Source organism: Abramis brama (genome assembly GCF_963993115.1).
Source record: "Abramis brama genome assembly, chromosome: 10".
Taxonomy (NCBI): domain Eukaryota; kingdom Metazoa; phylum Chordata; class Actinopteri; order Cypriniformes; family Leuciscidae; genus Abramis; species Abramis brama.
The window spans coordinates 44,129,158-44,273,336 of NC_139972.1; the positions used below are offsets into that span (position 1 = coordinate 44,129,158).

The 144,179-nt window shown below is 41.9% G+C and overlaps 3 protein-coding genes across 10 annotated transcripts; 1 reads left to right on the forward strand and 2 right to left on the reverse strand.

The window, feature by feature from the left end:
- Positions 1 to 5,664: 5,664 nt before the first annotated feature.
- LOC311090322 (neoverrucotoxin subunit beta-like) lies at positions 5,665 to 105,985 on the reverse strand. Of its 6 annotated transcripts, none has more exons than XM_084125582.1 (7): positions 105,848 to 105,985; positions 53,961 to 54,073; positions 53,774 to 53,849; positions 28,824 to 28,916; positions 22,368 to 24,098; positions 6,577 to 6,615; positions 5,665 to 6,361 (listed from the first exon to the last, which is right to left on the reverse strand). In XM_084125582.1, the coding sequence occupies exons 2-7, from the start codon at positions 54,048 to 54,050 to the stop codon at positions 5,823 to 5,825; spliced, it is 2,568 nt and encodes an 855-aa protein (XP_083981708.1). In that variant the 5' UTR covers positions 54,051 to 54,073; positions 105,848 to 105,985; the 3' UTR covers positions 5,665 to 5,822. The 6 variants fall into 6 exon arrangements, with proteins under 6 accessions (XP_083981708.1, XP_083981707.1, XP_083981705.1 ...); XM_084125581.1 differs by having other exon boundaries at positions 6,577 to 6,609; positions 53,756 to 53,849; XM_084125579.1 differs by having other exon boundaries at positions 53,756 to 53,849.
- LOC311090323 (E3 SUMO-protein ligase ZBED1-like) lies at positions 6,529 to 17,102 on the forward strand. Of its 3 annotated transcripts, XR_014607883.1 has the most exons (5): positions 6,529 to 6,546; positions 10,390 to 10,510; positions 10,612 to 10,751; positions 10,830 to 11,900; positions 12,001 to 12,719. XR_014607883.1 is itself a non-coding variant. In XM_084125585.1 (3 exons), the coding sequence occupies exons 1-3, from the start codon at positions 10,366 to 10,368 to the stop codon at positions 11,400 to 11,402; spliced, it is 858 nt and encodes a 285-aa protein (XP_083981711.1). In that variant the 5' UTR covers positions 8,714 to 10,365; the 3' UTR covers positions 11,403 to 17,102. The 3 variants fall into 3 exon arrangements, 1 of the variants encoding a protein (XP_083981711.1); XR_014607884.1 differs by lacking the exon at positions 6,529 to 6,546 and having other exon boundaries at positions 8,714 to 10,510; XM_084125585.1 differs by lacking the exon at positions 6,529 to 6,546 and having other exon boundaries at positions 8,714 to 10,510; positions 10,830 to 17,102.
- On the reverse strand, positions 39,930 to 41,842 carry LOC311091438 (putative nuclease HARBI1). The gene has a single exon (XM_084127377.1). The coding sequence runs from the start codon at positions 41,544 to 41,546 to the stop codon at positions 40,521 to 40,523; it is 1,026 nt and encodes a 341-aa protein (XP_083983503.1). The 5' UTR covers positions 41,547 to 41,842; the 3' UTR covers positions 39,930 to 40,520.
- Positions 105,986 to 144,179: the final 38,194 nt, after the last annotated feature.

The following is a 144,179-nucleotide window of genomic DNA, read 5'->3' on the forward strand; positions in this document are numbered from 1 at the left end:
ACACACACCGTCACACACACTGATGTCTACATGAGGAAGATACACACCGTCACACACACTGATGTCTATATGAGGAAGACACACACCGTCACACACACTGATGTCTATATGAGGAAGACACACACCGTCACACACACTGATGTCTATATGAGGAAGATACACACACCGTCACACACACTGATGTCTACATGAGGAAGATACACACACCGTCACACACACTGATGTCTATATGAGGAAGACACACACCGTCACACACACTGATGTCTATATGAGGAAGATACACACACCGTCACACACACTGATGTCTATATGAGGAAGATACACACCGTCACACACACTGATGTCTATATGAGGAAGACACACACCGTCACACACACTGATGTCTATATGAGGAAGATACACACACCGTCACACACACTGATGACTATATGAGGAAGACACACACCGTCACACACACTGATGTCTATATGAGGAAGATACACACACCGTCACACACACTGATGTCTATATGAGGAAGATACACACACCGTCACACACACTGATGTCTATATGAGGAAGATACACACCGTCACACACACTGATGTCTATATGAGGAAGACACACACCGTCACACACACTGATGTCTATATGAGGAAGACACACACCGTCACACACACTGATGTCTATATGAGGAAGATACACACACCGTCACACACACTGATGTCTACATGAGGAAGATACACACACCGTCACACACACTGATGTCTATATGAGGAAGACACACACCGTCACACACACTGATGTCTATATGAGGAAGATACACACACCGTCACACACACTGATGTCTATATGAGGAAGACACACACCATCACACACACTGATGACTATATGAGGAAGACACACACCGTCACACACACTGATGACTATATGAGGAAGACACACACCGTCACACACACTGATGTCTATATGAGGAAGACACACACCGTCACACACACTGATGTCTATATGAGGAAGATACACACACCGTCACACACACTGATGTCTACATGAGGAAGACACACACCGTCACACACACTGATGTCTATATGAGGAAGATACACACACCGTCACACACACTGATGTCTATATGAGGAAGACACACACCGTCACACACACTGATGACTATATGAGGAAGACACACACCGTCACACACACTGATGACTATATGAGGAAGACACACACCGTCACACACACTGATGTCTATATGAGGAAGACACACACCGTCACACACACTGATGTCTATATGAGGAAGATACACACACCGTCACACACACTGATGTCTACATGAGGAAGATACACACACCGTCACACACACTGATGTCTATATGAGGAAGACACACACCGTCACACACACTGATGTCTATATGAGGAAGATACACACACCGTCACACACACTGATGTCTATATGAGGAAGACACACACCATCACACACACTGATGACTATATGAGGAAGACACACACCGTCACACACACTGATGACTATATGAGGAAGACACACACCGTCACACACACTGATGACTATATGAGGAAGACACACACCGTCACACACACTGATGACTATATGAGGAAGACACACACCGTCACACACACTGATGTCTATATGAGGAAGACACACACCGTCACACACACTGATGTCTATATGAGGAAGATACACACACCGTCACACACACTGATGTCTATATGAGGAAGACACACACCATCACACACACTGATGACTATATGAGGAAGACACACACCGTCACACACACTGATGACTATATGAGGAAGACACACACCGTCACACACACTGATGACTATATGAGGAAGATACACACACCGTCACACACACTGATGTCTATATGAGGAAGATACACACACCGTCACACACACTGATGTCTATATGAGGAAGACACACACCATCACACACACTGATGTCTATATGAGGAAGACACACACCATCACACACACTGATGTCTACATGAGGAAGATACACACACCGTCACACACACTGATGTCTATATGAGGAAGACACACACCGTCACACACACTGATGTCTATATGAGGAAGATACACACACCGTCACACACACTGATGTCTATATGAGGAAGACACACACCATCACACACACTGATGACTATATGAGGAAGACACACACCGTCACACACACTGATGACTATATGAGGAAGACACACACCGTCACACACACTGATGTCTATATGAGGAAGATACACACCATCACACACACTGATGACTATATGAGGAAGACACACACCGTCACACACACTGATGACTATATGAGGAAGACACACACCGTCACACACACTGATGTCTATATGAGGAAGATACACACACCGTCACACACACTGATGTCTATATGAGGAAGACACACACCGTCACACACACTGATGTCTATATGAGGAAGATACACACACCGTCACACACACTGATGTCTACATGAGGAAGATACACACCGTCACACACACTGATGTCTATATGAGGAAGACACACACCGTCACACACACTGATGTCTATATGAGGAAGACACACACCGTCACACACACTGATGACTATATGAGGAAGACACACACCGTCACACACACTGATGTCTATATGAGGAAGATACACACACCGTCACACACACTGATGTCTATATGAGGAAGATACACACACCGTCACACACACTGATGTCTATATGAGGAAGATACACACACCGTCACACACACTGATGTCTATATGAGGAAGACACACACCGTCACACACACTGATGTCTATATGAGGAAGATACACACACCGTCACACACACTGATGTCTACATGAGGAAGATACACACCGTCACACACACTGATGTCTATATGAGGAAGACACACACCGTCACACACACTGATGTCTATATGAGGAAGATACACACACCGTCACACACACTGATGTCTATATGAGGAAGATACACACACCGTCACACACACTGATGTCTATATGAGGAAGACACACACCGTCACACACACTGATGTCTATATGAGGAAGACACACACCGTCACACACACTGATGTCTATATGAGGAAGATACACACACCGTCACACACACTGATGTCTATATGAGGAAGACACACACCGTCACACACACTGATGTCTATATGAGGAAGACACACACCGTCACACACACTGATGTCTATATGAGGAAGATACACACACCGTCACACACACTGATGACTATATGAGGAAGATACACACACCGTCACACACACTGATGACTATATGAGGAAGACACACACCGTCACACACACTGATGACTATATGAGGAAGACACACACCGTCACACACACTGATGACTATATGAGGAAGACACACACCGTCACACACACTGATGTCTATATGAGGAAGACACACACACCGTCACACACACACTGATGTCTATATGAGGAAGATACACACACCGTCACACACACTGATGTCTATATGAGGAAGATACACACACCGTCACACACACTGATGTCTATATGAGGAAGACACACACCGTCACACACACTGATGTCTATATGAGGAAGACACACACCGTCACACACACTGATGTCTATATGAGGAAGATACACACACCGTCACACACACTGATGTCTACATGAGGAAGATACACACCGTCACACACACTGATGTCTATATGAGGAAGATACACACACCGTCACACACACTGATGTCTATATGAGGAAGACACACACCGTCACACACACTGATGTCTATATGAGGAAGACACACACCGTCACACACACTGATGTCTATATGAGGAAGACACACACCGTCACACACACTGATGTCTATATGAGGAAGACACACACCGTCACACACACTGATGACTATATGAGGAAGACACACACCGTCACACACACTGATGTCTATATGAGGAAGATACACACACCGTCACACACACTGATGTCTATATGAGGAAGATACACACACCGTCACACACACTGATGTCTATATGAGGAAGATACACACACCGTCACACACACTGATGTCTATATGAGGAAGACACACACCGTCACACACACTGATGTCTATATGAGGAAGATACACACACCGTCACACACACTGATGTCTACATGAGGAAGATACACACCGTCACACACACTGATGTCTATATGAGGAAGACACACACCGTCACACACACTGATGTCTATATGAGGAAGATACACACACCGTCACACACACTGATGTCTATATGAGGAAGATACACACACCGTCACACACACTGATGTCTATATGAGGAAGACACACACCGTCACACACACTGATGTCTATATGAGGAAGACACACACCGTCACACACACTGATGTCTATATGAGGAAGATACACACACCGTCACACACACTGATGTCTACATGAGGAAGACACACACCGTCACACACACTGATGTCTATATGAGGAAGATACACACACCGTCACACACACTGATGTCTATATGAGGAAGACACACACCATCACACACACTGATGACTATATGAGGAAGACACACACCGTCACACACACTGATGACTATATGAGGAAGACACACACCGTCACACACACTGATGACTATATGAGGAAGACACACACCGTCACACACACTGATGTCTATATGAGGAAGACACACACCGTCACACACACTGATGTCTATATGAGGAAGACACACACCATCACACACACTGATGACTATATGAGGAAGACACACACCGTCACACACACTGATGTCTATATGAGGAAGACACACACCATCACACACACTGATGACTATATGAGGAAGACACACACCATCACACACACTGATGACTATATGAGGAAGACACACACCGTCACACACACTGATGTCTATATGAGGAAGACACACACCGTCACACACACACTGATGTCTATATGAGGAAGACACACACCATCACACACACTGATGTCTATATGAGGAAGATACACACCGTCACACACACTGATGTCTATATGAGGAAGACACACACCGTCACACACACTGATGTCTATATGAGGAAGATACACACACCGTCACACACACTGATGTCTATATGAGGAAGACACACACCATCACACACACTGATGACTATATGAGGAAGACACACACCATCACACACACTGATGACTATATGAGGAAGACACACACCGTCACACACACTGATGTCTATATGAGGAAGATACACACACCGTCACACACACTGATGTCTATATGAGGAAGACACACACCATCACACACACTGATGACTATATGAGGAAGACACACACCATCACACACACTGATGACTATATGAGGAAGACACACACCGTCACACACACTGATGTCTATATGAGGAAGATACACACACCATCACACACACTGATGTCTATATGAGGAAGACACACACCGTCACACACACTGATGTCTATATGAGGAAGACACACACCGTCACACACACTGATGACTATATGAGGAAGATACACACACCGTCACACACACTGATGTCTATATGAGGAAGACACACACCGTCACACACACTGATGACTATATGAGGAAGACACACACCGTCACACACACTGATGACTATATGAGGAAGATACACACACCGTCACACACACTGATGACTATATGAGGAAGACACACACCGTCACACACACTGATGTCTATATGAGGAAGACACACACCGTCACACACACTGATGACTATATGAGTATTTATTACACAGTTATTCTGACATGATATTTCAGTGACAGAAGTTCAGCTGTTATTAATGTAATGAAGAGACAATAAGAGACTCTAGAGCATCATCTCACTGTCACTGATTTATCTTGCAGCTCAAAGCATTATGGGTAGAATCTCTCTACAGGCTAGTCTCATTCATCAACAGTTTCAATGATGCACCAATAACCCCAAACCCCGGATAGAGCGGCTGAGTGAATGTGGTCTCCTCTGTGTGGATGAGGCTCATAGTGTCTCCGTCGACGCTGTAGAAGGACAGAGTTCCTGCACTGGGATCCACATACACTCCTACTCTACGACTGCTGTACACTACATAGTGACGAGTCTCTATGCCATTGTGTTTGAAGTAGTACATGGTGTCAAAGCAGAACAAACTCCAGGACTGAGCATTAGCTCCAAACTTACACTCAGTATGCCATCCCTTCCTGCTGATGCTCTTATATGACACTGATATAAACACACCATACCCACTCCACTCAATCTCCCAGTAGGAGCGTCCACTCACACTCTCTCTACACAACACCTGCCACACATCAAATCTGTCTGGATGATCAGGATAGGGCTGAAGCTCTGTGTCAATGTTACTAATCTCTCTGTTCTCCTCAGACAGACGGAGGACTTTACTCGCTGTGTTCAGATCCAGAGTGAGCTGAAGGTAATCTGATGGAGATAAAACACATCACAATCAGGAGTTATGAATCTGATCTTCTAATGAATCTGAACTCTTCATGTTCAATATATCATCAGTGTCTCAGTGCAGTTTAATCATCATTTACATGATCAACTCTAAAACTCTTCTGTCATGTGTTCTTTCAGCTTCTACCGGAAGAACATGAACACACTCAGTGAGTTTCTCTGCTTGTTTTCTGACTTACACTGAAGGAACTCGCTCCTGGTCTTGGGAACATCTGTGGCTGTGGAAATCAACAGACATGAAGAGTGTGATTATCATGTCCAGAGAAAGTGATCCTATTTAAATGTGTGATTTTAACAGTAAATATCAAAAGTTTCCTTCATGTTCACAAATGCATTGCTGTCATCAATAGTGTCTACTTAAAGTCACAGAGTATGGGGATTTAATGTCAGATATACTGGTTTAGTTATTGGCTTAAAGCACGTTCAACTCGTTCAAGTATTTGCAATAAGACAAGCTGACAACAGAGAATACGGTGAGTTGTGTTGTCTGTAATATTGCTGTCATGATGTGGGGAACTAATTCATACAGTATATTAAGCTTTAATCTGCTAAAATACTGAATCTGTTCTCATCTTTCTCATTTTATCATTGAACAGCCTGGTTGTTAATACATAGGTATTAATAGGTAATTTTCAGAGACACAAAAATGTAAGTTTTTTGTACGTGGATAGATGCTAAAATGTATAATGTGGACGTATCTGCAACATTTAGACGTAGCATTATTACGCTTTTACAGCTACAGAACGTCACATATTTACAAATCTTTCATAGCATAAAGATATCTGTAAAATTTTCCTTTTTCCTAAACATACCCTTTTTATACAGAATTTAAACAGAATAAAACGTAATGAAAGGAGATGTGGCGGAATCTGGAAAATTACAATTTTAGAAACAATATAGCATTAAAAAGATGTTTTGAGCCGCTAGGTTAGGCTGCTACGCCTAACACATAACCATTTCTTCAAACTATGTAACGTTATGAAGAAAAACACAACAGACAGACAAGTGTAATCACAATCATTTATTTATTGTGAAAATGTCAAAAGCGCCACCAAAAGTCGTTTATATGACGATGTGTCAGTCGCAGTATGGATTCTAAAGATTAGGATTACAGCAAGCAAATAAAATTGATGTCTTTAGTGAATTTCTGTTGTGTTTTGGTGTTATACGAGCGTATGGGACGCTCAGAGGGTTCGGTAAGCACTAGTAGAAATGGTGGTGGGAGTTTCCGATTAGAGAAACTGGAGCAAGTGAGCAGAAGGGTTTCAGTAGGATTATTTCCTTTACAATGAACTTCTGCATGCTTTGCATTAATAATGATTATTATTAAAGAATATAAATAATGATATTTGTATTTGTTAAATATATTATTTATATTAATCATAATCATTTTGTTTTCAAGGAGGACTGAGGTCTTTCTACATTGGGCTTAAAGGAGAAGTTCACTTTCAAAAAAATGTTTTGCTGATAATTTACTCACCCCTCGTCATCCAAGATATCCATGTCTTTCTTTCTTCAGTCGAAAAGAAATTAAGGTTTTTGAGGAAAACATTCCGGGATTTTTTTCTTCATATAATGGACTTCAATGGCAACCAACGCTTTGAATGTTCAAATGTCCATCTCAATGCAGCTTCAAAGTCTCGACACGATCCCAGTCCAGAAATAAGGGTCTTATCTAGCGAAACGATCGGTCATTTTCTAATATATATATATATATATACACTTTTTAACCACAAATGCTCGTCGTGTACCTTCTCTGAGATGCGCCACGCATTGCGTCATCACGTTGGAAAGGTCACGTCATCTATCTAAGTTATTTGTCTGTGTACTCCGGTTCATGAAGGCAGGGAAGGGTGAAAAACTCCATCTCATTTTCTCCTCCAACTTCAAAATCATCTGACATCTTTGTTTTAATTTATTATTATTATTTATTTTTTGTGACCTTTCCAACGTGATGACATAATATGTGGCGCATCTCAGAGATGGTACAAGATGGGCATTTGTGGTTAAAAAGTATATATACATATATATATATTTTAATTTTAGATGATGACTGATGGTTTCGCTAGATAAGACCCTTATTTCTCGACTGGGATCGTGTCGAGACTTTGAAGCTGCATTGAGATGGACATTTGAACCTTCAAACCGTTGGTTGCCATTGAAGTCCATTATATGGGGAAAAATCCTGGAATGTTTTCCTCAAAAACCTTAATTTATTTTTGACTGAAGAAAGAAAGACATGGATATCTTGGATGACATCGGGGTGAGTAAATTATTAGCAAAAGTGAACTAATCCTTTAAGAGTGAACAGGTTGTAACAATCAGCCTAATCGGTAGAGTTACATGAGCTAAAAATGGGGTCAGATTAAACTGTGTGAGTTTAAGTGTTTTCAAAGATGAGACGACAACAGAAATAAAGTGAATAAATGAAGTGTATTTACAATTTCCACAAGGAACTTAAAACAACACAATACAACATGGAAGCCTTAGGCTGTTAAAAGCATAGTCCATTGGTTCCATACCCTAAAACAGTCCTTAAGAGTCCTTGCGTGCTGTAAGTCCCAATGTGTAAGTGTCCACCGGTGTATATACAATCCAACTGTAGTGCTAATCCAATGAAAGTGATGTGGTTTGCTGGAATGGTAAGTCCTTAAAAGCAACTCCTCAATCCAGCTTTGGTCCTCATGACAGAGACCCCATTTGTTGTTCTTCTTCTTCTTTTAGAGTTTAACTGGCGGTTGGCAGACCAACTTAAGGTGCATTTACCGCCATCTACCGGACAGGAGTGTGGTCGTCGAGAATAGTCAGAGGGAATTATTCACCTATGCGCATACCTATTATATTAATATGTACATATTAAATACGGTTGAACAGCCCCGTATTTTTGAGAAACCTCATAACTTGATTTTTAACACCTTTAGATACATCTCCTAATACATTAACTAAAGTAAGCGCTTTCCCTTTTTTAAATAGGACTGATGTTAAACAACTACGCTCTTCCATGTAATTATTACACTCTATTAGGACATGTTCAGCTGTTTCTGGCTGTCCGCAATAATCACAAACTCCTGTCTGATGTTTCCCTATACGGAATAAAGATCTATTGAGACCCGAATGGCCAATCCTTAAACGTGTCAGCACTGCCTTTTCTCTCCGACTTCCATCCCTAGATCTACCCCCTCCCACATTTCTTTGCACACAGTAAAGATGTCTGCCAGTGTCATTACTATCCCACTGCTCTTGCCACGTCCTAATCACTTTTTCCTGAATAATAGAGAGTAGTGATGTGACATATGAACCGAGGCGTCGGAGCGTGTGTCGAGAAAAAATGGGCGTGCCAGATGAAGCCGCGATTCGAGGCTTGTATTGTTTAAGTGAAAATCACGTGACTGATGACAAACGAGGCCTCGGTTTGTGTGGATACGTCATCGGTTCGGTCTGAGTGTCGCTTCCGGATAAAAGGGGTTCGAAACTCGCGCCTCTTTGTGGGTGTTGTCAGGAGTTGTAGAATCAGTTGTAGTAGAATCAGAGAGTCAGAGAGTTAGAGTCAGAGAGTTAGAGAGTTGTGTCATCGTCGTTATTGTGTCATATATGTGTTAGGGTTATATATTATTACATTATATCAGGTTAGATTAGTTATAGTATATTGTTATTGTTAATTATAGTATAGTATATATTAGTATAGTATAGTATATAGTATAGTATATATTAATTACATAAGATTATTTGGATTGCTTTGGATTTTTGGACCTGGACTGGACTGCTTTTTGATTTGGATTGCCCTTTTGGATTTGTTTGCTTTTTTGACCTTTTTCCTTGCAATGGAGCCAGCAAGAAAGAGGAAAACCTCCCCAGTCTGGGAGTTTTTTGAAATGGTTGGTCAGAATAAGGTATATGTATTATTATTATAAAACAACATTCTGTCTTGATATTAAAATTATCCTCACTATATAACTGTATTATATTTCATGTCTATTAATTTATGTTTCAAGGTGAAATGCTTGCTGTGCCTGAAGGAGCTGACATACAGCAATAACACCTCCTCCATGCTCAGGCATTATCGAGCACTGCATGAGCATGCACAAACTACTACCAATCCACAAAGTAGTCAAAGTAATTAATAATACTATATATATATATATATATATTTTAAAACCAACATTTAAAAAATATTTCAGCCTCCTACAATACACATGCATTGTATTTTATTATAGATTCCAAAAAAGAAATGGTGAATGAGGCCCTGGTGAACATGGTCATCAAGGACTCCCAACCCTTTTCCATTGTGGATGATGATGGGTTTAGGGAGCTCCTGCATGTGTTGGATCCAACTTATGTTATCCCAACGCGAAAGGTATGTGATTAATAAAGTGGTTCATAATTTTTTAACAAGTTACAAGTATTTATTTTCTGCAATTATTTTTATTCACAGGCTTTGAAGGTCATGGTTGAGCATAAATATAAGGAGGCTAAGGAGAAGGCCAGAGAGCAGCTGCAGAAAGTTGCGGCTATAAGCCTTACCTCGGACATGTGGACATCCCTAAACATGGATGCCTACCTAGCAGTTACTTGCCATTTTATAGATGACAATGACAAGCTCTGCACTATTTTACTTGGTGTAGAGCATTTCCCTAACAGCCATACTGCTGAGAACTTGGCTGCTGGACATACCAAGCTCATGGAGGAGTGGGGCATAAAGGATAAAGTGAAGTGCCTGGTAACTGATGCTGCAGCCAACATGATAGCATGTGTAAGGTCATTGAATGTTAGGCATGCAATATGCATTGCACATGCTCTAAACCTTATTGTGAGGAAATCTTTTGATGACATCAGCACCTTCAACGACATTCGATCTAAATGCAGGAAACTTGTGACCTACTTCCGAACCAGCACTACAGCAAAGGAGAGACTGGCCCAAGTACAGGAGCAGATGGGGAGACCAGTTCTGAAAATGACACTCGCTGGAACAGCACTTTTAACATGCTGGAACGTCTCTATCAGCTGAGAGAGCCAGTGGGGGCAGCCCTGGCCTCTCTAAAGACTGACATCACCCCTCCTACAGCCCTGGAGTATGAGGCAGTCCAGGAGGCTTTAGATGTTCTTGGCCCTTTCCGGCAGGCTACAGTAGAGCTTTCGGCAGAGAAAAGGGTGTCTGCCTCCAAAGTGATACCAGTGATGAAGATGCTTAATCACGCTGTAACGAGCAAGCTAGAAGGCCTCAATTCTAATCTAACAAAGCAGCTGGGTGACAGCCTTGTACGGAGGGTCAGGGAACATGCAGTAAATTTGGAATCAATAAGTGTGATGACCATGCCCACGTTATTGGATCCCAGATTCAAAAAGCTGGGATTCTTAAGTCAAGGGAAACTCCAAGAAGCCATATCAAGACTAAAATCTGAATGCGCTACTGTTATCAGAAGTTCTGGTCTCCATTCTGCTTCCACCGACACACCCCCAGCTCAGCTACCAGCCTCTTCAGAAGCAGGTCAATCTTCAAACAACAGTAAGTAGTATATGTCTTTGTTGTGTGAATGTTCACATTAGTGTTTAGTACTGTGAACCATTGTTAATGGGGTTTTTTTTCTTTGTACCTTTATTATTAGGTGACCTTTGGCATCTACTGGATAGCACGGTTCATCACAGCAGAAGGAGTTCAAGTGCAACAGCAGATGCTACTGTAGAAGTGGACCGATATTTAACAGAAGTGAATCTCACAAGATCTGAGGATCCACTACTATATTGGGCTCAACACAAGCTGATGTATCCTCATTTATATCAGCTGGCACTGGTGTTTTTATGTTCCCCTGCATCCTCTGTTCCATGTGAAAGGATCTTTTCCAAGGCTGGAGAGGTTTTGTCCAAGAAGGGGAATCGTCTAAACCCCAACACACTTGAAAAGATTATGTTCCTCAATAAAAATCATTTGTAATTCTTCCTTCACCCACCTCAAACTGCAGTGTTGCAGTTTGCTCCTCTATATCCCCAGTCCCATAAGCACAACACTGCACTAAAACTAGTAACAGTTCAACGCACAAAACCCCCCAGAAACAATTATTCATCTTTCCCACCCCACACTTTTCTGTTGGTTTGCTTTATTACACTCCCTCCACCATAAGCACTGCACTCAACACAATCTCACTTTTGTTGTTCATACTGTCACTATCCAAACAATTTATGAATAATTAATGAACTGTGTGTGACAGTAGTCTCTGCACAAGTAAATTCAGACAGAGAAAAAAACATATTTTATTTTATACTCAGGCAAAAATGTCTGCTCAGGTCTTTTTATTATTGCAAATGAAAGGTTACAGACATTAACAGTGAGAAGAAAGTAAAAAAAATACATAAAACGGGATGGGGGGGGGGGGCTGGGGGTTACTGGTTCAGAATGAATTAATTTGTCTGCTATTTCTTTGCACAGTAGCTAGGTGTCACTAGTGAGCAATGTTGAATGAAGCTTCGAGTAATGAACCTTTAGCTGAAGCAATGGCCTGCGAGGTCTCAGTGGTTCAGAAAGCCTCATTTTGCCATCACTAATAGAGAGACCCCATTTGTTTGCCATGCTGCTTCCTTTATGCTGGCTATTTCCTGTTTCCTGTCATGTGATTGCTCACATGACAGGCAGACCATAATCATTTAAAGACATACACACATAAAACAGATAAGAGGTTGAATTACATTAACTAAAATTGGGGTCAGATTAAACTGTGAGAGTTTGTGAAGTGTTTTAAAAGATGAGACAACAACAGATATAAACGGCATAAAAGTGTATTAAACAATATTCACAAGGAACTTAAAACAACACAATAAATACAAGAAAACTAAGTCTGTTGAAAGCGTGGAGTCCGTGGCACCATACCATAAAACAGTCCAAAGAATCCTGGTGTATTGCTTGTCCCAAAGTGAATGTGAGTAATGTCCACAGGTGTATATACAAAGTCCACAGAAGTGATAATCCAAAGTGCTGGAAAGGCAAGTCCACTGAAGCAACTCCACAGTCCAGTTTGCTGGTGATCACCTGGTTGTCTAGTGAGCAACGACCTCCATTGTTTGGCATGCTGCCTCTTTTATGCTGGCTATTTCCTGTTGTCTCATCTTTTAAAACACTTCACAAACTCTCAGTTTAATCTGACCCCAATTTTAGTTAATGTAATTCAACCGAGAAGGCTGAACGTTACAAGGTTTTGTGTTTCAAGTTGATTATTTTTTGTTTTTGTGTGTGTGTTTTGATTATGATTGTTGTTGTTTGTGTTTTGATTATGATTGTTGTTGTTTATTTATTTATTTATTTTATTTTTATGCCAGCTATATCATCTGGTGCTCTTTAGTCTGTTTTAGTTAAATTTTCTGTTTTAATTTTATTTTTATTTTTATTTTTTTAAATCACAGCTTCATCATTGGAATGGTACGAAACTTGGTGACTTTTATGGCATTTGGAATGTGAACACACAAAAACATTGAGGGCATGGTTCGAGCAGGCTAAGTGGTCATACAAAATGTAGTCACACTTGTGCTCTTTGATCAAAAATGACCGACCATAGGAAATTAATGTGAAATCAACAAAAACACATTTGTACAATTTGTACAGTCTACAAAACAGACACACCCACTCACACACACACACACACACACAAACACACCCACTCACACACCCACTCACACACACACTCTCTCACACACACACACACACACACACACACACACACACACACACACACAACACACAAACACACCCACACACCCACTCACACACACACTGGCTGGTGTGGCTGTAATAGAACAAATATGTAAAATGAAATCAATAATTCAACCACAATGCAGTAAAAAAGTGGACAGCAAGGAAGGAATTACATTCTAAAACATCAATCGTGCAAAACAGATACACACACACACACACACACACACACACACACACACACACACACACACACATGCACACACAAATACACAATTATACACACAAATGAACTGGTAGGGCTACTACCATCCAGAAAAAAATGAGTCAGAAGACTGAAATAAGAGGTTGAAATGAGGTCAGATCCAGATGGATTAAGCTGTGATAAAGCATTCCTGTTTATTTTTGTTACCTTTTTATTAAAGTTTAATGTTATGTGTAACAAAATGTCTCTGTATTCAGGTTTGGCTGTAGTTCTAATAATGCAAAAACGTGTACACTTCAAATCAACATAAAAAAAGTATTATTTGAGAATTTCTTTAAAAAAAAAAAAACATTCAAATCCACATCTTACAGTTTTTCTCAATTGCTTAAAGGGTCATTCCACCCATAGGAACATTGTTTTTTATTGAAAGTGGGTCATATATGTAGTCGAAATGTAAAATACATTTTGAATTTGGTGCCTTCGTGACCGAGGAAAGACAAAAAATAACTTCAGGACGCATTTGTATGAAAGACAACAACTCCCACAATGCACCACATTGCACAGCTCCGCAAGCCACGCCCACTAATCCTGAAAGCGCATATCTGCCTAAAAGAGAATCACTCTTCTGTCTACAAGGCTTGACATTCATTTCACACAAAATGTCTAGTTAGTTGGCGAACTCATTAGTGCATTACTCCTCGTTTGTATTTCTTTCGAAAAGGTGAATTATTGCATGGTACCTGGATGCAGTGTTGCCAACTTAGCGCCTTTGTCGCTATTTTTAGCGACTTTTCAGACCCCCTTAGTGACATTTTTTCAAAAAAGCAACTAGCGACAAATCTAGCTACTTTTTGGACAAACCTCAGTAACCTCTAAATGTTGCCAGCACAGTCCTGCGAGCGCGAGTTTTGCTTTCTCCTTGCCGTCACACACCTCTGTCTGCGTCTACCCTGTTCAGTGAATGGCTGAGAGAGGAGCAGCAGCACGGCAGCTTACAGACGTGAATGAGCAGTGTTGTTTCACGGACTTATCACTTTGTTTTATATTTAAAGAATTTAGTTTAACCATTTTATTTTCCTTTCTTTTCTCGTGCTTATCACTTGCATACTCACTTTAACAGTGCTTTAGTTCACCCAGTTCCCGAACTCTCTCAATTCAGATAATTTTACACATATAAAAAATAGTCATTCAATAGCTACTCATCTGACAAAACAATATAGTAAATTAGAACAGCTTTATTGGATATTCGGCTATATTATATTATTATGTTATACTAAAATACAGTATGTGATTGTGAGCATGATTTTAATGAGAAAAAACATTAGGCAGGCACAACGCAAGTACGCCGTGATGACGTCATGAATATGCTAATGTGACATCATCTAGCGACATTTAGCGACTTTTAGGGGAGGCGTTAGCTACTTTCCTTTGAAAATAGTTGGCAACACTGCCTGGATGTTCAGTCAGAACATATGCGGTGCGATAGTTCACAACACAAACGTCCGTGTCCTCGTCTGATTCAGAGATTTCGTCCAGGAGAAATTGTCATCGTTGAAATTCTTTGCCGCAGACGGACTCTATCTCTGTGTTCGTAGTTGCATAGTGAGATCACCGGCGCCACCAGTCCGCCCTAACTCGAGCCAGTCCGGGCTCCTCGTCCGCGGCAGGCAGGTCTTCTGCCTCGGCTGCTCTTCGCTATAATGCGGCTTGTAAAGGTAGCCACAAACACCTGATTCAAGCATCAGACTTCCGAAATCCTCTTCTTCTATATCATATTGAGCACTCTCCTCCGCTATTGTCATAACTTTACATCTGTCTCCACAGCGCCTGTTAGCTTAGCTTCAAACAAGATGGAGGATATTGCTTTCAGTTTCAGAGAGTAAAGTCCCACCCACTGATCTGTGATAGGTCTGTAGCGTGAGCGGTTCCCGCCCCCTGGGAAAGATGAGGAACGATGTCTGTAGTCTCAACAGAAATCCCCCCCTCTTACACTTCCTCCTACAATGACGCAAAATGACGATTTTTGCGTCATTGTAGGAGGAAGTGTAAGAGGTAAATAACGGATTTAGGGGAAAATGAGAAAGTGTTACACGACCATTAAATAGTATGACTGGGTTTCTAACAATGCAAAGCTTAATGCAAATGGGTGGAGTGTCCCTTTAAACACATTTCTTGAAACTATGCCTCGTATTCTCAAAACTGTAAACACAAATCCATAACGTCTCACCCAATTCCCCAAACATCCTATTTTCAAGTCAAAATGAAGCTCTACACTCAAAACCATTCACTCTTGCTGAAAAACCAAACTTTGTCCTCAGACACACACACAAGCCCTCAAAATCACACACATTGCAACATATTCTTACACACTGGTGCAATAAATTCAAAACAACATTTCCAAAACTAGTAAGTTATGTTGCTTGTGGTTCCCCCATCACAAACCTTTTCACATGATGAACACAAAAGACAACCAATGGATACACTGGCACATTTTTATTTACACACACAAAAAAACACTTTTTTTTTTTTACTCTCTCTTCTAATTTTTATTTATTTTTAATGTACTTAAAAATACAGTACAGTACAGTAAGATGTGTGTGACCATCGTATGACAGTAAAAGAGCACACACAAACCTTATTCTAATATGGAATTGTATTGGAATGGTAAAGAGTGTTGGTCGTGACAAGAGGGCCTCCACTCAAGGAGACAACATGATGAACATCTAAGAATGTTCCACATATGGTTGAAATACCATCATTTGCCTAGAAAGAAAACATCCTGGGAGTCAAGACTATAAAGGAGAAAGGATGCCCTCCCTTCACTCTCACTCTCTGTGCCACTCTGTGTGACTGTACGACTGCTGGCCTTTTCTGGCAAGAAAATACACCTCATCAAAGACTATTGGAAATGTTTGTCTCTTCTTCAGTAATAGAATTTTGTTTGTCACCACACCTCCCTGAAGGTTCTCGAGGCGACGGTGAAGCGACTCAGATTTGGCCTTACTCGTAGCCCAGCCTCCCTCATAGTCACACCATTGACTAAGACATGGGCAACTAGAGTGGCTTGAATTTCATCTGAGACTGATTATCTTCTTGCCCTTCCTCCTCCTGATTCGGGCCCTTTTATCTATCTGTTGAAGGATCTGATTGATGTGTGTTCAATTTTGACTCTTAGTGTTTCCACCTGGGTAATTGTGTGCTAACTGAGCTGAAGCTGTGCTGACCTGAGTGAACAATATTGAATGCTAGTGCTTTATACATGACCACATGGTCTAAGCAATGAGAAATGAAGGGATTTGTGTGTAGAGAGTTGCAGTGACAGTTCAACAAATTTGACTCATGTGTCAAAACAGGGAATAGTGTTTATAGTTTAGTGAAATGGGTGTGCTTTTTGATAAATGGCATTATGGTTTTGAAATTTTAGTTCAAAAGCCTGGTTATAGTGTTAAAGCAATTGAGAAAAACTGTAAAAGTAAGTAATTTTGTCCAAAAACTACTAGAGAATTCACAAGCCTCTCCATAGAGACCTATACAGGCATCTTGTGGTAACACCATGAAATTACAACAGATGGCGTAAATCTGCCTTCTAAAATTGATTTATATAATCATATATAAATTTATGATTAATTTTTATATTATACTCTATATTAATCTTAAATACTCCATTAAGTGAAAAAATAAAATTGAAAAAATGTGTTTTTAAATTATTTTCAATGGCAAAAATGGACCATAATTTTTGCATAAACATGAATAATAACCATTAAATCCTCTCAAAATACAATTTTACATTTTACAAATTTTACAAAATAGAACAATTTCAGGTGTCTGGTCACTTTTGACCGTGAAGAGAATAAGTGTGACTCCCAAACGAGGAGCACCAGAGGGTTTTAAATGTCCTATTGGTTTTCATACAGAGAAATGTACGTGTCACTTGCTCAAGGCTTTGTATTGTTTATTGTGAATGTCATATGATTAAGTATAGTAGCCTACATTAGACATCAAATACATAATATACTCTGCGTCTTTAAGGACTATTTGTAACAACATGAACAAAGGAATAATACGTTCATATATACAGTCAAGTGGGAAACACTTTACAACATGTTGTAACAATCCACCCTCAAAAATTATTTTTAAACAGCAGTGTTACTATAAACGCACAAGGAGATTCTTTGAAATGAATACAATAATGACGAATATCACCAAAGCTTCAATAATGTCACCTACATCAATGCTTTCTCTAACATATAAATTAGCACGAGCAGATGTATGATAGTGAATAAGTCACACAGCATAAAAGATAACAATAATACTCAGACGGCGCTGAACACCATAAACATAAAACACACAAAACAGCTCAATTGAATGACGCGCTGAGGCCATCCTTAAAAATATTTTGGTTTGCAGTAACAGCAAAAAAAAGAAAAAAAGGGTCGGTAGGTAGGTATATATTTTTATATATATAAAAAAATAATATAAAAAAGTATTTTTTTTTTAATAAAAAATAGGGGGGGGGGGGGGGGGACGAACATTTTTCACCAATGTCTAGGGGCTGTTTACACCAGGCCACTTCATGCGTTTTCTCAGATCGGATTGCAATCTGATTTATCAACACGATTCCATTTACACCTGGTTACATAGGCTAAATGTGTGTGTTTTTTGCGGATATAAATCCGATCTTCAATTCCCGCTATATGCAGATTTAGGAGTGCACGTCACCGAAAGCAACAGTTATGAGACGCATTATTTTATTGATCATCAGCTAAAATTTCTGAATCAAAGCCCGCAATAAGAGAAAGCGGAAACAGCCCTGGTAAGATCATTTCGTTTCTTTACATTTAATGAAGATGATTGTGTGTTATGCGTCAGCGACTTACTTTCACTTTGATTTGCGATAGCACGTTGATGCTCAGCTTCATCTGCGGCGATGTGTGTTGCAGTAGCGTCGTCATATCTGACAATAACATGACATATAGCCTATAACACGCTCTCACATGTTTATTTTTTAATAAACCATATTCAACAACATATAAAAATGAAATAATCTTTAGAGTAAAGCCGCAGCCATCATTACCAAGCGCAAACCATTGACAGTGAATGAAACGAAGCGAACTTAGGCCGTATGTGATGCGTAAACCAATGGTGTAAACATAATCATAGATGACGCGCCACGGGTTTTTATTTAAAAGAAAGAACGTAGCTTATGTTTGTATGTAGGTCTAGGCAATTTATATTCACAATACTTAACTATTATTTTATTGCATTTGTATTAGTTGTTTGAAGAGTTTAAAAAAAAATCGGTCGGTCTTAACGCAAGTTTACAACCGGCAAGTCGGTCGGACTAAAAGGGAAAAAAAAATAATAATTGGGTCGGTGCTAAATTGACAGGGTCGGTCGGGTTACGGCAAACAAGAATATTTTTAAGGATGGCCTGAGCGCAGTATATTATAATGAAACAATTATCCCGTACACTCACCACCTTCAAACACCCTGTACAGGAAAAATAAGTAAAAAAAAATGTCCGGGTTGCCTCATGAGCTCGCTACAGTCTTTCCAACCGGGAAACGTTTAATCCATTAGTCCATGGGAATGATCCTCGATCGGAACGAGACAAAAAAGTAATGCACACACACACCAAAAAAGGAAAAAATTAGTCCGTGAGAATAATCCGTTTGCCAGAGATGTGTACACGAGTGAAAAATCCAGGTGGTTGAATAATTTTCTGTCCTCCCTCCACCATTAAAGCAGTCTCTTAAAGTAACGTTTGAAAATGCTATCAAACCATAAGGAACAAGCTTTAAATCTTATAGCTGCAACAAAAATTGCTGGCGCCATGAAATCAAACACACCTCTCTCCCTTCCTGATTCACCCTCCATTCATAAGCTTAGGCACGCCTTCATAGTAAGTGCGGGCGGCCGAGCCTTAAAGAGACATCCCCTCTTACCAACATACACAGTGGAAGCTAAGCATATCACACAGGAATACACAGGAGTATCATTCATCATACATAAACATTATGTGAACCAATATATTACCTCCTGAGCAATCATAAGCATTTCTGTTTTCAAAGGAACACTTAAATTAATGTGACAGTGTCACAATGTTACACATTTAATTATAGCCACACATGCTAGGAAATATGGTTGTCAATGCAAACATTGACTGTGAATGAAGCGAAATATATATATTGTAGCAACAATGACATCTGCTTTTCGCATTAAGTGATCATATGATGGCAAGACACATCGTCTTGTGTCCGTACTGGTTAATAATTGCCCCACGAGGACCAATTTGCCAGCGCCAGTTTGGCTGGCCTCGTGACATTCCACACACACACACGCACACAAAAGCCCTTTGAGTGCAACTTCATATAGAAATATGGCTCTTGAATGTATACCTTCCGATATGTATGTGTGATTAGCTTTACTTTATAATAAAAGTGTGGTTTGCTAGAGTATAGGTTTGAATCCTAAATGTTCATTGAAAGGAATTCCTCAGTCGTGTCTTGTTTTAACCCTACCTCAGACCATAAAACTTTACGAGCCAGGAAAGCAGACATTCCAACGCACACACACACAAACACACTCGTGGACTTTGAAACATACACTTCCACACATGCGATCCAATAGCCATGTTTTTGATATGTATTTTTATGTGTGTATAATTTCCATGGCAGATTGAGATTTTCTATGTTCTATCATAGAAATCAATGGACTCTTAAGATGCTCAGAATCCTACATTAGAAATGCATATCTGTATTTCCCATATTCTGTACACCATGTCTGGTATCATTCTAATCGTAGTGATCTCACTGAATTGCATATATGTATGAGATTACAATGAAATGTATTCTTATGGGTATTATCTTTTCTGAAAGAGAAAATACGAATTCCATCTCTCACATGACAAAGTCAAAGTAGGCGTTTCTTCTTCACACAAAGAAAATGTTCCCGCTGTCAGATAAGGAGATCTGATTGGCTGTTGTCAGCAACAGGAGGGTGTAAACAAGTGTCTTTAAAAAGCAAGAGACCCTGTTTCCGCTTCTCTCTCCTCCGGTCCCTCGCCTCTCTGATCCCTGCTCTGATTCCTGCTCTCATCTCCTGCTGCCGCCCCAGCGCAGCGTTTCTCCAGGAACATCTGAAGAAGGCCCTGGCCTTCTCTATTCGAACGAACGCATGTTCGAGTCATAGATTTCCCTCTGCAACTAAGATTTCCGGCCTCTCCCATCCCGGGAGACGAACTTTCTCGGTAACATTACAGTCAGTAAGCCTTTTAAACTTCCGCGGCACTGGAAGACGCAGCGGAAACAGGACACCGCCCTCGCTTTCCTGCCTCTCAGCATCACCCGAACAGAAGACAAACTCGCAAGTATATTTATCTGATAAAAGCTGTTCCAGGTGTCTCGTGAACCTAGGTTTCTGTATGTAATAATTACTAGCTTTTCTCTTCTCTTCTCTTCTCTTCTTTCTTTCTTTCTTTCTTTCTTTCTTTCATTTCATTTTATTCTGGTCACGTATTTTCTTGTTTGGTTAAATGTGTGTTTGTTTTATTGCTTGTATTTTTACGTACGTTTGTATTTGTAGCTCATATAATCTTTAGTTTTACATGTATTAAAATCCATATATCCTTTTAACTGTCTCTGTATTTGAAAGCCCACTTTTATAAAGTCAATGAGACAAAAGATCTTGCTACAAGCTCGATATATATATAGACTACATTGAGTAGTTTTAATTAATAAACTCAGAAAGTTTGATGTTCGTGGCCAGAAGATAAAACTTTCTTGGAGTTTGTAAAGAGATACCCCTTCTTAACTGTGATAATCTCACCTTTATTCGCTGGACGAATAACGATCAGACCAGTTACAGAACAAGGTAATCTCTATAATTGATAAAATAAATGTACATGCGACTTATGAATTACGACCATGAGTCATAATTATTAATATTTCCAAAATTCCCTATATTCTTGAGCTAATTCAAATTAACCAAGAGTCGTTATTTGTTACAATATATATATATATATATATATATATATATATTTAAAAGATAAATATTAATGCAAAAAAAAAAAAAGTGCATATGACACTTACCTAAAGACGGTATGGGGCCGATAGTGTCACTGGCTTCACTCACTCCCACTTTACCCACTATCCTGTAGCGGATCGAGTACTGCTTTCCAGACTCCAATCCAGTCAGATTAAAGACTTCATCAACTGTGTTTATGATAATCCACTGTTCCTCAGCACCAGAATCTACTTTCACCGGCTGGTACTCCACTCTGAACTGCACAGTTTCTCCAGTTGGGGACTTCTGCAGTTTCAGAGTCACACTGTCCGGCAGGACCTGCTTCACTTCTGGTGGAGGAGGCTTCGACACGGGCTGGAACTGTGTGTCTGTCAGCTTCCCTGATTCATACAGATAGATAGAGGAGCCAGGACTGGAGGGATCGGAGATGGCAGAAATAATGAATCGATATCTCTTTTCATCTTTATTAGCCTCTGAAAAACTTCTGAAAAGAGATAAGTTCTTTCTCATCTTTGAGGTGACATCAGGATCGTTGAACCACTTTCTGACAGATGCTAACATGCTAGAACGCGGTTTCATTCCCACATCTAGCCCTTTAAACTCATCAGATTCCAGAAACTTCTTCATGGCTGAAAGATACGAGTCTTCATACTTCAGAGATGTGAAGGTCAAGCACACCACAACATCAATACTAGGATCAAGGAGGATGGTGTTGAGACTGTTTGAGTCTTCAGTATTGATTCCCTTCAGTATTTCAGTGTGAGAACTTAAGAGGTTAAGTTCAGCCTTTGCATGATCTAACCACTGGTTAAGCATGCTAGCATTAAAGGGGGAGCTGTAGTGGATCTTTAGGATGTCTTCCAATGAATTTTGCTCCATCTCTCCTCCTCGTATAGCAGGCAAGACCTTGGCCACTTCTTTCAGGAGCACTGTTTTGTAAGTGCTAAGAGAGCCCTGAAATAAACGGAGCCTCTCTTTGATGTCTTTGAAAACATTTACCAGAGTTTTTCTGGAGAGGTCGTTGCATGTCCTCTCTACTTCTTCCAGCCCCTCTATTATATCTTCAGTGTTGGCAACCAGAAGTGTGCTAATTTCTCTCTTGACCTGAGCTGCTTTTGTATCCAGTAGAGAAAGAGGATAGAGCCAGACTTTTATTGGAACTGCATTCTTTGTATTCTCCTTCAGTATAGTGGGGAGCTTCTTGTACACCTCTAGGGCCTCCATGTAAGTGGTGGGGTTCTGCTCAAGACGGACGTCACCATAAAATGTGCAGGCAATATTTTCAGACACTTTCTTTTGAGCATCTGTCATATTTACAGCTCCGTGTCCCTCAATGGAAAATTGAGGAATATTCTTGACCATGACATTCAGTTCTCCCTCAATCTCCTGCTTTTCTTCATCTTTTGAAAATGTCCGATCAAACACCATGACGGCCTGAGCTCCGTATAGTACACCTGTGACCACATGAGTTGCAGTTTTCTGGTCAAAGACCTGAGGGTAGGTGATGTGTCTCACTCCCAGATGGCTCATAATGAGCTGTTCGAATCTAGAGGTTTCACTGTAATACATTGTAACTCTGGACTGTTGGTTTGAGGATTTGGTGTCACGCAGGAACTTGGCAGATCCTCCCACCTCCACCAGCCCTCCTAAGAAGCTGGCCTTCAGGGAAGCACTCACATCCAGGAGAATGGACTTACTGGAGAGAGAGTCGGCGCTACTGAACTTCAAATCTGTCCTGGACTGTGGACGACTGTCCAAATCTTCTCTCAATGATTTCTCATCCCACAGAGTGACACCTGAAATGAGAAATTACTTTTAATAATAATAATAACCTTTATTTTCTATAGCGCCTTTAAATGTACATCTCAAAGCGCTGTACACAAACAATTAAAACAACAAAAAAACAGCACACAAAAAGACATAATACACTGTAAATTAAACATAAAAGACAATAAATCAATTAAAAGCTAACCTAAAAAAAAGCTGAGATTTAAAAATACCAAAATATTTAGCTTGCCTAATCTCAATCGGTAGAGAATTCCAAAGTTTTGGAGCTAATGAAGGAAAAGCCCTATCTCCCATTAATCTTAAACGAGTTGAGGGAAGAGTTAAAAGATCAGTTTCCGAAGAATGAAGATCACGTTTTGGAGTATATGGAGTTAAAATCTTGGTCAAGTATTGAGAAGTCCACCCTAAAACTAATGGGAAGCCAGTGCAAAGACTCCAAAACGGGAGTAATATGGTCTCGTATATTAGTTCTAGTAAGGATTCTAACAGCCGGATTTTGCAAAACCTGCATTCTGGTTTAGGTAGCTTTTGACACACCATACCATGACACACCTTTTGACACACATTTTAGAGTGATGTATGTGGAAGTGATGTACTGTTGAAGGAACATGCAGGTTTTATAGTGTTGTTACACAAGAATTGGTAATTAGTAGGGATGCATCGATACCACTTTTTCCAGAACGAGTCCGATACCGATACTCCCATTTGTGGTACTCGCCGATACCGATACCGATACCGATACCGATACCGAAACCGAAAACCGATACCTGTATTTTCACTGCATTTCTAATTTTGAAATGTATTAGAAGAATATAAATAATATTAGTTGTCTTAATTTGTTCATCAAATATATACGTATTTCCTTCAGTTATTTTCATGCTTAATTAAGCCGGCTAAAATGCATTGTATGAGCTTCTATTATTTTCAATGTTCATTCTATTGCTCTATCATATTGCTCTATCATATACTTATCTTTCACTTTAGCACATCACATATTTAGAGCTGCTCCAGAAGGGCAAACGTCCTGTAATAATGTAGGGAACCGAACTGGGAGTCAGAACTCCAATTGAATCTCTCTGAGAACTTCTGGGAGGGAGCCATGGGGGTTGTTAACTCGTCATCCAGCTGCGCTAGACTGTCACTAATACAATTTAAAGTCTTCCACAGGCTACACTATAGTAAGGACAAACTATCAAAGCTCTATCCAGACAAATTTGATGAGAATTGTAGTAGATGCTCGCAGGCTCCATGCAATCTTACCCACATGTTTGGGCATGCCCCAAGTTGTCTGAATTCTGGCGACTATTCTTTAAAACAATTTCAGATATATTAGGCATAACTTTAACTCCAACCCACATATCGCTATTGTAATGATTCCTGTCTTGTGTTTCCCTCGTCTTGTGTGGTCTTTAGTTATTTCCTGTTCTGTGTCAGGTTTTGTAGTCCTTTGTAGTTTTTCTAGTTTATTAGTATCCCCAGGTGTTTTCTCTTAGTCACGCCCCCCTTGTTATCTTGTTTAGCTGGTTAGTCACTGTATTTATACCCTGTGTCTTGGTTCAGTGTTTGTGGGTTCTTGTTATTTGTGATGTTGTTTTAGTCTGGTTGTTCTGTTCCCTAGTTTTGTTCCTTTATCTGAGTCTGTCTTGTTCCTAGTTTAATTAATAAATCTGTTGCTTTTGGATCCTGCTTCCTCCATTGATTCAACCCTGCATCGTCACAGAAGAACCCACCAAACAACGAGGATCCAGCAACAATGATCTCCAGGAATCCTGTAGGACGGATTATGTGTCTCCGTCAGGGAGACCGGATCATTGAGGAATACGTACAGGAGTTTATCAATCTGGCAAATGTTACCCCTATTGACCCTATGTGCCTCATGATCTTTTTTAGAGGGGGACTATCAGAGCCACTTGGGTCAACCATGCCACTGCACTCTCCCCACGGCACTTTAGAACTTTATATTAACTTGGCCCTGCAGCTGAGTGATTCGGGATATGCTGTGGGGATCACGGAAGAGAAACATGGTACTCCCACATTAGCTCTCATTCCAGAGACTGTTCACGTCGCTTCTGCTGATCCAGAGACTGTTCACGTCGCTTCTGCTGATCCAGAGACTGTTCACGTCGCTTCTGCTGATCCAGAGACTGTTCACGTCGCTTCTGCTGATCCAGAGACTGTTCACGTCGCTTCTGCTGATCCAGAGACCTAACACGTCACTTTTGCTGATCCAGAGACTGTTCACGTCACTTCCGATGATCCAGAGCTTCACGCCAGTCCAGCCAAGCCTGCACTTCACGCCAGCCCAGAGTCTCCTTCGCCGCTGGTCCCGCCCAGCTCTGAGTCCTCTTCACCGCTGGTCCCGCCCAGCTCAGAGTCTCCTTCACCGCTGGTCCCGCCCAGTTCAGAGTCTCCTTCACCGCTGGTTCCGTCCAGTTCAGAGCTCTCTTCGCCGCTGGTCCTGCCCAGCTCAGAGCCCTCTTCGCCGCTGGTCCTGCCCAGCTCAGAGCCCTCTTCGCCGCTGGTCCTGCCCAGCTCAGAGCCCTCTTCGCCGCTGGTCCTGCCCAGCTCAAAGCCCTCTTCATCGCTGGTCCAGGACTCTTTACCGGGGAGCCTCCCTAAGAAAATTTTGGGGGGGGGCAATACACCTCCGGACCAGCCCGATCCGCCAGGACCGCCAGAGGGGTGGTCTCCTGTTCCGCCCTGGCCGCCTGAAGGGTCGTCTTCGCCGTGGCCGCCTGAAGGGTCGTCTCCGCCCTGGCCGCCTGAAGGGTCGTCTCCGCCGTGGCCGCCTGAAGGGTCGTCTCCGCCGTGGCCGCCAGAAGGGTCGTCTCCGCCGTGGCCGCCAGAAGGGTCGTCTCCGCCGTGGCCGCCAGAAGGGTCGTCTCCGCCGTGGCCGCCAGAAGGGTCGTCTCCGCCGTGGCCGCCAGAAGGGTCGTCTCCGCCGTGGCCGCCAGAAGGGTCGTCTCCGCCGTGGCCGCCAGAAGGGTCGTCTCCGCCGTGGCCGCCAGAAGGGTCGTCTCCGCCGTGGCCGCCCGAAGGGTCGTCTCCGCCGTGGCCGCCCGAAGGGTCGTCTCCGCCCTGGCCGCCCGAAGGGTCGTCTCCGCCCGGGTTGCCTGCACAGCCTGCTCCGCCCTGGTTGCCTGCACAGCCTGCTCCGCCCTGGTCGCCTGCACAGCCTGCTCCACCCTGGTCTCTCGTCCTGTCGCAGTCTCCAGGCCCTCTTCCGTTCCATGGGCCTGGCCCTCCATCCCGCCCCCAGTTCCGCCTCCGATCCACCACCCTCCTGGACTATTGTTTTTTGAGGAGTGTCTGGAATCCACTCCTTAAGTGGGGGGCTATGTAATGATTCCTGTCTTGTGTTTCCCTCGTCTTGTGTGGTCTTTAGTTATTTCCTGTTCTGTGTCAGGTTTTGTAGTCCTTTGTAGTTTTTCTAGTTTATTAGTATCCCCAGGTGTTTTCTCTTAGTCACGCCCCCCTTGTTATCTTGTTTAGCTGGTTAGTCACTGTATTTATACCCTGTGTCTTGGTTCAGTGTTTGTGGGTTCTTGTTATTTGTGATGTTGTTTTAGTCTGGTTGTTCTGTTCCCTAGTTTTGTTCCTTTATCTGAGTCTGTCTTGTTCCTAGTTTAATTAATAAATCTGTTGCTTTTGGATCCTGCTTCCTCCATTGATTCAACCCTGCATCGTCACAGCTATTTTCGGCAAGCCCCCAGACGGCCTCCGTACCACAACCATTCAAAATAACGTAATTGCCTTCGCCTCTCTTATTGAGAGAATTTTGTTATTGTGGAAGTCTCCTCGACCACCATTAATCAAAGTCTGGCTACACGACATTTTAGGTCTTCTGAAACTGGAGAAGATCAAATTCTCACTTAGGGGGTCATCTGGCAGGTTCTATACTCAGTGGAGACCACTACTTAACTATCTAGATAAGCTGCCAGCTCGGGAAGTCTCTTTGTAGAGTTCCACTGTATTGTTATATCTGTACTATTCCCTCTGATCTGGACAGCCTTATTTTTTTTATCCTCATTATACCCTCTGTTGTCAGTGTTGCTTTGTCTGGACACTTTGGAAGAAATTTAATATGTTCTATATGTTTGCATTTTCTTATATTCATAGAATCTTAGAAACATGATAGTAATTAGAATAAGGTAACAAAATGCATGAGGATTGATAATTGTGCCACATTATTAGAGTAAAGAACTGTTATTAACCCTTATGAATGCATGTCTGACCTTGTATACGTGACCTGACAAAAAGTTGACGTGTGACTAAGTATGACTAAGACAGTGGGTCTCTATTTAAGGGTATAATATGATAGACAAATCTAAACAATGTGTTAGTTATGGCTGAGAGATATCTTCATTTATCCTCGAGAAAATAGTTTGGGGGAGCCAGGACTATAAAGAAGGAAGGATGGCCTCCTCTCATTGTCACACTCTGCAGGCGCTCTGTGTGACTGAATGACTGCTGAGCTTTTCTTGCAAGAAAATAAACCTCAAAGACTATTGGAAATGTCTGTCTCTTATTCAGTGATAGAATTTTGTTTGCCACCACAACACAAACAGTGTTTACACGCTGCCTGGTATCGGCCGTTGGTATCGGAGTATTTTTACGAGCACGAGCACATGAGTTCAGTATCGGTATCAAAGCATTCCTGGTAATTAGTGACGCAAGATTTGATGAAGAGGGGAAAATAAACTTTTATGTATTTATTTTAGGTTGGTAAGCACCTGGAATGAAGGTATCCTTGCGGCAGTCATACAGCATACCAGGATACAGGGATCTTCCTAGAGCTGCCACTTCAATGGTCTGTGATGCCAATGCTGCAGTAAATAAATAAAATGTAATATTTATACTTAGAATATTTTATAATACATATTAACAAAATTACATCTAATTATAATGAATACCATTTATCCTTTTCCCCACCAGCATTTTTGAAAAAAGTTGCAAAGGAGTTTGTACATATGCAGGGCTGTAGCTAGAGGATTCGGGGCCCCCTGAAAAAAATATTGATGTGCGCCCCCACCACCCACCACCCACATATAACAGAGGATGGTGTTGTTGTAATTATATAAAAATTACAACTAATAAAAACTAGCAAAAAGCAAGAAATTGTTAAATAATAAAACCAATAAAGTAATTTAAAAAAGTAACAGCAAAATAATGTTTTTTTTTTCCATCAGTCTTTTATAATTCATAAATCAAAAAGTAAACATTTAGAAATTGACAAGAATGCAGTCAAGTTTTACAAATAAAATCATTTATTGTCTTATTTTTTAATAAAGCTGATATGGAACTGGTAATATTATTAAATAAATCTAATACATGTATTAATCCAAGTGCAGTGTGTTGTATTCGTGTTTTCTTGATGTAATAAATACATCATCAGCTGGCAGGTCAGGTGCATGATGAAATGTGTCGTAACTCGTGTAAATTATTTAACTCTATGTACAATAGTGTAAAAAGAGAAATTTTGACCACGTAATCATTTGCAATCACAGGACCCGACAGGTTTTTGTCAACGGTAGTTTTTTCCCAGCGAAATAACAATACAACCTGTCTTTAAAAACGTCTTGATCGACTGGGATACAACAACTCTCCTGGCCTCCCTCTCCTTCTGTTCATGGCATTTCTGGTTCCCTGATTTATGTTTTCTTTTCCCCGACATTTGTCAATCAGTCTCCTGCTCTTCCACAAGTCCATCGTCATTAACTTCAGGCACTGCCGCCTCAACTCTGATTGGTTCTGTTCACGAGCTGGGGCGGGACTTACAATTTTATTGGGTCCATCTGATGTTTGTCACTGACTGAATAATTAATAAATATTTTAGATAGGACTAAACCATTTTTAGGGAGGTAAGAGAAGCAGATATTTAACCAAATTGCATGTTTTTGTGTTTTTTAAATCTCAGGCATGCAACTAATATAAATATTATAATTCATACAACAGGGGCCTATATAGCATAACTGCTGGATTTTGTGGGGGCCCCTATAATTGTCACCACCTTTCACCCCACTAGCGACGGCCCTGTACATATGATATTATTTGTATCTGCTACTTTTTCGCCTGTGTTTTGATCAGAAGATTCAGTACTCTTTCAGAAGATATGTAATAGCGCCCCCTACCACATAACAGTGAAAACACAGAAAGCCGGATATTTCCGTCAATGCGTTTTCTAACAAATGCTTGAAATTTCTGTTAATGGCGGGGAAGCGTTTTTTCTCACAAATGATTGAAATTTTTGTCAATGGTGGGGAAAGAGTTAACACTGAAGATCCATTTTAAAATAAAGATGCAAGCAGCAATATGGGGCCAAGCAAGCACTGAGGCCATAGCAAACACATGGCATGGTAAGAAAACAATAAGAATAAGAAAACAAATCCCTTGCAGTATTTCTCTGATGTTGACAGATTTGTTAGCTGGTGCGACACTAATTCCTTGGTTTTAAATGAAAGGAAGACAGTTGAAATGATTTTTGATCCTAGATCTGTGGGAGACCATAGCCCTGTAAAAACAGTAGTTCCTGCTCTGCCCTCTGGGAGAGCAGATTTGTTTTTGCCCAATTTACTTTCTGGCTGAAGATTTGGAAACTTTGGGTCTTGTCCCTGAAAGGTAACATCTCATAGATTTGATCTCTCAACTGAGGATGTTGAGACAGTTTTGAGTTCCAGAGCTCCCACCACAAGACAATCGCGTGATCTAAAATGGCCGAGTTCCTATTTGGGATCTTTCTGTGGCCCTGGAAAGATTTTTATCAGATGCTCCCATTTGAGCCCTTAGAGTCAGCCTCGGAGAGGCTTCTCACTTTTAAGGTGGCTTTAAAAAAGTAGGAGATCTGCAGGCCCTGTCAGGAGCTTCCTCCTGCTTAGACTTTGCCCCAGGTATGGTCAGAGATCAGGGCCGTGCACAGATATTTTGAGGGGCAGTGGCTTAAACCAAAAAAGGGGGCACTATAAGGAGTTTGAATGAGGCAGTATCATCTTAATACAGAAAATTAAAAACAACTCTTTTATATGGGCAATAAGATTACAATTAGGATTTAGTGCAAAATCAAGTTATGTTGTTATAATTACTCTTCCAATTAAATAATTCAATGTCAATGCCAGTTTAACTGTCTGATGCTCAGTGGGCTCTCACTCTCTGAGCTGCCTCATCCTATGGAAGTAGTATAGACATTTAATTTAATATTATACACTTAAAGTATAAATTGAAATGATATACAGGTTACAACAGTTATAAAGTCACACGGGGGTAAAATGCGCATTTGACTTAATTCTCTTTTATACCACTCAATGGCACAAATTCTGCTCAGCACTTTTTTTCATAAACGCTTTTGATGATGGACTTGGAAATTTGGCTGATCATTTACTTGATCAAAGTTGATTCTGTGCTAATTTAATCTACTATTTTATATATATTTTTTAATGTTTTAGACTTATGTAGCAATTTAAATACAAAGATCTCAAGAATCTTGTTTCTGTATTTTTAAAATGAAAATTATGACAGATAGCCTATATTTATTGAACAAACATTTATTATTTAATTTATCAAAATAACTCCAAAATTGTTATAAACTTTACTAAAGTGATTGGTTTGAACAAGTATCAACTTAGACATTATTAAAAGCATATTAATTTAGCTTAAGTATTTTTATCAATACTGTGTGTCTTACCATGCTGGTTTTACCCCGTGTGTACCTCCTTGCCACCTCATACATTAATAAGATTTTTAAACAAACCACCTTTCTGATTTATTTTCACACAAAATCTGTTGCTCCATAAATTTTCAAACATATATTGTTCTGCAATCATACACTGGGAGTAGTGAAAATTAGAATTCTTGTTCAATCAAATTATTTAACCTGATCTAATCTAATATAAATAACACTAATAAATAAATCACGAATAAATAACATTTTCTGTTGTTTGCAGATTTTGTAGACAAAAAAACAATGCCTTCACAAAATTAGAAGAACGGAGTGAGAAAGAGCAAAGACAAAGCCTATTCAACATGGCAAAAATTGAATCAAAGTTCTAGAAAGCCAGAGGGTAAATCATTATGTATAGAATATTTAGCAGACAGTTTTTCACACTTTAACTCCTGTAAATATATTTCCCATTATAATCAGTTGCCTTAGTTGATATAGTATCTATCTATAACATACATCATATTTATAATATTTTAATGAGACCATATTAACATTATACATAATAAAAAGGTAATATACTAGGGTGACCATACGTCCTGTTTTACCCGGACATATCTGGCCAGGATTTCGAGATCGCCCAAAATGCTCGGGATTCGTCTTTTGCTTTCTACAGTCACCATTCATTATGTTTACATTATTACGTTATTTGACACTGACACGTACGTGCCAGCTTTGCAGGTCATGCATTCTGATTCACACGGATCCCGATCGAGACGAAAACACAGGAATTTTCTTAGCAATGCTTACACGCACATCAACCGATCACTTGTTTAGCGTTCATGTAAACACTACATTCAGATTAACCAATCGGAATTAATTCAGTACTACTGAATCAAAAGGTGTACATGTAAACAAAATGAATGGCGACGAGAAAGCAAAAGCCGAATCGCGGATATTTTGGGCGATCTCGAAATCCCGGCCGGACATGACCTGGAATATGGTCACCCTATAATATACTATATATTATCTAAATGTGTTCTAATCTAAATGAATAGTACCTTAGTATAGTAGGTTACAAGGTGGCTAACGGCACAAAACACATTTGCTTTTCTTCCAAGAACATGGATGTTGCACGAGTTGTAACTTGTTAGCACTATTTGAAGACCAGGAGCAAAACATTTTGCGACAGAAATACAAAAACATATTACCAAAATACTAATTTTGTGGATCGACTACTGTCTGTAATGTGGAATGTAATTTGTAATCTACCTGTGAATGGGACGAAATTCTATTCTGAATCTGTCGTCGAAGAGCGGGCACATGCTTGTCTATGAGTGACGCTGCGGAGCGAGCAGGAAAACACGGAACGGATTAGCGGAATCAGTGGATCTTTAGCGGAGCGATAACAGAACGTTTTTATGGGAATCTTCTGGAGGGTTAGGGAGGGGGGCGAGAGGGGCACCTCAGCTGATGAGGGCAGAAGGGCAGTGGCTCTAGCCACCGGGCCACCCCCCTGTGCACGGCCCTGTCAGAGATATTTTGCAAACCTTCTCAAAACCTCAAAGTAATGTAAGTAACTATTCGATTATATTTGTGTTAACAGTGAACCTGAACAGCGTTACCTGTATCCGTGACATATGTGCATGCCCGGACATGTCCTGTAGTGATCGTTCTGTGTTATTCAGACCAGTAATATTATATAACTTGTGATTATTCATTCTTTATAAAGATGCAGATCAGTGTTATGGGTTATGAATGATGTCCTGATGATGTGATGTTGATCTGTTAAGCTGTTATAATATCAAACGAGGGATTAGCATCATGTTTGTTTGAATGCTGCTCATATGTGCCACAAGGCTATCCATATATGGGCAATGTATTTTATTAATGACAAATAATCGCTTATGGTGTGTATTTTTCTGTTTTCTGTTTATACATTTCTTTTCAAAAGAGACGGCCAGGTTACCTCTTTTCTTTTTCGGGCTGTACACCCAAACAGACTCGCCAGCCTGGAAGTCCCTTCATTTATTCGATAGAAGGATTGGACTGTAATAGGTGATGATTTATTATTTCTAGCTTTCCTCAATGGGGTGTCGATCAGAACACACTGGATTCGATCAGTTCCATGCAAAGGAGGTTTATTGTTGACAGTTTTGGTTATGCACAAAACAGCAGTACACAGGTTGCTTAAAGTAGTTAGATGTGTGTGTTTGTGGTCTACAAAGGGAAAGAAATAAAGATATATATTAACAAATGTCTCTAGTATTATTATACAAACATTACTTCCAAATCTACATTTCTCAAATAAAGAATTATCAGGTTCGATTCTATATTAAATAAAAAAATCAATATACAAGCAACGAAAATATGCAACACCGCCACCCGGTGGTCAGAAATGGCATAACATTCAAAACCGAAACTAAATCTGAGGTAATTTAAATGAACGGCACATCATCATAAAGATTGCGTCCTTAAACTCGAAATAACAAGAGTTTCAAATACTAATGTAACGATCACACATACATATGTACAAATCAAACACTGGGTGCAATATAAATATTATAAATTGCAAGAAATATCGAACATGAACGGCACATTCACAAGCCCTCAACCTCACGCGATTAACGGATTCATCTCTCTTAAACATGCATCACTTTATGAAAGTATGACATCAAGGCTTTACAGCTCCTTCACAAGTATTGATCATCACCAAACTAGGTAAACAGTCAACTTACATATATTTATTGACGCACTTTGCACACACAGTCTTGCTTGCACAGTCCCGCTCGTCTGCTGATGATGACTGACAGTAAGTAGCGCATGCGCACACGACTCGGCCTTTCCAACACTTCCCTTGCTCCTAACATCATAGTTCCTCTTCTGTCTCAGGCCAGCCTTTTTAAATTGATCCCTAGCAAACACATGGGCTGTTTCCATCCGATCCTGCAATTTCTTGCATACTCTGGTACAGGGCATGTCTGGGGGCTTTCCAAACAACAACTCTGGGGGGGGGGTCAAAAGCTCACGCCCCAACACAAGCAAAGCAGGGGTACAAAGTGTGGAGTCCTGTACTACAGATCTGTAGGCCATGAGAATGAAAGGGAGGTGAGTGTCCCAATCCTGCTGACGGTCAGCTGTAAGGATGGCTAGCTGCTGGCCCAAGGTCCTATTAAATCTTTCAACAAGGCCATCACTTTCGAGGTGCAGGGGGTTGTGCTAGTTTTCTCCATGCCAAGCCGTTCACACAGGGCCACAAACACCTTGGATTAAAAAATTCTCCCCCGATCACTATAAAGTACCTCTGCCACACCGAACCTGCTGAACATCCCCTGCACCAGTGCATCAGACACCGCTTCCGCTTCTTGGTTCGGTATCGCATAGGCCTCAGGCCACTTTCTAAAATAGTCCATAGCAGTGAGGACGAACTGGTAAAGTCAAGTCACCTTCATTTACATAGCGCTTTTAAACAGAAAATCTGGTGCACACACATTGACGAACACAAACGCGATGGGAGGGTGTTCTGTGGTAGTGGGGGAGGGGCATGAGAGTTGTAAACATTCAAAAGACCCCTCAATCTGCCAGACTTGCCGACTGCAGCTTTAAGTATCTGTATTATTACTTTTTATTAATATTCATTATCATTTGAAATCATTGTATTTTGTGAATCATAGTGTTCTTGAATACATGTGTGTGAGAGAGACATTGGGACAAGCTAGACTGCATGAATGGGGGAAGAGAGTGTGTGATGAAAGAGTTAGAGACATGAAATGTGTCTGCAGTGTTTCCACCAAACCATAGGGATGAGATATGCATTCCATGTTAATAGAATCTATGTTCCTCTGGTAATGTGTATGTTCCTCTGGTAAAATAGTTTTTTTTGGTCATTAGCATATAAAACCAAACCTCTTTGTCCAGAGGAATAGAGAAGCTGGAATGAAGACCTTTGTTTGGTCCATTGTAACTCTCTCCTATGTCTTGCAAATATGATCAAATAAGTCAAGTCAAGTCACATTTATTAATATAGCGCTTTTTACAATACAGATTGTTTCAAAGCAGCTTTACAGAGACAACAGGAAAATAATTGCAAATAGTGAAGTTAAAGTTAAGTTACAGTCCAGCTTAACCCTCTGGGGTCTGAGCTGTTTTCTGGGCCCTGGAGGTGTTCTGACATGCTCTGACATTTCTGGTTATTTCTGTTACTTGTGACATTTTCATGGCTAAAGTCTAATTACACTGTATTCAGCACAAACTCTGCTACGATAATATATCAGCAGCATGTATGTAAAAGTTTGTAGTTTTGAGATAATGACATTTATGCGTGGTTTGTGAAAATATAAAAAAAAATTCTCACTGAAATAAGGCCATGAAACCCATACTGATTATTTCTTCACAAGACTTTTGAAAATTGTATGACGTAGCCTAGAATATTTGCTCTAAAACTATGTGAAAATCACCCTGACTGCTCATTCAGATAAGACAATATATTGATTTAAATTTTTTACGACGTGTTTTGTGTGAAAAAGCTTTATGCGGAAGGTCATTAATATATATTGTTTTCACACCTGAGAAAGACAAAGACCCTCCCCTAACGGCCCTATTAGGAGCTATCAGGCCCTGTCATTCTGAGCAACCTTGCACAATACTGTAAATGAGGAGGTTTAAAAAAGAATGGCTTTTAAATTGTTTGGATTTATTTACAACACAACATAGTCCAAAGATACACACAACAAATGCCAAAAAAGCACTTATTGAAAACAATGATCCAAAGACAGAGGCCTTTGTGCCATTCCTAAAAACACTGTACATACCTTTAATTTCCAAGGTGTTTGATTTTCACTTTACCATGTTCATGTTCACTGAAGTCCTCAGTGGCATCTGGGCCCTGAAAAAAAAAAGGTGAACATACTGATATCAACAGAAAGGCCTGCACGATTTTGGGAATACATTTTAGATTTTTCTGGTTAAAATTGCTTTTTAAAATTCACAGAATACACACACACACACACACACACAAATGTTTCCAACAATATATAATATAATGAACACCTGTTTGTTGTGCCTTGTAGGCATAAGCTATGCGCAGTGCTGGATAAAATAACAATAACCTGTAGCAGTATAAATCTTCCAAAAGATTTCAGTAACAACTAAGATAGAGAAAAATATATTGATTATCATGTTACTTCAAATGTTTCCATTCGTTATGATGATATGAAATGAGATAATAGTAAAAACATGAAGCCGTTTGCTTTTCAAACGCTATCGCGCTGCAAAATATGATACATTCAAACGCGATTGCGCTGAAAAATATGATACATTCAAACGCGATCGCGCTGCAAAATATGATACATTCAAACGCGATCGCGCTCAAATATAAAACATTATGGTTACCATATACATATCTACGTTTGAGCAGATATCCACAAACACAGTAACAGTAAACACGGGTCTAAATATTATAATATTCACCATATATCTAGCAACAGTTCAACTGCAATGTGAAATTTATGCAACAATAGCAAACTAATATGTAAGAATTTCTTACCTTACATCTTTCTTGTCTTCAAATCGCGTTCTTCTTCTTCTGATGTAAATCCAATGTAAGCTCAGACGCGTCTAAAAACAGAGACTTGTAAAGTGTTTTGGTGTTTTGTTTTTGAGGTAGGCCTAATGAGCGCGATCGCGTTCCATGTGGAGATTTGGATCTTGTGCGCAAGTGGGCGTGGTAAATTAAAAAAATAATGAGCAAGCGTTTGAGAAGCTGGACATCTTGTTGGTTTTATACAAATTACTTAAACAGAGAATATTTGTTTTCAGTTTGAATCCGATCATTTAAAAGTACACACTTAAATGTTTATAAAGGTATATGGCTCATAAACGTGTGACAAGTATTCGCTGAGTTTTGTTTTAGTTTATAGACGTGCTCAAGAAAAAAAAGTTCACCGCGACGGAGAGGCAGAACGCACACCCTGTTTATTTTCTTTATTTTACAAAAGCACAATGTTTTGATTTGATTGTAAGTGGACACATACAAAAGTAGAAATATCACAGATTCTTTTTTTATATTTCTTTTTTCTGTATGACCATAAATGACGGAGTAATTTAAGTTTATAGTGCTACAATATGGAGAAAATCCAGCAAAACGCGCCCGCGCGTTTGTCGACCTCAGAGGGTTAATTGGAAAATGGAATCAATCAAATACCTTGGAGTAGAAATAACACAAGACTTTTTGGATATCAACAATAAAAATTATAAGCAAGTTCAAGACAATATACTAAAGGATATAGAGAGATGGGCCACTTCACCCTTAGTTTTTAGTTCCAGGATTGAAATAGTAAAAATTAATATTTTACCCAGATATTTATATTTATTCCAAGCACTCCCAGTAGAGGTCACTCAAATGCAATTTACAACTTGGGATAGAATAATATCCAGATTTATTTGGGAAAGTAAGAGGCCCCGGGTGAAGTATGGAACTCTTCAGTTACCCAAAGAGGAAGGAGGGATGGCATTACCAAAGTTAAGAGACTATTATTATGCGGCACAATTGAAATATGTATATGGTTGGTGTAATCCAAATAATGAAGGTAAATGGAAAGCGATTGAAATGGGGACAATGAAACAGCCAATTCAAAACTTCCTTGGAGATAAAGACACATATAAACAAAACAAAAGCTGCCTAGATGTAATAACTAATCATACATTTAGTGTCTGGTATAGAATACTTAAGAGGTATAAACTCCAAAAACACGCAGCAAAATTAAAATGGATAGCATATGATAATAAATTTATGCCGGCTAAATTAGATTACAGTTATAAATACTGGATAACTAAGGGAGTCACAGCCTGGTGTGTTTTGGAGAACAATGGGAAGTTGGAGAGTTTCCAAAGTCTGACACGGAAATACCTATTTGGCAAACAGGATTTTTTTCGTTATCTTCAAATAAGAGACTATTATAGGAGAGAGATTCAGGTGGATCCCTCCATAGAAGAGAGCGGCGTTGTTCAAATAATGGCAAAAGCTTACAAAGACAGTAGTATTAAGATCATTTCTGCATTATATAAAGCCTTAATAAACAACGATAAACACACAACTCAAAAAGTGAAATTAAAATGGGAAAAATAATTTAACATAGAAATTGATGATATGGATTGGCTAGACATGTGGAAATCACATCATACAACAACCGGCTCGCGGACATGGAGGGAATTTGCCTGGAAAAACCTGATAAGATTTTTTATCACACCCAAATTAAAAAGTAAACAATTACAGAGGCAACAGATATGTTGGAGAGAATGTGGGGAGACAGACGTTGACCATTCACATATTTTTTTGGAAATGTCTGAAACTTCTAGGCCCGGTTTCACAGACATGGCTTAGCATAAGCCAGGAGTAGGCCTTAATGTGTACTAGTTAAACTGGGGCATTTAAGTACCTTTCATGGACGTGGCTTAAAATAAGCTTAGTTAGTCTGAGACTACAGAGTCCTGGAGTAAATTAAGTAAGCTTAAATGAAAACACCTGGGATAGGCCTGATTAAATTGAGTATAAGCACATGCCGTTGGGCTGATGGTGCTCATAAAAACCTGGAATGGACCAGAAAACATTATTATCGGTGTATATTTTGACACAAAGCAATGGCAGATGCAAAAAGAATTCGTTCCAAAAACTTCAGTGAGTATGAAAAAACACTACTGAAACAAATTTTGACCAACCATCCAGTTATTGAAAGTAAAATCCACACTACTGCTAGTGAGCAAAAGAAAAGGAGTGCTTGGAATGCAATTTGCAATGAATTTAATGCAAATGAAAATGCAACCACAAGAACAATACAACAACTTCAGGTGAGATTTCTTCATTATTATCATTGCTCATTTCTCATATTCATATTTTTGGGACAATTTATAATGAATGATTTTTGCCTGTATAGACTCTGTGGAAGAACCTTAAACTGGCTTTAAAATGACAGAATGCAGAGATCAGAAGACAGCGATTTACTACTGGTGGTGGACCACCAAATAAAGACAAAACTGATGAATTGAGTGACTTGCTGTCTGGAATAATACAGCACCAGCAACCTCTGGATGGTATACCAGATGATGATCACTTGAACAGTTCAGATGAAGATCTGAGCACAAATGGTATGTTAGAAAGAAATTGATTTCTTCCTTTGGTACATATATTCCACTCTGTCAATTTTTATTCTTCTTTCATTGTAAGGATCATGTGAATTTATTTGTGCCTCTGTTTTTCCCCACAGAAGAAAGGAATCTGAACGGGTTGGAAAAGCCAGAGCACAGTGATTGTGTGCCTTCCACATCTGCTCCTGCATCCCTGAGAAAAGATGCTGCCACCACCTTTCAGCAGAGAACAAGCAAGATGACCATCCATGAAAAGTTAGCCAGAGAATTTCATGAGGAAAAAATGAAATATCTGAAGGAAGAACATGAAATGAAAATGAGAATTCTACAGGTTGAATTGGATATGAAGTTGGAAGAAAGAGGTATGATCCAAAAACGATACAGTAAGGAGGCAATTGTGATTACCAGCCATGGTGAACAATATGATGTATAAACAATAAAAACAAAAATAAACCTTTTGTCATTTAGATATTCATGACTGAGTGTATTTAAACAAACACAAACTACATTTTCAACCAGTATTGGTTTAGTAATTTTTTTTTATTTTGCTGCACACTATTTTAATTTTGTACAGAACAAAAATTATCAAGGCAAAATAAGGCATAATGAATACATTCCATATTGAAATACATCTCATCTAGCTGAAGTGCTGCAATGTGAAAGCAACTCTGTGTGCAAGTCCTCGTTGGTCACTGGCTTCCTCAGTCATGGGCACATCTGCTTCATCGTCATCTTCCATTGGAGGATCAGGACAGCAGCGCTGCTTCAGGTAGTTGTGCAGCACCGCTGTAGCAATGATGACCTTGCAGCATCTCCTTGGCCTGAAGCGAAGTGTATTACGTAAACACTGGAATCGATTTTTCCATATTCCAAACATGCGTTCAACCATGCCTCTTGTTCGGATATGAGCTCTGTTGTATCTTTGCTGCTCAGTTGTTGTGGGATTTATGTATGGAGTGAATAAAAAGTTACTCTGACCATATCCACTGTCACCAAGTAGAAGTCCACTATACTGTCCACTCTGAAACTGAGCACATAATGAAGAGTTGACAAAAATCCTTGAATCGTGAGTTGAACCTTTCCAGCGCGCAACAATGTTTGAAAACTCTAAATTAGGTGTGCATACACCCTGAACGTTGATAGAAAACCAGTTCTTACGGTTCCTGTACTCCTCAGCATCAGGGGTTGATGGACACTTGACAGGAACATGACATCCATCTATACAGCCAATGACACCTGGGAAGTGCCCATATTCATAGAATTGCACTTTATATTTGGCTTGGTCAGCAGCATCAGGAAACTTTATGTAAAGACTCCTCAGTTCACAAATGGCTCTGCTGACTTTGTGAACTATTCTACACACAGTTGCTTCACTGGCACCACACAAATCACCAGTTTCACGGTGAAAGGTCCCGGACGCAAAAAACCTCAGTGTGAGCAGAACTTGGAGAGAAATGGGTAAAGGCCTTCCTCTCAGAGACAGACAGGAAAGTCTAGGCTCAAGCAAAGATATTATCTCCACTGCATTTTCCTTGGACATACGAAAGCGGTCTTGAAAAGATGTGTCATCAAAGTAATGTAATGGATCACTCCTATCCACAAGTACTCTGGCTGGCCTCTGTTGTGCATGTTGGTTTTCATTTAGATATTCCAAATATTCCATGCTCCCTCACAAACAGTACTAAGCAGGAGTTAAACCTGCCTCTTTGAAGGATTAATTTAAGATTCAATTTAGTCATAGACTAGCTATAATCCTTCCTCTTGCAATCGGCTTTGTTTAATCCAGAACAGGCTAAATCTTTGACTATTTTAATATATATCTGTGCAAGTCGCTTTGAGTTAAGACAGCTCAAGTGGGCAGTTTAGTCTGGGACTAGGCTTAAGCCATGTCTGTGAAACCGGGCCCTAGAGTTTTGGGAAAATACTTGTACTGTCATGTGCCAAGTCTTGGGATATACAATTCCTTTGAAACCTGAGGTTTTATATTTGTGTAATTTTGGTGATAGTATTATTCATAAATGTGATGAATATTTGGTGAAAATAATGTTGATAGCAGCAAAAAAATCTATCACAAGAAAATGGGGGAAAGCTACGGTGCCATCAAAGGAGCAATGGATAACTACTATTGAGGACATATTCCTAATGGAGAAAATGACATACAGACTGAGACTACAGGAACCACAATTGGAAAAGAAATGGAAAAAATGGTCACTGCACAAGCAAAGTAATTAACAATGATGTAAAACCCAGTCATGTTAATATTGTTATTGTTCTGTTTCAAAAAGTTCAATAAAATATAAGTTAAAAAAAAGAAAGAAAGAAAGATAGATAAGTTAGTTAGAAAGATAGATAGATTAGTAAGAAAGAAAGAAAGATAGATAAGTTAGTTAGATAGATAGATTAGTAAGAAAGAAAGATAGATAAGTTAGTTAGTTAGTTAGTTAGTTAGTTAGAAAGATAGATAGATTAGTCAGAAAGAAAGATAGATAAGTTAGTTAGAAAGATAGATAGATTAGTAAGAAAGAAAGAAAGATAAGTTAGTTAGAAAGATAGATTAATTAAAAAGAAAGAAAGAAAGAAAGAAAGAAAGATAGATAAGTTAGTTAGTTAGTTAGAAAGATAGATAGATTAGTCAGAAAGAAAGAAAGATAAGTTAGTTAGAAAGATAGATAGATTAGTAAGAAAGAAAGAAAGATAGATAAGTTAGTTAGAAAGATAGATAGATTAGTAAGAAAGAAAGATAGATAAGTTAGTTAGAAAGATAGATTAATTAAAAAGAAAGAAAGAAAGATAGATAAGTTAGAAAGATAGATTAGTTAAAAAGAAAGAAAGAAAGAAAGAAAGAAAGATAGATAAGTTAGTTAGAAAGATAGATTAGTAAGAAAGAAAGATAGATAAGTTAGTTAGTTAGTTAGATAGATAGATTAGTAAGAAAGAAAGATAAGTTAGTTAGAAAGATAGATAGATTAGTTAGAAAGAAAGAAAGATAGATAAGTTAGTTAGAAAGATAGATAGATAGATAGATAGATAGATAGATTAGTTAAAAAGAAAGAAAGAAAGATAGATAAGTTAGTTAGTTAGTTAGTTAGAAAGATAGATAGATTAGTCAGAAAGAAAGATAGATAAGTTAGTTAGAAAGATAGATAGATTAGTAAAAAAGAAAGAAAGAAAGATATATAAGTTAGTTAGAAAGATAGATAGATTAGTAAGAAAGAAAGATAGATAATTTAGTTAGAAAGATAGATTAGTCAGAAAGAAAGAGATAGATAGATAGATAGATAGATAGATAGATAGATAGATAGATAGATAGATAGATAGATAGATAGATGGAAAGGTTTTGAAGATAGATAGATAGATAGATAGATAGATAGATAGATAGATAGATAGATAGATAGATAGATAGATAGATAGATAGATAGATAGATAGATAGATAGACAGACAGACAGATAGATAGATAGATAGATAGATAGATAGATAGATAGATAGATAGATAGATAGATAGATAGATATTAGTTAGAAAGAACATAGATAGCTTAAAGCTTAAAGATAGATAGATGGAAATGTTTTGAAGATAGATAGATAGATAGATAGATAGATAGATAGATAGATAGATAGATAGATAGATAGATATTAGTTAGAAAGGACATAGATAGCTTAAAGCTTAATTGAATATCAATGGCTTCTAGCAGTTTACATTAAACATAGTTCAAACAGACATGGACTTTTGGTCAATGAAAGTCTATGGGATTTTTATGATTTTTAATATTAATTTTTAAGAAAACCGTAACTCAAACCAGTCTGAAAAGATATAGCACACTAAGTCAGAACAGTATGAAGGTCTGATCCGAGTTTGGAGTTTGTAGCTTGAACGGTCTAGGAGGAGTTAGTGTCCAAAAATTTGCTGTCAGAAAAATAAGAAGAAGAAGAAGAAGAAGAAGAAGAAGAAGAAGAAGAAGTAGTTTAAATAGGATTTCAGTAAGTTGGCTCTCTCAAGCCAACTTAATGATCACTATTAACTGGATGAAGCCTAGCCCCCCTACAATTGCCCAGTGGATACAAAAATCAAGCATGTCCGTACAATGGAAAATATGACTACTATTTTACAGTTAAAATTACCTGTGTTTGTAAGAAGATGGTCTCCTGTCATTCTAGGCCTTGATTTAGAATAATAGCTTAAACATACTGTGATATTCAATGATGTATTTACCCTGCTTCTATGTAGTCAATATGTCTCTTGAACATAGCTCAACCACAAGGTGACACGCTTTTTTTTTTTTTTTCAACCTCTCATGGAGAGAGTGTTCCTGTATTGCATAAATAGCCAGCAATGTTTAATATGGGCAATAAAGTTACAAAAAAAAAAGTGCTGGAAGTTTCATTTCGAGGAGCAACGGATTCAGCTGAGGAATAGGTCAGTTCTATATTTGCTTTGTTCTAATCGCAATAGTGTCTGTACACGCAAAAATACTGTTTAAAGGTGCTGTATGTAACTTTTCTACTAAAATGAATCCTTTTTTTATTGCATGTGTGTGAAGGGGTTGTAATCTCACATTAAAATGATCCACTTTGCAGGTTTTGCTATTACCTTGGAAAGCAAGTATTCTTATATTTATGTGAAGGTGCCGGGTCGGATTTACCGCGAAATCCAGTGACGTGACCTGCACGCACGCTCCCGAGCCTCTCGCCTCGTCCAGTCTACTTACTTTGCACTCAACAGCAACGACACTGCAACTTATGACATGGACTTATGACTTATGCAACTTATGACATGGACTTATGACTTATGCAACTTATGGCATGTCTGATACACTAAGAAACGACCTGCTCCCAGCACAACACAGACTCCAACACAAACTCCACATATTGATAAAAAACAAAAAACAAAATTTTTCTGCTGAAGCTCGTAAGGCCAGATGTGAATCGGACGAACTTCGGGTGAAAACACAGATCAACATCGGCAGGGCATTTGAATCATGGAGAGACCTTATCTACAAACCTAGAATGTACATTTCCTGAAGAAAATGTGAAGTGGTGCTTGCAGTGGCACAATTCGGCACGGTTGATAGGGTTCCATATACTTTAGTTTTTACAAAGAAAGATTACACTGGAAATATTGTTACAATTTTAATTGTTGTTGTAATTGTATAACCTTTTTAATAAAATAGCACAAAAAAAAAAAAAAAATTATATATAAATATATATACAAGGATAGATGTAAACGGTGCTTGCACGGTGCTCACTGGTGTTCCTCAGGGATCAGTTCTAGGCCCTCTACTCTTTAACATTTATCTATCTCCACTTGGGCATCTGTTGCGATCGCTTGGTCTTAATTATCACTTTTATGCTGACGATACCCAAATCTACATCCATTCTAAATCTGGTGAAGACATTGATGCTTGTTATCTTTCTGGCTGTATTTCTGAGATTAAAGCATGGATGAATAATAATTTTCTTTGCCTGAACAGCAGGAAAACTGAGATTATGCTTATAGGTTCCCGTCATCAAATCCGCAAAGCGGCTCCATTGTCCCTGTTTGTTGATGGCTCTGTTTTAGAGACTCATAGTAAGATGAGGAATCTTGGTGTAATTTTTGACACCACCCTCACTTTTGATTTTTGTAACGATCACCAGCTGAAGTGCCCTCGAGAGCCACCAGAGGGCACTCCACAATAGACTATGATCACTTCCTCACAAACTACATTTCCCATAACTCACTGCCCGGACTCATCAGCACTCATCATCTCATTCACCTGTGTCTTATCACCTTGTTTCACTCACACCATAAATACCTGGTTTTCACATTCACTCAGTGCGAAGTCTTGTAGTACTGTTACTGCATTTCTGTTATTTACAGAACCTCTCACAATACAACTTTGACATCGTAGGATGTCCTGTTACTTTATCCTCTACAGTAAAAGACCTGGGTGTTATACTCGATTGTAACCTGTCTTTTGAAAATCATATTTCGTATGTTACAAAAACAGCCTTTTTCCACCTTAGAAACATTGCTAAGCTACGTAATATGCTATCAGTTTCTGATGCAGAAAAGTTAGTTCATGCATTCATGACCTCGAGACTAGATTACTGTAATGCTTTATTAGCCGGTTGTCCTGCATCCTCAATAAACAAGCTACAGTTAGTCCAAAATGCCGCCGCTAGAGTTCTTACTAGATCAAGAAAATATGATCATATAACACCGATTTTATCATCACTACATTGGCTACCTATAAAGTTCCGTATTAATTATAAGGTATTGCTACTGACTTATAAAGCCCTAAACGGCTTAGCTCCAGTCTATTTAACGGATCTTCTATCACCCTATAATCCATCACGCTCTTTAAGATCAATAAATTCAAGGCTTTTGGTCATACCTAGGATATCCAGATCCACCAAAGGAGGGAGAGCATTTTCACATTTGGCTCCAAAACTCTGGAATAGCCTTCCTGATACTGTTCGTTGCTCGGACTCACTCTCCCAGTTTAAAACTAGATTAAAGACGCATCTTTTCAGCCAGGCATTCATATAATATTGTTAATCTCACAGTTTCAAACTACAATCCGGCCTCTTGTTCATAAATGCCAGAGGAGAACTGGCCCCCGACTGAGCCTGGGTTCTCCCAAGGTTTTTTTTTTCTCCATTAGGTCACCTGATGGAGTTTTAGGACACCATTAGGCCGCTTGATGGAGTTTTAGGACACCATTAGGTCACTTGATGGAGTTTTTTCGGTTCCTTGCCACTGTTGCCTTTGGCTTGCTCAGTTGGGGATATTTTGGGGATATTTAATTTTATTCTATCAATCAATAAATTCCACTAGAAACAAACTTTGTTGTATTATTTTATTTTAATACTGTGAAGCTGCTTTGATACAATCTGTATTGTGAAAAGCGCTATACAAATATACTTGATTTGATTTGACTTGATTTGATTTACCCGTGTTTGATTCTTGTATCACTGACCTTGGACTGTTTCACCGTTTCCTGATTGTTTCTCTGCCTGGCCTGACTTGGATTGTTTATTGGACTCTGATAATTGCTGCCTGCACTGACCTCTGCCTGTTATTCGGATGTTCTCTGTGTTTCCTCCATTGATCTGTTCACTGTTGTTGACCCTGCCTGTACGACTACTCTGTAATAAAGCTGCATTTGGATCTTCACCTTCGAGTCTCGGAGCAGTTCATAACAACTACGCCCAATGCTAAACTTATCTGTCGCTGAAAAACTGATAAATTATTTTGTGGTCTCGCGGCTGGATTATTGTAATGCAGTTTTAACTGGGGTTTCTAAAACCACTATTAATAAACTGCAATATGTACAAAATTCTGCTGCCCGGATCTTGACGGGAGCTAGGAAATTTGACCATATTACTCCAGTTCTGAAGTCCTTACACTGGCTCCCGGTCAGGTTCCGTGTTGATTTTAAGATCATGATGTTGACCTACAAGGCATTACACGGCTTAGCTCCACAATACTTATCTGGTTTATTAACCACTTACACTCCAAATCACCGACTGCGCTCCTCACAGGGTAATCTGTTAACTGTTCCACAAACGCACCTAAAATCTATGGGCGACAGGGCTTTTTCTGTCTATGCTCCTACAATTTGGAACTCTCTCCCCCCTGAACTTAGGGAAGCACAGACTTTTGGCATTTTTAAAGCTCTTCTCAAAACACATTTCTTTAAACTTGCATTTGAATGCTGATGTCTTATTGTGATCGTTTTATAGTTATTTTTATATTGCTGTTTTTGTTTCTATTAATTTTTACTTGTAGTATTTCCCGGTGGACTGTGATTTTATGTACAGCGCTTTGAGAAGCTGCTTTTAAAGGCGCTCTATAAAATAAAGTTTATTATTATTATTAAACAAAATCTTAAAAGGTCAATATAAGCCTTCTCTTTAAATAATTTTTATTGTGTTTTATTAGTGACACATTTGGGTAGAGAATATATTCCAAATCTGAAATTACAGTATGAGAATTAACTGCACAATTACTAGAAATGTTTACCTTGGAGATTATACAATTTGCGAGCACAATTTGTGGAAAAAACAACAACAACAACTTTGAACCAATTATTTATATATATGTATATATATATATATATATTGTCCTTGCATTTTTTCTTGTGGCTCAGTCACACACCTGAATGAAAGTCTCATTATGTATGCAGGCTCATTATGCGGGTCGTTGTCTTCTCAGGTGTGAATCACGCCCACTCGCATATTGCCTTTCCAAACAAAAAGTGTCTTACAAAATTTAAAACAATGTATTGTTTTATGTGAATGATTAGGCAGGATGATTTTCAAACTCTAGGCGACAAAGTGCATTATTCAGAAGTCTTGTGGACACATATTTAGTATGTAATAACTTAGGAACTTCGGTGGTCACCAATTTTAATGTTTAAGCCATGAATGAAATAAAGGCTTTTTATATACTGTATTATATTTGCTTTTTAACTTTTTTCTACTTACTTCGAGTGCCTTGGAGTTCCTAAGTTATTAGATTTTAAGTATCCCATACAACCAAAAAGCACAGAGATTTTACACCCTGAAGCAGCACTTCTTTTGCATTCTTTGCTCTGACATAATTAGTATGTGTTCTGTGGCCTTATTTCAGAAACTTTTAGTTTTAGTTTTTTCAATAACCATGCATAAACATTATTCTCTCAAAAATACAAACATGTACACATTTACATTTACATTTAGTCATTTGGCAGACGCTTTTATCCAAAGCGACTTACAAAGCAGGACTAGATTAAGCGAATCATCATGAAGAGGCAAAAACCAAAGCTACGCAAGGAGTGCTCAAGATACAAAGTTCAGGCATTATTCAGAGTAGCATAAGCCCGATAATTGAGGTTTTTAGAGGGAAAGGGGAGGGTTTTTTTTTTTTTTTTTTTTTTTTTTTTTATGTGGTTAAGTGCTCACGGAAGAGATGGGTTTTCAGATGCTTTTTGAAGGTTGTCAGGGATTCAGCATTCCGGATGAGGGAGGGGAGAGTGTTCCACCAGCATGGAACTGTGAATGAGAATGTTCTGGAAAGTGATTTTGTGGCTCTCTGCGATGGAACCACGAGACGTCGCTCGTTGACTGATCGTAGGCGTCTGGTAGGGATGTAGACTCGTAGGAATGAGTTAAAGTAGGAGGGAGCTGAGCCTGTGATAGATCGGTAAGCAAGCGTCAATGCCTTGAACTTGATGCGAGCAGCGAGAGGTAGCCAGTGCAGAGAGATGAACAGAGGAGTGACGTGGGCCCTCTTGGGCTCGTTGAAGACAAGACGAGCTGCAGCATTCTGGATCATCTGTAGAGGTTTAGTTGCACTTGAAGGAAGACCGGCCAGAAGAGCATTGCAGTAGTCAAGCCTAGAAATGACCAGGGCCTGGACGAGAAGTTGTGTTGCATGCTCAGTTAGGAAAGGCCTGATCTTCCTGATGTTGTGCAGTGCAAACCTGCATGATCGAGCTGTCTTTGAAATGTGATCTGTGAAGGTCAGCTGGTCATCAAATGTTACTCCAAGATTTCTGACCGTCCTTGATGGGGTGATTGAAGATGAATCTAGCTGGATAGTGAAGTCGTGCTGTAGAGACGGATTGGCAGGGAGGACGAGAAGCTCAGTCTTTGGCAGGTTGAGCTGTAGGTGATGTTCCTTCATCCATGCCGAGATGTCCGCCAGACAGCTTGAGACCCGTGCAGCTACTGTGGGATCATCTGGTTGAAACGAGAGGAAGAGCTGTGTGTCATCAGCATAGCAGTGGTAGGAGAAGCCGTGCGCTTGTATGATGTGTCCCAGTGATGTGGTGTAGATGGAGAAGAGGAGGGGTCCAAGAACTGAACCCTGGGGAACCCCTGTGGTCAGCTGATGCGATCTGGATACCTCGCCTCTCCATGCGACCTTGAAGGACCTACCTGTGAGATAGGACTCAAACCAGTGGAGTGAAGTACCTGTGATGCCCAGTGATGAGAGGCTGGACAGAAGGATCTGATGATTCACAGTGTCGAAGGCAGCAGACAGATCCAGGAGAATGAGGACTGAAGATTTGGAAGCAGCTTTTGCGATCCGTAGGGCTTCTGTGACTGATAGTAGTGCAGTCTCAGTAGAATGGCCTTTCTTGAAGCCGGATTGGTTGACATCCAGCTGGTTGTTTCGAGACAAGAAGGATGTTACTTGGTTGAAAACAGCTCTTTCAAGTGTCTTTGCAATAAATGGTAGGAGGGAGATGGGTCTGTAATTTTCTACAGTTGATGTGTTTAGTGTTGGTTTTTTAAGCAGTGGAGTAACCCGAGCTTGCTTGAATGCTGTAGGGAAGGTGCCAGTATGGAGGGATGAGTTTATGATGTGTGTGAGTGCTGGTAGAAGTGTCGGAGAGATGGCTTGTAGAAGGTGCGAGGGGATGGGGTCTAGGGGACAGGTGGTAGGATGACTGGAGAGGAGAAGTGTAGATACTTCTTCCTCGGTTAGCGGAGAAAAGGAGGACAGAGGGACATTGGCTGAGGAAGGGGTCGGTCTGGGTTCCTGTGTGTGTGGAGCCGAGAACTGACTGCTGATAGTTGTAGTTTTGTTGGTGAAGAAGTTCGCAAAATCGTCAGCAGTTACGGAGGAGGTGGGTGGTGGTGGAGGTGGACAGAGGAGAGAGTTGAATGTCTTGAAAAGTACTCGTGTGTTGGAGGAGCTGTTGATCTTGTTGTGGAAGTATGAAGATTTTGCAGCATGAACATCTACAGAAAAGGAAGAGAGGAGAGATTGATACATACCCAGGTCAGATGCGTCTTTTGATTTGCGCCATTTCCTCTCCGCTGCCCTGAGTTCAGTCCGGTGTTCACGAAGAACCTCAGATAACCAGGGGTTGGAGGGAGTAGCGCGTGCTGGCCTGGAGGAGAGAGGGCAGATAGTGTCTAGAGAAGAGGTTAGAGTGGAGCATAAGGTATCCGTTGCGGTATTCACATCCAGAGATGAGAATTGTGAGGGTGGGGGAAGAGAAGATGACACGGCAGAGGAAAGGTGTGAGGGAGAGAGTGAGCGCAGGTTTCGCCTGAAAGTGACTGGAGGTGGGGTTGGAGGTGCAGGGGTAGAGAGTTGTAGACTGAAAGTAATGAGGAAATGATCTGAAACATGGAGAGGTCTCACCAAGATGTTCTCTGTGGTGCAGTTGCGTGTGTAAACCAGGTCCAGTTGGTTGCCTGATTTGTGAGTACCTGTGGTGATGAGTCGTGTGAGATCGAAGGAGGCTAGGAGGGAGATGAAGTCTGCTGCATGCGGCTTTTCGAGATGGATGTTGAAGTCACCGAAGACTAGGAGTGGGGTGCCGTCCTCAGGGAAAGTGGACAGCAGCACATCCAGCTCATCCACAAAGTTACCCAGCTGACCTGGGGGACGATAAATGACTACAATATGGATCTTAATGGGAGTTGTAAGTGTAATAGCATGATATTCAAATGAGTTGTTGTTGCATAGAGAAGAGAGCGTGGAGAATTTGTAATTGTTAGAAACGAGGAGCCCTGTACCCCCACCCCTCCCAGACTGGCGAGGGGAGTGAGAGAAGGAGAAATTGTTAGAGAGAGCAGCGGGGGTTGCTGAGTCTTCTGGCCGGATCCAGGTCTCAGTCAAGCCTAAGATATTAAGAGAAGAATGAGATGCAAAGGCTGGAATGAAGTCAGCTTTATTGACTGCTGACTGACAATTCCATAGACCCACGGAAAGAGAGAGAGGAGTGTGTGAGGATGAGAGAATGGGACGCAGATTGGCAGTATTGCGCTGCCTTTTGCACGTGATGAAAGGGCGTTGCCGAGAGATAACAGGAATGTTTTGAAGGCACATGTTGATTAAGGTGAACAATAAGATAAAAAGAGTGAAGGAAAAGGGAAAAGGAGATACTTAAGTGCCTTTCTGGTGTCCTTGCTCGGTGGAGTCGCGCAGGAAGAGTCGCTGGTCTTTACCCGAGTCGGTCTTCACACGAGGAGGCTGAACACGAGAGCTGAACGCTTCCGCTGACGCTTCCGCGACAGCGCACAAATTACACAGATATACAGATAATGCTTTCACCGCTTGAGTGAGTACAGCTGTTTCTCTCGGGCAATTAAGTCTGAATAGCGTGAGAATGCGCTGAATCGAAACTCTTCAATAGCAAAGGCTTAAGTGCAAACTAGAAAGCAATATTAATTTTCACTCGCGGCTTCTGTTTAATGTAGCAGCGCGTCTAATTAAAATACAGAATTATGTGAAACTAAAAATACAAAATGAACAGAGAATCGAAGAAGGGCTTACCTGGACTAAAATACAGCACTAAAATAACAGAACAACAGAGAAATCCAGAAAAACACACTTGCGCGCTCTTGCCGTGTCTCTTATGATGAACGCTGGTCCTGGCGAATGAACTGAAGCTTCCTTATTTATATCTATTCGTACAGATGCTGTTTCTCTCGGGCAATTAAGTCTGAATAGCGTGAGAATGCGCTGAATCGAAACTCTTCAATAGCAAAGGCTTAAGTGCAAACTAGAAAGCAATATTAATTTTCACTCGCGGCTTCTGTTTAATGTAGCAGCGCGTCTAATTAAAATACAGAATTATGTGAAACTAAAAATACAAAATGAACAGAGAATCGAAGAAGGGCTTACCTGGACTAAAATACAGCACTAAAATAACAGAACAACAGAGAAATCCAGAAAAACACACTTGCGCGCTCTTGCCGTGTCTCTTATGATGAACGCTGGTCCTGGCGAATGAACTGAAGCTTCCTTATTTATATCTATTCGTACAGATGCTGTTTCTCTCGGGCAATTAAGTCTGAATAGCGTGAGAATGCGCTGAATCGAAACTCTTCAATAGCAAAGGCTTAAGTGCAAACTAGAAAGCAATATTAATTTTCACTCGCGGCTTCTGTTTAATGTAGCAGCGCGTCTAATTAAAATACAGAATTATGTGAAACTAAAAATACAAAATGAACAGAGAATCGAAGAAGGGCTTACCTGGACTAAAATACAGCACTAAAATAACAGAACAACAGAGAAATCCAGAAAAACACACTTGCGCGCTCTTGCCGTGTCTCTTATGATGAACGCTGGTCCTGCATGTACATACATGTTGCTCGCATATTATGGTAGCCTAAATAGAGTGTAATTACACCTTTGCCATTCATATGTTTATAAGCAACTGAAAAAAGCACAAATGTCAGGGCATGTCAGAACATCTAAAGGACCCCAAAAACACCTTAGGCCCCAGAGGGTTAACTACAGCTTGTGCTGTGCGCTGTGCAAAGTGATCTAAAATACTTTTCCTTTAACCCCAGTTAGGGTTCTGATTTTTCACTTTCTCCTTCCTTACTTTAAATTTTTCTCAGCTGAATTTCACCGTCACTAGTTTAGGAGTAGTCCTTGCTGAGTGCTGTCGGCTAAATTTGCAGTTACCTTGTCAATTAAATCTAAATTTAATTACATGTAAACTGCGTAGCTAAATAAGAATTCTTATAGTAAGGAGAATTTTCATCAGCATGTTGACTGAACTTTTGAAGGGACACACACACAGTGTGGTCTTGAACACACAGCAGCTGTGACCCACTAGGGATTGTTGGTCCAAGCAAATCAAAAGGTCAGTCACTAGTGCTTTTGATTATTCCCAATTCCAGATAATTCCTGCTGTTTTGATAACTTGCTTAAGCCCTTTTTGTTTTATTTTATTTTACTTTGATAATAATAGCTGTCAGCTATTCACTTGTCTATTCTTTCATTTATTTGATTTATTTACATTTCCACTCTTGTTCTAATGTGGTTCCATTTCCCAAAGGGCCCAGAAAGGAACCAGAGACACCTTTATTTTGATTTTGTCCCTGTGATATTGTTGATTATTGCACATTCACATTTTGTAACAACATTTCAATCTTACCTGGAGATTTTTTGTTACCTTGGTCTGCTAAGAAAAGTCCTCTGGTGTCTTCATTTAAAATCTGAAGCTCATCTGCTTTGGGTTGTAACACTTCCTATTTTTTAAGGAATGGTTCATAAAATCATTTTCTAAACATTTTGTATCCTTAATCTCATGAAATACATCTGGTTACACATCCACATTTTGTCTGAGGGAGTGCACTTACCTGTGCATTCACCGCAACTAGGGTTGCCAACCATAGATATGTACAGTAGATGTAGCTCAGCCTCTTCAGGTACATCAAAAGTGCCGCCATCTTGGAATCGTCAACCAGGAGACCTGTTTGAATGTCAATGTGAAGGAGATGCCTGTCACAACCTTGTCTTGTTTAGTTTCATTGTCCTATTCTGTTTCGTTTTCCCTGTCACCGTTTTAGCAAATCACCGTGCAGTATTAAAGGGGGGGTGAAACACTCATTTCCAGTCAATCTCATGTTAATCTTGAGTACCTATTAGTACCTAGTATTGCATCCTTCATATCTCCAAACAGTCTTTAGTTTTATTATATTTATAAAAGAAAGATAGGCTGTTCCGAGTTTTTCCGGAAAATACCGAGCGGCTTGAGGCGTGCCGTGTGGGCGGTGCTTATGCGCCGATAGCTAACAACACACGGACATTTGAAGCAGTTTTACTCACAGTTCCAACACACGACCGTTAACCTTTATCGTTGGGACTGCTCCATCCTTAAGCATTAGATGATCTGCAAATCCGGCGTCGAACTGGCCTTGTTTATAAAACAATCATCATCGAAATGCAGGGAACAAACAGTCCTGTGACTGCAGCGAGCACAGCGCTTTGATGGTTTTGCTCTCCCGCTCTGGTCTATGGGTGCGCGCGCCCTTCCGGGAGAAGTGCCCCATATAAGGAAATTCCGCCCCATCTGACGTCACACATGCCCATACTCGAAAAAAACTTTCCGAAACTTGTGACAAACCGGAAGGAGTATTTTTGGCACAGAAATACTTCATCAAGCGTACAACTTAATTTTTGAAACTTTGTCCATGTTTAGCATGGGAATCCAACTCTTTAACAGTGTAAAAAACTCAGTATGCAGAAAATAGTATTTCACCCCCCCTTTAAAGTAAAATTAAAGCTGACACTTTTTCACAGAACCTTGCTAAAGCAGTACATTACAGTGGTCGAATCAAGTCACCTTCAATTATATAGCGCTTTTAACAATATAGATTTTTTCAAAGCAGCTTTACAGTGATAATAGGAAAATATAGCTGCAAGCAGCAATTATCGGGGCCAAGCACAATCAGATGACAAGACATGCCAACATGTCTGAAAGTGTCAGCCCAACTGCAACAATGAGCAATTAAAGACATTTAAAGAGGATTTTAGGCAAAATGCCTGAAAAATCATAGAAACAGTAAATAAAAATATGATTTAATGGATTATCACTTTCGACCAATAGGTGGCGCAGTTACAAAACTGATGTGATGTGGTCAGAGTGAAGTGACAATGACACATACAAAGTTTGGTGTCAATATGTCAAGGCATTGCAGAGATAAAGCCTTAATTAGTGCTATTAGCATCATGCCTCAACTTTGCTGCTGTGCTATACAAAAACGGTTTTGTCTATCGACACGAAATCCATAAATTTTATTCGGCACAGTCTGGAGATGATACGATTTGATTTTGGTGAAAATCGGACAAACGATTTAGGATGAGTTCGAAAAAGTAGGTTTTGACTGTAAATCAAGATGGCGGACAGGAAGTTTGGCCAAATAAGGAAAACTTGGTATCTATGTTCTCGGCTTGACCCAGGTAATCTATTAAGACCAGTGGCATTTCAATAGCCAGATGTATTCAAAAGTTATTAGCCTTTTTGGAAATTTTGTTATAATTTTTGACCACTAGGTGGCACTGTCTCGAAATATTTTGGGTAACTTCAGACGATGGTGCTGATGGCATGTTCTGAGTTTCGTAATATTACACCAATGCATTTGTTAAGAATAGCATTTTATTTCACAAAACTGTATTGAAGTCAATGGGAATTTCATGTTTTGTTCTATTATAGCGCCACCAAGAGACCCAGTCCCACAATTTTTTGTATGTGTCCTCAGAGTGAGCCCATACATATATGTGTCGATTTTGGTGCAAAAATCTCAATTTGCTTCGGAGTTATAGACATTTATATGAAAAAACACGTAAAAAATGACTGACACATGACTTTGATTGGAATTTACTACCCCTAAACATCAATATTTTCGCATTAGGGATTTGGCCTTTAGCTATCGAACCTATGTTTCCAAACTTCTGACGGTGGTTTCGTCTCGATCGGACAAGCGGTTTCGAAGATATAGCCAAATGTTTTTTAAGCGCTAAATCACAACGCTACACAAACCGTAAGGTGAAACCTAGCATGTTTGGTATCGTTGGACTCGGCAAGGATTCAAGAGTCTAATGAGATGAGTCTCGTGAAAATAAGTCGACCACAATTAAAGTTATAAGCATTTGGAAAAAAAAATTAACCACTAAGTGGCACTGTTTCGAAACTTTTCAGGCTCCTTCAGGGCATCGTGCTGATGACCCATACCAAGTTTCGTAACAATCCGTTCATGCGTTCTTAACCCCCAGAGGTCGGCGGTATCGCCGGCGATACCAGCTCGCTTTTTTTTTAGCAGTGTAAAAGAAACTCAAAAATACTCGGTTGACTTTGATTTTCCATTGGAGTTTCATACATCAATCGATTCTGTTAAATGTGTATTATTTTTGTGTATACTCACAATAAAAACAAAGTGTTGTGCTTTTTGCCAAATAAAGAAAAATAAACACAAAGCGAGTTCTGCCTCCTCTCTGTCAGTGTAGTCCATTCTGAAACGCGTCCGAAAATGAACCATAACTCAGCGAAAACTCAGTCAAACAGGCATTCAGACATACAGGCATGAAGCTTGAATTCTCTTCTTTTAAACGAAGATATTTTTTTTTAAAACAAATATTCACAGTTTATGTAATATGTATGCAAAGAGAGAGATGTCAGTCGTTCTCATCTCAGCTAATTAAGTTTTAATGTGCTCCGCCCACGGAGAGCACGCGCTATTCAAACGCAAATGTGAGCCGATCCAAACAATCCTGTAAAACGCCCATCAGCTGGATAACACACACCGCGAGTTCACTTTCAGACTTATGTACTTTACGATGCTGTGAGGAATAATACTGTCTTGATAATAATCCTGCAAAAATTTACCTCAGAAGTTCTGGAAGTATCATTTCGAGGAGCAAACGGATCCCGCTGAGGAATTAGGTCAGTTCTGTTTGCTTTGTTCTAATCGGAATGAATGAACGCAAAGATGCGTGCTGTTGTGGAGCTACTACAGCTGGCAAAAATACTGTTTTAATATGAATCGCGAATACAAAGAAAGATTACACTGGAAATATTGTTACAATTTTAAATGTTGTTGTAATTGTATAACCTTAAAAAAAAAAATATATATATATATATATAAGGATAGATGTAAACAAAATCTTAAAAGGTCATTATAAGCCTTATCTTTAAATAATTTTATTATGCTTTATTAGTGACACATTTGGGAAGAGAATATATTCCAAATCTGAAAATACAGTATGAGAACAATTAACTGCACAATTACTAGAAATGTTTACCTTGGATATTGTACAATTTGCAAGCAAAATGTGTGGAAAAAACAACAAACCAGTTATATATTGTCCTTGCATTCTTGTGGCTCAGTCACACATCTGAATGAAAGGCTCATTACGTATGCAGCCTCATTATGCGGGCCCCATTGACTCCTCAGGTGTGAATCACGCCCACCCGCATATGGCCTTTCCAAACAAAAAGTGTTTTACAAGATTTAAATCAATGTATTGTGTTATGTGAATGATTAGGCAGGATGATTTTCACATAATTTTGAAGAAAAAATTCTAGGCATCGACATCCATTAGTCAAAAGTCTTATTTACATATATTTAGAATGTGTTTTATGGCCTTATTTCAGAAACTTTAGTTTTTTGTTTTTTAAAAAACCATGCATAAACATTATTCTATCAAAAATACAAACATGTACATGCAAGTTGTTCACATATTATGGTAGCCCTGTTTGTGCTAAATAGAGTGAATTTACACCTTTGCCATTAATATGTTTATAAGCAACTGAAAAAAGCACAAATGTCAGGGCATGTCAGAACATCTCAAGGACCCCAAAAACCCCTCAGACTCCAGAGGGTTAAAATACAGCATTTTAGCACAAAATTCAAAATGTCCAACAGTCAAAATGGCCGATATGATACAATTGGATATCAGTCGACTCGGCATGTTGCCCTGAATCTAACAAGACCAATTTTATGATTTTTTGACAAACTGTTCAGAAGTTATATGCAAAAATAGCCATTTTTCATATCTCTGGACCAGTAGGTGGTGCTGTGCCAAAACACAGCATGTAGCCTCAGGTCATGCTTGTGATGACATCTACCAAGATTGGTCTGAATACGATAAACTGTTGCGGAGATACAGCCTTACGTCTGTTTTTGCAAGCGCTACGTAAAATTTGTTCAAACGGTTATTGAAAACGGTTTGACGAATCAATTTGAATTCCATAACTTTTTGTCAGCACTGCCTGAAGATGATCTGGTTCAATTTTCATGCAAATCGGACAAATCGTCTAGGACGAGTTTGAAAAAGTAGGTTTTTCGAAAAATTCTAAATGGCGCCCATATTTTTATGATGGAAAATGACGTCATAGGGTGCAATCGAATCGTCATGAGCTCAGAAATCTCAGAAAGAATTTTGGTGATTGGCCTTACGGTTCAAAAGGTTTTAGCGTAAATATGAGTGAAACTTTGGACAGGTGGTGGCGCTAGAGGGAATGACTTAGACACACTAAAATTGTGCACTTAATGTTGGGACTGTCCTCTATCAGAATGTCAAACCATTACAACTTTCCCGCAATCGGTTCTATGGGCTGCCATAGACTCCCAGAGCGGAAGAAGAAGAACAATAAGAACGGGAACAGATACAATAGGTGCCTCCGCACCTTCAGAGATTGTAACAGAGATTGTTTTGGCTTTATAGCAGCTCTAGAATAAATTTATTGTCCAGCTAAAGTTAGTTTGATTGATTCACTTCCGTCACAACGATCATTAGTTATTAACATAGGGGCCGCTAACACGACACCGTTCTAACAGAAAACCCTTAAGTTCTCTTTGTTCAAGTTCAAGTTCAAGACCTTTATTTGTCCCAGAGGGGCGATTAATTTTGCTGCAGTAGCAAAGAAATTAACATACAGTACATGACAACAAAGCAGCAACATCATTGAAAATAAAATACAAGATCAGACAAATTTTTTATTTTATTTTTTATTTTACCTTTATTTAACCAGGTTAATCGGTTGAGAACAAGTTCTCATTTGCAACCGCGACCTGGCCAAGATAAGGCGCAGGGTACAAGGCGACATGAAGTTACACATAACATACCAACATTCAAATACACAGTCATGAATATAAGACATTCAGATTCAGTTAAAAAGTACTAGACATTGTATAGAAATAAAAATGAAAAAACTTGATAGTTTAAAAATATAAAATGGCAGTGCAAGAGAAATGGCAGTAGGATAATAATATAGTCCAACATGGGTATATTGATAATGTGCAAATAGATGCTATGACAGCCATTTAGTTGAATTTATGCAACGATACATAAGACTTTGTACGCAAAGAGCATCAGCATGTACAGTGGTCCATCAGTAAATTTGAGAGTAAAACTTTAAAAGTAGAGATCGAAACAATGGATTCTAATTTGAGAGACTTTTGTAAAGTGTTCCAATCATTGGCAGCTGAAAATGTAAAAGAAAAACGGCCAAAAGAAGTGCGGGCTTTTGTAGGGTCTAGAGAGATAAATTTACTCGAACGCAGGTTAAATACAGGCACTGATATGGTTATTAAAGTACTTAGGTAAGATGGTGTTTTGCCTAATATGGACTTGTAAATTAACTGATACCAGTGATTTAGGCGCCGATTGTGTAACGAAGGCCATCCAACTAGTGAGTAAAGAGTGCAGTGGTGGGTGTTGTATGGGACTTTAGTAATAAAGCGAATAGCGCTATGGTAAACAACGTCCAATTTCTTGAGTAAAGAATTAGAAGCAGTTCTGTAGACGACATCGCTAAAATCAAGCATTGGGATGATGGTCATTTTCACAAGGGCCTGTTTTGCATGAAAAGTAAATGAAGCTTTATTTCGAAATAGAAACCCGATCCTGGACTTGATCTTTGACTGGAGATGGTTTATGTGGGTTTGAAAGGAAAGCGAGGGGTCTAGCCAGACCCCTAGGTATTTGTATTTCTCCACATATTCCAGCTTAGACCCATTCAGGGTGGTGATGTTTATTGGACACGAAGATACTGAATGTGTCCGATTAAAAATCATGCATTTTGTTTTACTAGAGTTTAGAGACAATTGAAGATCACAGAAGGCTAATTGAATGTCATCAAAACTCTTTTGAAGTTTTTCTAAAACGTTTTCCAATGTTGAGCCTGAAGTGTACAGAACGGTGTCGTCTGCATAGAGATGAATAAGAGAGTTGCCCGCAACACGAGCGACATCATTAATATAAACAGAGAATAACATCGGGCCAAGAATCGAGCCTTGGGGCACCCCCATAGATACAGCCAGAGGCTCAGACAGCAAGCCCTCAGACTTAACACACTGAAATCTGTCAGTGAAATAATTAGAAAACCAGGAAAGGCACGTGTTTGAGAGACCCAGAGCCTTAAGTTTTTCAATAAGAATACTATGATTAACAGAATCGAAAGCTTTGGCCAAGTCAATAAAAACAGCAGCACAATGTTGTTTTTGGTCGAGAGCTGTTATAACATCGTTTAGGACCTTTAGTGTTGCTGAGGTGCACCCATGACCAGCTCTGAAGCCAGATTGCATATCAGAGAGGAAATGATGTGACTCAAGATGACCTATTATCTGTTTGTTGACTTGACTTTCAAAGACTTTTGAAAGGCAGGGCAGGACGGAGATGGGTCGGTAACAGTTTGGGTCTGTAGTGTCCCCCCCTTTGAATAGGGGGACAACTGCAGCAACTTTCCAGTCTTTAGGTATCTCTGATGAAACACGTGAGAGGTTAAAAAGACTGGTAATGGGTGAGGCAATAATTGCAGCTGACATCTTCAAAAAGAAGGGGTCCAGATTGTCAAGTCCAGCTGATTTATATGGATTGAGGTTTTGTAGTTCTCTCAAGACATCTTCAGTTTGAATTTCAGCAAAAGAGAATTGTGGGTGGTTAGAGCCAGGTGCTAACGTAGGTGCTGTGTAGTTGGGCCGGGTAGATGCAGCCAAATGGAATGCATGGCCAGCCATAGTGAAGTGCTTATTGAATCCCTCTAATATAGAGGACTTGTTGGTGGTGACGATGTCTCCAAGCTTTAAAGCCGTGGGCAGTTGGGCGGAGGTGTTCATGTTCTCCATTGATTTGGCTGTGTCCCAAAACTTTTTAGAATTGGTACTGCAAGAAGCAAATTTATGTTTATAGAAGCTAGCCTTAGCTTCCCTCACTGCCTGTGTGTACCGGTTTCTGGTTTCCTTAAAAAGCTGCATATCATGAGGATTAATTGAGGCAAGTGCAGTCCGCCATAGAATGTTTTTGTGCTTGCTGAGGGCGGTCAATTCCGGAGTAAACCAAGGACTATATCTGTTTTTGATTCTGAACTTTTTAAATGGAGCATGCTTATTCAGGATAGAATTAAAAGCATCCTTAAAAAAGAACCAGGCATCTTCCACATATGGTATCAGGTCAATGTCCTTCCAGGATACCTGGGCAAGATCTATTAAAAAGGCTTGTTCGCTGAAATGCTTTAGAGAGCGTTTGATGGTGATGAGGGGAGGTCTTTTAACTGCAGACCCATTACGAACACATGCGATGAGACAGTGATCACTTAGATCCTGACAGAAGACCGCTGGAGTATATTTTGAAGGCATATTAGTCAGAGCTATATCAATTAAAGTGCTTTTGTTTGCAGATTTTAAATTATATCTAGTGGGTTCATTAATCATTTGTGTAAGGTTGAGTGCGTCCAGCTTAGACTGTATATTTTTTGAGACATTTAACATGTCCAAATTTAAATCACCTAAAAGTAAGAACTCAGAAGATAAGTATGGGGCAATCAATTCACATAATGTATCTATAGCACAACTGGAAGCTGAAGGAGGTCTATAACAAACAGCTACTGTAAGTGACTTATCTTTGGAAAAGTGGATTTTTAAAATTAAGATCTCAAACATTTTCGGGGCAGACCTAGATAGAACAATGGAGCATTGTAGATTATCTCTGCAATAGAATCCAACTCCGCCCCCTTTTGTAGGTCTGTCTTGACGGAAGATATTGTAGTTTGGGATAGATATTTCTGAATTTTTTATGGATTTCTTAAGCCAAGATTCAGACACAGCTAGAATGTCTGGGTTAGCTGAGTGTGTCAGTGCAGTGACTAAGTCAATTTTAGGGAGGAGGCTTCTAATGTTAATGTGCATAAAACCAAAGCTTTTACGATTACAGAAGTCGTCAAATGAAAATATATGAGGCGTTAAGTTTTCAACAGAGTTTACAGGGCCAGGATTTAACTGGACGTCACCTGAGGAAAATAGAAGGAGGAAGATAAGAGCCCGGCTGATGGCTATGAAAACTGGCCGTTTAGTGCACTTAGGAAAATAAAATAAAGGAATAGGATTATGAACATAGTACAATGAATACAGGGATTTGGGAACAAACAATGATATCACTGCCTGGGTATGAAAAGGAGGTGAACCTAAGCATTGTGTAACAATAAAGACAATTGTATCTCTAGAAGAGCCAGTTAAATCAGATGAAGTTATAGAGAAAGAGAAAAGGGGAATTGAAAGAACAGATGATCCTTTTTCATGATAAATGGAAGATTTACAATGAAATAGTGCAAAGGTAAAAATCAAAAGCAATAATGAGCGAGACATACTGGTATTGTAAGCAGCAGAGAACAGTCAACCGAACCAGCGCGATCACTGGTCAAGCGTTGCGCATGCGCACAGAGTCCCACGTCAACACCAACACACTGCAAGCGTGTTTCTCCTGACGCAGCACTGTTCTGGTGAAGCAATGTATAATCCAGTAAGTAATCCAAATAATCCAAGAGTCCCGCTAAGTATGTAGACCGAATCGCAGAAATTCCAGAAAAACAGCGAGGACCCAAAAGCGTTTGGGGGCAGGGTTAGCCACCAAAGCTAGCCTGCCAATGTTTACCTCTGTACAGCCACAGATCCGCTAAACCAGCTGCCTATGCTGGGGCCGATGTCAAGGGCTGTAGCAAGCAAGTCCAACAGAATCTGGAAGATTACTCACGATAAGCTCATCATGCTGGAAAAATCATGCTGGAAATCCTGCCGTAGTCAGGGCGCATCTGAGGAATACGTCGGCGATACAATTGGTTTGGATGTCAACAACAACAGGTGTCCTGGAGCTGAATCCTCTCCTCGGCTCAGCGAAAAAGTAAGACGCAAACAGGGCTAACGTTACATAATATTAGTCCCGGAGTAAAAGCAAGTGATGAGAGTTTTGTGTCTGAAATGTGATAATATACTAATAAAACTTTAAAAACTTTAAAATCGGAACAGAAACAATAAGACAAAGACTAAACACAGGACGGACTGAATACACGCCTCACACGTTGCACCATCTTGGTCTCACAAATGGATCAATGAACACCACAAACATTTATAGCTGACTAAAGCGGGAACCAGAAGGCAGCATTGTAAATTCTGCATGCAGGGGGTGAGAACTATCAGACATGATGGATTCAGCCTTTTTAAGTACATGTCTATTGTACAGTTCAGTTAGTTTTATCTGCTGAATCCTGATGATTTTGCTGCTAACTTTATTTACCATTGCTAATGTGTTTTTCCGTTGTAAACTAAGAGAAGCATACCAGCAAATACATGAAAAAGTAAAAATGGACTCAAAAGATTTATAAAACAATGTCATCAGGGATCTGTCCACTTGAAACTTAGCTAGCTTTTTCAGACAGAAGAGACGTTGCTGACTTTTCTTACTCATCATGTCTGTGTTTAGTTCAAAGGTCAACTTGTCATCAACGATGATTCCCAGATACTTGTACGACTCAACAAATTCAACCTCTTTTCCATCTATAATCGTCTTTTCAGGAGTTGGATGGTGACGTCTAAAATCAATGCACATGTCCTTTGTCTTTGTAACATATAAATCTAAAAAAGCTTCTTTGCACCAGTTTAAAAAATATGGTAGTACCGGGCCGTAAGATGTTTCAGTGGTGTCCATTAAACCTAATATGACTGTGTCATCTGCAAACTTTACAATATAGTTATTAGTCAGTTCACTCCTTTTTCAGTTGGTCAGTTCAAAGCAATTTTTATTGCTTTGCACAAACTTTAAAAACACGAACCTTTGAGAACGCTGATGGCGTACACATGTGTATTACGTTTAGTCTATAGGTATGCGTGTTTGAATATATATGTACGCAGGCGTGTAGTCCTTTACAAACCAACCCTCAACAAACTACTTGAATCCTAGGTAGATCTGTTTCCTTTTTAGCACCAAAAGTTTGGAACAGTCTTCCTAACATTGTCCGAGAAGCAGACACTGTTAGGTTTCAGGGTGGATGAAGTAGGAGATGAACACGAAGGAGATTAATTCCAAGGTTTTAATTCTCAATATTCACAGATACAAACAAAAACAGGGAGCGTGTGCTCAGACAAAGATAACCTTAACATTAAACAAACCTAACGTAAGCATAAACATTGACCGACAACTGAAAGGTGAAAGACAGGAACTTAAATACACAGATGATAACGAGTGATGACAGGTGACGGTGATGATGAACAAAGACTAATTAACTAAACACAGGTGACAGAACTGAACTACTGATGATGAACTAAACAGACCGGGAAAAACAGGACTAAACCAAAATCAACAGAAGACAGGGGAAAACGATAACAGAAACACTAAAACAGAAATCAAAACTACAACAGTACTCCCCCCTCCCGGTAGGCGCATCCTCGCGCCGTAGAAAGACAAAAGGGGTGGGAGGGTGGGCGCCCTGGAGGCTGACGGGGGAGACACGGCAGGAAGCCTCCAGGGCGGAGCAGACTGAGGGCGTGGACACGGCGGAGCAGACTGTGGGCGTGGCCACGGCGGAGCAGACTGTGGGCGTGGCCACGTCGGAGACGACCCCTCGGGCGGCCATGGCGGTGCGGACCCCTCGGGCGGCCATGGCGGTGCGGACCCCTCGGGCGGCCATGGCGGAGAAGCCCCTTCGGGCGGCCATGGCGGAGAAGCCCCTTCGGGTGGCCATGGCGGTGAAGACCCTTCGGGTGGCCATGGCGGAGAAGCCCCTTCGGGTGGCCATGGCGGAGAAGCCCCTTCGGGTGGCCATGGCGGTGAAGACCCTTCGGGTGGCCAGGACGGAGGCCTGTAGCCCCCCCCAAAAAAATACTTGGGGAAAGTCCCGGGTCTCAGAGAGGGCTCGGTGCTGGACAGCGATGAAGACTCGGTGCAGGGCAGCGATGAGGGCTCGATGCGGGGTAGCGATGAGGGCTCGATGCGGGGTAGCGATGAGGGCTCGGTGCTGGGCAGATCCAGCGATGAGGGCTCGGTGAAGAGTGCTCTGAGCTGGATGGGACCAGCGGCGAAGAGGGCTCTGAGCTGGATGGGACCAGCTGTGAAGAGGGCTTCGAGCTGGACGGAACCAGCGGCGAAGGGAGCTTCAAGCCAGGCGGAACCAGCGAGAAGAACCTCTCTGCAGGCGTGATGTTCTCAGTCTCTAGCTCGACGGCGGGCTCAGCTGGACGGAACCAGCGGCGTCGGGCGCGAAGTGCGGGCTCGGCTGGACCGGCGTAAAGTGTAGGCTCGACTGGACTGGCGTATTCAATGGCTTTTCTGACTGACATGAAGGCTGGGTCGAACATCTTCAAAGCCAGGTCTGCACTGTTCGACACCAGCTTACGAGCTCTGGGGCAGAAAAACCCCACTCGATAACAGAAACACTAAAATAGAAATCAAAACTACAACAGACACACTCTGTCAGTTCAAAGCTAGACTAAAAACACATATCTTTGACCTAGCATACACATAACAAGTCAAGTCAGTCAAGTCATCTTCATTTATATAGCACTTTTAACAATGTAGATTGTTTCAAAGCAGCTTTACAGAGATAAACGTATAATTTAAGGTAACAGAGAATGTTTTGGCTTTATAGCGGTTCTTTAATAAAGTTATTTTCCAGCTAAAGTTAGTTTTGATTGATTCGCTTCCGTCACAACGATCATTTGTTATTAATCTAGATGTACCGCAGGGCGGTACAAAATATGACCGCCGCTCAGGCCTGCACTGGCTTTCCACAAAAATAAATGACGTGGAGCAATTTGGCTGTATTGCGTGTTTATGTATATAAGTTGTATATTTTAAAAGACTGTCTGGAGTATTCCTGTGGATCATGGATAATTTAGAGTTTTGTAATTATTTGCCATTACTATTTAAGTTTTATATCAAAAGTCATTAGTTTAGACACTTAACATCCATAATGTGAAAATGTCACATCCATAACAGTGGTTAACAGTAACACTGCGCCGAGATTAGTGTGTGCTTCACCTCACTGTGTGTTCACTGTGTGCTGAGTGTGTTTCACTAATTCACGGATTGGGATAAATGCAGAGACCAAATTTCCCTCACGGGATCAAAATAGTATATATACTTATACTTATACATACTAAGTATGAAAAATCTGTGTTTGTTTTTTTTCAAAGGACCCTCCCATTCAATTTATACAAACCTCTACCAAACGGTTGAGGTGCCTGTTGATGGTAAAAGTCAGTTATCTGACTTTGGCATGGGTTTGTTGTGTTTTACTGAAATAAAAAACATTTTTTCCCCAAAAAAGTGGTTTTATCTTGTAGCCCTGGTCCCAGAGTTTAAAAAAAACAATGTTAACAAAATTAAACTCATTCCCACTGTACCTAGTAGAACACTTAAGTAAATGTCCCATTGAAATTAATGGGATTTTATGGATTTAGGTGAAGAAAGTGTACACATAATACATTTTGGTCTGTACCATGAAGAGAAAACTGATTCAACTATATAAACTATATATTTTCTGAAAGCGTAGACTCTCAGGATGTGATCTAACATGGCATGAAACATGTCCCACCCACGTCATTAGTATACTGCCCAAGCATAACACATTGGGTATTGGTAAATCGGGTATATGGCTGATACCTAAAAAAAGTAGTAGTATGTGCATGTCTGTCTGTGTGTGTGTGTGTGTATGTGTGTGTGTTTGTGTATGTGTGTGTCTGTGTCTGTGTGTGTCTGTGCATGTATGTGTGCGTGCGTACATGTGTGTGCGCGTGTGTGTTTGTGTGTGTGTGTCTGTGCATGTGGATTTGTATGTGTGTGTATGGGTGTGTGTCTGTGCCTGTGGATGTCAGTGTGTGTGCATGCTTGCGTTTGTTTGTATTCCTGCATGTGTGTGTGTGACAGTATCATCCTAAACCAGCAACCCTTCACTCAACAGCACCATCTACAGGCCGATGAGTGTACAGTCACTAAATGTGCACATAAATTAATTTATTTTATACCCGCCCATGGATGAAATTCTACGAAACTTAGCATACCCCCAGAGGATGTCAAGTTAATCATACACATGAAATATGGTACAGTTCTGAACATCTCCACTGAAGATAGGGGCGATTAAAGCAGAATAATATTGCATTTTTATTTTTTATGGGAGGGGCGCAAATCACAAATGAGTGATTATGGGCTAGGTTGATGTGGGCCCTTAAGACCAACATACCATAAAAATGAGTGGCCCCCGGGGACCAAACGAAATTTTTCCGTAAAAGTCTAGTGGGGCTACATGCCCACCAAATTTCATGTTCCCCGGTGTTTCGGTGTCCCTGGTATCGTTGACGAAAAATTCACAGGGGGCCCAGCGCGGGGGGGGAGTGGCCCCCGGGGACCAAACTAAATTTTTCTGTAAAAGTCTAGTAGACCAACATACCATAAAATGTTTTCATCCTCGGTGCCACGGTTCAGGTAGTTATTTAGGAAAAACTGCATTTTTTGGGTTTGGGGGGGCCCAGCGTGGGGGGGGAGTGGCCCCCGGGGACCAAACGAAATTTTTCCGTAAAAGTCTAGTGGGGCTACATGCCCACCAAATTTCATGTTCCCCGGTGTTTCGGTGTCCCTGGTATCGTTGACGAAAAATTCACGGGGGGCCCAGCGCGGGGGGGGAGTGGCCCCCAGGGACCAAACGAAATTTTTCCGTAAAATCTATAGTGGGGCTACATGCCCACCAAATTTCATGTTCCCCGGTGTTTCGGTGTCCCTGGTATCGTTGACGAAAAAATTCAGTAGATGACGAAAAAAAAAAAGAAAAAAAACTTTGACAATCCCTATATGACCGCTTTCGCTAGCTACGCTAGCGGCAGTCATAATTAGGGGCCGCCAAGACGACACCATTCTCACTACACAGACTTTAAACGCGAACCTGTGAGAAACGCTGATGGCGTTCACATGCACATTAAAGGGATAGTTCACTTTGAAATTAATTTTTGATATGTTTTAGCTTACCTCAAGGGCATCCAAGATGTAGGTGTCTTTGTTTCCGCAGTAGTTTCAATTTTTATATTTTTAGGTCAAACCGTTCTTGTCTGTCAGTCATATAATGCAGGTCGATGGTCACTGGCTCAAAACACAAGCACAGAGTCCAAATTAAAACAATTCCCCATCGTCCAAATGAAACAATTCCCCATCATAAGTACACACTGATGGCCTAAGACACGAAACGAGCGGTTTTTGTGAGAAAACGAACAGTATTTATATCGTTGTTATCTCTTGAAAACAGCACACGTCCAAATGATCTGACGGCGCGGGCGGGTATAGATATATACATAGATGTCGCCTTGGCTACTGCAGTTCATTGGAACGAAACCGTAGCCAAGCGACATCTAGTGTATATATCTATACCCGCCCGCGGGCGGGTATAGATGTATACACTAGATGTCGCCTTCGCTACTGCAGTTCATTGGAACAAAACCGTAGCCAAGGCGACATCTATGTATATATCTATACCCGCCCGCGCCGTCAGATCATTTGGACGTGTGCTGTTTTCAAGAGATAACAACGATATAAATACTGTTCGTTTTCTCACAAAAACCGCTCGTTTCGTGTCTGAAATGGACAGAGCAAACTAACAACTTCGAATTAAACTTTTGCGGTATCCGATTATAGATAAACATCAACCGTCTGTTGACATTTCGCCATCAATACGCCTGTGTTCCTGTGGGCGGAGGTAGTCTAAACACGGTTCTGGTGATGTCACTAATGAAGGAAGTAGAGGGGTGTAGTCCAATCGAGCCGTTTTTTGTAGTCAACTTCTGTTAAATAAAATATCTCGCTTGGCATTGAACTTTGAGCGTTATAATTTTACAGATATTATTTATACTCTAACAACAACATTACACACTAACTAAACTTTGAAACATGGAATCGCATGCAACGGGACCTTTAAATTTTAAAATATATATGGTGATGCGATCTACCATTATGGCTGTATTAGGGGCGGACATACTAAGTTCCCTTTCAGTCAAGAACGTCAGACATAATCGACGTCAACTGAAATGGGATCACATTGGTGTGCGAGATCTGCATCTCACACTCCGCCCCACGGCGCGGGTATAAATACGGAAGTAGATGCACGCGCCACTTGCCTTTCGCTTTGGAGCCGAGCTTCATGTTTAGGTCTTCTGAAGAGTGTTGTTATACAACAAGCGAGTGTGTCGGTGCTTCTACTGGAAGTCTCTCCCGGTGTTGGTGTTTACAGTGCAAGTGCAGTGGTGAATGCAAGCTTTTAAGCTCTCAACTGCTGTTCTCACAGAACCCAAATTTCTGTTTGTTTGTTTGTCTGACGGTCGGTTGAGGGCAGAGAACGTGAGTGCTTCACTGGTACAGGCTGAACCATCCCTGTAGCAGTGTTGCCGCCGTCATTCCCCTGTGTGCTCAGGCACTGGTGAGAGTTCTCACTTTCTGAAAGAGCAACGCGGGTGCATTTGCGTCTTTTTCAATATGACATTCTGCTAGTGAGTTTCTGGATGCGGTCATTAGCCCTAACCGCATCGTTAGGGTTAGGGTCTTTAGCCCTAACACAAAGAGTTTGATAGCAAAAAAATGATTTATGACGCATTATATTATGCTGAAAGTGTTTGGTGACAGTGGGAGGGGCCACGCTCCTTTGAAAGCTATAAAGCTGAAGGGAAAAGAGACAGTAGTCATTCAAAATCGCCTGATGAGAGCTATGGTCAGGTTCGAAGCGCATCGCGAGATGTCCCTGAATGATGCAGACTGTAAAACACAAAATGGCTGCCATCATTGAGTGTGTGGTGATGTAGCAGAGCCGAATATATTTTTTCTCACAGTTTACACAATTGGTCTGTTTAAATGTTTAAATGTCTCCCTTCGTCCAAACAGACGTTTGTATCTCGTATTTATGCCCTTCTCACTTCTTCTCTAAACCTACCCTTCATTTTTCTTGCATCAAGCCCACATTGGCGTAACCCATGGCGATTTAGCCCTCATTTTTGTATTTTTATACATCTCTCTGGACATTATGTTGGTCCATTCTTTTGTTTGTGTTTGAAGCGGCCAGTTGTTCGATGGCCAGTGCACATCCAAGCTTAGACCTCAGGTCTGGGCTTTGGAAATTTATTTTCCCTAACCAGCGAGTGCCTCATGAGAGAGCGTGGGGTTCGCATCCTCAACTATCTCGACGATGGCTGATACTAGCGCAGTCTCGGGAACAGCTATTACACAGGGATTTGCTGCTCCAGCATGTCAGCCAGTTGGGTCTTCAGTTCAACTGGGAAAAGAGAAATTCACCCCCGTGCAGAGGATCTCTTTTTTCGGTATGGAGCTGGACTCGGTCCAACAGATGGCATGCCTCACAGAGGAACGTGTTTCCAGTCGGTGCTGAACTGCCTGAAGTCAGTCAAGAGCAGAACAGTGGTTCCACTGAAACTCCGGACTCGTCCCATTGCCAGTTGTTTTATTCCCGGACCAAGGGGACCCTCGACATGGATGCGCCTGCCCACAGCTGGCCCCGGGGCCTCAGCAAGTATGCGTTTCCCCCAGTGAGCCTTATTGCACAGCTACTGTGCAAAGTCAGGGAGGAAGAGGAGCAGGTCTTGCTATTTGCCCCTTATTGGCCCAACCGGACCTGGTTCCCTGAACTAGTGCTCCTCTCGACAGCCCCTCCCTGGCCCATTCCTCTGAGGGAGGACCTCCTCTCTCAGGGACGGGGCTCCGTATGGCACCTGCGTCCAGACTTCTGGAAAATCCATGTCTGGTCCATGGATGTGACACGGAGGTTCTAGGTGATCTACCACAGTCAGTCGTAGACACCATCACTTTTGCGAGAGCACCCTCTACAAGGCATGCTTACGCCCTGAAGTGGAACCTGTTCATTGAGTGGTGTTCTTCTCGCCCCGAAGGCCCCGAAGATCTTCGATCAGTTCTGTGCTTTCTTTTCCTGCAAGATGGGTTGGAGCAAGGGCAGTCTCCCTTGACCCTCAAAGTGTAAGTTGCCTCTATTGCCGCACATCACGATGCATTGAATGGAAGATCTGTGGGAAGGCACGATCTGATCGTCAGGTTCCTGAGGGGAGCCATCCATCCATCCATCTTCTACCGCTTATCCGGGGCCGGGTCGCGGGGGCAGCAGTCTAAGCAGGGATGCCCAGACTTCCCTCTCCCTAGACACTTCCTCCAGCTCTTCCGGGGGGACACCGAGGCGTTCCCAGGCCAGCCGGGAGACATAGTCTCTCCAGCGTGTCCTAGGTCTTCCCCGGGGTCTCCTCCCGGTGGGACATGCCCGGAACACCTTCCCGGGAAGGCGTCCAGGAGGCATCCGGAAAAGATGCCCGAGCCACCTCAACTGACCCCTCTCGATGTGGAGGAGCAGCGGCTCTACTCTGAGCTCCTCCCGAATGACCGAGCTTCTCACCCTATCTCTAAGGGATCGCCCAGCCACCCTGCGGAGAAAGCTCATTTCGGCCGCTTGTATCCGGGATCTTGTCCTTTCGGTCATGACCCACAGCTCATGACCATAGGTGAGAGTAGGAACGTAGATTGACTGGTAAATCGAGAGATTCGCCTTACGGCTCAGCTCCTTCTTCACCACGACAGACCGGTACAGGGACCGCAGTACTGCAGAAGCTGCACCGATCCGCCTGTCAATCTCCCGTTCCATCCTTCCCTCACTCGTGAACAAGACCCCAAGATACTTGAACTCCTCCATTTGAGGCAGGAGCTCTCCACCAACCTGAAGCGGGCAAACCACCCTTTTCCGACTGAGAACCATGGCCTCGGATTTGGAGGTGCTGATCTTCATCCCAGCCACTTCACACTCGGCTGCAAACCGTCCCAGTGCATGCTGGAGGTCCTGGCTTGATGAGGCCAACACGACAACATCATCCGCAAAGAGCAGAGATGAAATCGTGTGGTCCCCAAACCTGACCCCCTCCGGCCCCTGGCTGCGCCTAGAAATTCTGTCCATAAAAATTATGAACAGAACCGGTGACAAAGGGCAGCCCTGCCGGAGTCCAACACGCACCGGGAACAAGTCTGACTTACTGCTGGCAATACGAACCAAGCTCCTGCTCCGGTCGTACAGGGACCGGATAGCCCTTAGCAAAGGGCCCCGGACCCCATACTCCCGGAGCATCCTCCACAGGCCGCCGCGAGGGACACAGTCGAATGCCTTCTCCAAATCCACAAAGCACATGTGGATTGGTTGGGCAAACTCCCATGAGCCCTCCAGCACCCTGTAGAGGGTATAGAGCTGGTCCAGTGTTCCACGACCGGGACGAAAACCACACTGTTCCTCCTGAATCCGAGGTTCTACTATCGGCTGGATTCTCCTCTCCAGTACCCTGGCATAGACTTTCCCAGGGAGGCTGAGAAGTGTGATCCCCCTATAGTTGGAGCACACCCTCCGATCCCCCTTCTTGAAAAGAGGGACCACCACCCCGGTCTGCCAGTCCAAAGGCACTGTCCCCGACCGCCACGCGATGTTGCAGAGGCGTGTCAGCCAAGACAACCCCACAACATCCAGAGACTTGAGGTACTCAGGGTGGATCTCATCCACCCCCGGTGCCTTGCCACCGAGGAGTTTCTTGACTACCTCGGTGACTTCAGCTTGGGTGATGGACGAGTCCGCCTCAGAGCCCTCAGCCTCTGCTTCCTCAATGGAAGACGTGACGGCGGGATTGAGGAGATCCTCGAAGTATTCCTTCCACCGTCCGGTGATATCCCCAGTCGAGGTCAACAGCTGCCCACCTCCACTGTAAACAGCGTTGGTAGGGCACTGCTTCCCCCTCCTGAGGCGCCGGACGGTTTGCCAGAATCTCTTCGAGGCCGACCGATAGTCCTTCTCCATGGCCTCACCGAACTCCTCCCAGGCCCGAGTTTTTGCCTCCACAACCACCCGGGCTGCAGTCCGCTTGGCCCGTCGGTACCCATCAGCTGCCTCAGGAGTCCCACAAGCCAGCCAGGCCCGATAGGACTCCTTCTTCAGCTTGACGGCATCCCTTACTTCCGGTGTCCACCACCGGGTTCGGGGATTGCCGCCTCGACAGGCACCGGAGACCTTACGGCCACAGCTTCGCCATCGGATCCAACTCACCACCAGGTGGTGATCAGTTGACAGCTCCGCCCCTCTCTTCACCCGAGTGTCCAAGACATACGGCCGGAGGTCGGATGAAACGACCACAAAGTCGATCATCGACCTCCGGCCTAGGGTGTCCTGGTGCCATGTGCACTGATGGACACCCTTATGCTTGAACATGGTGTTCGTTATGGACAAGCTGTAACTAGCACAGAAGTCCAATAACAGAACACCACTCGGGTTCAGATCAGGGGGGCCGTTCCTCCCAATCACGCCCCTCCAGGTGTCACTGTCGCTGCCCACGTGGGCGTTGAAGTCCCCCAGTAGAACGACGGAGTCCCCAGTTGGAGCACTTTCCAGCACCCCTCCCAGAGACTCCAAGAAGGCCGGGTACTCTGCACTGCCGTTCGGCCCGTAAGCACAAACGACAGTGAGAGACCTATCCCCAACCCGAAGGCGTAGGGAAGTGACCCTCTCGTTCACCGGGGTGAACTCCAACACATGGCGGCTGAGCTGGGGGGCTATAAGCAAACCCACACCAGCCCGCCGCCTCTCACCATGGGCAACTCCAGAGTGGTGAAGAGTCCATCCTCTCTCGAGGAGTGTGGTTCCAGAGCCCAAGCCGTGTGTAGAGGTGATCCCAACTATCTCTAGTCGGAATCTCTGAACCTCACGCACAACCTCAGGCTCCTTCCCCACCAGAGAGGTGACATTCCATGTCCCTAGAGCTAGATTCCGTGTCCAGGGATCGGGTTGTCTAGGCCCCCGCCTTCGACTGCCGCCCGATCCACTTAGCACCGGCCCCTTACGGTCCCTCCTGCAGGTGGTGGGTCCACGGGAGGGTGGCCCCATGTCGCTCCTTCGGGCTGAGCCCGGCCGGACCCCATGGGGGGAGGCCCGACCACCAGGCGCTCGCATACGAGCCCCAACCCCGGGCCTGGCTCCAGGGTGGGGCCCCGGCTGCGCCATACCGGGCGACGTCACGGTCCTCATTTTTTTTGTCATCATAAGGGTTTTTGAACCGCTCTTAGTCTGACCCGTCGCCTAGGACCTGTTTGCCTTGGGAGACCCTACCAGGGGCATATAGCCCCAGACAACATAGCTCCTAGGTTCCCTCCCTGAGGGGAGCAAGGAGATTAAATCCACCTCTATACCCTCTTGGGACTTATCTCTGGTGCTAACCGCACTGCAGAGACCTCCCTTTGAGCGACTGCGGGCAGCAGAGTTAAAAATTCTGTCTCAAAAGACAGTCCTCCTGCTTGTTTTGGCCTACATTAAGAGGGTAGGGGACCTGCATGCATTTTTGGTCGATGAATCGTGCCTGGAATTCGGGCCGGCCAACTCTCACATTGTCCTGAGACCCTGGCCTGGATATGTGCCCAATGTTCCTACCACTCCCTTTTGGGACCAGGTGGTGAACCTGCAAGCGCTGCCCCCGGAGGAGGCAGACCCAGCCCTGGCTTTTCTCTGTCCTGTCTGTTCCTTGCAGTTATGTGTGGACAGAACGCAAAGCTTCAGGACCTCAGATCAGCTCTTCATCTGTTACGAAGGCCAGCAGAAGGGAAAGGCTGTCTCCAAGCAGAGGTTGGCCCACTGGATGGTGGATGCCATTATCTTGGCGTATGAATCCAAAGGTAAACCCTGTCCCCCCGGTCTGCGAGCTCACTCCACAAGGAGTGCAGCCGTTTCCTGGGCATTGGCGCAGGGTGCCTCGCTGACAGATGTCTGTAGAGCTGCAGGCTGGGTGACACATAATACGTTCACTAGATTATATAGCCTACGTGTTGAGCCGGTTGCTTCCCATGTGCTTGCAGCGCCATTCTCCTCCTATGGACTGGATAATGGCTGTGCCATTTCTGCTCCAGTTGAGTTCCCTTTAACCGAACCCTGTTGAATTCCTCCACACTCCTTCGACATTGGACGTGGCGGAGCGTCCGGTGCTAGGCCTACCACTCGTAAGCATTAGTGGAACCTGTGTTAGGCTGGGTCCATATGTTGTGATCCCTACGGTGATCCCATATGTGTATTCTTCCACGGTACGGCTCCCTATGCCTGTCAATGCGCCCAGCCTATATGTGTATCCTCCACATGTTACCTCCCTACGGGCAAGATGTGGCTTCCGTATGGTACCCTTCCTTCCTTAGACAGGGTACGCTTTCCCAGTGTTATCCAAGTCTAAACTGAGCGGGTCTTGTTGAACAGCAGTGACTTCCTGGCCTAAGCCCTGTCCTATCCCCGCTAAAGATGTCAGGAGGATCAGGAGGCTTTTGTCTAGGCACTGGAAGGTGGCAGCTTTAGTGGTGTTTTCAATGGGGGATCCCATTTCAATCGATGTCGACTATGTCTGACGTTCTCGACGGAAAGGGAATGTCCTGGTTGCGTATATGCAACCCACCGTTCCCTGAAGGAGTGAGATGCAGATCTCGCACACAAATGTGCATTGGCTCGTTCTAAAGATACTCGAAGATGATTGGCTCCCTAGCCTGATCCCATTTCAGTTGATGTCGACTACGACCTCCGTTCCCTCCTTCAAGGAACAGTGGGTTGCATATGCAACCAGGACGTTCCGCAGGAGATGAAAAGGAGATGAGACTGGAGATGAAAGGAGATAAAAGGAGATGAGACTGACATCTAACTAAGCGCGTCCATTTGGAGATTCTGGAAGTGACATCAATTCCAGTGCGCCATGTGTACATTCAGGAGGTAGAAGCTACTGGTGGAATTGTAAACTGTTTATTTAGACTTGAGACTTGTTTCATTTACAGTGTGGCTGAGACGTACTTCAGACACGTTGAGTGAATTCTTAGCTGCACGAGAGTAACTTGCACGACCTCGAATGCGTTTGGCAGAGTTAGTCACCATCCGCAGGTGTGTTATGCTGGTTTAATATTTGGGTCAACAAACTATATTTTCTTAACTTTTTAATAGGGATACGGGGGCCAGGAGGTGTTGCAGCAGGCTTTGTGGGGCACTGCTAGACTTTATACGACACTTTTAGGATATATGGATCGGTCTCTTCGATCAATCTTTTGCTTCTAACTGAAACTACGCATTTACTGTGGCTTTGTATGTCTAGCTATATGACTATTTCATTTTAACAAAGAGGTTCATAAAGACGATGGTGGTGACCCGAGGTGACGCATTTAAATTTATTATTTTAAGGTATTTATTGTCCATGGGACTTGTGGTAGGGTACAGCGGCGAATATCTATGTGTTTGTCAGCATTTTTGTGGATTCTTTTGTGAATGTGTTTGCTATTTTTGTTTATTGATCTTTTTTTTTTCTTGTTTTTTCTTGTTTGTTCTCTTACGTGTCTTGACAAATGTTTTTTTATATATAAATGTGAATCTGTGAATCATTGTGTGATGACCGAATTCCTTCTGGCAGCACGTGATAAACATTCATTGACTGATTATTTGGAAACTTTATAGGAGTTTGTTTGTGTCTTATATTGTTTTCTTTTCCCTTAAGAATTGGGGTGCCAGTATTAGCCAGAGTCCTCTGTGTGTTGGTTGTCCGGCTGTTGGTCTGCAGTGTTCACAACAGGTGCTGTGGTGTGAGGTAGCACGCTTGGTCGCCGTGTTAACTAGATAGGCTAGATGAATCCCCCAGTTCTGAAGTGGTATTATGTGTGTGTGTGTGTTTGTGTCAAATTTTATATGATTAATGTATTTATATATCTATTTGTATCAGTGGTGGGCCGTTATAGGCGTTAACGTGCTGCGTTAACGTGAGACTGTTATCGCACGATAAAAAAAATATCGCCGTTAATCTATTCTCCAAGTTGCGTTGGGAGCTGGCTAATACTACACAAGCTATGATGACGCAATCTACCCGCGGCCACGAGGAACACCCGGCTGCAACGCATATTCGTCGTCATCTTAAGTAAACACGGCTGAAAGTGAAAGCTGGTGAAAAAGATCGGTGCAATGAGCAGCAGCAAACTATATAGACAGAGTGTGTGAGGTAACAGTTCGGTAAGTTAACACGCGACTAATCCGTTCTGCCACCTCAAATTCAAAACGAAACATATCACTGAATACCACCGCGCGCGTATTATTCCCAATATATCTTAGTGGTGTAGCACATAATCTCTGTCTGCGCCCGATTTTAAGAATCGTTGTTGTGTTTCTTTTTAACTGAAAAGACATCAGTTAGACAATATTCTAATTTTAAATTTGGGGTTTCATAAGCTCCAAGCCATAATAAACATTAGACCTACTTAAGTCTCTGCAGCTAGTGTACTTACATTTTATTTATCTGCAAAATTATGTTGTATACTTACAGTTTTGCACAATATATGTTCACAAAACTACATACACCCTTTACAAAAAAAATAAAATACATTTAGCAGTTGTTTAGCAGGGTCTGTGTAACCTGTTCTGAAATGGTTTTATTATAATCGTTATCGCAAGAGGCTGCAATGTATATCACAATATAGATTTTAGGCCATATCGCCCATCCCTAATTGATAGCCTATAGTAGTTGATAATAACATAGGCCTACCTAATGTTGCCTACGGACGGTAACAGTACAGTAGTAACCTTTACAGTCTATGAGTAGAACAGCTTTCTCAATCAGTTTGTGATGCATTTTGGAAACAGGAGATGAGCCCCTGGTCTAATGCGCCACCTGGCTTGAGAAACCCGTTCTCAAAGACTTACTTTTATAGTCATTATTTGGGTAGCACACATATTCTGAATGCCTTCGGCAGAATTCAAATGAGCCATTTTAATCTAGATTAATCTAGATTAATTTCAAAATTAATCTAGATTAAAAAAATGTATCTATGCCCACCTCTAATTTGTATATTAAAGAGACCAAGTCTGTATTTTATTCGATTGTGTTTTTGAATAAATTGTATTAAACATTCCAAAGTTGTCTGATACCTGGCGCAGCGTGTCTGTGTGTCTGGTGCATTCGATGTACCTGTGGGTCCCCGGCCTAAATTTCCATAGTCTATATTTAGTGCCAAGATTGGTGATGTCTTAAATACTTGACAGCCAAAGTGCCACATATATACTGAATGTGACAGGTTGAGTTTTTAATATTTTCTCTGGCTCTTGGTTCATTAGAATTAGTTTTTTCATCTTAATGGTAGTGTAACTTAGCCTAGAAATCTAGACGCACCCTAGCGGCAGCAAAATGTATTTTGCAGCCAGGTGGGTCTAGACACTCTCAATAGACCTTCTAGCTGCAAAAACCTAAATTGGGTCAGGCCAATCACGTCGCTTATAGAGTAGGCGGGGCGGGCTTAACATATGACGACAGAGTTGCGACGGTTACCTGCCTGCGACTTGAAAACAAAGAATGACGGCTGCTGGAGAACAGTCTTTCGAATCGGCTTTGTCCGCGACTCTGGAGGACTTGGAGTTAAGTTTTTCTTTGAGAAAAGAGCAAAGAACGGCACTTAAGTCATTCTTTAAAAAAGGAAGATGTGTTCGTCGTTCTGCCGGCCAGATATGGCAAAAGTTGAATGAATCTATCAACTAGCTCCGCTGTTGGGAAAACGCTCTGGTTGGTTGAAGCGCTGTCCTATTGCGTGCAGAGGGAATTTGAAAGACAGCCGTTTATCCCGCCCCTCGGAGTGAGCGTGTCTATGGTGAGTTGCCAGACTAAACATCTTGATGTAGTCTGGCTTGCCAGGCTAAGTGTAACTCTCTAATGGGAAGAAACGCCTGCAACACTGTGATTGACATTGAGCCAATCAAGTACCAATCAAATTGTAGGGAAATTATGAAATGTATCATGTCATTTACGCCATGGTCCTATTTCATTAAAAACTGTTGTATTATTTTTGCTGGTGGGATTCTCTCTGAAAATTGTCTGAGATCCACCAGCCAAAGCATATTCAGAGGCATTGTCTGGAGTCTTGTCTAGTCATTTCTGCACTGCAAGTTAGGGATTGGAAACTCAAAGCCAGTTGTCGACTGTAGACGCAGTGCAGGAGTATAAAGATTAAAGGGACTAGATGCCGTCAAACTCGAAGCCAGTTGTCTACTGTAGAAGTACTACAGATACTAGAGATATACAGTTGGTCCTCAACCAGAATGCCTATTACCGCCGCGCCAGCCACCGCGGCAACACTACCGCGGTAAAAATAAACCAGTCGCATTTCAAAGTAATTTGCGAAATGACCGCCAGATGGCGCAAAGGGATATTGTGCAAAACAGCAGCAATTGCTGCATTTTTTTTCAATTGCCTTAAGTGGAGTTAATGTCAATTTACAGTAAGGATGAAATACTACAACTATGGTAAACAGAATAGAAAATTTTTATAAGGCCAGAAAAATAGAATAACAAGTTAAAAACAGAGACGATAACAATATAACCTGTATTTCATATTGTAGGCCTAGATGTCGGTGGGCAACAAGCCTATTCCCCGGGGAGCAGTGCGATAAAACACACACACACACAAAAAAAAACCCCACAAAAACAAATGTAATACCAAAAATAACAAACAAAAGTAAATTATGTGCAATGAAGCTGATTATTTGTTCTATTCTATTGAGGAATGAGACGAATGAAGAGCGTTTCCCGCTCGTGTGAGCGAACGCACATTGGAGCGTTTGGTCATTTTGCATCGAGTAAAGTCATGATCGAGTGGTAGAACTTGCGTTCCGATCATTTAGATGACACGGTTTCAAATCCCGAACCAACTTGAACTACTGTAATTTTTATATTAGCCTATTAATGCATTTTATAGCCTATTATTGATGCAGAGAGATTTGTCTAGTTCTAAAACTCTGTTACACCATAGTTTTTTTGCTTATATTTATAAAATAAAATTACCATGCATTTCCATTTTACACTAAGGAACAAATATTATACAATAACTTTACATCTGTAGCCTATAATAATTCCAATCGTAATTTCAAAAGCAGTTCTGTAAAAAAAAAAAAGAAAATTATATATATATCAATGCTAATTCAATAGACCATATTAAATATATAAAATAAAGATATGCAACAGGCACGTTTAAACGACAAACAATAAAATCAGAACCAGTATTCTGTTGCGTTCATGGTTCCAGTGGCCGTAATGCATGCACGGCTTTTCAAAATGTCACAAATCGTTTTGAGATTGTTTTGAATGAAATTTTGAAGTTTATAATTAAGTGTTTTGTAGGCATGTGCCGGTATCAAATTTTGGACTACCTGTTCCACCCTGGCCACCTGAAGGGTCGTCTCCGCCCAGACCACCCGAGGGACTATCTGTTCCGCCCTGGTCGCCTAAAGGGTCGTCTCCGCCCAGGCCGCCCGATGAACTGTCATCCCCTGTGTCCATTCCCTCCCATGGTCCTGGCCCTCCGTCCCTCCCCCTGATCCCCCACAGTTCCACCTCTCTCCTGGACTTTTGTCGAGTTTTGTTTGCTGTCGTGGAGCGTCTGGTAGCCGCTCTGTAGAGGGGGGGTTATGTCACAGTGTCTGTTGTGTTTCCACTGGGTGTCCACTAGAGGTCCCTTCCTTCCTTTCTGTCTCCATTCATCCTGGAACCACATTTCCCATAATCCTTGTTTGTTCCCATCACTTGTGATTACACCAGCTGTTCCCATTTATGTTGTTAGTGTCTGTGCATAAATACCCTGTTTGTGTTAGTTCATGTTACGGAGTCATTATTGTATGTCACTCGTCTACACTAAGGTCTGATTCTAGTCTGTTCTCGTTTTTGTTCTTGCTTGTTTTGTTTTATTGTTATTCTGACGGATTAAATGGTTTTCGACACTGGCATGGACTACTACGATTCTGATTATTATAACTTAGACGCTTGCATGGATGACGATGATTTGGACTGCCCTGAGTACTGTGTTGCTGCATTTGGATCCACCCATTTCTCCGCTAGCAATCATGACAATCAAGTGTCGACTGTAGGCGCCCCAATTAATTAGGAGTCAGCTGTGATACTGAAGCATAACAGAACGGAACGGGGAGTTTATATATATGTTTTTATATATATATTTTTAAGAGTTGTGATTCACTGATTTGATGTGTGTTTTTGTCCTTTCTGTTAATTTTGGATATATTAGTGTTGGGTAACTGGTTGTATTTAACAGATAAACTGTCAAGGGTATATCTTTCTTTTTCTGAAAGCTTTTAGTGGAATAAAGATTATTTTAGTGAAATAAATGTGTATTTTTTGGAAGTCACGTCTCTGCCTTTAAATCCAATTCGAACCAGCAGGGTCCTTTCATGTTATTGTGACCACATTCTGGTTTAACCCTTGTATGGTGTTCGGGTCTGTTGGACCCGTTTTCATTTTTTATCAAAAGAAAAAGGATACAATTAATTATTTTTTCAAACTGAGACTCATTGGCCTTGGCTAATTTTCTGTGAGGAATATATATCAGAACACATTTTTAATGAAAACACACTGTACACCCCCCCTACACATTTATATTACACACAGGATGTTCGGGTCCACTGGACCCGGGGCTAATAAAAGTGTGGAAATTGTAGGTCCTGTGTACCTTTACTCTGTCCTCCTCCTGTCAGGGCCTGCTGTTAGTGTGTGTATGTTCTTGTATATGGTTTATGAGGACACAAATGTGTATAATGACTTGGGTATTACAACGTAAACATGGTTTATGACGACATCTGTGTCCTCATACTAAAAACATACTAAATGGTGTTTTTTGAAATTAAAAAAATGCCAAAAGTTTTCTGTGATTGGTAGGTTTAGGGGTAGGGTTAGTGTAGGGGGATAGATTATACAGTTTGTACATTAGAAAAACCATTATGCCTATGGAGAGTGACCGTACACCACATATCCAAGTGAGTGTGTGTGTGTGTATGTGCATGTGTATGTGTGTGGGGGTGTGTGTTTTGTGTGTGTCTGTGTGTGTGTTGTGGGTGTGTGTGTTGTGGGTGTGTGTATGTGTCTGCATGAGTGTGTGTGTGCGTGCGTGTGAGAGAGAGATTGTGTGTAAGTGTGAAAGAGTGCAAGAGTGAGTTTTGTGCTTCTACTCCTGCCATTCCCACACAAGGTTGCAATTCTTAAATGTGATCTAACAAAGGTATAGAGAAAATATTGACCATATATGCTGTTTATATTGCTTGTAATTGGGATGAAGTAAACATCTGTTGAGTATTTTAACATAACATTTTTGATTGTGTTGAATTAAAAACCCAAAAATGCAGCGGGTCCACCAGACCCATGAACACTGGCTGAGTAACAAAAATATGAACACCACACAAGGGTTAATCTCTTTTGGGTATTTTGTTACTTTTTATTTTCCTGTGTGATGAGAACCTACAGTAGGTGGCTTAGTTGGGTTTTCTTAAATACTTATAGCCACAGGTTAAAATATTAAACGCAATTAACGCTGCGTTTTTTCTGTCATGCTTTGTCTAGCATTACATTATATGATCACACTTTGATCAGACAAAAGAGAATGTGCTGCATGTGAATGTCCTGTCTTTGTGACACACACACACACAGGATGCACAAAGATGTGCTAGTATCGTGCTGAGGTTGCTGAATTTTCTTCACATTGTAGAACAATAAACTTAAATTACTCTGTTTATGGTCATACAGAAAAAAGAAATATGAAAAAAGAATCTGTGAGATGTCTACTTTTGTATGTGTCCACTTACAATCAAATTTTGCTTTTTGTAAAAAAATTTGCTTTTGTAAAATAAAGAAAATAAACAGGGTGTGCTTTCTGCCTCTCCGTCGCGGTGAACTTTTTTTTTCTTGAGCACGTCTATAAACTGAAACAAAACTCAGCGAATACTTGTCACACATTTATGAGCCATATACCTTTATAAACATTTAAGTGTGTACTTTTAAATGATCGGATTCAAACTGAAAACAAATATTCTCTGTTTAAGTAATTTGTATAAAACCAACAAGATGTCCAGTTTCTCAAACCCTTGCTCATTATTTTTAATTTGACCACGCCCACGCACGCAAAAGAGAATAGGCTTGTTTGAGATGCGCCTTGCCTCGCCTGAAATGTATGCGAGAGTAGGCGGCTGCAGTGAGAAGAGGAGTGAAAAAAGTGCAGGCAAGCCGGACAGATCTCTCTTCTCGCAGTGGATCTGACACCTGCCAGATCAAAGATGGATATCGTGCGTTATTTAATTCCATTCCAAATATCAATATTTTTTTCTTTATTAATAATAATAATAATAATTTGTTACATTTATATAGCGCTTTTTCTGAGACCTCAAAGCGCTTTACATAGAAGGGGGAATCTCATCAACCACCACCAATGTGCAGCATCCACTTGGATGATGCGACGGCAGCCATATTGCGCCAGAACGCCCACCACACACCAGCTTACTGGTGGAGAAGAGACAGAGCGATGAAGCCAATCAGTATATATGAGGATGATTAGGAGGTAGGGGTGTAACGGTACGTGTATTCGTACCGGACCGTTTCGGTACAGGGCTTTCGGTTCGGTGCACGTGTGTACCGAATGACCGAATGCAATATTTTGTGTGCGGAACATAGGTACATATTCGTGTTTCCACACGAACATATGTGGCGGAAGTCTCCGCGTTCAGCGCAAATCCCGCCCTGCAGCTGATTCTAAAGTTTTACATTCTCTGGTTTTACCCGTCGTCACTGTAACCTAAACCAATGAAATCGACTGCAGGGCGAAAAAAAGCTTTTCCGCTCCGTGTGCGCCGCCGCACTCTCCGTTCCGTGTGTGTGTGTGTGTCGGCGCGCTGCGCTCTCTGCTCAATGTTCAATGTTCAACTCCGTGTTTGTGCTGCGCGTTCTGCTCTGTCGTTAACGGCCCAAACACTCCAATCATGTACCGATCACGCACTGGAAAAGCAAAGTCCGCTCAAATAAGGTGAAATTTATCAGTAGTAGACTTCTGTTTGCTGAGCTGGTATATGCTGGCAACAATGGTAAAATGACCTGCTCTGATCACATGCTCTGGTAATAATAGCTTTGTAGGACTATATTTTATTTTGAAAAAAAAAAAGAAAAGAAAAAAAATCTTAAATTGATTATGTTGATTGATTATTGAAAAATAATAATACATTAATATATGTATGTTTAATATTATTTTAATATAGGGCTATTTTCTGTTCCTTTTTTCCCCGGTGTTTCATTTAATTAGGTGATTCTAAGTTTAATTATTGATGATAACAAGCTTGGAGGAATTGCAATTAATTACAGCAAATTTGTGCAATTAATTAGTTTATTTTTTTTAATCGATTCCCAGCCTTAATTTTTAAATATGAGCAGGCCTACAAGCTGGGATTGGTAATGCTGCACTGTAATCATAGTTATTTATTAAAAAATTTTCATTAAATTTATTATGTGATATTGGTTTGAGACTGAGTATTTTATTTAGTGGAGAACTTTGCAGCAGTATTTTATTTCTTATTCTTTTTTTTATTTTATATATATTTTATTATATTTTATTAAAAAGTGTTTAAAAAAGTGTAAACAAATTGTTAAAAAAAGTTTATAGTAATAAACAACCTGCAGTTTAATGTTTGCATTTATTTCCCTTACTGTACCGAAAATAAACCGAACCGTGACTTTAAAACCGAGGTACGTACCGAACCGTGATTTTTGCGTACCGTTACACCCCTATTAGGAGGCCATGATAGACAGAGGCCAAGGGGCAAATTTGGCCAGGATGCCGGGGTTATCCCCCTACTCTTTTCGAAGGACATCCTGGGATTTTTAATGACCACAGAGAGTCAGGACCTCGGTTTAACGTCTCATCCGAAGGACGGTTTAATACAGACAAGTATTGTCTGTATTGGCTTTAATACAGTATTGGTTTTAAAGGCTGTGAGTGTGTTTGTTTGCTTCGGTGCTGTAAGCTCCGTCTTAGCCTTGTATTTCTTTGTTTTGAACCATCATTTACTACCATTTCTAGTTGTTTATACTACTACATTCTACCCAACATCTCAGATTAAACTGACATCGCTAGCTTCTGTTATTAGTACTACTAGCACAAAACGCTAGTAATTCGCTAGCCTGTTAACGCGCCACCAGTGCGCTCAGCTATTTTTATTTATTTATTTTTCTCTCGCGCGTCCGCGCCTTTGAGTTCATAAAAGCTCAGGTGAGTAAGAATCACTCAACAAACACGGTGAGTAATGTCTTGTCCTGTTATTGTCACCTGCACTTCATGTCACATGTTTAGCATAGCCTTCTCTGTCGACAATATAGGATTTATATGTGATAAATGTAAGGAGACAGTTAGGTTGACAGAGAAGATTTTAGAATTAGAAACACGCATCCAAACTTTAATTGAGGATAGTAAGAGTGCTAGTGCTTTAGATGTTTTGGATGCGCATAGCATAGTGAACACTTTACATGAGTCGGTTGCGGCTGAAGTAGAGCCTGTGCAGCCGGGCAAATGGGTGACAGTGAGGGATCGCTCTAGTCGCGGATCTAAAAACCACTCTTCTGTTCCGATTACCATAACAAATCGATTTGCCCCGCTCAGTGAAACACCCACTGAAAATGATTGTGCCCTAGTTATTGGCTATTCTATTACACGGAACGTGAAAATAGAGACACCAGCCACCATAGTCACATGTTTGCCGGGAGCCAGAGCGCCTGACATCAAAGCAAATTTAAAAGTGCTGGCTAATGCTAATCGTAAATTCTCTAAGATCATTATTCATGTCGGCACTAATGATGTTCGACTCCGCCAGTCGGAGATCACCAAAATTAATATTAAAGAGGTGTGTGAACTTGCAAGTACGATGTCAAGGACTGTAATTTGCTCTGGCCCCCTTCCTGTTCGCAGGAGTGATGAGATAGTCAGTAGATTGTGTTCGCTTAACGGTTGGCTGTCTCGGTGGTGTCCGCAACATAATATAGAATTCATAGACAATTGGAAAAGTTTTTGGGGCAAACCTGACCTGTTGAAAAGAGATGGTATTCATCCCTCCTGGGATGGTGCTGCTCTTCTCTCTTGTAATATGGCTCATAGTCTTAGAGCTCAAGCATGACAATCTGGGCCTCAGGTCAGGAAGCAGACAGACTGGCTAAACCGACCGTCTGCTAGCGGCCTCGCGTCACCAAGGTCAGATAAATCACATCACATAGAGCCTCTTTCACCTAGATATCATCATATAGAGACTGTGTCTGTTCCCCGAATTTGGAAATCCAAAAAACGTTTTAACCCATCTAAGGTTAAAAATGTAATTGATGTTCAACAAATAAAAAACAGCTATAATACAGATGAGCAAATGCTAAAGCTTGGGTTGCTGAATATTCGATCGCTTACTTCAAAAGCATTCATTGTTAAAGCTGCAGTCGGCAAGTCTGGCAGATTGGGTCGACTTAGCAAAATTTTTAATGTTTACAACTCTCATGCCCCTCCCCCACTACCAACGAGCACCCTCCCATAGAGGTCGTGTTCGTCAGTGTGTGTGTACCTGATTTTCTGTGAACGCGCGCGTCTCTTCAGCATCAATCAACACCATGGACTCGGAGGTAGGCTGCCCTGGCTAATCTATCCATAGATAGCAATAACCGAGGATTTGGAAGCTTGTTATTAGATTTACTCTCCGCCATCACGCTTCGTACAATCTTCAGGCGAACTTCAGGCGACAGGCGTGTGCATGTGATATTGTAACGTGCGCGTCTGCGCGAGGGAGAGAGGATCTGTGGCGTGTGCACGACCTGTGATTGACAGTCAGATCTCACACCCCCCTGCGCTGATTGGACCTGATGAAGCGGGAGCGGTGGATTTTTGCAAAACAAATAACACGCTCCAGGTGGAGTTAGAAGCTCGGGTTTTTTTCTAAAACCACTATATTTATGTTGTTCTGTCGGATTATAGTGTCGATTACACTAAATATGATCAAAAAAATGTTGCAGACGGCAGCTTTAATGATATGATTTCAGATAATAACCTAGATGTGCTGTGTTTGACAGAAACCTGGCTAAAACCAAACAATTACATTACTTTAAATGAGTCCACCCCGCAAGATTACTGTTATAAACATGAGCCTCGTCTGAAACGCAAAGGGGGTGGTGTTGCTGTAATTTATAGTAATAGTTTCAAAACCACTAAGAAATCAAGTTTTAAATATAATTCTTTTGAAGCATTGGTGCTTAATGTAAAAATATATAGTGTAAACGATAAATCACGTTTGAGATTTGTGCTGGCTACTGTATACAGGCCACCAGGGCACCATACAGACTTTATCAAAGAATTTGCGGACTTTCTATCAGAATTAATATTGACTGCAGATAAAGTACTAATTGTTGGTGATTTTAATATACACATCGATAATGAAAAAGATGCATTGGGATTGGCATTTAAAGACATTGTAAATTCAATTGGAGTTAGACAACACGTGTCAGGACCTACTCATCGTCGTAATCATACTCTAGATCTAATATTATCACACGGAATAGATGTTGATGCCGTTGAAATTCTGCAGCAGAGCGATGACATCTCAGATCATTATCTAGTCTCGTGTAATTTGTATTTAGCCAAGGCTGCAAAGCCAACTCCATGTTTCAAATATGTGAGACCTATCACTTCTGCTACTAAAGATTGTTTTATTAATAATCTTCCTGATCAGTTTCATCATCTCAGCATCCCAGATAGCTTAGAAGAACTCGATATTGCAACAGAAACTTTTAACTCTCTCTTTTCCAGCACTTTAGACACAGTTGCTCCGTTGTGCTTAAAGAAGATTAAAGAAAATAGTCCAACGCCGTGGTACAACGAGCACACTCGGGCCCTTAAGAGAGCAGCCAGAAAAATGGAGCGCAACTGGAAGAAAACAAAACTAGAGGTATTTCGCATTTCATGGAAAGAGAGCTCGATTGCTTACAGAGAGGCTTTAAAAGCTGCTAGATCTGCTTATTTTTCAACCCTATTAGAAGAAAATAAACATAATCCTAGGTATTTATTTGAAACGGTGGCTAAACTAACGAAAAATAAAGCTTCAAGCCCAGAAGTTTCCAAGCAACACAGCAGTAATGACTTTATGAACTTCTTCACTTATAAGATTGATAATATCAGGGAGAAAATTATAACTATGCAGCCGTCTACTACAGTATCGCATCAGGCAGTGCATTGTAGCCTCCCTGAGGAAACATTTGATTCATTCGTTGCTATAGGAGAGGAAGAATTTACTAAACTCATTAAATCATCTAAATCGACAACATGTATGTTAGACCCTATACCGACTAAGCTACTGAAAGAGATGCTTCCAGAGGTCCTAGATCCTCTACTTAATATCATTAATTCATCTTTGTCTCTAGGATACGTACCAAAAAACTTTAAGCTGGCTATGATTAAACCGCTTGTTAAATAACACCTGAATTTATATAGCTGTATATATAAAAAAAAATGATGTGTGTTTTTGCCTTTAAGTAGATGGTAAATAATGTTGAGATTATCAATTTCACTTTTGCACAACAAATAAATAGAAATTTTGGTATGTTGCAAATTTGCGACAACAGGCATTTAGGGTAATTTTTTTTACAAAATGGTAAAATTAATAAAACACATTTTCCCATCTCAGGTATGTAGATTTTATTCATGGCACAAAGTTGTTAGAACTTATAAACTTTAATTGACAAATTAATGAATCTTGACAACAGCAAGAAACAAAACACTCTCCTACTCCCTAACATTGACAGTATGACCGTAGTTTTTATACATTCTATGTTACACTCTGTTTAACTCTTTCCTTGTTTCTCCAGTGCATACATTATATATTCTTATAGTGTTATATCCTAACATGCTATTTTTTGTGAAAAAAAAAAAAAAAAAAATGTTTTGCCTGAAACCATCTAAATACAGCATTATTATAATATGTAGCCATTAGCCCAATCCAGCCGTTATGGCCCAATGTCGCAAATTTGCTACAAACAGAAATCTACAAAGTACGTAAAAAATATTCGTCACATGAAGTCTATATGAATAACATAGCTATAGAAGCAATCAATAAGCTGGTACATATTTTTATCTTAGCACAACTTAACTCATTTTGGGCAATTTCTCCACATTTGCGCCCTTGATATGCGGATTTTGCAAACCAAAATATTAACTTCGGTGAACCGGATGTAGTTCCCACTCCGACCGCTCCTACGAGAAACCAGTGCGTGCAAAATGTTCCTAGGTATGTATCGAATATACACAAACAGGCATTGGGGGAAAACACACGCTATCTCGCCTGCAGTCTGAATGGAAGTGGTTTGTTGCAAATTCGCAACAGTGGGCGTTAAGGGGTTAAAAAAACGCAACTTGATCCTACAGTCTAGTAAGTCAATTACAGGCCGATCTCGAATCTACCTTTTCTGTCAAAGATATTAGAAAAGGCAGTATCCTCACAACTGTGTTCCTTTCTTGAAAGAAGTGATATCTGCGAGGATTTCCAGTCAGGATTTAGACCGTACCATAGTACTGAGACTGCTCTCGTTAGAGTTACAAATGATTTGCTCTTATCATCCGATCTTGGTTGTGTCTCTCTATTAGTGTTACTCGATCTTAGTGCTGCATTTGACACTATCGACCACAACGTTCTTTTAAACAGACTAGAACATTATGTTGGCATTAGTGGAATTGCACTAGCATGGTTTAAATCATACTTATCTGACCGTTATCAGTTTGTAGCAGTAAATGAAGAGATGTCTCATCGATCACAAGTTCAGTATGGCGTACCACAAGGCTCAGTACTAGGACCGCTGCTGTTCACTCTGTACATGCTACCCTTAGGAGATATCATTAGGAAACATGGAATTATCTTTCACTGTTATGCTGATGATACTCAGCTCTATATTTCTTCAAAACCTAATGAAACTTATCAATTCACAAAATTAACGGAATGCATAGCTGATATAAAAAATTGGATGACTCGTAATTTCCTACTTCTAAATTCTGAAAAAACAGAGTTTCTAATTATTGGACAAAAAACTTCCTCACGTAATAACCTAGAATACTGTCTAACACTTGATGGCTGCTCTGTTAAGTCTTCGTCGTCGGTTAGGAACCTGTGTGTGCTCTTTGATACCAATCTTTCCTTTGAAAGTCACGCGTCTAGTATCTGTAAAACTGCATTTTTCCATCTTAAAAATATATCTAAATTACGCCATATGCTCTCATTGACAAATGCGGAACAATTAGTTCATGCGTTGATGACCTCAAGGCTAGATTATTGTAATGCTCTACTGGGTGGTTGCCCTGCACGCTTAATAAACAAACTACAGCTAGTTCAAAACGCAGCAGCTCGAGTTCTTACCAGAACCAGGAAGTATGACCATATTAGCCCGGTTCTGTCAAAACTGCACTGGCTCCCTATTAAACATCGCATCAATTTTAAAATATTGCTGATTGCTTACAAAGCACTAAATGGTTTAGCTCCGCAGTACTTGAGCGAGCTCCTAACGCATTATGACTATAACGTCTATTGCGATCTCAAAATTCCGGCCAGTTGATAATACCTAGAATATCAAAATCGACTGCTGGCGGTAGATCCTTCTCCTATTTAGCACCAAAACTCTGGAACAGTCTTCCTACCATTGTCCGGGAAGCAGACACACTCTGTCAGTTCAAAGCCAGATTAAAGACACATCTCTTTGACCTAGCATTCACATAATACATTATAGACTTCTATAATTTAATGTTAGGCTGCATAGATTAGGTCAGCCGGAACCGGGAACACTTCCCATAAATCCTGATGTACTCGTTACATCATGAGAAGAATGGCATCTACGCTAATTTTAGTGTCTGTGTTGATCCCGAGGTTTTCCCGCAGCCTGCCGGATCCAGGCCGTATCCAGATCTGATGAAGGACCTTCGCCTGGACCCGATGACAACGCAGTGCTGAAGTGCCAACTAGTCTCTCCCTATGGAGGATCCCACTACCACTATACAGATAAGGCGTTGTCGGGAAAATTCGTTTCGCGTTCCTACCCCAAAGCAACAAAATAAAATAAAATTCTTTATCAAAATTGATAAGGAAAGACAAGTACTTTGTTTAGGCTTGGCTTGTAGGGAATTCCAAACCTGCGTATATTCAAACGCACATAACTATAGAACCCATTCTAAATGCGCATGTGAACGCCATCAGCGTTTCTCACAGGTTCGCGTTTAAAGTCTGTGTAGAGGGAATGGTGTCGTCTTAGCGGCCCCTAATTTAATAACAAATGATTGTTGCAACGGAAGCAAATCAATCAAAACTAACTTTAGATGGAAAATAACTTAACTCTGCTATAAAGCCAAAACAATCTCTGTTACCTTAAATTATACGCTTATCTCTGTGAAGCTGCTTTGAAACAATCTACGTTGTTAAAAGCGCTATATAAATGAAGATGACTTGACTTGACTTGACTTAATACAGATGTCACAGGTTAACCTGGTGACTCTATAAACTTGGACTTACAAACACACCCGTTTCACTAATACTGTGCATTGCCGGCAATAGTTACATCTGTGTACACATCAGGAAAATGTTATGGAGTTTTTGTTTTGTTTAGTCTATAGTTTTCAACTCTTGGTAAATTTCCTTTAAAGATGTTATTATTTTTCTAAAAATAACAGAATGCCAGAACATATAATGATTCATATAATAATTACTTTTATTTTTCCACATAATTTCCACAAACCTTATTGCAGTTAAACTTCCCGGTTCACACTCTGTACAACCAAACCCATAATCCAGGTTAATCTATTTTTTATAGAAACAGCCACATCACTTCCTGTGGAAGATACCATTCTGGTGTGATGTCAGAGGGGGAGGGGATTTAGAAACAGTTGCTTTTGCAATTTAATTTGTTGTTAAACTCTTTCTCTGTTAATGGTTGTTGTTTAACCTGTTTGGAAGGTTTAAGTGTTGTTTTGGGTGTTTATATTATTTAATTTGATCATTACAAACTAAAATGTTTGTACATGTGATTGGTATGCTCTATAGGAGGGGCTTCAGCCTATAAATAGGCTTGCTGGCTGAAAGGATGTCAGTATGTAGGGTATAGAGCGATATTTGTGTTTTTGAATAAAACAGGGCTTAGTAGAAGGATATGAGTTTAGTTGTTTTAGAAAGTTGTATGTAATAATAATGATAATGTATGAATATTAATAATGTTATTAGATATTTATGAAGCTATTTATTGGTTTTATATATATGTATGTATTTATTTATTTATTTATTTAAAGGATAGTAAGAGAAGGCTATTGTGATCCACACTCCATATCAGAAGGTGGCGGTAATGCACACTGAAAAGTTGTTTGCCAACCGCCATTAAAAGAAAGAAGAAGAAGAAGAAGAAGGATTTCAGTTCTGATTGTGGACTCTAAGACTGAGCAGCGTTGCGAACTTGGGCCATTTGGTTTAGCCAAAATTAGCACATTGTTGCTGTTTTCTTTTCCTTTTGTACAGTTTTTATTTATTTTTGTTTTCTCCTGCACTGTAAATATTTATCACCTTCCAATAAAACACCATTTTTGGATTTTGCATTTTTTGTACAGCACGTCATTTCCCTTTTCCACTCCAACTGGTTGGCCTCCCTACAACAAACATGTGTTTTTATTTATTTTATTTATTTATAAAAATTAAATTGCATAACCCAAAGAGATCGCACTGTCAGATAGTTTAGGAATATTCACACATAACATATAGGCTACACATAAAACATGATATTAGAGTTTTAAAATCAAACATTTTAAAAGAGAACAATACATCACAGTTGTTTAAAACAATGAGCATTAAGCTGTGTCGTCAGCAAGTCGTTTCCCATCATGCTTTTGATCAGCGCAGTCGGTGGAGAGCAACTGTGCTCGACTGCAGAATCCCACACGTGCGCCTTGCGCTCGCGAGAGGTTTTTGACATACGTCAGCCTGACATCAGAGCAAGGCGTACCGCACTCGGACACATTTCTAACCGGCATGCATCTCGCGCTGATCACCGGTGATCGGTTCTGCGCAGATTTTGCTCATCTCAAACAAGCCTAATGACACGCAAATCGTCCATGCGTCACACGAACGCGCTCGTTACCTCAAACACAGCACCAAACTTCACAAGTCTCTGCTTTTCGTCGAGTTTGGAAGACACGCTGTGAGTTTACATTGAATTTACCTCAGAAGAAGAACGCGATTTGAAGACAAGAAAGATGTAAGGTAAGAAATTCTTAATTATATTAATGTTATTGTTGCATAAACTTCACATTGCAGTTGAACTGTTGCTAGATATATGGTGAATATTATAATATTTAGACCCGTGTTTACTGTTTAATACTGTGTTTGTGTATATCTGCTCAAAAGTAGATATGTATAATATGGTAACCATAATGTTTCATATTTTGGAGCGCGCTGTGCGTTTGAATGTTTCATATTCAAAATGCGCTGGGCGTTTGAAAAGCAAAACGCACCAAACCAAACATTAGGCTTTGTTTTTACTCCAATCTCATTTCATAACATCATAACGAATGGAAACATTTTAAGTAACATATGATAATCAATATATTTTTATCTAGCGTAGTTACTGAAGTGCTCCTTTTCAATGATATATAGGCTGCTATAGGTTATTGTTATTAATATTTTATGCAGCACTGCGCGTAGCCTATGCCTACAAGGCACAACAAACCTGGTGTTCATTATATATTGTTGGAAACATTTGTGTGTGTGTGTGTATGTGTTCTGTGAATTTTAAAAAGCAATTTTAACCAGAAAAATCTAAAATCTATTACCAAAATCCCCCCCAAAAAAACCCCAAAAAACATTTTTTACAGGGACCAGATGCCCCACTGATGAGTCCTGCTGACTTCAACATTCACATGAGTCTCTGTACATGAACATGGTAAAGTGAAAATCAAACACCTTGGAAATGAAAGGTATGTACAATGTCTTTAGGAATGGCACAAAGTGCCATTGCATTGTATGCATTGTAGCCTCCCTGAGGAAAAATCCCATCACATAGAGCCTCTTTCACCTAGCTATCATCATATAGAGACTGTGTCTGTTCCCCGAATTTGGAAATCCAAAAAATGTTTAAACCTATCTAAGGTTAAAAATTGAATTGATGTTCAACAAATAAAAAACAGCTATAATACAGATGAGCAAATGCTAAAGCTTGGGTTGCTGAATATTTGATCGCTTACTTCAAAAGCACTCATTGTTAATGATATGATTTCAGATAATAATAAACCTATTAGAAGAAAATAAACATAATCCTAGGTATTTATTTGAAACAGTGGCTAAACTAACGAAAAATAAAGCTTCAAGCACCGAAGTTTCCAAGCAACACAGCAGTAATGACTTTATGAACTTCTTCACTTATAAGATTGATAATATCAGGGATAAAATTATAACTATGCAACCGTCTACTACAGTATCGCATCAGGCAGTGCATTGTAGCCTCCCTGAGGAAAAATTTGATTCATTTGTTGCTATAGGAGAGGAAGAATTTACTAAACTCGTTAAATCATCTAAATCTACAACATGTATGTTAGACCCTATACTGACTAAGCTACTGAAAGAGATGCTTCCAGAGGTCATAGATCCTCTTCTTAATATCATTAATTCGTCTTTGTCTCTAGGATACGTACCAAAAAACTTTAAGCTGGCTATGATTAAACCGCTTGTTAAAAAAATGCAACTTGATCCTACAGAATTAGTCAATTACAGGCCGATCTCGAATCTACCTTTTCTGTCAAAGATACTAGAAAAGGCAGTATCTTCACAACTGTGTTCCTTTCTTGAAAGAAATGATATCTGCGAGGATTTCCAGTCAGGATTTAGACCGTACCATAGTACCGAGACAGCTCTCGTTAGAGTTACAAATGATTTGCTCTTATCATCCGATCGTGGTTGTGTCTCTCTATTAGTGTTACTCGATCTTAGTGCTGCATTTGACACCATTGACCACAACATTCTTTTAAATAGACTAGAAAACTATGTTGGAATTAGTGGAATTGCACTAGCATGGTTTAAATCATACTTATCTGACCGTTATCAGTTTGTAGCAGTAAATGAAGAGATGTCTTATCGATCACAAGTTCAGTATGGCGTACCTCAAGGCTCAGTACTAGGACCGCTGCTGTTCACTCTGTACATGCTACCCTTAGGAGATATCATTAGGAAACATGGAATTAGCTTTCACTGTTATGCTGATGATACTCAGCTCTATATTTCTTCAAAACCTAACGAAACTTACCAATTCACTAAATTAACAGAATGCATAGCTGATATAAAAAATTGGATGACTCGTAATTTCCTACTTCTAAATTCTGAAAAAACAGAGTTTCTAATTATTGGACAAAAAACTTCCTCACGTAATAACCTAGAATACTGTGTAACACTTGATGGCTGCTCTGTTAAGTCTTCGTCGCCGGTTAGGAACCTGGGTGTGCTCTTTGATACCAATCTTTCATTTGAAAGTCACGTGTCTAGTATCTGTAAAACCGCATTTTTCCATCTTAAAAATATATCTAAATTACGTCATATGCTCTCATTGACAAATGCGGAACAATTAGTTCATGCGTTCATGACATCAAGGCTAGATTATTGTAATGCTCTACTGGGTGGTTGCCCTGCACGCTTAATAAACAAACTACAGCTGGTTCAAAACGCAGCAGCTCGAGTTCTTACCAGTACCAGGAAGTATGACCATATTAGCCCGGTTCTGTCAAAACTGCACTGGCTCCCTATTAAACATCGCATCATTTTTAAAATATTGCTGATTACTTACAAAGCACTAAATGGTTTAGCTCCGCAGTACTTGAGCGAGCTCTTAACGCATTATACTCCTTCACGTCTATTGCGATCTCAAAATTCCGGCCAGTTGATAATACCTAGAATATCAAAATCAACTGCTGGCGGTAGATCCTTTTCCTATTTAGCACCAAAACTTTGGAACAGTCTTCCTACCATTGTCCGGGAAGCAGACACACTCTGTCAGTTTAAATCTAGATTAAAGACACATCTCTTTGACATAGCGTTCACATAATACATTATAGACTTCTATAATTCAATATTAGGCTGCATAGATTAGGTCAGCTGGAACCGGGAACACTTCCCATAAATCCTGATGTACTCGTTACATCATGAGAAGAATGGCATCTACGCTAATTTTAGTGTCTTTGTTTATCCCAAGGTTTTCCCGCAGCCTGCCGGATCCAGGCCGTATCCAGATCTGATGAAGGACCTTCGCCTGGACCCGATGACAACGCAGTGCTGAAGTGCCAACTAGTCTCTCCCTATGGAGGATCCCTTTCCCACTCTACAGATAAAGCGTCGTCGGGAAAACTCAATTTGCGTATCTACCCCGAATTAATAAAATAAAATAAAATTCTGAATCAAAACTGTAAGGAAACACCAGTAATTTGTTTAGGCTTGGTTTTTAGGGAATTCCAAACCTGCACACATATATTCAAACGCACATAACTATAGAACCCGTTCTTAATGCGCATGTGAACGCCATCAGCGTTTCTCACAGGTTCGCGTTTAAAGTCTGTGTAGAGAGAATGGTGTCGTCTTGGCGGCCCTAATTTAAAAACAAATGATCGTTGCGACGGAAGCGAATCAATCAAAACTAACTTTAGCTGGAAAATAACTTTATTAAAGAACCGCTATAAAGCCAAAACAATCTTACGTTAAATTATACATTTATCTCTGTAAAGCTGCTTTGAGACAATCTACATTGTTAAAAGCGCTATATAAATAAAGATGACTTGACTTGACTTGACAAAGGTTTCTGTCTTTGGATCATTGTTTTCAATAATGTGCTTTTTTGTCATTTGTTGTGTATCTTTGGAACATGTGTTGTAAATAAATCCAAACAATCAAAAAGCCATTATTTTTTTAATCTCCTCATTCTTTGTGCAAGGTTGCTCAGAATGATAGGGCCTGATAGCTCCTAATAGGGCCATTAGGGGGAGGGTCTTTGTCTTTCTCAGGTGTGAAAGAAATTAAATATTCATGATGTGATCACGCTTTTCACATAGTTTTGGAGCAAATATGTGACCCTGCCTGTGAAAACCCAGCTAAAGTCATTTTTTTGTGATTCAGTGTTTTTTACATAAAATCATCCTACACAATGTAAAGAACATTCTGTGAAAATATAACCTTGATATCTTTAATATTGACTGAGTAAGGCCATGTCAAAGATTTTCTAAAATTCGGCCTCAGAAAATCATATTTTTGAGAAATTCCAATTTAAAGATAAGTTATTTTTAAAACTGCAACACATTTGATCCATAGTTATCCTGCATATGTGACTTATAACACATTAAAGCTGAGATTCTCCCCTTTTTAGTGATATATGACACATCAGTGGAAAAATTCTTAAAGTTTTGTAAAACAGATCTATTTATTATGATGTACATGTCCAAAAAGCTAAAAGCATAAAAACATTGAAACGAATGGGGGTACCACAAGAGCTTGATCATAGCAACAATTACCATGTCAATTCAGTGGAATGATTTGTATAACTTAATTAGTAAAATTAAATATCAGTGAAATGTCAATAATAAATCAATTAAATAACATACCATTTCTCATTCTCTGAAATTATCATTCTCTTACTGGCCCACGGTGTAACATTGAGTAAATCTGGAGTAAAAATAATAAATAAATACAATTTCAAGGGATAGTTTACCCAAAAACTACAATTCTGTCATCATTTACTCACCCTGATGTTGTTCCAAACCTGTATGAGTTTCTTTCTTCTGCTGAACACAAAATAAGATATTTTAAAGAATGTTGGTAACCAGACAGTTGACAGCACCCATTGACTTCCATAGGTGCCGCCAACTGTCTGGTTACCAACATTCTTTAAAATATCTTATTTTTTGTTAAACAGAAGCAAGAAACTTATACAGGATTGGAATAACATGAGGGTGAGTATGAGTATGAGTAAATCATTTTTGGGTGAACTATCCCTTTAACAGGTCAGTCTCAAACTTTGTACACATTCTAAAATTGTCTAGATGCAAAATAAAATCCTGAGTGACAGCAACTCTCCCTCCTTGAAAAATAAATAACACTTTTCCCCATTGAAATACTTGCAGTTGCAAGAGAAACTGATTTTCAGTTTCACATCTGGACTTCCAGCATTCGAAGCAAATTCTTCTTGCTGGTGTTCCCTCTTCATGTTCGCCAGACAAATAGCTTGGGGTTCAATCACCAAAACTGGCTTGTCCTCCTCATCATGTTGGTCACTGCCTGAAAAAGCAAAGATCATTTTTTTTCAATTCAAAGCAAGATACCTAAAACATGATTGTGTAACATGCAAGAATGGGAAGTGGGTTTAATTCCACATTTAAAATGGATAATGAAGCATTTTATATGAAAATATCAGAAAATATTTTTTCAGTTTAGTCAGACTGGATCTGATTAATTGAGGGGAGGGCATATAGTAATAAGAAACAGCCTATAGGTGGTAAGCAGACTTCAATTCAGAGTGTAATAAAACAAATAAACATCATGCCATAAACGTAATAAATTTAAACTGACTAAATCCCAATCAACAAATGTAATAAACATTTAAATCCACTATTTTTGCATCACAGATATGTGTTAGCATTACATTGGCTGGACACTGACAGTATACATTTACATATTTAGCATAAAAAAATAATAACAAAAACTTACCGTCAAATTCCTCGTCAGTTTCATCAAAGAAGTGTCCTGTTCATCATCACAATCATCCTCCAGAAAATAATCCGCAATAAAACCGGTTAAATCATAATTTGGGGCAATTCCACCGAGATTAATATCAAGCTAACGTTAGCTGTTTAATCAAGCAGCTATTTTCCGTTCCTGCTCATACTTCGGTGTCGCCGGCGAAGCCATGGCCATGTCAGATGTCAAAACAACGCATTACGTTACCATCATCCAGCAAATAACACGTAGCAGGCCAAAAATGTCCTTAAAATAAGTTTAATATTATTGGCAGAATACTAAGCTACAAAACAAATAAGCAGTTCTTAAAATATTGGCTATGACAAGAAAAAATCACCACAGACGAAACCCGCGGCTTAAATCTCTCTCTTTTTCCTGATTACCGGCGCTCGCGGATTGATATTAAAGTCTGTTTTTACTCTTTCTAATAGAAAATACACAGAAAAGAAGTTCCTGAACCGATTGATATACAAATCAGCAGTGTTGTTGCGCGAAATAAACCCAGAGACGACTGAAATCAATGTTTAGGAAGCCCACGTCCGTTTATTTTTTTTGCGCAAAAGTATAACGTAGTGTCAATAAAATCATTAATTTCAGTATTTATCATGTTATAAATTAAAATTTAAGTATTGCATCTCAAAACCATTGGTATAATCTATCATTTACAGCAATAAACACACATGGACTATTTTTGTCATTTTTATGGCTATGACTACTTTGACGCTCGTTAACTCATAATTCGATTCTGCGACTTTAGCCGGGGTTTCACAGGCGGGGTCACATATTCTAGGCTACGTGATGCAATTTTCAAAAGTTGTGTGAAGAAATAATCAGTATGGGTTTCATGACCTTATTTCAGTGACAATTATTTTTTTTCACAAACCACGCATAAATGTCATTATCTCAAAACTACAAACTTTTACATACATGCTTCTGACATATTATTGTAGCAGAGTTTGTGCTAAATACAGTGTAATCAGACTTTAGCCATGAAAATGTCACAAGTAACAGAAATAATGTCAGAACACCTCCAGGGTCTGAAAACACCTCAGACCCAAGAGGGTTAAGAAGAGATTGTGTGTTTGCACTTTGTGAGTATTGCCAGTTTATCTGCCTCACTAGGCGTTTCCATTGATTTCTGCCTGATTATCTTGTGTATGATTCTGCCTGATTTTCTGATTTACGCCTGTTGGATTACCCCTCTGTTCTCGTAGCCTGTTTTGGACTGATGACTGTGTTTGGACCTCTTGCCTGTTTACTCAGCTCTGCCTTTTGGATTACCCTTGTGTATGTTGCTAGATTGGACTGCTATTGTGATTTTGACCTCTTGGTAGTCCATCGATAACGATGATGACGATACTTTGCACAGCTCATCTATTGTGGACTCGTAGGTAGCTGTAGAGTCCAATCCTTGAACGGCACAGCCGTTCACAGTAGGGGCATGGGAACTGTCCTAGTTCAGCAGGTGCAAATGCAACAATCTTCCTCCTTGCCCGGGCCGCAGTGATGTGTTCGCGGCGTCTCACCTCAAAGGTGCATTGTGCCTGCCTTGAGAGTGTACCCCAGCCAGTTCTGTCTTGTGCACGGTGCTCTAGCTCTTTTGGGGGGATCCCAGCAACTGTCATGTTGGACTTTACACAGTCTTTGAACCTTTTGCGTGGTCTGCCTTGCTTGCGTTTGCCTGAGCAAAGCTCACCATATAGGAGCTGTTTTGGCAATCTGCTGTCATCCATGCGGATGACATGCCCTGCCCATCGAAGCTGAGATTTCAATATCATGCCTTCGATGCTGGTTGTCTCGGCTCTGTCCAGGACCTCAAGGTTCGTTTTGCGGTCTTGCCAGCAGATGCAAAGAAGTGACCTCAGGCTGCGTATGTGGAACTGTTCCAGCTGTTTCAGATGTCTTCTGTACAAGGTCCATGTTTCACATCCATACAGGAGACCGGTGAGAACAATAGCCTTGTACAGTTTCACTTTTGTGGTTAGTCTGATGTTGTGCTGGTTCAATACACGTATTTTCAGGCGGCCAAGGGCTTGACTTGCTTTGCATATACGAACACTGATCTCCTTGTCTATTGTTCCATCGCAGGAGATAACACTACCCAGGTACTTGAAGTCTTCGACTGTCTTCAGTTCTGTCCCATCGATGGTGATAGAGGGAGGAAGGGCATTGGATACGGGGGCTCGTTGTAACAAGACCTCTGTCTTGCCCAGACTGACGGTCAGACCAAAGAGACGGGAGGCTTCCGCAAACTTGTTGACAATGCACTGGAGATCAGGCTCTGTGTGCGCCATGAGAGCACAGTCGTCGGCAAAGAGTGCTTCAAGTATTTTCCTCTCCACTGTTTTTGTCCTGGCGTTCAGGCGTTGAAGATTGAAGAGCGATCCGTCCAACCTGTACCTCAAAAATACCCCATGTTCAAGGTCTCTGACTGCATGGTTCAGCACACATGTAAAGAGGACAGGAGCCAGGACACAGCCTTGTTTTACGCCATTGGCAATGCTGAACGGTTCTGATGTTTCACCACCAGAGAGTACCTGGCCAGTCATGTCATCATGGAACAGTTTGATTAGGTTCACGAACCTGTCTGGGCATCCAAGCCTTGCCAGAATCATCCAGAGGGCCTCTCTATTGACCGTGTCAAACGCCTTGGTCAAATCTATAAAGACACTGTAGAGGTCCATGTTCTGCTCAATGCATTTTTCCTGTACCTGCCTGACTGTGAAGATCATGTCAGTAGTGCTACGACCTGGGCGGAATCCACACTGAGACTCTGGTAGGTTGACCTCTGCTATGTTGGAGATTAGGCGGTTGAGAATTACCCTAGCCAAGATCTTCCCGGCAATTGACAGAAGAGAAATACCCCGGTAATTGCCACAGTCAGCTCTGCTACCCTTGTTCTTAAAAAGGGAGACAACTGTGGGAGCTTTGAAGTCTTTTGGCATGTCCTCTTCTATCCATATGCTGGTAAGGAGGGCATGGAAGGCCTCAACTGGACCAGCAGACTTAAATATTTCTGCTGGGATTCCATCCATTCCAGAGGCTTTACCTGGGCTGGTTTGCTTGATTGCCTTTATGACCTCATCCATTGTTGGTGGGAGATCAAGAGCTTGGACTATAGTTCTTTGGGGGATCTGGTTCAAGGCATCAGGATCAACAGTGGAGGGTCTATTTAGCAGGTTGCTAAAGTGTTCTCTCCATCTTATGTTGATGCTGTTCTTGTCTCTCAGCAATGTAAGACCATCTGCAGACAGGAGAGACGTGGGACCAGGTTTAGCTGGTCCATATACTTGTTTGATGGCACTAAAAAACATCTTAGAGTTGTTAGTATCAGCATATCTCTGGACCTCTTCAGCCTTTCTCTCCCACCATTCATTTTGCATGTTGCGCAGCATAGTCTGTGCTTGTCTCTGGAGATACCAGAAACGATCACCCTTAGAGGTGGATGAGTTGTCATTTTGCCACTCAATGTAGGCTTTCCTCTTCTCTTCCAGGAGGTTGCCAATGATCTCATCGCTCTCATCAAACCAGTCCTGGTGGGTACGTTTCAGTTTTCCAAGAGTTGAATCTGCTGATTCTGACACTAATATTTTGAACTGGTTCCACTTTTCAGTTGTGCTTCCCGTCAAAGGGCCAAGGGAGCTAAATTGCTCATCCAGATGGTCAGCAAACTCTTTGCGTTGCCTTGTTTGCCTTAACTTTGCAACATCAAAGGTTTGTCTAATGGCTTTCGGCTTGTTGCGGTGTGTGGGTACAATGTGGAGTGACAGGATGGTCCTGACCAAACGGTGATCCGTCCAACATTCTGCTCCACGCATAGCCTTTGTGATTTTTACATCACGGATGTCTCTCTTACGACAGATAGCATAGTCTATCATATGCCATTGCTTGGCTCTCGGGTGCATCCATGTTGTTTTGTATTTATACCACTTGCCTAAAGAGAGTGTTGGTGACTGTGAGGTTGTTCTCTGCACACTTACTCAGTAGCCTTAATCCATTGGAATTCATTTTACCTATGCCATGCTGACCAAGTACTCCCTTCCAGATTGTGTGATCATTGCCAATTCTGGCGTTGAAGTCTCCCAGCAGGAGTAACTTGTCATTTATGGGAGTGGCTTTCACATGACTGTCCAAAAGGCTGTAAAAGCTGTCCTTGGTGTCATCACAACTTGTCAGGGTAGGTGTATAGGCACAAATGATAGTGATGTTTTGGTTGTGGTTGAGAGGAAAACGAAGTTTGATCATTCGCTTACTAATGCAATCCGGAAGGTCCGGGATTTGGCGCAAGAGGTTAGTTCTGATTGCAAAGCCAGTTCCGTATATTTGGTCTTCGTCTGCTTCTTTGCCTCTCCAGAAGAAAGTATAGCCACCTTTGAGTTCTGCAACTGATCCTTCTCCTGCAAGTCGAGTTTCAGTTAAGGCAGTGATGTCAATGCGGTAGCGTGCCAGTTCTCTTGCAACAAGGGCCGTTCTCCTCTCTGGTCTCATGGTGCTCTCTCTATCCATGAGGGTTCAGATATTCCATGCTGCGAGAATTAATTTTCTTTTTGTTGTATTTCGACCGCTAAAGGGGGTAAAACTGCCAGCTGCGGTATGCTGGCCAGTTTCATTAGGACAAGCAATGTTTGGGACACCTTTTCTAGTCCCCTCCTTCATGCGAAGGTGAGCAGTGCAAATCCTAAAATGGACTGCTCAGTCGCCCGGGAGGCTGCCGAACATCTTTGTTGTCCTAGATCAAAGATGAGCGACCACATGTCCACAGGCCGCCTGCGTGCAGGTTTGAAGCTATAACTCCCAGTGGTTACCTCCACCTGTCACTTTCGCCCCTCCCCTATCGCCGCAGGACTTTTTTGTGAGTTATGCAAAGGACCTGTGTGGGAGTTTTTTGGTGGTTGTGATTGAGCCGTTGCACAGGGGCAGAGCCACTCTCTCGGCCTTGGAAATCCTAGTCCAGTGGTACGAAGAATCGTCACGACTGGAGACTTCCTTGGCTGCAGTGGATGACCGTGACCTCTTGAGTGCCTGGACACGCCCTAAGGTCTCCACAAGACCCTTGCAGTGCGGCCTTCCTGGCCGATGGATCCCTAAATAGATCTCCTACGCCTAGTCCACCGGAGCTGTCTTCACATGCTAGGGCAGGCATATCCCTGTCTCACCGGGGGTTTAAAACCCGTCGGCTACCCTCACCTAGTTCAGCCGGCCCAGGGGGTGGTCGCTGCCGCATGCAAGCAGCTTCTAGGACCCATAGGTGAGAGCTGGGCGTAGTTGGGGACCAATAGAGGATAAGCCACCCCTCGAGAGGAGTGTGACTAGCTTTTTCCTCTTGAGGTGCTACCCCAACCATACAACCCCTACCCCCTACAACCCCTACCCCTTAATGTTTCTGTCTCCAAAACCTGCTGCTAATAAACATCCGCAAATGGATTCTAATGCTGCCTCAGCCTCATCGTTACAATCAGACAAAAAAAAAAAGGACTGAGCTACACCTGTTTGAAGTCAATAGAGTCAGTAAAGTCAATTTTAAGAAAAAATATTAAATTATAAAAATTGAGTTAAAGTTTTCTGAAGGTTCCACAACAAAATCACTAAGCAATCATACTTTACCACATTTGTCAAACACCAAGTCAAAACCCATATCTATAGGGAAAATATATATTCAACTTTTTTATGACCTACTGTACCGCACGGATCAGATGTTTTTCTCCAGCAGTTAACCAAACGTTTATTTAAGACATAACAGATAATGTTTGCGTGAAGACAGATATTTTGAAATACTGTAATTCTGTGTATGTGTGTATTTTGTGTATATTGGGATCGAGTGCTGTCTGAGAGTTTTACATAAATATAAACATTCGCTGAGACACAACCAGAGAAAAACAGTATTTTTCATGGATTATTAAAACAAAAGAAAGATTAATTATAAGGAAGGTAACACTATCAGAAACCCTCAAATTCGACCAAAATTGACATTTTCGCAACTAACATTCCAACTCATTTTGCCAGCACGGGACACACACACACACACACATATATATACATACACACACACACACATACATATATATATATATATATATATATATACATTTTATTACCCTTTGCTCAACCTTTACTCCAACATATTCACACTGACACTGCCTGTTGATCCCCCATTCCTCGCCTTCGATGCTTTGTACCCCCCGTCTGACAGGCGGGTCTGTGACCAGCGCCGAGAACGGCTGCAGGACCGGATGGCTGCTTGCCTGTGCTGGGTTACCTCCATCCCCGACTCCCCTCCCCTGTTGCAAGTCTTGTGTGTTCATGTTGTGTACTGATTATGTGCTAATGTTGCTAAGGTGTTTTTTACTGTTCCCAAACTGTACTCCTTACAGGAGCATAGTCTGGGGGTTGCCTTTTTTTCTCCTCACCTCTCCTCATGTTATGCTGTATTTTTTTCCTCAATGCTCTGTCTTCCTGTCCTGTCTACCCCCTTGTCATATTGTATGTATGTTTGTATGGACAGGTTGATGGCTAGTTTTGCTGGTACTTGTGACTAAGTCAAGTCAAGTCAAGTATATTTGTATAGCACTTTTCACAATACAGATTGTATCAAAGCAGCTTCACAGTATTAAATTAAAATAAAATAATACAACAAGGTTTGTTTCTAGTGGAATTTATTGATTGATAAAATAAAATTAAATATCCCCAAAATATCCCCAACTGAGCAAGCCAAAGGCAAAGGCTAAGTGACAATAAAGGCTACTACTACTACTACTACTACTACTACTACTACTGATATTGTATTAAAATCACATCTTACCTGGAGTCTCTGTTCTTGATATGGTAAGAAGTCAGTAGCAGGACTATAAATATCACTACAGCTTCAGAGGATGTCACATGAAAAAGTGCGTTGTCAGAAAAAAAGTATTCTCAGAAATGTTGAAAAAGGTTGAAGGGGAGGTGGCCCAGTGGTCATTGCCCCTGTGACAATGAAATGCTTTCTGGCAGTATACAATCATTTTGTGTGAGGTACGGAGTAGAATTTATTAAAGATGTTAATTTCTGAAAATTGTATCCAGATCCAATCAGTGAAGTCACACATATCTCATTCATATCATCATACATCATATATCCGTCTAGTTTCATTTGCCCAAAATATATTTGGACACACTCAGAGTCACGAGTTTTTGACCAAAGGAATTAAGGAAACATTTAAGATTCAAAAGCATATGAATGTTATTCCTGCAAGAAAAATAAATGTTAGTTATGATTAATTAAAAAATCCGTCACACCTCCCAGATGAAATTTCTTACTCTATAATATGCTTTTTGCTAACTGTGCTCACCAACTCTCACACACACGTAACTAATAACAAATACATTGTTACACCATGAGTGGCGTCTATAAGAGAGCAATAAACCAGGCGACTCACCAATGTGCGATGGGTTTTCAAACTTAATTCATTCTATTTTTATTTTACATTTTCATTGTTTATTTTTTTAATTGAAAGCAATACTGTATTGAAAGTATTTTTCTGATTTGTTCGATGTGTTTTGAAAAATGTCTTCCGTTGCTATGGTCGGGTATCACTGTCAATCATCTCAATTTCGTGATTGATTCACACAAAAAAATGATTAAAGACGAGCTTCATCATCTTCATTTTCTGGTGTGATCAGCTGACAGTCTTCCTTCATCAGATGTGTCGTCTTTGCAGCGGCTCAACTGGAATGTAGCAAATTTATGTTGTAGTGTACAATTGATAATTAAACAAGATGCTTGACTTTAATAAACAGATACATATTTAGGCATCAAGAACGGAAAAATATAAACACTGTCTCAGCTACACTGAGATTCGATCTCAGATCGCTTGAAGCTCCGCGAGGCTCATGTTGATGCGTTGACCACAGAACTATCGTCTGAATACTGTTAAGCTAATGTCTTATGCTCTTACTAAGCCTCATTGATGTGGCCTAATATTTTATGTTGAATTTTTTTTTTCATTATTCAATTTATTCAATTTAATTTCAATAATTTCAGTATTATGATTGTGAATTCGTTCAGTGTTTCATTTGAATTGATTTGCTACCAGCTTTCAATCGCTCTCAATGAGCCGCGGCGCGGCAGCAGATTACGCAATAGAGAATAAACTGACACTTTGCAAAGTCTGTGATTGTAGCGCCGCTTAGCGGTAAGAGGCTGCAAATACACACCCGCAATTTACCGCCGTAACTAAACTAAACTAAACTTTAAAGTAACTAACAATGCTTAGTTTGTGTGTGGCTGCTTTTCCAAAATGTTTCTTTTTTTTTTTTTCAGTGTTCTTTTCATTTAAAAACATGGTTGTTATATTTTGTTATGTTTTACAATGATAAAACCATGTGAGATTTAAATAAACACTGTTTGAGTTGTTAATACCATGTGTGTCAGTTATTGAAGTTATGTTATTTATTGTAATGGCCTTGAAAACAAGTGTGTTCAGCATTGTGTAAAAAGAGTCCCCCAGGAAATTCAGCCTTCAGTATTCAGGTAACCAGGGGTTAAATTGGGATTTATTATGTGTGGGGGCTCTCCCTAGGGGGGTCCGGGGATATAGGTGCCAGAGAGAAATGCACATTTCATACGGATTACACAAGCAGCAGTCTGTTACGTCCGTGGATCACGGCTGAACGCGTCTTCTCCACACTCACTTACAAACAAACAGGGCGAATATATCAGATGTAAGTAGTCTACCTTTTGGTGCAGGTGAGGACACATTTGAGCTGCACGCATTGCAATCTGAGCTGGAAGCTGTTGAGAAACAGATCCACAACCTTTTAGTGAGACAGGCCGAGCTGATAGACCGGCGTTTAGCTCTTGAAACATCACGCTCCGAAGCACACAAATCAGTGATTAACGTTACTAACCCGCTGACTCCGACCTCGTCTACTCCGTGCGTTACTCAGCATCGGTCCCGAGCGCCGAGGTCGCGATCAGCCATGGTCTCGTTCACTCCGGCTCCAACACGCCACCACGAAGCCTGGATGGTTCCGCAGAGTCAGGTCTAGACCAAGACTCTTTCCGCCCCTCCCGGTTTTCGAGTTATCCACACAAAACCGCTTCTCCCCTCTTCGCGAAACCGAACACGATGCTGTGATCATCGGTGGTTCCATCGTTCGGCACGTACACGCTACGTTAGGTAAAAGTAAGGTGCACAGTCACTGCTTTCCTGGTGCTCGTGTTTCTGAAATTGCTGCTCGCGTTTCCGAGATTCTGAACAGTGACGAGCGCGTCGGAACTGTGGTCCTGCACGCGGGAGTGAACAACATCAGGCTGCGCCAGACAGAGGTTCTGAAGAAAGACTTCAGGAATCTGATCGATACGGTACGCAGCACATCGCCTGAAACAACGATCATAGTGTCAGGACCGCTTCCCACGTACCGACTAGGACATGAAAAGTTTAGTAGACTATTCGCGCTAAATGAATGGTTAATGTCATGGTGCAATGAGCAGAAACTGCTCTTTGTAAATAATTGGAATCTGTTTTGGGAGCGTCCTAGGCTTTACCGTGCCGATGGCTTACACCCAAGCAGATTCGGATCGGATCTTCTGTCAGATAACATCTCCAAAATGTTAAATACCATTAAATGACTAGTAACCAATAGTCCAAATCATAGTCTCTCCTGCACCAATTTAAATGATATAAATATTAGTGTAGAACATTGCATAGAAACTGTGTCTATTCCTCGTTTAGTGAGATCAAATAATAAATCTACTGCAGGATCTAGGAAAAATCTAATTGTTATTAAAACAGAAAATGTTGCTATTAGTAAACAAAAACAATTTTTAAAGCTAGGTTTTTCTAAACATTAGATCACTCACGCCTAAGGCAGTTATTGTAAATGAAATAGTCACAGATAATAGCTTCGATGTACTTTGCCTTACTGAAACCTGACTTAAACCAAATGATTATTTCGGTCTAAATGAGTCTACTCCATCTGGATACTCCTATAAACATGAACCCCGTCTGATTGGTCGTGGCGGCGGTGTTGCAACAATCTATAGAGATATTCTCAATGTTACTCAGAAAACGGGTTATAAGTTTATTTCGTTTGAAGTACTTGTACTAAATGTTACGCTCTTAGATGTTAGAAAAAAATCCATATTATCTCTAGCCTTGGCTACCGTATATAGACCGCCTGGGCCTTACGCTGATTTCCTAAACGAGTTTGCAGATTTTTTCTCAGATCTATTGGTCAATGTAGATAAAGCATTAATTGTTGGAGATTTTAACATACACGTAGATAATTCAAATGATGCGTTAGGGGCTGCGTTTATAGATTTATTAAAATCCTTTGGGGTCAAGCAAAACGTCACCGGACCAACTCATCGTCTTAATCACACACTCGATTTAATTATATCATATGGAACCGATCCAACCGATATAGATATCATTCCACAAAGTGATGATGTCACTGACCATTACTTGCTAACTTGCATATTACGTACTGCTGTAATATGTCATGCTGTGCCGCGTTATCGACCAGGCAGAACAATCCTTCCATCCACTATAGATAATTTCTCAAATTGCTTATCTAATCTGTCTCAGCTGCTGCCTGAACCCAAACAAACAGATGAACTAGAAGAACTAACTAGCACTATGAGCACCATTCTCTCTAGAACATTGGATGTTGTTGCACCCATTAAATTAAAAAAGGTCAGAGAGAAAATTAAAGCACCATGGTACAATAATACTACGCATGTTCTAAAGAGATAAACCCGTAATTTAGAGCGTAAATGGAAACAAACTAATTTAGAGGTCTTTAGAATCGCGTGGAAAGACAGTATGTCACGTTATAAAAAGGCCCTAAAAGCGGCCAGGGCTGAGCACCTCCGCAAACTAATAGAAAATAACCAAAACAATCCTAGGTTTTTATTTAACACCGTGGCTAGACTAACAAATAAACACACGTCACCCGAACAAAATATCCCATTACAGTTTAGTAGTAATGATTTCATTAACTTCTTCACTGAGAAAATAGAAAACATCAGAACCACAATTGTAAACTTTCAATCCTCAATCGCGCCTTATAATTCAGCCTCAATTATCACCCCGCAAGAACAATTACAGTGCTTTACAACTATAGAACAAAAAGAGTTAAATAAACTTATCACTTCATCTAAAACAACAACATGTTTATTAGATCCTATACCAACTAAACTACTGAAAGAAGTGTTACCTGTAGTGGAAGAGCCTCTCCTCAATATTATTAACTCATCTTTATCTTTAGGTCATGTTCCAAGAACATTTAAACTGGCAGTTATAAAACCTCTCATTAAGAAACCACAATTAGGTCATAATACTCTAGCAAATTATAGACCCATTTCAAATCTTCCTTTTATGTCTAAAATACTAGAAAAAGTTGTGTCCACTCAACTGGGCTCTTTCTTGCAAGAAAATTATATCTATGAAAAGTTTCAGTCAGGATTCAGGCCGCATCATAGCACTGAAACTGCGCTCGTTAAAATCACAAATGATTTACTTTTAGCTTCTGACCAAGGCTGTATCTCAATACTAGTTTTACTTGATCTAAGTGCTGCGTTCGATACTATAGATCACACAATACTCTTAGATCGACTACAAAATTATACTGGTGTTCAAGGACAAGCATTAAGCTGGTTTAGATCATACTTATCAGACCGCTACCATTTTGTCTATTTAAATGGAGAAAAATCGATCATAACTCCAGTAAACTATGGAGTGCCGCAGGGATCTGTGTTGGGCCGTCTATTATTCTCAATATATATGATGCCACTTGGAAATATTATAAGGAAACATGGAATTAGTTTCCATTGTTATGCTGATGACACTCAAATATATATTTCATCACGGCCAGATGAAAACGCTAAATTATCCAAATTGACAGAGTGTGTTAAAGATATAAAAGATTGGATGACGCGTAATTTTCTTTCATTAAATCCTGACAAGACAGAGGTAATACTTATCGGTTCAAAAAACCGCCCACAGAATGTCATGATCCTGCCATCTAGTCTTTAATTTTCCCTGGTCTTGAGGCAGGATCATGACAGACCCATGTTTTATGTGTAAGCACATGGCCATTTGTTTGGGCTGTGTGCTTGCGTTGTCTCGTCCCGTAACCCCGCCCCCTTGTTACCCTTGTTACCCTTGTTTAGTCATTATTGCTTTACCTGTGTCACCTGCTGTCATCATTAGTTTCTTCCTATTTAATCCCCTTGTGTTTGCTGTCCTGTGTCGGTTCATTGTGAAACGTGCTGTGATGTTACTCTAGCTAGTCCAAGACCGAAGAAAACGTCCATTCCACCATTGGAGAGTGGGTTCGCGGACGGTGGTCCGCGGACGAGCGCGCCGGCCCCCCGAAATTTTTGGGGGGCCGGCCGACGCCGCACCCCGACCGCGCCCGGGCGCCCGACCCACGCGGGCAGGCGCGAGGGGCCCCAGCGCCCTCGGGGGCCCGACGGGAGGCCCCCGTTGTCCTAGACCCCCGGAAGCAGTTCGGCCTTCGTCCTGGGTGGGGCGCCACGCGTGACCGGTCCCACTAACCCACTATTTGTCCGTTTGACCACTGTTTTGGGCGGACCCGTCCCACGAAACCACTATTTGTCCAATAACCCACTATATGGCGCAAACGTCCCGTTGACCCCCCCCCCCCACTCCCAGGCCACGCCCCCGTCCCACGAACCCACTATTTGTCCAATAACCCACTATTTGCCGGAAACGTCCCGTTGCCCCCGCCAACACCCCCCCCCCACCCCCCCCGTCCCACGAACCCACTATTTGTCCAATAACCCACTATTTTGGGAAAAAGTCCCGTTGCCCCCGCCAACACCCCCCGTCCCACCCCCCCCCGTCCCACGAACCCACTATTTGTCCAATAACCCACTATTTGCCGGAAACGTCCCGTTGCCCCCGCCAACACCCCCCCCCCCCACCCCCCCGTCCCACGAAGCCACTATTTGTCCAATAACCCACTATATTTGTAAAATGATTTTCCCGCCGTACATGTAAATATGCTGCAAATGGACACAATCCCACGTGCCATCGATTGAATGGGGATTCAGACAGCTCCTTTGATAGACATTTTAATTAAAGATCCTGTCTTGATGAAAACCATTTTACTGCACTCAGGGGCCTCCCCTGAGTCCATAGCACCAAGTCCCATCCCATAATTCCACTGTCCACGAACCCACTATTTGGTACTATTGAATAAATGCTACGTGGGATCTCCATCTCTCGGCTCTGGAATGATCTAGAACCTCCATTTTTGCACTCCTGTCTAAGTCTCACCACCCTCTAACAGATTCCAGAGTTTCAAGAAGATCAGAGAAACTTTTTTTTTTCATAGCGGGGGGGCGTCCCCGGGGCCCGTGACTCTTGCGTTCAGGAGAGGGTCCCCGCGGGACATCCTCACCCGAGTTTGAGCTCTCTGCGTCTTCGCGCTGCCAAGATACGAGCCGTTTTGTCCCAGGGGTCAAGAGGTCACCGGCGGACGCCATTTTGATTTGCGCCGTGGTTTTCGGCTAATATCTTGGCCAAAACACCACCAAAAATCACGAAATTTTTACCATTCTTTTCAGCACGATTAGACGGTTCCATAGAGCTCGGTGCACGCCGGATCCGTCGAGTTTTGGCCTTGATAATTGCGTTCTTTTTGTCTGTATCTCGGGGCCCCAGGGGCCCACGAGGCCGTGGGTGGTCTCAAAGTAAAGGTCTCGTCCCGTTCTAAACACGATAAAACGTTAGGTGTCCATAGGACCCAGTGGGCCATCGTGAAAAATAAAAATAATCTTTCATTTTTCAGTCACCATGCACAATCACTGGACTCATCACAAACGGGGGTTAGGAAACGCTTAGGAAGGGGCTAGGGCCCTCAAACTCGGGGGCCCGACTCAGGGGCACTAGACGACGGAACTCGGCGAGTTTCGGGCTCCTGCGACTTTCCGTCTCCTTACGGGGGCCGTCCCACGGCCCATTTAAAAGGCATAGCGGTTTCGCGGACGAGCGTCCTTTTTCCGACCTCGCGACCCCTGAACGAGGTCCCAGGGGCCCCAAACTTTCCCGCCCGCACCAGGGGGCCATGGCGAGTCGGAAAACGGCGCCCCCTAGTCGATCGGCCCTTCGGAAGCGGCGTCCACGAAACCACGGTGGAAAACCCATTCATTTAATGGGCGAGTGGGATTTTGATGGAAATGTCCCAGGGGCCCCAAACCCGGCACGGTGGCCCCAGGGCCCGCCCCGAGTGACGTACCGAAAGCACCGGGCCCTAGAGCGGAGGCAAATATTTTTTAGCCTCTATGCAAAATCTCTCCCTGGCCTCACTCTCACACTGAAACAGCCTTTCCGGCCTTTGAATGATTTGGTGGCGGGGGAGGGGCGATTTTTCGCAAAGGCCCCAGGGCCCCACGCTTCGGGGCCCCGCGTCAGGGGCCCCTGGAGAGTCGGAATCTGAAGTATCGGGGTACAACGACCCTCCGTCTGCGTACGGGGGCCGTCCCACGGCCCATTTAAAAGGCATAGCGGTTTCGCGGACGAGCGTCCCTTTTCCGACCTCGCGACCCCTGAACGAGGTCCCAGGGGCCCCAAACTTTCCCGCCCGCACCAGGGGGCCGTGGCGAGTCGGAAAACGGCGCCCCCTAGTCGATCGGCCCTTCCGAAGCGGCGTCCGCGAAACCACTACGGCGAATACATTCATTTAATGGGCGAGTGGGATTTTGACAGAAATGTCCCAGGGGCCCCAAACTCGGCACGGTGGCCCCTGGGCCCGTCCCGAGCGACGTACCAAAGGCGCTAGGCTCTAGAGCGAAGGCAACACTTTCCCGCCCTTTTAAACCTAATCTCGGCCTTGTGCCTCCTCCGCTCATGTACCCTAAGAGCCTTTTGAGTGAAAGTTGGTTATAAGTGGCACACTTTTTTCAGGAAGGTCCTAGGGCCCCACGCTTCGGGGCCGTGAGTCGGGGGCCCCTGGAGAGTCAAAATATCAAATCTCGACGTGATACGACCCTGCGTTTCCGCACGGGGGCCGTCCCACGGGCCATTTGACGGCGTAGCGGGTTCGCGGACGAGGGGCCCTTTTTCGACCTCGCGACCCCTGAACGAGGTCCCAGGGGCCCCAAACTTTCCCGCCCGCACCAGGGGGCCGTGGCGAGTCGGAAAACGGCGCCCCCTAGTCGATCGGCCCTTCGGAAGCGGCGTCCACGAAACCACGGTGGAAAACCCATTCATTTAATGGGCGAGTGGGATTTTGATGGAAATGTCCCAGGGGCCCCAAATTCGGCACGGTGGCCCCTGGGCCCGCACCGAGCGACGCACCGAAAGCACCGGGCCCTTGAGCGAAGGCAAAACGTTGTCAGCCTCTAACCCTAATCTCTGCCACACGACAGACGCGGGGGCCCCTTTTTTGACCTTTCGGCCCCTGAACGAGGTCCCAGGGCCACCAAACTTTTCCGCCCGCACCAGGGGGCCGTGGCGAGTCGGAAAATGGCGCCCCCTAGTCGATCGGCCCTTCGGAAGCGGCGTCCACGAAACCACGGTGGAAAACCCATTCATTTAATGGGCGAGTGGGATTTTTATAGAATGGTCCCAGGGGCCCCAAATTCGGCACGGTGGCCCCGGGGCCCGTCCCGAGCGACATATCAAAAGCATATGATGGTGGGGGAGGGGCGATTTTTTGCAAAGGCCCTAGGGCCCCACGCTTCGGGGCCCCGCGTCAGGGGCCCCTGGAGAGTCGGAATCTGAAGTATCGGGCTACCACGACCCTCCGTCTGCGTACGGGGGCCGTCCCACGGCCCATTTAAAAGGCATAGCGGTTTCGCGGACGAGCGTCCCTTTTCCGACCTCGCGACCCCTGAACGAGGTCCCAGGGGCCCCAAACTTTCCCGCCCGCACCAGGGGGCCGTGGCGAGTCGGAAAACGGCGCCCCCTAGTCGATCGGCCCTTCCGAAGCGGCGTCCGCGAAACCACTACGGCGAATGCATTCATTTAATGGGCGAGTGGGATTTTGATGGAAATGTCCCAGGGGCCCCAAATTAGGCACGGTGACCCCTGGGCCCGCCCTCAGCGACATATCGACGGCGCAGGGTGATCGTGGCGATTTTTCCGTCGGACGTCAAAAACTGGCCACAGGGGGCGCCGTGGTAGGTCAAAGGGTCGCATACGTGTGCATTGTGGGTAATTCGTGAAAAAAAAAAAAATAGTGGGTTATTGGACAAATAGTGGGTCCGTGGGACGGGGGCGTGGCCTGGGAGTGGGGGGGGGTCAACGGGACGTTTGCGCCAAATAGTGGGTTATTGGACAAATAGTGGGTTCGTGGGACGGGGGCGTGGCCTGGGAGTGGGGGGGGGGGGGGGGGTCAACGGGACGTTTGCGCCAAATAGTGGGTTATTGGACAAATAGTGGGTTCGTGGGACGGGGGAGGTGGTGGGGGTGTTTGGGGGGGTGGGGTGGGGGGCATTTGCCCAATATAGTGGGTTATTGGACAAATAGTGGGTTCGTGGGATGGGGGGGGGGGGTTGGGGGGTGTGGTCCTGGGGGCAATATGCTCTCTATCGCCCACTAGATGTGTCCGAATAACCACTATCCCGTGGCAAGTAGGTAGTGATCCGTGAATTGGGGGGTTAGCACAAAAGGCCCACTTCCCACCAAGCCTGTGGGCATTTGTCATCCCAATTCACACTACGATCCCTCCGACCCATTATGCGTCCAATGGCAGCTTATTAACATGGGCTTTTTTCCACGAACCCACGTTTTGGACTACCTCTGTGAATCCTGCCTGTGTTTGCTAAAGTTACGTGTGAGTCATTGCTAAATATTACCTGTGAGCATCTTGTCTTAGTTAGTGTCTAGTCATCTGTCAAGATCATAGTTTAGTTAGTCACCCTCTGCCTTGTCTTGTTTTACCCCATTGTGGGCTTTATTTTCCCCTTTTTGTCTTCAATAAATCGTGTGTTTGGTGTACTCTGTTTGCGCCTGGGTTCTCCTTCCTCATCATCATAACAGAATGATCCGACCAACTAAGAACACAGCAGACAGTGTGTCTCTTCTCAAGTGGCAGTCGGCACTCCGGGAACAATGGTGGTTGTCCTCTCCACCTTCTGCCAAGCTGTCAGTGATCCTTGAGGGTCGTCTGCTAGCCGTCGCTACACATGGGGACCAACCCAGTCCTGCCGCGACTCCTGAGACATCTTCCACGTCCATCAATCTTCATGGTAAGCGTGGAAGGCACCCGTCGTGGGAGTCAGCATCGGAGTCTTCCTGCCCGGAGTCCTCCTCGCCTGCGCTGAGCTCCCCAGTTCCTGTAACGGTTCCTGCTTCACCTCCCTCTCCTGTCACCAGTCTGGCTACCGTCTCCGCTCCGCGACCCAGGAGGAAGAGGAGGAGGAGGGGAGCTTCTGGTTCTCCGTCTCTGCCTCCTCTTGAGTCCGCGATGGCTCTCCAACCTGCCGCTGAAGTCAAGGGCGCTGTCCCAGAGCCCGCTACTGCAAGCGCCGTCCCAGGCGCTGTCCCAGAGCCCGCTACTGCAAGCGCTGTCCCAGGCGCTGTCCCAGGCGCTGTCCCAGAGCCCGCTACTGCAAGCGCTGTCCCAGGTGCTGTCTCAGAGCCCGCTACTGCATGCGCTGTTTCCCAGTCGGTGTTGGGGAGATCCATTCCAGAGACTTGTACCGTGAATGTCGTCTCTGAGTCTTCAGTCATGTCTGCTGAAGAGAAAGCAGCGGCCGATTCCGCTGCAAAGGCTGTGATAGAATCCGTATCAGCTCACCAGGAGATGCCAGTCATCATCGCTGCCAGAACCCTGTCCGAATATTTATCCCGTCTTGTCAGAATTCTTGATGTCCCAGTCAGTCCTGTTTTGTCCCCAGTCCCTGTTCCTAATGCTCCAGAGAGCACCAATCTGAAGCCAGCCACTGAGAGCGCTGATCTGAAGCCAGCCACTGAGAGCGCTGACCTGAAGCCAGCTACTGAGAGCGCTGTTCCTAAGCCAGCCACAGTGAGCGCAGTTTCAAAACCAGTTGCTGAGAGCACCATACCCGAATCTGCCACAGAGAGCGCCGTACCCCAGTCAGCTGCCGTGAGCGCCGTACCCCAGTCAGCTGCCGTAAGCGCCGATCCCCAGTCGGCTGCCTTCGACGCCTCAACTGAATTTGAAGTGAGAAGCGTCGATTCCAGATCGTCTTCCAAGATCTCTGTCCCTGTTCCAGCTCCACTATCGTCTGTTTCACCCCCTGTCTTGTGTCCTGCACCTTCACCTGCCTTGTCCCCCGTCAGGACTCCTGTTTCGTCTTCCTCTGTGCCTGAGTCTGTTGCTGCTGCCACTAATGCAGTATTCCAGTCTGTTTTCCCGGTCTCCCTTGTCACCACTAGTCCCCAGACTGTTTCCCCAGTCACCCCTGTCTCCACTAAACCCCGGACTGTTTCCCCCAAGACTTTTCCTCATGTGTCCCCATCCAAGTCTGCCCGGACCCCTCGCCATCAGCCATCGTCCCGTCAACCTAAGATCCCTAGTCCACCCGTTCACCCTGGACTTGGTGTTTCCTCCACCTCCTTTGCCTTGTTTATTGTTTTTGATTTTGCACCCCAACCCTGTAATTGTTTATTCATGTTTGCCGTTGTTATTTGTCATGTTTTGTTGGTTTGTGTCCTTGTATCAGTCTGTCATGTCTCAGTCTGTCATGTCCTGTGTTTAGTGTCCCCTTGGGGAGCGTCTGGTAGCCGCACCTTAAGGTGGGGGTTCTGTCATGATCCTGCCATCTAGTCTTTAATTTTCCCTGGTCTTGAGGCAGGATCATGACAGACCCATGTTTTATGTTTAAGCACATGGCCATTTGTTCGGGCTGTGTGCTTGCGTTGTCTCGTCCCGTAACCCCGCCCCCTTGTTACCCTTGTTTAGTCATTATTGCTTTACCTGTGTCACCTGCTGTCATCATTAGTTTCTTCCTATTTAATCCCCTTGTGTTTGCTGTCCTGTGTCGGTTCATTGTGAAACGTGCTGTGATGTTACTCTGTGAATCCTGCCTGTGTTTGCTAAAGTTACGTGTGAGTCATTGCTAAATATTACCTGTGAGCATCTTGTCTTAGTTAGTGTCTAGTCATCTGTCAAGATCATAGTTTAGTTAGTCAGTCATCCTCTGCCTTGTCTTGTTTTACCCCATTGTGGGCTTTATTTTCCCCTTTTTGTCTTCAATAAGTCGTGTGTTTGGTGTACTCTGTTTGCGCCTGGGTTCTCCTTCCTCATCATCATAACACAGAACCTCTCACAATACAACTTTAACATAGTAGGATGTCCTGTTACTTTATCCTCTACAGCAAAAGACCTGGGTGTTATACTAGATTGTAACCTGTCTTTTGAAAATCATATTTCGTATGTTACAAAAACAGCCTTTTTCCACCTTAGAAACATTGCTAAGCTACGTAATATGCTATCAGTTCCTGATGCAGAAAAGTTAGTTCATGCATTCAAGACCTCGAGATTAGATTACTGTAATGCTTTATTAGCTGGTTGTCCCGCATCCTCAATAAACAAGCTACAGTTAGTCCAAAATGCCGCTGCTAGAGTTCTAACTAGATCAAGAAAATATGATCATATAACACCGATTTTATCATCACTACATTGGTTACCTATAAAGTTCCGTATTAATTATAAGGTATTGCTACTGACTTATAAAGCCCTAAACGGCTTAGCTCCAGTCTATTTAACGGATCTTCTATCGCCCTACAATCCATCGCGCTCTTTAAGATCAATAAATTCGAGGCTTTTGGTCATACCTAGGATATCCAGATCAACCAAAGGAGGGAGAGCATTTTCACATTTGGCTCCGAAACTCTGGAATAGTCTTCCTGATACTGTTTGTTGCTCGGACTCGCTCTCCCATTTTATCGCTTTACTCAAATTACATATACATATGATAACTAATGTTTCACGTCATAGAGATAAATCCATTGACTAGCGCTGTCAGGCATGTGAAATCACCTTAACCATTGAAATGATACTGACACAGATTTTTTTTCCTATGAATATATAATTGACCAAAAGAATGAAAGTTGTATTATATACTTATCATATACATAATATCATGCTCATAGCCATGCGAAATAGCTCTATATCTCAGACAGGCTGCAGTGTTAATTTAGCATGAAAAGATAGTATTTTTTCAACAACAAATTTTTTAAATTAGGGATGCACCGACACCACTTTTTGCAGAACGAGTCCGATACCCAAACTTTAATTTTTGGTACTCACCGATACCAATTACCGATACCTGAATTTTCACTGCATTTGTCATTTTTAAATGTATTAGTAGATAAACCAAAAGAATATAAATCATATTAGTTGGCTTAATTTGTTCATCAAATATATATTTATTTCAGTTATTTTCATGCTTAATTAAGCCTGCTAAAATGCATTGTATGAGCTTCTGTTACTGTCACTGTTCATTCTATTATTGCTCTATCATATTTTATCTTTCATTTAATAGCACAGCACATATTTAGAGCAGCTCCAGAAGGGCTCAGTGCTGAGGATCGGGCCAGTGGTACAAATGTTTAGATACCAGTGAAATATCAATTATTTAATCCAGTTTTGATACTACAAAAACTACCAGACTAATTAATGTGAATTTAAAACATTATTAAAGACAAGAAAGCAATCAGTAACAAAATAAGAACAAATAATCGAATTACAAATAGGACAAATAAATACAATAGAACAAAGAAAGGCTACAAATGAAATGAACAGTGTTTTTAGAGTTTTTCAGGTAGATCTAACAGGTACAGAAACTTGAATAAAGTAATCAAATGTGAAAAAAATGCATATTCATTACTGTATTAATTATATATAGATATATAGCAGTGAGTAATTTATTTGTCCTTTGTTTGATTAATATTAAAACAGCAGCAGGTTTAGACTGCTGTCCGAACGCATGGACCCCATTTGAACATGGCTATGTTCACTTGAGATATAACCGACTTTGTTTACTGGGATACTCACCTAGCCATGCGTATTTACATAAACTTGTGTGAATTCGTACGTTCAAGCGCAAGACGTGAAAGACAATTCAATGCAGTATTCGCGCGTTGTCTATCAAGACGTTGGTTTGTGGAGCGCGCGCTTCGGATGTTTGTGTTTGCGGATTAAACTTTGACCTGCAAACGTACTGTAATAATGTAGGGAACCACTCGTTATACATAAATCAGGTAACAGTTCGTGTTTTACTACTTATACAATTTAGTTTCGCTCGCTCTCGCTCTCTCTCTCGTCAGTTAACGTTAATAATAAGCTACATGCCTCGTTTTATTTTCTTTGCCATTAACTTCCGACTGAACAAACTTTCCACTGTGCCAGTGCGCGCTCAATCCACCACGCTTTTATCTCTTATGAGCTTGCGCACCACAGCTATGTGTTACTATACACACGCTGCCTGGTAGGCCTATCGGTTGTTGGTATCGGAGCATTTTTACGAGTACGAGTAGGAGTACATGAGCTCGGTATCGGTGCATCCCTATTTTTAATAATTCAAGCACTTTTCAAGTAACTCTTCAAAAATAGGGCTGTTTTCAAGGGTTTTCCAGGACTTCAATTTCAAAAAGTCAAATTCAAGCACTTTAAGCACCTTGTACGAACCCTGTTCTATAGATATTTCTCAGGTCTGGGCCAGGGCACTTTTTGTACAACCAACGTTGTGCTGAACTTGACAAAATTGATCTGATGCTGCAGCGGCGGTCAGCAGCTTGTGAGGTTTTTTTTCTCTTTTTAAGGCAGTAACGTTAGAAGGTTCTGGAACTTTTGCGCGCTTACACATCCCGCGCAACTACTGATCTCCCAGGAACATTTATTATATATTGCTGCGTACATTTATCCGTGTCGGAGTTCTGAGTAGTAACGTTAGCCTACCTAGATGCGCATGGCATGCGCGAGCGGTGCGCGATCATGGTCGACTGACAACGAGATTAAGCAGCTGAACAAGAATACGGCCGTGTTCCAATTATTCTCATCTCTGCTCCGCCGAGACAAAATAGACATGCCATTTCAAAAATCTTTCATTTATTGTCAGAAATATGTTCTCTTACGTGAGGTTCTCTCGTATTGCGTAAGTTGCTTACGTTACGGGTAAAGTTGTCTTTTTCTCGAGATCTGAAGCCAAAAATGATCCTTAATTTTGTATTTATTGTCAACGAAGTGCGGCAGCCAGCAGACCAAAGCAGGCTGTATAAGCGTGCTCATTGGCTGACCTGCGGCAACTGCAGCAGCCTATCGGTGAGCCCCGCATGACGTAACGTCCAATGAGGGCCCTCCACGCGCCACAGCCCGCCAGAATGGGTGTGGCTAGCGTGTATAAAGGAAGGGCTCACAGGCTGGAATTCTGATTTTCTTGTCTTCAGCGAAGCTCTTCGCATCGCTGGATCTTGAGAGAGCCGCCGCCGTCGAATCTAGCGACCAGCAAGCCTAGGAAGCGTCTGAGGAAGCCGGCCGCCTTCAGCCATCCGTGCCTGCTACGCCATCCGTGCCTGCTACGCCATCCGGCGACATATCCTTTTCTGCTGTGTGTGTTTGCCCCTGTGACACACACTCTCTCTCCTCTTCTAAAAGAGCAATTTCTACGAGGCGTTGTTTTAAATGCCTTGCATGACTTCCCGCTCTCTCTCCCTCTGTTCGAGCCGCACAAACTGCGCCGCTCACAAGGGATGCAGAAGCGGAGCTCTCTTTACGTTACAAGAAAGCTACCTTGTCCTCGCGCGTCACTCACCGGCGAAGGAGAACAGAGAGTGTTTTTTCGTTCCACCGTGGCCGGACCGACCTCCATTTCTCACACATTTCTCAGTCCCCTCCTAAATTCAGGCGACTGGAAATATCAATATTGCAGTAAACGAGCCTGTTATTTTACATGCACGCCTGCAAACAAATGCTGTCACATGCTCTGGCTTTTCGCGTATTACTCTTCCCGCTCTCTCCCTTTGTTGAGCCGCGCAGATTGTGCCGTTCACAAGAGCGGACAGTCACGAGCAATGTTCAGCGCGCACGCCTCACTCACCGGCGAAAAGAGGAGAGAGAGTGTTTTAGTCACGCTGAGGCCAGACCAACCTCCAATTCTCACACATTTCTCAGTCCCCTCTTAAGTTCAGGCGGCTGGAAATATTACTATTGCAGTAAACGAGCCTATTATAATACACGCATGCCTGCAAACAAACGCCGACACAAAACATGATGACGCTCTCTTATATGCTCGCGCTAACTGAAAGCTAATGTGTTTTCTCCCTGTGGCTCAGTGGCAGAATCTTAGGCTTTCGCGCCAGAGACCCATGTTTGATCCCGGCTCTCGCGGCAGATAAAAGTTATGCTGTTCGCTTCTCCAAGCTCGCGGCCAGCTTTTCTTACATACAGAAAGCGAACCCGCCTCTCACACCCTCCCGCTCACATGATGGTGCTCGAGTATTTGCTGAGCATCTAACTATATGAGCCTTCAAGCTTTTCGCTCTGTCAGTCCCCTTAAAAAGGCAACTGCAGATGTGTATTCCGCAGCCACGAGCACGTTGTACAACCCGCTCGCCTGCACCTAAACACCTCGGGTGTTACATGTAGGTCACGTGTCCACAACCCTATGCCCACACCTACTCACTGCCCGCAAACAAAGGTCTGAGAGAAACAAAGGTCTGCTCAGGTCTGAGAGCCACGCACGTGCCAGGCCACATGAACGTCGGCCCAGACAGACTGTCCAGAGACAACATTCCCCCGGGAGACTGCACCCCCAGACAGTCCAGCTACTGTGGCGCCGTTTCGGCAAAGCGGAAGTCGACCTTTTTTGCGTCAAGAGACAACGCTTATTGCCCGAGATTCCTCTCGAAGAGCGAGGACGCACTGGCCCAAACCTGGCCCAGCCACTCGCTGTATGCTTTCCCTCCGATCTCGCTGTTACCACAGGTAATCAAGAGGATCAGGGAAACGCACCACTCAGTGCTCCTCATAGCCCCGCGATGGGAGAACCAGATTTGGTACCCAGAGCTAGTGAGGCTGTCGCACTTAGCCCCATGGCCGATACCGGTGAGGAAAGATCTTCTCTCTCAAGCCGGTGGATCAATTTGGCATCCCCATCCAGAGCGCTGGTCTCTGCATGCGTGGATACCCGTTGATCAGCCAGAAGGGGTCGTGAACACGATCACGCAGTCTAGAGCTCTTTCTACTAGAAGACTCTACGCGTCTAAATGGTCGGTGTTCTCCAAATGGTGCGCTACTAAGAGCCTGGATCCACGCACGTGTGGGGTTTTGTGGGTGATCTCCTTCCTGCAAGAGCTGTTGGACAAGGGGCAGGTCCACCTCCACGCTCAAAGTGCATGTCGCGGCTATTGCAGCATCCGCGGAGATGACGCGCTGCCATGCGATAGGAAGGAATGAGCTTATCTTCCACTTCCTCAGAGGAGCCAGGAGGATGAACCCCCCGCGGCCACCTTCGGTTCCTATTTGGGATCTTTCTTTGGTCCTAGAGGCCCCTGAAAGCTTTTCCCCTTGAGCCTTTAGAATCCATGGATCTGAAAAACCTCTCGCTCATAACCGGTTTTCTGATAGCTCTGTCATCAGTAAAACGTGTGGGGATCTACATGCGCTATCTGTTAGCCCCGCATGTCCCGAGTTCGGACCAAATGACTCCATAGTCATCCTCAAACCGAGACACGGTTGCGTCCCCAAAGCGATTGGTACTCCCTTTAGGGCACAGATCATCTCCTTATCGGCTCTGCTAGCATCCAATGGCCGCCTTCAGGCGCTCTGAGCAGCTCTTTGTTTCATTTGGTGGGCGCACTAAAGGTCTCGCTGCCTCGAAACACAGCCTGTCCAGGTGGATAGTGGACGCTATAGTAGCAGCTTCCAAACACCTGAAGTGCCCTATGGGGCCCGCTCCACTAGAGGCATGGCCTCATCGTGGGCTTGGTCCAGCGGGATTTCTATTCACGACATTGTATGGTGGCGGGTTGGGCCTCCCCCTCTACATTCGTGAGATTTTATAACCTGGAAGTTTCCGCTTTGCAGGCTAAACTGCTGTCAGTATGAGTGATACGTATGTTCTGCCCATTTGTTATGCAAAGACTACTCTCATGTACTGTTGGCTCTTCTGGTGAGCTGCACTAAATGGGGGATTTTCCATACACAGACCGGCGAGCCGCTCTGTTCTTTTCCCCGCTATGTGTCTGTGCAAACTTGTGCCGGCCCGCGTTGCTGGCCGCCTATTCTCCACACAGCTGCGCTAAGGGTTGATACTCTCTATATATAGACCGGCGGAGCCGCTCTTTTATTCTCCCTATGATGTGCTTAGGTACTGTGCTGGCCCGCGCTGCTGGCCGCCTTTCCCACGCACTATACATAAGACTGGCAGAGCCGCTCTGTATTCCTATGAAGTGCTTATTACATGTGCTGGCCCGCGTTGCTGGCCGCCTGTTCCAGCATGTTGTGTTCCCCGGGCTCCCCTGGGACTCATGCAGTCGATGCTCAGTGAGCACGGCGTTGACAAGGGTGTTCCCGTAGCGTAAGCAACTTACGCAATACGAAAAAACCTCTCGTAAGAGAACGTACTCGGTTACCTAATGTAACCTCGGTTCTCTCTAGAAGAGGGAACGAGTATTGCGTAACCTGCCGTGTCGCACCACAAGCTTATTCGCTTCAGTCTACGAAAAACCAGAATTCCAGCCTGTGAGCCCTTCCTTTATACACGCTAGCCACACCCATTCTGGCGGGCTGTGGCGCGTGGAGACATTAGACATTTGGACTCATTGGACATTACGTCACGCGGGGCTCACCGATAGGCTGCTGCAGTTGCCGCAGGTCAGCCAATGACGCTTATACAGCCTGCTTTGGTCTGCTGGCTGCCGCACTGCGTTGACAATAAATACAAAATTAAGGATAATTTTTGGCTTCAGATCTCGAGAAAAGACAACTTTACCCGTAGCGTAAGCAACTTACGCAATACTCGTTCCCTCTTCTAGAGAGAACCGAGGTTACATTAGGTAACCGAGTACGTTTTATATAGCATCACTTTCATCAAATTTTATGTGACAATTTTCAGTAGGCAACTGACTGCAAACAGGCACATCAGGACACAAACAAGCAGGCTTATGTGCCGGGGCTGAGCCCCGGAGAGCCCCGGCCCAATTTAACCACTGCAGGTAACAGTTTTAAAACACTGTCTTGTGATGATGTAATGTTGTTTAAAGTATATTGTACAAAGTATAGCTGAGTAATATTTGTTTATTAATGTGCATTTGTTATTGAAGACAAAGTGTGCCGTTAGTAGTATTTGGAGTAAGCCAAAGGTATTACTGAGCATACACTTTTTACTCAAATATAATACACTTCATATACATGTTTCGAAGACACTGGTAATGAATTTGTAATGTACTTGTAACACAAATAAAGTACACTTTAATATCACTAATCAAGCATATAATTAGTCCCTACACAGGCATATACTTAAAGTAAGTATACTTGAAGTTGTTCCAATTTAGCACACAAAAGTACACTAAATACTCTTAAAGTTATGCTTAACTACAATTTAATTACAACTAAAATATACTTAGTTCAAAATTAGTTGTTTCAAAATATCACACTTTAAGTTAACTAATCATTACCACACCTAAGTATACTGATAATTAGTCTGGCTGCAAGTATACTTAGCATTTTTCACCAGGGTTTAAAAAATGTTTATTTGTTTTATCTCTCAGTCATCAATTTATTGCATTACATTATATGTTTGAAAACTACAAACATTAGTGATTAGTATATTAGATATAGTGACGACTGATATTTATATGCATTTTATGAAAGTGGTCTGATAAACTATTATTAAGATCTCAATGAATTACAAGCATCAGAAATGCATCTTGTGTTCATATAAATATTAGCATCATATTGCATATTTTCGCTTAGTTTGGGACTACTGGACTACTAATAAAATCAAGGTGTTTCTTCAGTAACCCTTCCTTTTACAGTCCCCTAATTATTAGGTATTTACCTGGTAAATATATGGTAAGTTATAGTTGGTTATTGGTAATTACCACAGGTAACAAGTATGTAAATGCAGAGAAACTACAAACTAATTACTAAGTATTTACCTGGTAAGCATATGGTAAATTATAGTATTTTAGTGTGTAATTACTTGGTGATTAGTATGCAATTACAGAGAAACTACCAGAGAAAAAAACACCACTGTTAAATATCAACTCAACAAAGTACTGTGTACTTGTTACCTGTTTAGGTTGGTAATAACTCAGATTTAATTGTGTACTTCCTCAGAATGTAGGCAGCCAATTTTTAGAAACACCTCCAGTATTACCCATCAATTCAAGTTAGATGTGTAGTTATCCTAGGGTTATGTTGGTAACAGTCCATGTTTATTTATTACTATCTTGAAATTAAGACGATAGTTTCCAATAAATTACCTTGTCTTACATAGTTGTTGTTCATTGCTACACCCATTTATAGAGGGTTTATCAAATAATTTACCTTACACTTACCTGGTAACTACCCCGCAGGAACAGTTTTCCCTAATGTCATGGTACATCTTAAATACTGGGTATGTTCTTGCAGATGTTTTTACAATTTACTTTTAAAGTGCAACTGTACTGTAAAATGAAGCCTTGTTTATTTCCATTGCATTACTGGAATTGTACCATATAACCTGATCATTCCCCTTTTCCATATAGTCACAATTTTTTTACCTTGTATGTCCTGCAACGTTACCAAGGAAAACATGACAATTTACTCAGTAAGTAAAGTGCAACTGTACTGTAAAAGGAAGCCTTTTTATTTCCATGGTATTACCGGAATTGTACCATATAACCTGATCATTCCCCTTTTCCATATAGTCACAATTTTTTTACCTTGTATGTCCTGCAACGTTACCAAGGAAAACATGACAATTTACTCAGTAAGTAAAGTGCAACTGTACTGTAAAAGGAAGCCTTTTTATTTCCATGGAATTACTGGGATCTTACCCTATAATTGTTAGGGTCTCAGGGTTGATGAAGAAGGAGATGAGCACGAGGATAAAGAATTTCAAGGTTTTAATACTCAATAAAGCAGATACAAACAAAAAAGGGAGCGTGCACTCAAAATACAAATGAACCTAACATCAAACAACCATAACCATAAACATTAAACATTGACCGACAACTGAAAGGTGAAAGACAGGAACTTAAATACACAGATGATAACGAGTGATGACAGGTGACGGTGATGATGAACAAAGACCAATTAACTAAACACAGGTGACAGAACTGAACTACTGATGATGAACTAAACAGACCGGGAAAAACAGGACTAAACCAAAATCAACAGAAGACAGGGGAAAACGATAACAGAAACACTGAAAACACTAAAACAGAAATCAAAACTACAACAATAATCTGTAATAGCTATGTGGCTATTACAGATTATTGGGTAAGATCCCAGTAATTCCATGGAAATAAAAAGGCTTCCTTTTACAGTACAGTTGCACTTTACTTACTGAGAATGTTCAATGTGATCTCATGAGAATACGTGTGTATTTTTATGTATAGTGTAATTCTACCATACGTACATTTACTTACGTTTTATACACACAGAAACGTATAATACTGACGTATTTACAGCACTAAAATGTAAAATGTTTACGTATTAACAGCACAAAAACGATTAGCCTACATGCAGTTAAACAAGAAAACACTTTAAAACCTTAAAAATACCTTATTTAATCGTTTAACCATTTTAATATTTAGTTTATTTACAGTGAGACACAAAATGCGTTTTCTCCAATAGAACAATAATACACCAAAACCCAACATAAATTCACAAAAGACATCAATTTTCTTATACTTGATATAATCCAAATCTTTAGAATCCATACGTTTGCAAGAAAGAGATCCAAATTCAGCCCTTTATCCAGTGAGTGATCATCTCCATTTCACAGGCTATCACAGCAGCGCAGTCTGTAACTGTCAAATCCCGCGCTCGTGATGATGAATTCAAGTTCCAAAATTGCGCCCTCAAGAAGCGTTACGACATGTTTTACGGCAGTGATATCAAATGCTCATTGGCTCTCACCTGTTCGTCCATGTTCGTCACAGATTGCGACATGCCGTATTTCAGTCGGTAAACTACATTTGAAATGGAGAAGTGTGCGTGCCTTCACACAGAGCGAAGCCGGATTAACATTTTCATGGATTAATAACTTAATTCTGCTCTGTACCTCATTCAAAACTATTATATACTAAAATTGGATAGTTTTCTTCGAGAAAGACAAAAAGTTCAGGTGGAGAAAAAAGCTTTTTCTTTACCTTGACATGTTTCGACTGCAACCTGCAGTCTTCCTCAGAAGCGTCATCTGACAGCTGTGACATGTCGTTTATCAGCTGTTATTTCCTGGGCGTGGCCAACCCCTGGCCACGCCCTGCCCCCCCGTCGCTCGATGGTCTCTGGAGGATGGTGTTCCATGTGTGTGAGAGCATGTAGGCTCCCTCGTCCCGGTTGATGGTGTCCTTGGCCCGCTTCCTGATTTCAATCGCCTCCTTTATCCATCTTCTGTATTTGTTTGGTTCTGATCTGATGATGTGTCCGTTGTCCCAGTCTATAATGTGGTTATTTCGTTTGAAATGATCTGATATAGCTGATTTTAGTTGTTCCTGTTGCGCTTTTTCCTTTTGAGTTCTAGTGAGTCGTCCTGTTGTTTCTTTTTCACATTCTTTCTGATGTTCTTTCTTTCTTGTGTTCTGTATTGGAAATTTGCATGGTATCTCGTATATGACATTACATTTTTTGTCTTGCTCTATTTTGTCCTTGGGGTGTACCAGTAACTGCCTTAACTTTGTGTATGGTTTTACTACTATGTTTATGTTGTATTTTCTCATTGCCCGCTGTAATGGTTCTGTTATGCCTCTGATATATGGTAGGGTTACTATGTCCTTGTTTCCGGTTTCAGATTTCGGTTTGGGTTTTGTTTTTGGTCTGGTTTGCTTGTTTGCGACTTGTTCTTTTCCTTTGTTTATGGCCCATGTCGGATATTTGCAGCGTGCAAGTGTGTGTCTGATATGTTTTTCCTCTTTCTGTCTGTCTTTTTCCTCCGTGATGAAACTGGTCCGTTCATAAAGTGTTCTCACTACTGATAATTTATGCGCCGTGGGATGTTCAGATGTCCAGAGTAGATATTGGTCGGTGTGTGTTGGTTTCCTGTAGACTGTTATTTTGATGCTGTCATCATCTCTGTGGTGGATCTTTAAATCTAAAAAAGCTATGGTTCTGTTGCATTCTTCCTCATGTGTGAATTTTATGTTTCCGGTGGGGTCAATGCTGTTTAGGTGGTCTGTGAGTTCCTGTGTATGTCCGTTTTTTATTTTTTCCAGTATGTCGTCTACATAACGTTTCCAGAGGGTAGGTCTGCAATGCGATGGTGCTGTGACTATGGCTGTGGTTTCCAAGTCTTCCATGAAAAAACTGCTCATTATGGCTGATAGTGGGTCCCCCATGGCGAATCCCTCTTTTTGTCTGAATATTGTTCCTCTGTATTGGAAATATGTGGATTTTGTGACGAAGCTCAGTAGTTCAGTTATATCATCAACTGTGAGGTTTGTGCGTCTTTTAAGTGTCCTGTCTTTTCGGAGTCGTTCTTGTACGATGTGAAGTGTTACATCCACGGGGGTTCTTTGTGAAAAGTGATATGATTTCATCTGATTCTATTTTTATGTCGTTGAGTTCTTTCACTAGTTGTTTTGAGTTTTGACAGTGATGTTCTGTTAGGCCAAGGAGGGGTTTTATAATTTCCACTAATGCTTTTGATAGGTTGTAAGTGACCGAGCCGTACTGTCTACTAGGGATGTCCCGATCCGATCACGTGATCGGAAATCGGGCCGATCACGTGTTTTCAGACTCGATCGGAATCGGACGTTACCTCCCGATCAGGACTCGGATATATATGTATATATATTCTCATTATTTTTTAACACATCTATAGTTATGTGGTGGCACAGAGTTACGCCGGTTTCACACTGCACGCGTTAGCAGAGCGTAAGCAGCGCAGGAGTATGGTGCGTATGGTGAGCAGGAGCAGGACATGCGCGTTTTGCTTTCACACTGGCAGCGTTTGTCACGCGCGGCTGAACCGCGGGTTGTGTACAGACAGAGTAGCCTACTCTATAATGGATAAGTTGGCATTGCTTTTTTTCGTTTTCAAATACATTTAAGAAAAAAGACTTATCAAGAAGCTTATTTTATTAATAATTTCATATAACTTTTGGTTCATCTTTGTTTTTATTGTTCTGGCAACAAGTTTGTTTTTGGACATTTGTTTTCTTTTTAAATTGCTGTTGGTCATTTGATTGACTGTTTAAAACACAATAGATATCATCAATGCACTTTTTGGATAAAACTGCGGTGTATTATGGCCATGATCAATGTATTGTCACTTTAATTCAGCAAAAGCGGCGCAGCAAAAATAGACTCGGCGCCGAAACGATCACGGCACTCCTGCTCTGCTCTGCTACGCACTGCCGCGCCAGCTCTGCGCGCGGTGTGCATGCTCTAAAGCCTGGTTTAATCTGTTAACATGGGCGGCGAAAAAAATCCGCGCTGCACGCTCTGCTAACAGTGCAGTGTGAAACCGGCGTAAGAGTTAGGAGTGCAGTTCCTAAAAGCACATTACTGGCTTTGCAAACACTGTGGCACTTTTATTTTTTATTTGTTTACATGCCTGCCGGGTATTTTAAGTTGAGGTGCTATTTGTTTATATATTAGACTTTTTTTTATATTTACTGTTGCACTAAAGTCCAAAAGTGAAGAATTTATTTATTACTTGATTGTTCAAGCTACCTCACAGAAGTGCTCTGTTTGTTAACAGAGTTGTTGAATGTTAAAATAAGGTGAATTAAATAAAAAATAAGGAACATCCTGGATCTGTTTTTTCGCTCTTCTTTATTCTTTTTTTATGTATTAAGTATCGGATCGGGACTCGGTATCGGCAGATACTCAAAATCAAATGACTCGGACTCGGACTCGAGGGCAAAAATCGGGACATCCCTACTGTCTACTATTGGGTGTAGTGGGATGTCCTTTTTGTGTATTTTTGGTGTTCCATAGATTCGTGGCATAATGTTTGCGGTGGGAATTAGATTGTCATATGCCTCCTTTGTTATTTTTTTGTTTTCTAGTAATGGTTTGAGAAGTGCTTTTAATGTTCTTTTCTTTTCTTCAGTAGGGTCCTTCTTTAGGATTTCATATGTATTGTTGTCTTTTAGCATTGCTTCCATCTGTTTTTCATATTTGTCCGTGTCCATGACAACTGTTGTACGTCCTTTGTCCGCCGGTATGATGGTGATGGTTTTATCCTTTTTGAGTGAGGTTATTGCTTTTCTTTCATCTTTTGTGATGTTACTTGATGTAAACTCTCAGCGCCCTGACGGGGCATAGGAGGTTATCACTGTCCTCGCTATCGGATGCTGGCAGAGCCGACAGGGAGATGATTTGCGCCCTAAAGGGAGTACCAATCGCTTTGGGGACGTACCCGTGTCTCGGTTTGAGGATGACTTTGGAGTCATTTGGTCCGAACTCAAGACATGCGGGGCTAACAGATAACAGATCTGTGTGGAGGAGTGGGCCAAAATCCCTCCTGCAGTGTGTGCAAACCTGGTGAAAAACTACAGGAAACGTTTGACCTCTGTAATTGCAAACAAAGGCTACTGTACCAAATATTAACATTGATTTTCTCAGGTGTTCAAATACTTATTTGCAGCTGTATCATACAAATAAATAGTTAAAAAATCATATATTGTGATTTCTGGATTTTTTTTTTTTGATTATGTCTCTCACAGTGGACATGCACCTACGATGACAATTTCAGACCCCTCCATGATTTCCAAGTGGGAGAACTTGCAAAATAGCAGGGTGTTCAAATACTTATTTTCCTCACTGTACATTTTGAGCGTGGAGGGGGACCTGCCCCTGTCCAGCAGCTCTTGTAGGAAGGAGAGCACCCGTGGAACCCCACATGTGCGTGGATCCAGGCTCTTAGTAGCGCACCATTTAGAGAACACAGACCATTTAGACGCGTAGAGCCTTCTCGTAGAGGGAGCTCTAGACTGCGTGATCATGTTTACGACCCCTTCTGGCAGTTCAACGGGTATCCGTTGATTATCCACGCATGCAGAGACCATCGCTCCGGATGGGGATGCCAGATTGATCCACCGGCTTGAGAGAGGAGATCCTTTCTCACCGGGATCGGCCATGGGGCTTTGTGCGACAGCCTCACTAGCTCTGGGTACCAGATTTGGTTCTCCCATCGCGGGGCTATGAGGAGCACTGAGTGGTGTGTTTCCCTGATTCTCGTGATGACCTGTGGTAACAGGGAGATCGGAGGGAAAGCGTACAGCGGGAAGCTGGGCCAGGTTTGGGCCAGCGCGTCCTCGCTCTTTGAGAAGAACGTCGGGCAGTGAGCGTTGTCTTTTGACGCAAAGAGGTCGACTTCCGCCCTGCCGAACAGGCGCCAGAGCGACTGGACTGTCTGGGGGTGCAGGGACCATTCTCCCAGGGGAATGATGTCTCTGGACAGTCTGTCTGGGCCGATGTTCAGGTGGCCTGGCACGTGCGCGGCTCTCAGCGAGCGCAACGAGTGATGAGCCCACACAAGAAGACGTTCTGTCAGTTTGCAGAGGTTCCTGGATCTGACACTGCCCTGTCGGTTCACATAGGACACCACGGACATGTTGTCCGAGCGGACTAGCACATGGTGATCCCGTATGAGAGGGAGGAAGCACTTGAGCGTGTTCTCGACCGCTATCATCTCCAAACAGTTTATGTGGAGGCATTTTTCCTGGTCTGACCACAGGCCAAAGACCGGTTTGCCCTCGAAAAAGAGCGCCCCAACCTAAGTTGGATGCGTCCGTCGTGATAACTTTGCAGTGCGAGACGGCTCCCATTGTCACTCCCCGCTGGTACCAGTCGGCCGCTAACCAGGGCTTCAGTGCTGAAACGCAGCTCTGAGTCACTCTGATTTGAATGCGGTTGGAAGCCCAGGTTTGGTGAGGCACTCGAGCGTTTAACCAGCATTGCAGCGGGCGCATACGCAGTAGACCCAGCTGAAGCACTGCTGCAGCTGAGGCCATACAACCCAGCATCCTCTGAAATGTTTTTAGAGGTGCGGTGCTGCCTGGCTGGAAAGACGCGGCCAGGCGTCGAATACAGCGCACGCGCTGTTTCGACAGGCGGGCCGTCATTGCCACAGAGTCCAGTTCCAAACCCAGAAAAGAGGTTGACTGACTGGGCAGTAATGAGCTCTTGGTCTAGTAGACCGTGAGACCCAGGCTTTCCAGGTGGCTGAGAAGCACTGTTTTGTGAGCGATAAGCTCTTCCTCTGACTGTGCTAGAATCAGCCAATCGTCCAAATAGTTCAAATTAGCATTCCCTGACCTCTCAGGGGAGCGAGAGCCGTGTCCATGCACTTCGTGAATGTACGGGGTGCTAAAGACAGGCCGAACGGCAGGACGGAGTACTGATATACCTGACCGTCGAAGGCGAATTTCAAGAATGGCCTGTGACGGGGTATTATCTGGATCTGAAAGTAAGCGTCTTTTAGATCAAGAGAGATAAACCAGTCCCTCGGGCGAATCTGCGCAAGGATCTGCCTGGTTGTGAGCATTTTGAACAGTCTTTTCATAAGAGCTTTGTTCAAATATCTCGGATCCAAAATCGGTCTGAGAGCTCCGTCCTTCTTGGGAACGAGGAAATAACGGCTGTAAAAGCCGACTCGCTCAGAGAAGGGGGTACTGGTTCTATAGCACCTTTGCACAGAAGCGTCGCTATTTCTGCTCGAAGTAGGTGTGCTACTTCCCCATTCACTCTCGTCTCGCGCTCGAAAGCGCGGGGGGTGGCGAGCGAACTGCAGAGTATAGCCCTTTTTTACTGTGCTCAGCACCCATTCCGACGCGCCTGGAATAGCTTTCCACGCTTTTGCATGCACGGCTAGGGGCAGAATGGCCGCCGGGCTCTGATTGCCGCGTATCGCGTGCTCGAGAGCTAGATACGGAGGCGCGGGCGCAGCGCGCGCGCTCTCGGTGCTTAGATGCGGCGGCTCGCATGCAGCGATGGCTGGCCGTTTTACACACAGTGTCCCGGTGGCTTTGGACGGGGAACATATAGTGTGAGGCGCAACGCGCGAGAGCGGCGTCGGGGGCGAAATGTTTGTTAGTATGTGTGAGCGCTCGAGGGCGGGCACAGGACTTACATTTGAAACATGACCGGTAGTGAGAGACCGTGTAACAGAGCGGGCAGTGAGTAGGTGTGGGCACAGGGGGGGTGGACACGTGACCTACTTTTAACACTCGAGCGGCTTTTGCCCGCTTTATGAGAGTGGGCTCTGTGAGAGACACAGGATTTATAGTGCTTGTGTGTAGGGGTGAATACAGAAACATGGGCACTTTTACTACACTTGAAACACATGCGGCGTGAGCTGTACAACCAGACATCATACTCTTTTGAGATTTCTCTGGGTCGCCGTGAAAACGGCGGTTGTGTGCAGGTGAGAGGGTAGATTTACCGGCTCGTTGGCTGTGAGGTAAACAACTGCAGTAGCCGTGGCAACGGGGACTGACAGAGCGTGGAGCTTTGACGGTGGTCCGGCCGCAGCGGGACTTAACCGTGGGCACTGCATGAGTGAATGACACAGGGGAAACCGTGCTTGTGTGTAGGGGTGAACACTGGGAGGCGGGCACACTTTCTACACACCATCAGCGCCGTAAAAACAGTGTTTTGGTGCAGGTGAGCGGGTTGTACAACGTGCTCGTGGCTGCGGAATACACATCTGCAGTCGCCTTTTTACGGGGACTAACAGAGCGAAAAGCTTGAAGGCTTGTATTTAGACGCTCAGCAAATACTCGAGGACCATCACGAGCTCGGAGAAGCGAACAGCAGAAATTTTTATCTGCCGCAAGAGCCGGGATCAAACACGGGTCTCTGGCGCGAAAGCCTAAGATTCTGCCACTGAGCCACAGGGAGAAAACACATTAGCTTTCAGGTAGCGCGAGCATATAAGAGAGTGTCATCATGTTTTGTGTCGGCGTTTGTTTGCAGGCATGCGTGTATTATAACAGGCTCGTTTACTGCAATAGTAATATTTCCAGCCGCCTGAACTTAAGAGGGGACTGAGAAATGTGTGAGAATTGGAGGTTGGTCTGGCCTCAGCGTGACTAAAACACTCTCTCTCCTCTTTTCGCCGGTGAGTGAGGCGTGCGCGCTGAACATTGCTCGTGACTGTCCGCTCTGTCATCCCTTGTGAACGGCGCAATCTGCGTGGCTCAACAAGGGAGAGAGCGGGATGAGCGACGTGCGCGAACGGGGCGAGTAGCCAGAGAGCGTCATCATGTCTTGTGACAGAGATCTGTGTGCTGTATGTGAATGTATTTAACAGAATGTTGCAAATCGGATGCGAGCACAAATACCTCGGTATTATTATCGATAACACATTGCGTTTCGGTTCACATCTCAAATATTTGAGGCAAAAACTCGATTTTATAAAACCCTATCTGCCCCCTTATCTTTGCTGTCTTATTAAACAGATATTGCCTGGTAATTACTCATTACGCTCTAACCCAATCCACAATCTGTGTGTGCCTTTTGCAAGAACCAAGCTGGGTAAAACCTCTTTTAAATATGCCGCCGCCTCGGATTGGAATCTTCTCCAGACTGAGATGAAGTTAAAAAATTTGGTGTCTTGTAGTCAATTTAAATTATTAAGCAATCGTCAGAGTAAATTAATGGTGTGTAAATGTTTTTAACCAGTTGTATTATTAATTTTATGTAATGATGTTTTTGTTGTTATGTTTATGTGTGTCGTAACTTTGATGTAAAAAACGGTCTATGTAAACTCAGCTGCCTATCTTGGCCAGGACAATCCCGTAAAAGAGATCTCAGTGAGTCTTCTTTCCTGGTTAAATAAAGGTTTATTATATTTATACTGTCATCTTCAGTAATTCACACGTTATGGACAATTTAGCCAATGTCAGACAAAATACAGCATATGACGACTGTTTCTCGGAAAATAATGTTGCACTATATTTGTGCTATCTTAATGTTTACAAATTTTTTGCAATATTGACAGATTAAAGCTGTTTGTGTTTGCTTTGGCAGCCTTAATCTGTACAAAACACTTAACTTTGGACTTAATAACAGAACAACATATACTAGTCATACATTCCATTATGTTTGCAAAAGGTTTTTTTGCTTCATTCTCTGTATTTCTCAGTTTTTGTAATCACATAATTCACAAGTAATAAAAAGTGCACATTCTTGGGTTTTATCAAAGGGTATTTCCATAGATTTTTGTCTCAACCTATTTTGTTCATAATCCCCCTTTTTGCTTCCAGAATTCACTTTATATAATATTATATATGATATTCTAAAATCATTAAAAATAAACTTGTTTTACATGTAATATCAAATAACACTACAGCTAAATTATAATCAAGTACTTTACATGTGCTTTAAACAGATTGATAGATAGATAGATAGATAGATAGATAGATAGATAGATAGATAGATAGATAGATAGATAGATAGATAGATAGATAGATAGATAGATAGATAGATAGATAGATAGATTTAATGCCATGTCAGCATCTGAGGCTATTTTCATGGCAAAAAATCAATTACAAAATACAAATGTCATATAAATAAATCAAATAAAAAAAATAAAAAAACAAGCAAACAAACACAAGAAGTCATAGTATACAATTCTTTTTAATTAACATATGATAAAAAAAAAAGCAAAACCTTTTCAGGCATAATCTTACATTCCAAAAATATATAATATAGAAATATATAATAAATATATAATCTTACGTATATAAAAAATAAGTCTTTAAGTGCAAGTTCTACTTGTATTAAACCCAGGACAGTCCAATCAAAGATGTTTAACAGAGAGGGGAATCTTATAAAACATGCAGAGTTGGGTGTTCACCTTTAAGCAGAAAAGCCTGAGTCAAACTTGTGTGACCTATACGACCTCTGGTGAATAGCACTGGATCAGATCTAGTTTTTACATGTGCTTTAGTATGTTAGTCAAAACATCAAAATAAGTACTTCTTTAAAGCATGACAAAAGATTATAAAACATAATGCTTTATGGTGAAACCTTTTAAAAATGTCCTTAATTAATTTGACCAAAAGTAATTCCATTTCGTAAGATTATTTAGTTAGATCATTATCATCAAAGTAATTCTAAACTTCGTGAGGCAGAACAACGACATTATGTGATCAAAAACAATAAACCTGTTGAACCCGCTCCACAGCGCCACCCAGTGCATTTAATTATAACTGCGAGTTTTTGTGCTTGAGATTTATCATGGCTTCACTGCATTACGACCAGCAAAGCAGCGTAGTAAAAATCGTATTTATATTTGTTTAATAAAAATTTCAGGTCAAATATTCGACTATTCGTGCACAGTTTCTTCTCGCACAATTATGATTGAACTTCAGTTTATGTATTCTGGTCAATGGGTGACATGTCCGGTGAATATGCTGGCCATGCAAGAACTGGGCGTTCACACACTGAGGTGGCGCGGCTCAACGGTAGCAGGTGTCTGCGTCTGTTTGTTTTTCTGTCTAACGTCCTTATTTTTTAAACTACTAAGTTTTTTTCAGTTTGTGTACGGGTGTTCTGCCGTGCGTATTGGGCCCAACAATGGAGATATTTTTCTTCCGACTTCTGGCAATCGTGCTGAACATCGCTCAGGGTTTGTTTTTCAAGCCCGACAGGATCCAATACACAAAGGACTTTCTCCTGGGATTTAAATCAAGCAATTATGTGGTGGATCTAGACGCAACTCGGCTATTAAGTCGTGAGTGTTCTGACTTTTTAGTCGGTGACAATGCAAAGTTTTAGGCGTCCAGCTACACCTGGTAAACAAATCAGGAAGAGAGGGAAACGGGGCGGAGTGCGGCAACGACTAAGAAAATTAATGAAAAAGAAATGTCTTCCCTTGCCAACAATACTGCTGGCTAATGTTCAGTCCTTAAGGTATAAGACTGATGAACTGCAAACGTGTGTGGCCTCTTTGCACGAGTTTAGGGACGCTTGTGTGATGGCTTTCACTGAGATGTGGCTGTCTGACACTGACCTGGATTCTACCGTGAACATTGATGGTTTTGGGGTTCTGATCCGTTCGGACCGTGACCCGGAGGTGACGGGGAAGCGTCACGGCGCCACTGTGCACGAACGGATTTGTTTAACGGACATCGAGCTGTTGTCGGTGCCTCTTAGACCATCTATCTGCCTAGGGAATTCCCCCAAATATTTCTGACAGTAGTGTACATCCACCCCAGAGCAGATACAAGATCCGCTTCTGATGTCATCTTTTCAGCAGCTCAAAAACTACAATCTATCTCTCCTGGTGCCCCGTGCTTCTTTCTTGGTGATTTTAATCATGTCAACTGTAAAAAGTCGCTGAGCAGTTTCACCCAGTACGTCACCTTTCCCACTCGGGGGAACAGACTATTGGATCTCTGCTATGGCTCTATCAAGTCAAGTCAAGTCACCTTTATTTATATAGCGCTTTTTACAATACAGATTGTATCATAGTAGCTTCACATTGATAAAATGAAAATAATACAACAAAGTTTGTTTCTAGAAGAAAATTGCATCATTGTCCACCCTAATTAGGCAGATCAATAATATCGTTGAATATTAAATGTCCCCAACTAAGCAAGCCAAAGCCAAGGCAACAGTGGCAAGGAACCAAAACTCCATCAGTGACAGAATGGAGAAAAAAAACCTTGGGAGAACCCAGGCTCAGTTGGGGGCCAGTTCTCCTCTGGCCAATGAGCGAACAGTGTATGATTATGATCCAGGCAGCATTACAGGTCAGAAGTCAGATTGGTCATGTCGATGAAGCCGGCACTTCAGGGATGCGTCATGGTTGGGTCCAGGTGCAGATCCACCATCTAATCTGGATACGGCCGGAGTCCACATCACTTCAGAAACGGAGAGACTGGTTGACACTTCAGTACTGCGTTGTCGTCGCGTCCAGTCGTAGGTCCTTCATCTGATCTGGATACGGCCTGGATCCAGCGGACTGCGGTAAACCTCGGTATAACGTAGACGCCATTCTTCTTATGATGTAACGAGTACATCAGGATTCATGGGAAGTGTTCCCGGTTCCAGCTGACCTAATTTATGCAGCCTAATAGGGAATTATAGAAGTCTATAATGTGTTATGTGTATGCTAGGTCAAAGAGATGTGTTTTTAGTCTAGCTTTGAACTGACAGAGTGTGTCTGCTTCCCGGACAATGTTAGGAAGACTGTTCCAGAGGTTTGGTGCTAAATAGGAAAAGGATCTACCGCCAGCAGTCGATTTAGATATTCTAGGTATTATCAACTGGCCGGAATTTTGAGATCGCAAAAGACGTGAAGGACTATAAAGCGTTAAGAGCTCGCTCAAGTACTGCGGAGCTAAACTATTTCGTGCTTTGTAAGTAATCAGCAATATTTTAAAATTTATACGATGTTTAATAGGGAGCCAATGCAGTTTTGACAGAACCGGGCTAATATGGTCATACTTCCTGGTTCTGGTAAGAACTCGAACTGCTGCGTTTTGAACCAGCTGTAGTTTGTTTATTAAGCGTGCAGGGCAACCACCCAGTAGAGCATTACAATAATCTAGCCTTGAGGTCATGAATGCATGAACTAATTGTTCCGCATTTGTCAATGAGAGCATATGGCGTAATTTAGATATATTTTTAAGATGGAAGAATGCGGTTTTACAGATACTAGACACGTGACTTTCAAATGAAAGATTGGTATCAAAGAGCACACCCAGGTTCCTAACCGACGACGAAGACTTAACAGAGCAGCCATCAAGTGTTAGACAGTATTCTAGATTATTACGTGAGGAAGTTTGTTGTCCAATAATTAGAATCTCTGTTTTTTCAGAATTTAGAAGTAGGAAATTACTAGTCATCCAATTTTTTATATCAGCTATGCATTCCGTTAATGTTGTGAATTGTTAAGTTTCGTCTGGGCGTGAAGAAATATAGAGCTGAGTATCATCAGCATAACAGTGAAAGCTAATTCCATGTTTCCTAATGATATCTCCTAATGGTAGCATGTACAGAGTGAACAGCAGCGGTCCTAGTACTGAGCCTTGTGGTACACCATACTGAACTTGTGATCGATAAGACATCTCTTCATTTACTGCTACAAACTGATAACGGTCAGATAGGTATGATTTAAACCATGCTAGTGCAATTCCACTAATCCCAACATAGTTTTCTAGTCTATTTAAAAGAATGTTGTGGTCAATGGTGTCAAATGCAGCACTAAGATCAAGTAACACTAATAGAGAGACACAACCACGATCGGATGATAAGAGCAAATCATTTGTGACTCTAACGAGAGCAGTCTCGGTACTATGGTACGGTCTAAATCTGGACTGAAAATCCTCACAGATATCATTTCTTTCTAGAAAGGAACATAGTTGTGAAGATACTGCCTTTTCTAATATCTTTGACAGAAAAGGTAGATTCGAGATCGGCCTGTAATTGACTAATTCTGTAGGATCAAGTTGCATTTTTTTAACAAGCGGTTTAATCATAGCCAGCTTAAAGGTTTTTGGTACTTATCCTAGAGACAAAGACGAATTAATGATATTAAGAAGAGGATCTGTGACCTCTGGGAGCATCTCTTTCAGTAGCTTAGTCGGTATAGGGTCTAACATACATGTTGTAGATTTAGATGATTTAACGTGTTTAGTCAATTCTTCCTCTCCTATAGCAATGAATGAATCAAATTTTTTCTCAGGGAGGCTACAATGCACTGCCTGATGCGATACTGTAGTAGACAGTTGCATAGTTATAATTTTATCCCTGATATTATCAATCTTATAAGTGAAGAAGTTCATAAAGTCATTACTGCTGTGTTGCTTGGAAACTTCGGTGCTTGAAGCTTTCTTTTTCGTTAGTTTAGCCACCGTTTCAAATAAATACCTAGGATTATGTTTATTTTCTTCTAATAGGGTTGAAAAATAAGCAGATCTAGCAGCTTTTAAAGCCTCTCTGTATGCAATCGAGCTCTCTTTCCATGAAATGCGAAATACCTCTAGTTTTGTTTTCTTCCAGTTGCGCTCCATTTTTCTGGCTGCTCTCTTAAGGGCCTGAGTGTGCTCGTTGTACCATGGCGTTGGACTATTTTCTTTAATCTTCTTTAAGCGCAATGGAGCAACTGTATCTAAAGTGCTGGAAAAGAGAGAGTTAAAAGTTTATTTATATTTAAGAATATTCAGCAACCCGAGCTTTATCATTTGTTCATCCGAATTATATCTGTTTTTTATTTGTTGAACATCAATTAAATTTTTACCCTTGAATGGGTTTAGGAGTTTTTTGTATGTCCTAATTCGGGGAACAGACACAGTCTCTATATGATGATAGCTAGGTGAAAGAGGCTCTATGTGATAGGATTTATCTGACCTGGGTGACGCGAGGCCGCTACCAGACGGTCGGTTTAGCCAGTCTGTCTGCTTCCTGACCTGGTGCCCAATTTGTCATGTTTGAGCTCTAAGACTATGAGCCATATTACTAGAGAGAAGAGCCGCACCATCCCAGGAGGGATGAATACCATCTCTTTTCTGAACGCGTCTTCTCCACACTCATTTATAAACAAACGTTTTTTTTCGCCTATCATGCGTCTACTCCACACCCGTACCACTAAAAAGACGGATTATATCCAAGACTTAAGCCATAAATTAGTATTAATATTGATAGCATCACTGGTAGCGTCGTTGCTAACTTAACTTACTGTCCATCTGTTAAAATGGCGAATATATCAGATGTAAGTAATCTACCTTTTGGTGCAGGTGAGGACACATTTGAGCTACACGCGGTACAGTCTGAGCTGGAAGCTGTTGAGAAACAGATCCACGACCTTTTAGTGAGACAGGCCGAGCTGATAGATCGGCGGTTAGCTCTTGAAACATCATGCGCCGATGCACACAAATCAGTGATCAACGTTACTAACCCGCTGACTCCGACCTCGTCTACTCCGTGCGTTACTCAGCATCGGTCATGAGCGTCGAGGCCGCGATCAGCTATGGTCTCGTTTACGCCGGCTCCAACATGCCACCACGAAGCCTGGATATTTCCGCAGCAGAAGACGCGAGTCAGGTCTAGACCAAGAAAACTCTCTCCGCCCCTCCCGGTTTTTGAGATATCCACACAAAACCGCTTCTCCCCTCTTCGCGAAACAGAACGCGATGCTGTGATCATCGGTGATTCCATCGTTCGACACGTACACGCTACGTTAAATAAAAGTAAGGTGCATAGTCACTGCTTTCCTGGTGCTCGTGTTTCTGAAATCGCTGCTCACGTTCCCGAGATTCTGAACGAGCGCGTCGGAACTGTGGTCCTGCACGCGGGAGGGGCCGACATCAGGCTGCGACAGACAGAGGTTCTGAAGAAAGACTTCAGGAATCTGATCGATACGGTATGCAGCACATCGCCTGATATAACGATCATTGTGTCAGGACCGCTTCCCACGTACCAACTAGGTCATGAAAAGTTTAGTAGATTATTCGCGCTAAATGAATGGTTAATATCATGGTGCAATGAGCAGAAACTGCTCTTTGTAAATAATTTGAATCTGTTTTGGGAGCGTCCTAGGCTTTACCGTGCTGATGGCTTACACCCAAGCAGATTCGGATCGGATCTTCTGTCAGATAACATCTCCAAAATGTTAAATACCTTTTGACTAGTAACCAAAAGTCCAAATCATAGTCTCTGCTGCACCAAATTAACTGATATAAATAGTGTAGAACATTGCATAGAAACTGTGTCTATTCCTCGTTTAGTGAGATCAAATAATAAATCTACTGCAGGATCTAGAAAAAATCTAATTGTTATTAAACCAGAAAATGTTGCTATTAGTAATCAAAAACAATTTCTAAAGCTAGGTCTTCTAAACATTAGATCACTCACACCTAAGGCAGTTATTGTAAATGAAATAGTCACAGATAATAGCTTCGATGTACTTTGCCTTACTGAAACTTGGCTTAAACCTAATGATTATTTCGGTCTAAATAAGTCTACTCCATCAGGATACTCCTATAAGCACGAACCCCGTCTGATTGGTCGTGGAGGCGGTGTTGCAGCGGTCTATAGAGATATTCTCAATGTTACTCAGAAAACGGGTTATAAGTTTATTTCGTTTGAAATACTTGTACTAAATGTTACGCTCTTAGATGTTAGAAAAAAATCCATATTATCTCTAGCCTTGGCTACCGTATATAGACCGCCTGGGCCTTATGCTGATTTCCTAAAAGAGTTTGCAGATTTTCTCTCAGATCTATTGGTCAATGTAGATAAAGCATTAATTGTTGGAGATTTTAACATACACGTAGATAATTCAAATGATGCGTTAGGGGCTGCGTTTATAGATTTATTAAATTAATTTGGGGTCAAGCAAAACGTCACCGGACCATCTCATCGTCTTAATCACACACTCGATTTAATTATATCATATGGAACCGATCCAACCGATATAGATATCATTCCACAAAGTGATGATGTCACTGACCATTACTTGGTAACTTGCATATTACGTACTGCTGTAATATGTCATGCGGTGCCGCGTTATCGACCAGGCAGAACAATCCTTCCATCCACCATAGATAATTTCTCAAATTGCTTATCTAATCTGTCTCAACTGCTGCCTGAACCCAAACAAACAGATGAACTAGAAGAACTAACTAGCACTATGAGCACCATTCTCTCTAGAACATTGGATGTTGTTGCACCCATTAGATTAAAAAAGGTCAGAGAGAAAATTAAAGCACCATGGTACAATAATACTACGCATGTTCTAAAGAGAGAAACCCGTAATTTAGAGCGTAAATGGAAACAAACTAATTTAGAGGTCTTTAGAATCGCGTGGAAAGACAGTATGTCACGTTATAAAAAGGCCCTAAAAGCGGCCAGGGCTGAGCACCTCCGCAAACTAATAGAAAACAACCAAAACAATCCTAGGTTTTTATTTAACACCGTGGCTAGACTAACAAATAAACAGACGTCACCCGAACAAAATATCCCGTTACAGTTTAGTAGTAATGATTTCATTAACTTCTTCACTGAGAAAATAGAAAACATCAGAACCACAATTGTAAA

Bases quoted from the DNA above. Each gene is read 5' to 3' on its own strand.
- LOC311091438 (XM_084127377.1), bottom strand. From the start codon at position 41,546: ATGGAATATTTGGAATATCTAAATGAAAACCAACATGCACAACAGAGG.
- LOC311090323 (XM_084125585.1), top strand. From the start codon at position 10,366: ATGTCTATTAATTTATGTTTCAAGGTGAAATGCTTGCTGTGCCTGAAG. The intron at 10,511-10,611 runs GTAATTAATAAT...ATTTTATTATAG, and splicing joins CAATCCACAAAGTAGTCAAA to ATTCCAAAAAAGAAATGGTG. The intron at 10,752-10,829 runs GTATGTGATTAA...TTTTATTCACAG, and splicing joins ATGTTATCCCAACGCGAAAG to GCTTTGAAGGTCATGGTTGA.
- LOC311090322 (XM_084125579.1), bottom strand. From the start codon at position 54,050: ATGGCGGCACTTTTGATGTACCTGAAGAGGCTGAGCTACATCTACTGT. The intron at 53,850-53,960 runs GTAAGTGCACTC...CTTAAAAAATAG, and splicing joins TAGTTGCGGTGAATGCACAG to GAAGTGTTACAACCCAAAGC. The intron at 6,616-22,367 runs GTAAGTGTCATA...TGATTTCCACAG, and splicing joins CGGCCCCATACCGTCTTTAG to CCACAGATGTTCCCAAGACC.